This window comes from Oncorhynchus tshawytscha, linkage group LG02 (assembly GCF_018296145.1).
Source record: "Oncorhynchus tshawytscha isolate Ot180627B linkage group LG02, Otsh_v2.0, whole genome shotgun sequence".
NCBI lineage: Eukaryota > Metazoa > Chordata > Actinopteri > Salmoniformes > Salmonidae > Oncorhynchus > Oncorhynchus tshawytscha.
This window is the reverse complement of record NC_056430.1, coordinates 32859968-32984155: the sequence shown is the minus strand read 5'-3', so window position 1 is coordinate 32984155 and position 124188 is coordinate 32859968. Positions and strand designations below refer to the sequence as shown.

Here is a 124188-nt window from a genome sequence, read left to right as displayed (position 1 = left end):
CCTAACAGTGGCCTACATTTCACTATAGCCTACACATTATACAGCATTACACCACAGGCCTGCTATTAGCCTATTCAGCCCTATCTTAAGCATCTGTTCTTATAAATCACCATGCTTGAATAATTAGCTCCACTAAGTAAATAAAATGATCTGATCTTCCTCTCCCTTAAAAGCACACAATGAAAATGGACTACTCCAGCAGTCCAGACATGGAGATGAACACTTCTGACACACCAAATTTCCATCCCCAATAACCAGTAGAACTAGGCAGCTATGCAAAGCAGAACAACCACTCCACCTCTGAGTAGGCATTATGCAAAACACACACACTGCTCTCAGGGGTTTCCTTTGCGTCATGGTGAAAAGCATTGGATGTGTCTAAGTAAGCAAAATAATTAGTTCCTGATCCAGGTGACATGCATGAACCTTGAGGGCACTGAAACCATTTACAGTCTTGAGTAAAAGGTACATTCCTCACCCTTATGGAAACAGAGTTGCTTTGGTTAGGCCTACAAGCATTTGGTTCTATGTAAAGAGAGTAGGTTGAACCAACTTGGAGTCAGGGGTCGACGTAACATTGTAAATGTATATCTGTGACTCGAATTAGTATGATGTGTTTCGTATGGTATGTATAATTTGTGGTTGTCCATCATCCATAGTTGTCTGTCATCCACTATGACAGACAAAATGAGAGAAAAAAATCCAGAAAATCACATTGTAGGATTTTTAATGAATTTATTTGCAAATTATGGTGGAAAATAAGTATTTGGTCACCTACAAACAAGCAAGATTTCTGGCTCTCACAGACCTCTAACTTCTTCTTTAAGAGGTTCCTCTGTCCTCCACTCGTTAGCTGTATTAATGGCACCTGTTTGAACTTGTTATCAGTATAAAAGACACCTGTCCACAACCTCAAACAGTCACACTCCAAACTCCACTATGGCCAAGACCAAAGAGCTGTCAAAGGACACCAGAAACAAAATTGTAGACCTGCACCAGGCGGGGAAGACTGAATCTGCAATAGGTAAGCAGCTTGGTTTGAAGAAATCAACTGTGGGAGCAATTATTAGGAAATGGAAGACATACAAGACCACTGATAATCTCCCTTGATCTGGGGCTCCACGCAAGCTCTCACCCCGTGGGGTCAAAATGATCACAAGAACGGTGAGCAAAAATCCCAGAACCACACGGGGGGACCTAGTGAATGACCTGCAAAGAGCTGGGATCAAAGTAACAAAGTCTACCATCAGTAACACACTACGCCGCCAGGGACTCAAATTCTGCAGTGCCAGACGTGTCCCCCTACTTAAGCCAGTACATGTCCAGGCCTGTCTGAAGTTTGCTAGAGAGCATTTGGATGATCCAGAAGAAGATTGGGAGAATGTCATATGGTCAGATGAAACCAAAATAGAACTTTTTGGTAAAAACTCAACTCGTCATGTTTGGAGGACAAAGAATGCTGGGGCGGCAGGGTAGCCTAGTGGTTAGAGCATTAGACTAGTAACCAGAAGGTTGCAAGTTCAAATCTATCATTCTGCCCCTGAACAGGCAGTTAACCCACTGTTCCTAGTCATTGAAAATAAGAATTTGTTCTTAACTGACTTGCCTAGTTAAATAAAGGTAAAAAATTTAAAAATGCTGAGTTGCATCCAAAGAACACCATACCTACTGTGAAGCATGGGGGTGGAAACATCATGCTTTGGGGCTGTTTTTCTGCAAAGGGACCAGGACGACTGAACCGTGTAAAGGAAAGAATGAATGGGGCCATGTATCGTGAGATTTTGAGTGAAAACCTCCTTCCATCAGCAAGGGCATTGAAGATGAAACATAGCTGGGTCTTTCAGCATGACAATGATCCCAAACACACCGCCCGGGCAACGAAGGAGTGGCTTCGTAAGAAGCATTTCAAGGTCCTGGAGTGGCTTAGCCAGTCTACAGATCTCAACCCCATAGAAAATCTTTGGAGGGAGTTGAAAGTCCATGTTGCCCAGCAACAGCCCCAAAACATCACTGCTCTAGAGGAGATCTGCATGGAGGAATGGACCAAAATACCAGCAACAGTGTGTGAAAACCTTGTGAAGACTTACAGAAAACGTTTGACCTCTGTCATTGCCAACAAAGGGTATATAACAAAGTATTGAGATACACTTTTGTTATTGACCAAATACTTATTTTCCACCATAATTTGCAAATAAATTCATTAAAAATCCTACAATGTGATTTTTCTGGATTTTTTTTTCTTATTTTGTCTGTCATAGTTGATGTGTACCTATGACTAAAATTAAAGGCTGACTAAATACTTTTTTGCCCCACTGTATATGAATTTGCAAAACGTATGACATGTTACAAATTTCAATTTGGTGTGGCAAATATTAGCTAGGTGGTTAACACTAACATTAGCAAGGTGGCTAACATTAGCTAGGCTGGGGGTTAAAGTTAGGGTTAGGTTAAAGGGTTAGCAAACATGGTAAGTACACTGAACAAAAATATAAATGCAACAATTTCAAAGATTTGACTGAATTACAGTTCATATAAGGAAATCAGTCAATTGAAATAAATTCATTAGGCCCTAATCTATGCATTTCACATGACTGGATATATATATATGACTGGATATATATATATATATATAGCCTCCAGTATTTATGCTGCAGTAGTTTGTGTCGGGGGGCTGGGGTCAGTTTGTTATATCTGGAGTACTTCTCCTGTCCTATTCGGTGTCCTGTGTGAATCTAAGTGTGCGTTCTCTAATTCTCTCCTTCTCTCTTTCTTTCTCTCTCTCGGAGGACCTGAGCCCTAGGACCTGAGCTCCAGGACTACCTGACATGATGACTCCTTGCTGTCCCCAGTCCACCTGGCCATGCTGCTGTTCCAGTTTCAATTGACCTGAGCCCTAGGACCATGCCCCAGGACTACCTGACATGATGACTCCTTGCTGTCCCCAGTCCACCTGGCCATGCTGGTGCTCCAGTTTCAACTTCCACCTGACTGTGCTGCTGCTCCAGTTTCAACTGTTCTGCCTTATTATTATTCGACCATGCTGGTCATTTATGAACATTTGAACATCTTGGCCATGTTCTGTTATAATCTCCACCCGGCACAGCCAGAAGAGGACTGGCCACCCCACATAGCCTGGTTCTTCTCTAGGTTTCTTCCTAGGTTTTGGCCTTTCTAGGGAGTTTTTCCTAGCCACCGTGCTTCTACACCTGCATTGCTTGCTGTTTGGGGTTTTAGGCTGGGTTTCTGTACAGCACTTTGAGATATCAGCTGATGTACGAAGGGCTATATAAATAGATTTGATTTGATATACTGTGCTGTGAAAAAATATTTGCCCCCTTCCTGATTTCTTATTTTTTTGCACATTTGTCACACTTAAATATTTCAGATCAAACAAATTTAAATATTACATAAAGATAAACTGCATTTTATGTTTACTTGGGTTAATTAAGTGATGATTTTATTTATTAAGAGAAAAAAAGCGATCTGAACCGTCATAGCCCTATGTGAAAAAGTAATTGCCCCCTAAACCTAATAACCGGTTGTGCCACCCTCAGCAGCAACAACTGCAATCAAGCGTTTGCAATAACTGGCAATGAGTCTTTCACGCCACTGGAGGAATTTTGGCCCACTCTTCTTTGCAGAATTGTTTTAATTCAGCCACAATGGAGGGTTTTCGAGCATGAACCGCCTTAAGGTCACACCACAGCATCTCAATCAGATTCAAGTCCGGACTTTGACTAGGCCACTCCAAAACCATATTTTTTTTCATGATTTGAAATGAAAAAAAAATGTGTGGCGTGGATCAGAAAACCACTCAGTATCTGGTGTGACCACTACTTGTCTCATGCAGCACAACACATCTTCTCAAAGAGTTGATCAGGCTGTTGATTGTGGCCTGTGGAATGTTGTCCCACTCCTCTTCAATGGCTGTGCAAATGTGCTGGATATTGGCGGGAACTGAAACACGCTGTCGTCACATTGATCCATAGCATCCCAAACATGCTCAATGGGTCACATGTCTGGTGAGTATGCAGGCCATGGAAGAACTGGGACATTTTCAACTTCCAGGAACTGTGTACAGATCCTTGTGACATGGGGCTGTGCATTATCATACTAAAACATTAGGTGATGGCGGCTGATGAATGGCAAGACAATGGGCCTCAGGATCTCGTCACGGTATCTCTGAGCATTCAAATTGCCATTGATAAAATGCAATTGTGTTTGTTGTCCGTAGCATATGCCTGCCCATACCATATCCCACCGCCGCCATTGGGCACTCTGTTCACAACGTTGACATCAGTAAACCCCTCGCACACACGACGCCATTTGTCCGGTACAGTTGAAACCGGGTTTCATCCGTGAAGAGCACACTTCTGCAGCATGCCAGTGGCCATTGAAGTCGGTACCCACTGAAGTTGCTTACTACCCTAGTGAGGTCGACGAGCATGCAGATGAGCTTCCCTGAGATGGTTTCTGAAAGTTTGTACAGAAGTTCTTCGGTTGTGCAAACCCACAGTTTAATCAGCTGTCCGGGTGGCTGGTCTCAGACGATCCAGCAGATGAAGAAGCCGGGTGTGGAGGTCCTGGGCTGGAGTGATTACACATGGTCTGCTGTTGTGAGGCCGGTTGGACGTACTGTAAAATTCTCTAAAAGTATGTTAGAGGCGGCTTATGGTAGAGAAATTAACCATTAATTCTTTGGCAACAGCTGTAGTAGACATTTCTGCAGTCAGCATGCTAATTGCACACATCCTCAAAACTTGAGACATCTGTGGCATTGTGTTGTGTGTCAAAACTGCACATTTTAGAGTGGCACAAGGTGCATCTGTTTAATGTGGTTTAATCAGCTTCTTGATATGACACACCTGTCAGGGAGATGGATTATCTTGGCAAAGGAGAATACTCACTAGCAGGGATGTAAAGAAATTTGTGCACAATATTTGAGAGAAAAAAGCTTTTTGTGCATATGGAACATTTCTGGGATCTTTTATTTCAGCTCATGAAAACACTTTACATGTTGTGTTTTATATACATATATGTTTTTTTACATACTTGGAACTGGTAGGTTCCCTAGCAAAGTATCTAAAAAGTAGTAAGTAGTTGCTAATTAGCTAAAATGCTGAAGTTGTCTGTGATAAGATTCGCAACCTTTGAGTTGGTAGACATTTGCATTACATGCCAACCAACCACTCTACTTTCGTTTTTATCTTAAGTAACCTTCTGTCTTATGTAACCATGCCAAAACGTGACATATCATATTAATTTGAGTGTACCCGGATTTACATTTAATATGTTTTGTCTAGTGTATAAGACCAGGTTGGTTGAACTTCTGCAGGTTGCCAGGGCAGGGCATCATGTGATTTATGAGGGCTGAGTAGTTGCTTAGTGCTGACCCTCTTCTGGGGGCGGCAGGTAGCCTAGTGGTTCATGGCCCCATTACAGCTTTAAAATGTATGCCTTTCATTCACCTTTCCAACATACTTCTCAGTATTTGGTATTCAGACTTACCTTATTCAGTCGCATAATTCTACCTTGGGCACTCTGAATATATTTCATTCCACCGCTGAGAACCCTCCCACTTGCTGGCCAACAGATTTTTTAGTGGAGTTTTCATTCAATAGTGTTTTCGTAATTTTGTCGACACTAGAATAAAGCGAGAGAACGGGTTCAGATAAATTAAAGAAAGCCATCTAAAGATATGCATATTTGTCTCTGTTTCAGCACCAATTGGTAGAATTAAAAATACTCTGATCTTGTATATTATTTAGGTGTAGGAAAGCATTTATAAAATTTAAAAAACAGGTTTGGAGAGCCTTTACGCTCAAAAGAAAAAAAGGGTGGTTTGACTCATTCAGAAAATTGCCACATTCAGTTCCAAATACAGCGCCATGCGTCTGGTTCAATCTGTTACGGCTAGGTCTGCACTCCGCTCCACAACAATGTTTATCATCAACTGCTACTAATGATCCTCAGCAACAACCACGCTGCCATGACGGCGTTTACAGATGTAGTAAATTAAAGTAAATGAAACAATGTAATTAAATGGAATAACAATGTAGGCTATACCAACTGAATGAACCAACAGTAAATTAGCAGTTGAATATGTGTGGTTATTAGCCTATTGACGGTCGATACTGATAGTGGCTAATCAGTGTAGGCTGCTGAGGGGAGGACGGCTCATATTATTACCACAAGTCCGTCCTCCCTAATTAAGGTGCAACCAACCTCCTGTGTGGCTAATATTTAACATGATAGAAATAGGAGACAAAAAAAAAAGTCGGGCGAGCCTATAATTAAGACATTCAAGAGTGCCCATCCCTGCAAGTTAAAAGGCTGTACAATTTCAATTCTGCATAATGGCACAGCATTTCATTAACTTTATACTGTGGGGAAGTGTATATGTTATTTTTCAATTTGCTGCCGGATGACTGGTTTCACATTTGTCTCCGGCAATTATAAGGTCAAATATATCTAAAACAAGTGTCATTCATATTTACAATTCACTTATCCAAATGGATTACTCATTTACCTAGCTCTTATCAAGTTCTAATTTACAGTGCATGGAGAATGGTGTTTTTTCTATTGGGAAAAAATTAAGTAGATGCTTTTTCCAACTTGCAACTGGTAGGTTCCCTAGACCTTATTAATGGTATTGGTGGAAAAGGACCCAGTTGTCAAACTTGAGTAAAAGTAAAGATACCGTAATAGAAAATGGCACAAGTAAAAGTGAAAGTCACCCAGTAAAATATTACTTGAGTAAAAGTCTAAAAGTATTTGGTTTTAAATATACTTAAGTATCAAAAGTAATGTAATTGAAAAAAATTAATTAAGTATTAAAAGTAAAAGCATATTCCTTATATTAAGAAAACCAGACAGCACCATTTGTTTAAAAAATATATATATATATATATTTTTTTTACAGATAGTCAGGGGCACACTCCAACAATTTACAAACTAATAATTTGTGTTTAGTGAGTTCACCAGATCAGAGGTAGTAGAGATGACTGGGGATTTTCACTTGATAAGTGTGTGAATTGGACCATTTTCCTGTCCAGCATTCAAAATGTAACGAGTACTTTTGGGTGTCAGGGAAAATGTATGGAGTAAAAGGTACATAATTTTCTTTAGGAATGTAGTGAAGTAAAAGTAAATATAAATAGTAAAGTGAATTACAGATACCCCAAAAAAACTACTTAAGTAGTACTTTAAAATATTTTTACTTCAGTACACCCCTTGATGTACACCACTGATTAATGGTTTCTTTGCGCGTCAAGATGGTGGCATTGTTTAAGGAATTAAATCAAGGTCAGAATATGCTTATCTGTAGACATCTCCGCCACATCTTAATTTATTCTATCTCCACCCCAAACGCATAGCGGGTGAATAGAATGCTATTCTCATGCTTAAGTTCAAGGTCAGAGTACTGTTGGAATCGGCTAAACTTTTAAAAAATGTATTATTTAAAAAAAAAATGTTTTAACCAGGCAAGTCAGTTAGGAAAAAATTCTTATTTTCAATGACAGCCTAGGAACAGTGGGTTAACTGCCTGCTCAGGGGCAGAACAACAGATTTGTACCTTGTCAGCTCGGGGGTTTGAACTTGCAACCTTCCAATTACTAGTCCAACACTCTAACCACTAGGCTACCCTGCCACCCCAACATTGAGATATTAAATAAATGATAGAGACAAAGCCTTGAATAGAATAAAATGAATAAAATGTAAGGATTGGAGAGAAAGGGGAGTGTATTAAGTAGGATGCATATAAACTGTGATGTCTGAGATCTTTTACTGTCTGTTTACAGCTGTACAGAACCTTTGGGGAATGATTAAACTTGGTTAAAGCTTCTCTAGTGTCCGTGAGTTATTTACTCTGAAAAATAAGAACCTAACAGTACGCATAGAGAAAAAAAAAGAGAATTACGTTCCATTTATGCATGCTTAACTCGGGTCGGAATCGGCCCCTAAGAGCATTGGGCCAGTAACCGAAAGGTCACTGGTTTGAATCCCAGAGCCGACTAAGTGAAAAATCTGTCTGTACCCTTGAGCAAGGCACTTAACCCTAAATGCTCCTTTAAGTCACTCTGGATGAGAGCGCCTGCTAAATGACTTAAATGTAATGGCCTTTTCCCTATATTGATCTCTTCCGATTGACCACACTAAAGGCCGGTTGGGCGTCCCCGCCCAGCCCCACTGGCAATACCATTCCCACAGGACCAGTAAGAACCTTGCAGCTGAGGGAACTCCTATGTTGTTGGCTGTTCATGTCATGATCTCAGTTCAAGTCATGATATCATCATGCACTCTTAGAAAAGAAAAAGGTGCTATCTAGAACCTAAAAGGGTTCTTTGACTGTCCCCATAGGATAACCCTTTGAAGAAACCTTTTTGGTTCCAGGCAAAGGCGGAGGTGTTGCTAACATTTACCATAGAAAATGTCAATTTACAAAAAAAATGACGTTTCACTTTTGAGTTTCTAGTCATGAAATTATGCAGCCTACTCAATCACTTTTTATAGCTACTGTTTACAGGCCTCCTGGGCCATATACAGCGTTCCTCATTGAGTTCCCTGAATTCCTAATCGGTCCATGTAGTCATAGCAGATTATATTCACATTTTTGGTGACTTTAAAATTCACATGGAAAAGTCCACAGACCCACTCCAAAAGGCTTTCAGAGCCATCATCGACTCAGTGGGTTTTGTCCAACATGTCTCTGGACCTACTCACTGTCACACTCTGGACCTAGTTTTGTCCCATGGAATAAATGTTGTGGATCTTAATGTTTTTCCTCATAATCCTGGACCATCGGACCACCATTTTATTACGTTTGCAATTGCAACAAATAATCTGCTCAGACCCCAACCAAGGAGCATCAAAAGTTATCATCGGATGGGGCCACAGTGTCTCCTGACCCCTCCTGTCTCAGCCTCCAGTATTTATGCTGCATTAGTTTGTGGCGGGGGGCTAGGGTCAGTTTGTTATATCTAATCAAATCAAATCAAATGTATTTATAAAGCCCTTCGTACATCAGCTGATATCTCAAAGTGCTGTACAGAAACCCAGCCTAAAACCCCAAACAGCAAGCAATGCAGGTGTAGAAGCACGGTGGCTAGGAAAAACTCCATAGAAAGGCCAAAACCTAGGAAGAAACCTAGAGAGGAACCAGGCTATGTGGGGTGGCCAGTCCTCTTCTGGCTGTGCCGGGTGGAGATTATAACAGAACATGGCCAAGATGTTCAAATGTTCATAAATGACCAGCATGGTCGAATAATAATAAGGCAGAACAGTTGAAACTGGAGCAGCAGCCCGGCCAGGTGGACTGGGGACAGCAAGGAGTCCTCATGTCAGGTAGTCCTGGGGCATGATCCTACGGCTCAGGTCCTCCTCCGAGAGAGAGAGAAAGAGAGAATTAGAGAACGCACACTTAGATTCACACAGGACACCGAATAGGACAGGAGAGGTACTCCAGATATAACAAACTGACCCTAGCCCCCCGACACATTAACTACTGGAGGCTGAGACAGGAGGGGTCAGGAGACACTGTGGCCCCATCCGAGGACACCCCCAGACAGGGCCAAACAGGAAGGATCTAACCCCACCCACTTTGCCAAAGCACAGCCCCCACACCACTAGAGGGATATCTTCAACCACTAACTTACCATCCTGAGACAAGGCTGAGTATAGCCCACAAAGATCTCCGCCATGGCACAACCCAAGGGGGGGGCGCCAACCCAGACAGGATGCCCACATCAGTGAATCAACCCACTCAGGTGACGCACCCCTTCCAGGGACGGCATGAGAGAGCCCCAGTACGCCAGTGACTCAGCCCCTGTAATAGGGTTAGAGGCAGAGAATCCCAGTGGGAAGAGGGGAACCGGCCAGGCAGAGACAGCAAGGGCGGTTCGTTGCTCCAGAGCCTTTCCCTTCACCTTCCCACTCCTGGGCCAGACTACACTCAATCATATGACCCACTGAAGAGATAAGTCTTCAGTAAGGACTTAAAGGTTGAGACCGAGTTTGCGTCTCTGACATGGGTAGGCAGACCGTTCCATAAAAATGGAGCTCTATAGGAGAAAGCCCTGCCTCCAGCTGTTTGCTTAGAAATTCTAGGGACAATTAGGAGGCCTGCGTCTTGTGACCGTAGCGTACGTGTAGGTATGTACGGCAGGACCAAATCAGAGAGATAGGTAGGAGCAAGCCCATGTAATGCTTTGTAGGTTAGCAGTAAAACCTTGAAATCAGCCCTTGCTTTGACAGGAAGCCAGTGTAGAGAGGCTAGCACTGGAGTAATATGATCAAATTGTTTGGTTCTAGTCAGGATTCTAGCAGCCGTATTTAGCACCAACTGAAGTTTATTTAGTGCTTTATCCGGGTAGCCGGAAAGTAGAGCATTGCAGTAGTCTAACCTAGAAGTGACAAAAGCATGGATTAATTTTTCTGCATCATTTTTGGACAGAAAGTTTGATTTTTGCAATGTTACGTAGATGGAAAAAAGCTGTCCTTGAAATGGTTTTGATATGTTCTTCAAAAGAGAGATCAGGGTCCAGAGTAACGCCGAGGTCCTTCACAGTTTTATTTGAGACGACTGTACAACCATTAAGATTAATTGTCAGATTCAACAGAAGATCTCTTTGTTTCTTGGGACCTAGAACAAGCATCTCTGTTTTGTCCGAGTTTAAAAGTAGAACGTTTGCAGCCATCCACTTCCTTATGTCTGAAACACATGCTTCTAGCAAGGGCAATTTTGGGGCTTCACCATGTTTCATTGAAATGTACAGCTGTGTGTCATCCGCATAACAGTGAAAGTTAACATTATGTTTTCGAATAACATCCCCAAGAGGTAAAATATATAGTGAAAACAATAGTGGTCCCAAAACGGAACCTTGAGGAACACCAAAATTTACAGTTGATTTGTCAGAGGACAAACCATTCACAGAGACAAACTGATATCTTTCCGACAGATAAGATCTAAACCAGGCCAGAACTTGTCCGTGTAGACCAATTTGGGTTTCCAATCTCTCCAAAAGAATGTGGTGATCGATGGTATCAAAAGCAGTATCTGCAATATCTGGAGTACTTCTTCTGTCTTATCTGTTGTCCTGTGTGAATTTAACCTCTCTGCGCACGGAACCCGGTAGCGGGCTGAAATTCCACAACATACGGTGATCGCTACATAAATAGTCATATTAAACATTCATGAAAATACAAGTGTCTCCACATGTATTGAAACCTAGAATCTTGCTAATCCAACTGCGTTGTCAGATTTAAAAAAGGATTTACTGCGAAATAATACGATGTGATTACCTGAGGATAGAGACCCATAAAAAAACTATTTCAACCAGCACAGATTAACAAAATCACAAACTGCATTAAAATAAATCGTTTACCTTTGACGATCTTCGTCTGTTTGCAATCCCAATGCTCATTGTTACACAATGAATGATCTTTTGTTTGATAAAATCCGTTTTTATAGCCTAAAACGAAACATTTTGTGAACCGCTTGTGTCATGAATTCCGTCTCATTCCATTTTCGACGACACATTCGAGGGTAAATACCCACACAAAACGTGACTTTTCCAGTCATGTTTGGTTTCATTGCAATCAACTGGTTTGTTTGTAACACAACCAAACCTGATGGGCCATTTCGCAGGATGTATTGACTGAAAGAAACCGATTTGAAGACAACAATTAATGACATCACTGTGCACCAATGATATGACCACTGTTTCGTTGATTGACTGTATTTTAACCCAATGACCACGGATCGTCTTGAAATCTAGCTGGGTAGATAGCCAATGAGCTGAGGTAAATGGCAATATGCAAATGGTTATGTGTTGGAAGACCAAACCATGTAGTAAACTCCAGCATAAAGAGAGTCATTCGCTATTGAAATTTTATACCGGAAGGAGCTACACATATTACGCACTGCATTGTTTGGTAAATGCGTAGATTCAGCTGTTTATATATCAATCAGTATGGAGACTTAAGTCAGGGAAAGCTAAATCGAAGTCTAGATATACAGGTGTACACACAATTTTAGGAAAAGTGAGACAGAGATTGTTGTAGGATGATTCATTTAGCAATTCCCAAGTGGAGGAATATTTTTGGAACGGAGAGGACATGTTTTGGACTGGTAAGTTCTTCTCATGTTAATGCCCTTGTTTGAAATTAATAATCTAAAATATTATTTGTGATTTTTATTTTATTTTAGAAGCAATATGTAAAAATGTAATGTAAATTAAATGTCAGATGCGTGTGTCTGCCGCCCCACCCCAACCTACATGAAATAGCCTATTGAGGCTGTTGAGGGGAGGGCAGGCCCACAACAATGGCCAAAGTGAAATGGAGACAGTAAATACAGCTGGTCTGTTGTAATATAATAAAGACAGTAGATCTAGCTGGTCTGTCATAATATAAAAGAGACCGTAGTAGATCTAGCAGGTCTATAATAATATATTCAACCTTATGTTCCCTGTACTCTATAAATATATATATGTGTGTGTGTTTATTATACCTGTTGATACTCACTTTACAGCAGAAAGAGACTGCTATGGCACCTGGCATCAGCAGCACAATATTGTGCAGAGCTTTGGCAAAGTGGGTGGGGTTATATCCTTCCTGTTTGGCCCTGTCCGGGGGTCTCATCGGATGGGGCCACAGTGTCTCCTGACCCCTCCTGTCTCAGCCTCCAGTATTTATGCTGCAGTAGTTTGTGGCAGGGGGCTAGCGTCAGTTTTTTATATCTGGAGTACTTCTTCTGTCTTATCCGGTGTCCTGTGTGAATTTAAGTATGCTCTCTAATTTTCTCTTTCTCTCTCTCGGAGGACCTGAGCCATAGGACCATGCATCAGGACTACCTGGCATGATGACTCCTTGCTGTCCCCAGTCCACCTGCCCTTGCTGCTGTTCCAGTTTCAACTGTTCTGCCTGCGGTTATGGAACCCTAAACTGTTCACATTTACTCTAGAGGTGCTGTCCTGTTGCATCCTCTACAGCTACTGTGATTATTATTATTTGACCATGCTGGTCATCTATGAATGTTTGAAAATCTCGGCCATGTTCTGTTATAATCTCCACCCGGCACAGCCAGAAGAGGACTGGCCACCCCTCATAGCCTGGTTCCTCTCTAGGTTTCTTCCTAGGTTTTGGCCTTTCTAGGGAGTTTTTCCTAGCCACTGTGCTTCTACACCTGCATTGCTTGCTGTTTGGGGTTTTAGGCTGGGTTACTGTACAGCACTTTGAGATATCAGCTGATGTATGAAGGGCTATATAAATACATTTGTTTTGATAGAGGACTGAGGGTCTTCCAAATATTGAAAGTGTGTAAATAGTTACCCATGTTATTTTGTAATTGTATATATTTTTTTCTTCATATTTCTTTTCCATTTTTTGGGGAGAGGGGGGGGTGTTAGAATACCATTTTGGCATTTTGTATATAGTTATTTGTTTCAAAATGTATACCTTCACCAATTTGGCCACTTGGGTACATTTGGGCTACTTGTGTGGGACACCTGGGTGACTTCATGATAAATGTCATGTAGCACACTCATTTTGGAAGGTATCATTCTGAAACTTTGCACAAGTACTGCTGCCCTCTTATATTTTTCGCTGAAATTGTCCCCATCATCCTATCTGAATGTTTGTTTTATCTTGTTCATTTTAAAGATACAACAATACAAATAAAAAACATATGTATTATCTAAACCAGATCTATTGTGTTATATTCTCCTACATTTACACAAACTTCAGAGTGTTTTCTTTCAAATGGTACCAAGAATATGCATATCCTTGCTTCTGGGCCAGAGCTACAGGCAGTTAGATTTGGGTATGTCTTCAGGCGGAAATTGAAAAAAGTAGGAGGGTAGCTCTAAGAACCTCACATCTCAGTAATGACCAACACATCTGGATTGGAGCTGTGAATCCACACTTTCAATTGATACATTTTATGTAATAAGCTTCTAGTGTTAACGTGCAGAAAACCAAGGCTTTTACGAGAGCAGAAATCAGTGTACAAGTCAGAATTGGGGCTAGCAACAGTAGATGGGCTAGGGTGTACATAAACATTTCAAGATATCATCAACAGCAATACAATCAGGGCACGGCAGAGGGGAACTCTGCAGTGTTGATTTTGTATGACATTTGAATGTGCATTAGATGGTAACAAGGTCATGTTGTACAACAATTTAATCAAGTAGCATGAATAAAAAAGCTGGCAAGAGGTGGCTAGAATAGGATGGGTGGCCAAGAGCCCGTGTAACCAATAGAGAGTCAGTCTCGCAAGTGTGGGAACAAACATTGTCTGCTAGCCATTGTAAGTTCAAAGAGTCACTTGCCCCAACAAGATAACTTGAGAGAGTAGCTCTCTCTGAGTCAAGTAGGCTGTAAAAGTCTGAGATAAAATAAATGAATAGTAGGCCTATATCCTAGGTAATTAAAGTGTTTGAGTAAGCTCACATAAGTTAGTTAGCTTACATAAAATTCAGATTTGCCCAAAGTCTGCCGTGTTTGTGTTTGTGTATGTGCATGTGTGCAGGAAGCGAGCGAAAGCTCGGGAGAGCTGACGTGGGGGGAGTGTGGCGGGGGTACCTGTAACATACATGGGGAGAAAGGGCAGATGAGGAACAGATCTCCGGGTGGGATCCAAGCAGCAGTGCAGCAGGCAATGGGAGTAGGTGTCAAACCTGGTTGGGAGAAGCTTTTTTCGGAAGGCTGAGAATGAGAGAAGGTGTTTAACTTTACCAGAGGGGTGCGTGGTAGAGCAGATAAAACTTTTTAATGAATCTTATTCACCAACATATCAGTCTCAAATTACCTTCATCAGGGTCTTTTTACAAGGAGGTAAAACTCATAGTCTTTTAATGCAACCGCTGTGTCAGATTTCAAAAACACTTTACGGAAAAAGCAAACCATGCAATAATCTGAGACGGCGCTCAGAACAATAGTCAAATTAACTGCCAAGTTGGAGTCAACAGAAACCAGAAATTACATGATAAATGTTCCCTTACCTTTGATGATCTTCATCAGAATGCAGTCCCAGGAATCCCAGGTCCACAATAAATGTTTGTTTTGTTTGATAATGTCTGTTATTTATGTCCAAATACCTCCTTTTGTTAGCGCGTTTGGTATACATATCCAAATGCTCGTTCTGGTCGAGCGTTACTTCGGACAAAAACTTCAAAAAGTTATATTACAGGTCGAAGAAACATTTCCAACTAAGTACAGAATCAATCATTAGGATGTTTTTATCATATATCTACAACAAAGTTCCAACCTGAGAATTCCTTTGTGACCTGAGGAGCAATGGAACGCAAGTGGATATCATGTGGAATGCGCGTGACCAGAAAATGGCTGACTGCCAGACACCTGTTCATTCTGTTCTTATTCAGTCCCACAACACAGTAGAAGCCTCATTCAAATGTGACATCTAGTGGAAGCCCTAGGAAGTGCAACTTCATTCATATCTCAAGGGGATTTTAATGGGAACATGGAAACTGTGTTGAAAACCTACCAACCTCAGATTTCTCACTTTCTGTTTGGATTTCTCCTCAGGTTTTTCCCCCAGAGTGTTTTCTATCCAATACTAATAATAATATGCATATATTAGTAACTGGGACTGAGGAGCAGGCCGTTTACTCTGGGCGCCTTTCATCCAAGCTACTCAATACTGCCCCTGCAGCCATAAGAAGTTAAACTAACAGACGAAAATATAAACACAGTAACATTACACTGTTTTCAAACGAATTTGCTTCTGATTATGAGGTCTTTCTAGTTGAACCCTTAGGATCTGCTGTGATTGATACTGCATGTACACGCACAGTGTGTGGTGCAGAATGGCTTGATAGCTATGTCAGTGAACTAAATCTGAAAGTACAAAGCATGATTGACACACCAAGCAATTCTACCAAGATAGTCAAGATACCAGCAAAAATTTGTCAGACTAAGTGTCACAATGAAAAAGAGTTGGTCCCTGCAGATATCCCCTTACTATAAAGCAAAGCTTCCCTCAAGAAGGCAGAGGCTGCACTAGACATATAAAATGACAAGGCAGTGATATTTAAACAACCAGTGACTCTTGAACTTACTACCTCAGGCCACTATTGTGTAAACATTTTAGACATCACACAGAGTCCATGTAAAAATGAGATTTTGACAGACACAGAGCACATGGAGATTCTGACAGTCACAGAGATCATGAACACAGAAGAAAAACACAAAGTACTGTTAACTTAAAAAACAGTTTGGACATGCTACAGTTGAGACTTCAGAAATTAATCAGCATTTCTGGGAATAATAATGATGAGAGTATTTCCATTCTACGGCAGATTGTTAAGAGTTGGGAGACATATCTGAAATACAGCAAATCCAAGCCCAGACCAGCTGTTGGTTTGCCACTGGCTTCCAAGTACAATGGCTGTAGATCCACATAAGCTAGGACCAAGTGTGTGGTACCTTTACATAATTGACCACTTCACACGTTTCAGTGCTGGAAGCATTGTGAATACAAAGAAACCCAGTGAAATCGTCAAGCACTTCATTAATTCCTGGATAAGTGTGCATGGCCCACCCCAGAAATTGTAGAGTGACAATGTAGGAGAATTCAAAAATAACGAAATAAGAGAAATGGCTGAGAAATTCAACATGGAAGTAACCACCTGTTGAATTCCGCGCATGTGACAAATAACATTTGATTTGATTTGCCAACTGCTGTATGCAGTCCATGGAGCAATGGACTTCTGGAGAGACATAATCAAACAGTCAAAGATTATGCTGAAAGTGAAGCAAGACAATAGATGTGACTGGATAACAGCCCTAGATTGGAATTTGATGGCAAAAAACTCAATGCACAATGTTCATGGCTACAGCCCATGCCAACTAGTGTTGGGGCAGAACCCTAATCTTCCCTCTGTACTGGTTGACAAGCTTCCAGCACTAGAAGGGACCAGTGTGAGTGCATGGGTGGGACAGCAACTTTCAGCACTACATGCAGCAAGAAAAGGGTTCACTGAAGCAGTGTGTTCAGAGAGAATTCTGAGAGGGATCTGTGTAAACAGCTTCGTCCCACCGATGAGAAGTACGAGACTGGAAACAAAGTGTACTACAAAAGAGTTGACTGTAGAGTGGAAAGGACCGGGAGTAGTCATTAGCCAAGATTGTGTGGGGATATTTGTGAGGTATTGTCAGGGTGCATCACTCAATATTGCGCAAAGTAAATTATCAATACGATGGAGTGGTTCTTGCTGAGAATCAGCCTCCTAATGAAAATGACAAAAAAGGACACATTAACAGACAGGAACTTACCAGATGTCACATCCAATGATATGGACACTGAAACTGACACAGGAAATGGAGCAGAGACCTTCAACCATGAAACAGGTAATACTGTTGAGCGTTCAAATGAGTAAAACGTTCAACAGCCACACGTGTTAAACTTCTTGCGTCGAGCCATCCCGGATCCGGGATCGTGAATACAGCCTCAAGCTCATTACCATAACGCAATGTTAACTATTCATGAAAATCGCAAATGAAATGAAATTAATATGCTAGCTCTCAAGCTTAGCCTTTTGGCGTCCTGCTACTCATGCCAGGAATATACACAAATATTCACAAAACACTTCGAAATACTTTTGTAATACAACTTTAGGTATTAGTAAACGTTAATAATCTATCAAATTGATCACGAGGCGATGTGTATTCAATAGCTCCACGATTTCAAATCATGTTCCAAAATCTCTCTTCCAAAACTTCCTGTCGGAGACCGGATGGAAAGTGGTCTCTCTAACTCGTTTGACCAAGAAACAACGAGAAGGCAATTGACAAGACTGGCGACATCATGTGGAAGCTGTAGGACTTGCAATCTCGGCCCCATTTAATTTCGTGCCCCTTAAACAATACATGCAAGTGGCGCATGGATATTTTTTTCAGTTTTCAGTGATCAGTTTTTCTTGCGCTTTTCGATGAAACAGACGCTCTGTTATGGTCACAGCGGTGATTTAACCAGTTTTAGAAACGTGAGAGTGTTTTCTATCCACACATACTAATCATATGCATATACTATATTCCTGGCATGAGTAGCAGGATGCCGAAATGTTGCGTGATTTTTAACAGAATGTTCGAAAAAGTAGGGGGTCGACTTAAGAACCACACTGTCATCTCAGATTTTCAAAATATGCTTCTCAACCATAGCAAGACAAGCATTTGTGTAACAGCTAGCGCAGCTAGCGTAGCATTTAGCGTAGCATTTAGCGTTAGCATCAGCAGGCAACATTTTCACAAAAAACAGAAAATCATTCAAATAAAATAATTTACCTTTGAAGAACTTCAGATGTTTTCAATGAGGAGACTCTCAGTTAGATAGCAAATGCTCCGTTTTTCCTGAAAGATTATTTGTTTAGTAGAAATCGCTCCGTTTGGTGCGTCACGTTTAGCTACAAAAAAAACCTGTATCCAGGAGTGCAATTATCCCCGCAGCTCATTAGCATAACACAACGTTAACTATTCATGAAAATCACAAATGAAATGAAATTAATATGCTAGCTGTCAAGCTTAGCCTTTTGTTAACAACACTGTCATCTTAGATTTTCAAAATATGCTTCTCAACCATAGCAAAACAAGCATTTGTGTAACAGCTAGCGCAGCTAGCGTAGCATTTAGCGTTAGCATCAGCAGGCAACATTTTCACAAAAACCAGAAAATCATTCAAATAAAATCATTACCTTTGAAGAACTTCAGCTGTTTTCAATGAGGAGACTCTCAGTTAGATAGCAAATGCTCAGTTTTTCCTGAAAGATGATTTGTTTAGGAGAAATTGCTCCGTTTGGTGCGTCACGTTTGGCTACCAAAAAACCCCAAAAATTCAGTCTTCAAAACTTTTTTCCAAATTAACTCCATAATATCGACTGAAACATGGTAAACGTTGTTTAGAATCAATCCTCAAGGTGTTTTTCACATATCTCTTCATGATATATCGTTCGTTGAAAGCCTCCTCTCTCCTCTCAATCACTGGATGACTGCGTGCAGCTTGTAGATTACGCACCAATTTAGACAAAGGACACCGGGCGGACCCCTGGTAAATGTAGTCTCTTATGGCCAATCTTCCAATGATATGCCTACAAATACGTCACAAAGCTGCAGACACCTTGGAGAAACGATAGAAAGGGCAGGCTCATTCCCGGCGCATTCACAGCCATATAAGGAGACAATGGGAAACAGAGCTTCAAAAATTCTGCCCATTTCCTGGTTGAAGTTTCATCTTGGTTTCGCCTGTAGCATGAGTTCTGTGGCACTCACAGATAATATCTTTGCAGTTTTGGAAACCTTAGAGTGTTTTCTTTCCAAGGCTGCCAATTATATGCATAGTCGAGCATCTTTTCGTGACAAAATATTGCGCTTAAAACGGGCACGTTTTTTTATCCATAAATTAAAAGAGCGCCCCCTATATCCAAGAAGTTAAGACAACATGGTTGTTCCAATCTGAAAACTGAACACACTGTTAAATACATAGACAGAGAAAGTGGTATTCCACTGTTAAGGGAATTTTTATCAATGATGACTAATTATGTATACTTTTCAATCAGGACTGACTAATCAGAATACTATTATGTTACTGTATATGTACTAATCAGAATACTATTATGTTACTGTATATGTATGAATTTTCTTTCTTAATCCTAGTACTGAACATAATGTGTAAATAGAATCAAGAATTAGAACAATGACTGTCTGTTCCTTGGTAGAAATGAATGAACTATATCTTCAGACTGGCTAGAATGCTTATCTACACAGGAAGACCTTGGCTCAGTCATAAATTATATTAAATTGGTAGGGAGACGATGTGGGAAGGCTTGAGATACTGCCTTTGTACCAGGGTGGGAGAAGAGACGGGACAGTTCGAAAACTAATGACGTCATTTTCAGTTTCTAACCTGTGGTAAACTGTATCGTGTTCAGTCCTCTCGTGAATAAAAGCTGCTATTTGACTTTAAGACTGGGCTCTGTCCATTTTTATAAAATAAGGGTCATACAAATCCTTATGAATTGACAGAGTGTTTAATTTTAATTGGGTGTTAAAACATAGAGGAATTAAATTCCTGCAACATCCACATACACCAACCGTCATTGGACGAGCAGGAAAAGCCAAAGAAAAACATCAGAACTGGTACAACTTGCAGTACTCTGAACGAGCTACACTTTCTGGTACAACAGGGTCAGCTGACCTATCATTTGTAGATCATCTCAGAATTGAACCAATAGAAAGTCGAGAAAAACAGAATGACATTCAAAATGATGATGTACTTGAAACAAAGGCTGTGTCATTTGACTCTAAACTAGATGAGCTCAGTAATTGGAGGAAAAATTGAGTGTTTGAGGAAGTCAAAAGACATTGGCCAAAAATGTGTCTCAACAAGGTGGGTGTGTACCCTTAGAATCCTTACCTGGAATAGTTCCAAAAGCGCATCAAGTGGCTAAAGGTTGAGGAGCTGACTGCTTGAAATAAACTCCCAAAAGACTCACCAACATGCGCCTCAGAGTCACTCTGATTTCTGGTGACAGTGTTCTGCCAGAAAAAATAGACACCTTAGACATTAAATCTGAATTTATGCAGGCAACATAGCTGTTAAGGCACATTCACATCCGACTTCTGCCTGAAGCTAAGAGCGAAGGAACACTGGAAACTAAAAAAGTGTATGTATGGCCTGGCAGATGCATTCATCTACAGGTACAACAAAGTCAAGGCAACAATGTTGAGTACAGGTGGAAAAATGTCACAATTTTATCCTGCAGTCTTCTATTGGCTTGATCAAGACTGCAATGTGACTGGAGTACTTGCCTGTCATGTTGATAACTTTATCTGGGGTGGCTCATAGACCTTTGCTACAACTGTTATTCCACACCTCAAAGCTGTTTTCCAGGTCAGCCGTGAGGAGTATGATAGTTTTTGTTACGTTGGCATAGAGTTTATTATAGTTGACGGAACAATACTGATGCAACAGGAAAGCTATATCAAGAATTTTCAACCCATGCACATGGATTCTTCAAGAGCCATACAAAGGAATTCCCCTCTCTGTGGAATTGAAGCTGATCAATTTAGGTCAAAGATAGGTAAAAGTCTATGGGTTGTTTGACAGAGTAGACCTGATGTAATGTTTGATGGCTGCAACTTGGCATCCAACACAAAACACAACACTGTACAAAACATTCATGAGGCAAACAAAGTTGTTCCTGAACTGAAATCACAACAAGTGACTCAAGTTTCAGCATGTTGGAAAAGATGCCTCTCTGAAACTAATTGTCTTCAGTGATGCTTCCCTAGGGAACCTTACAGATGGAGGCACACAAGGTGGACATCTAATCGTGTTAATAGGTGAGAATCTTCCTTCGCCCATCTGTTGGCAGTCAAAAAGGATCAGAAGGGCTGTCCGAAGCACTCTTGCTGGGAAACCCTTGCTCTTGCGGATGGAATTGACAATGCCATCTTTCTGGCAACTCAGAGCTTACCATCTGTGAGACAAAACGGCACATTTCTACCCGTAGTTTGTGTCACTGACAACTACTCCTTAGTTGATGCTGTCAAGTCAACCAAGTCTGTCACAGAGAAAATACTTTGTCTTGAGATTAGCAGCATCAAGGAATTTATTCAAGTACAGAGAAGCCAGTGGATTCTGTGGTCAGCCACAAAGGAACAGCTTGCTGACTGACTAAAAAGGTATTGTGCTCCTAATGGAAAGTGGCACACAACCCATTTGTAATGGTAACTTAAATAATAGTTGGGCTATTTTAATTATTTTGTTGATGTTTTATTTGTCTTTAAAGAAAAGTGGGAGATTAAGTTAATGTTTTAAGTATCCTTATATCTCTGTTATTATGGTGCAATCACTCTGTTAATTAGTACGCCTGTGCGGTAGTCTCACTGTTGATGTGTCTGGCCTGAGTGCAATGGCAACCATTTATTGTTGAAATATGGTTTAGTAAACGCTATTAAACTGGAACCTAGTCGTTGTCATTTTAAGTTAACAATCAGGGCTTGCCTCCCGGGTGGCGCAGTGGTTAAGGGCGCTGTACTGCAGCGCCAGCTGTGCCATCAGAGTCCCTGGGTTCGCGCCCAGGCTCTGTCCATACCGGCTGCGACCGGGAGGTCCGTGGGGCGACGCACAATTGGCCTAGCATCGCCCGGGTTAGGGAGGGCTTGGTCGGTAGGGGTGTCCTTGTCTCATCGCGCACCAGCGACTCCTGTGGCGGGCTGGGCGCAGTGTGCGCTAACCAAGGTGGCCAGGTGCACGGTGTTTCCTCCGGCGCATTGGTGCGGCTGGCTTCCGGGTTGGATGCGCGCTGTGTTAAGAAGCAGTGCGGCTTGGTTGGGTTGTGTATCGGAGGACGCATGACTTTCAACCTTCGTCTCTCCCGAGCCCGTACGGGAGTTGTAGCGATGAGACAAGATAGTAGCTACTACAACAATTGGATACCACAAAATTGGGGAGAAAAAGGGGTAAAATAAAAAAAACACAAAAAAAAAACAATCAGGGCTATCACCGTTGTGTCGTCAGCAAACTTAATTTTGTTGGAGTCATGCAGTCGTGGCTGAACAGGGAGCATAGGAGGGGACTAAGCACGGACGCATGAGGGGCCTCCGTGTTCGGGTCAGTTTGGCAGATTTGCTGTTGCCTACCCTCACCACCTGGGGGCCACCTCCCAGGATCTAGCTGCATGGGGAGATGTTCAGTCCCAGGGTCCTTAGCTTAGTGATGAGCTTTGAGGGCACTATGGCGTTGAACGGTGAGCTGTAGTCAATGAACAGTATTCTCACATAGGGTGTTCCTTTTGTCTAAGTGGGGAAGGGCAGTGTGGAGTGTAAAATATATTGCGTCATCTGTGGATCTGATGGGCCGGTATGCGAATTGGAGTGGGTCTGGGATGAGGGTGTTGATGTCAGCCATGACCAGCCTTTCAAAGCATTTCACGGCTACAGATGTGAGTGATACAGGGCAATATTCATTTAGACAGATACCTTTACCTTGGAACATGTAGGTATTACAATCTGGGTCAGGGAGAGGTTGAAAATGTAAGTGAAGACACTTGCCAGCTGGTCAGTGAATGTTCTAGTAATCCGTCTGGGAATGTTAACCTTTTTAAAGGTCTTACATCAGCTCCGGAGAGTGTGATCACACAGTCATCCAGAATAGCTGGTGATCTCACACATGGTAGGCTCGCGTCTGAGTTTCGCTTTGTAATCTGTGACAGTTTGCAAGCCCTGCCACATCCGGTGAGCGTAGCGGGATTACTTATAAGTGTCCGGGTTAGTGTCCTGCTCCTTGAAAGCGGCAGATCTAGCCTTTATCTTGATGTGGATGTTGCCTGTAATCCATGGCTTCTGGTCAGGATATGTACATACGGTCATTGTAGGGACGATGTCCTTGATGCAGTTATTAATGAAGGCTAGTGTGGTAAACTCCTCAATGCCATTGGATGAGTCCCGGAACATATTCCAGCCTGTGCTAGTGAAACAGTCCCGTTTCGCTAGCACAGAGTTCAGTTACCTTTCCTTTCTTGTGTACAGGAACAATGGTGGATATCTTGAAGCAAGTGGGGACAGCAGACTGGGATAGGGAGAGATTGAATATGTCAAACACTCCAGCCAGCTGGTCTGTGCATGCTCTGAGGACGCGGCTAGGGATGTCGTCCGGGCCGGAATCCTTGCGATGGTTAACACACGTAAATGTCTTACTCACGTCAGCCACGGAGATCAAGAGCCCACAGTCCTTGGGAGCGGGCCGCGTCGATGGTGGCGAATAAAGTGGGCGAATAAGGTGTTTAGCTTGTTCTGGAGCGAGACGTCATTGTCCGCGACGTGGCTGGTTTTCCCTTTGTAATCCGTGATTGTCTGTAGACCCTTCCACATACTTTTTTATTTCTATTTAACCTTTATTTAACTAGACAAGTCAGTTGACCTCTCTAGGGGGTTAACCATCCAGTGAAATTGCAGAGCGCCAAATTCAAAAACAGAAATACTCATTATAAAAATTCATAAAACATACAAGTGTTATACATCAGTTTAAAGATGAATTTCTTGTTAATCCAACCACGGTGTCAGATTTCAAAAAGGCTTTACGGTGAAAGCATACCATGCGATTATCTGAGAACAGCGCCCAGCAGACAAATAATTACAAACAGTTACCAGTCAAGTAGGAACCATATATAGTTGAAATATGGTCAGAAATAGCGAAAAAATTAATCACTTACCTTTGATGATCTTCATATGGTTGCACACACAAGACTCCCACTTACTCAATAAATGTTAGTTTTGTTTGATAAAGTCCCTCTTTTATATCCAAAAACCTCAGTTTTGTTCACGCGTTTTGTTCAGTAATCCACAGGCTCAAAGGCAGTCACAACAGGCAGACGAAAAATCTGAAAAGTATCAGTAAAGTTTGTAGAAACATGTCAAACAATGTTTATAATCAATCCTCAGGTTGCTTTTAGTCATAATCAATAATATTTAAACCGGACAAAAGCTTCGTCACTATAAAAGGAAAACAAGAAAGGCGCGCTCAAAAACCTCTGGGACACTGCAGTGTCTACTCATTCAGAGTGGTCTTACTCCCTCATTTTTCAGAATACAAGCCTGAAACAATTTCTAAAGACTGTTGACTAGTGGAAGCCATAGGAAGTGCAATTTGAGTCCTAAGTCAATGGAATATGTACAGGCAGTCAATGGAAAACATAAAAAAATCCCACTTCATGGATGGAATTTCTCAGGTTTTCGCCTGCCATGTCAGTTATGTTATACTCACAGACATTATTTTAACAGTTTTTGGAGTGTTTTCTATCCAAATCTACTAATTACATGCATATCCTAGCTTCTGGGCCTGAGTAGCAGGTAGTTTACTTTGGGCACGCTTTTCATCCGGAGGTGAAAATAGTGCCCCCTTCCCTAGTGAGGTTAAGAACAAATTCTTGTTTACAATGATGGCCTACCCCGTCCAAACCCTAACCTGGACGACGCTGGGCCAATTGTGCGTCGTTCTATGGGACTCCCAATCACGGCCGGTTGTGATACAGCCTGGAATTGAACCAGGATCTGTAGTGGCACCTCTAGCCCTGAGATGCAGGGCTTGATTAAAAGTCTGCACACCCAGTAGCTCTGGTAGCTCATGTGTTAACCACATGTTTTATACAGTTGCCTAACAGGTTAAGTGCCTTGCTCAATGACAGGGGATGGTACATGGGGTCAGAGAGCAGCCTCGCAGTGTCAATACCACATTACGCTAACTTTTGTAAACGTACATAGAAGCTGCCTATTGTTGGTTATGGAAATTTGGTGAAAAGTCATGAAATTTCATCTGTCAATGTGTATGAACCCTGAACTAGGGTACGGGTAGGGCTCGGGTATCACAAAATGTATCACTAACATTTTGAATCTGAGCCATTTGCTTGTGCTCTGTTGCGCAGTACAGTCATATCTAACTAAGATCGTAACACGGTGTCAGAAGTGCTTCAACCGAGTCAAATATTAAATGGAAGAGATTATTTCACAGAAAATAATGTTCCCTGAGTTTTGTTGGAGTTTAGAGTGACAAAGTAGCTAATAGCTAACTGCTCCCTCATTGAGCAGAGCAGTCCGAGCAGAGTAGACCAAGCAGAGCTGTTGCTATGGTTACTCACAGATTCAGAGCCGCCAAGAGCAGAGCGCATGCAGAGCTAGCTGTGCGCAGGGAGCTAGTGAAAGACCAAGAGGAGCAGCTAATGGATTTACTAATGGAGGAAGTTATTTCTGATTTTGGGCCAGGCCTTAAATTTAGCAGAAGCAATCGGACCTGGGTAGGGCCTAAACGTCACTGGCATGGGTAGAACTCAGGCTTACAATTCATGCCTGTGCAGGGCTCTACCCTATACAGCTTGTTGAGCTACCCGCTAATATGTAACTAACTGGCCCTATCGTTTAGAAGAAAACGCAGTTTCAAGTTGACAGCTGTCAGATAGGCTTCTTGCTTAGCTAGTTAATTAACATTAGCTAACTAGCTTACTATTTTCCATGTAATGTTACAGGAAAATACAAGAGTAACTGATGTAATACAGTCTGTTTTATCTAACATTATGTCATGTTTCCCACATTGCAGTCTAAGACAGAGGAAATCATGCTTCTGTCCAGCAAATACAAGCAGATATATGAATGTCGCCTTCCAGCCCAGGCAGTGAGGTTTCACCAGGAGTGAGCCTCTGAGCCTCACTCCCAAGGCTACACCGGACCAAGCATCCCAGACTTGCTCAAGCCTATGCACACTGCCCCTTGCCTAGTGAAGGTCAGACACAAACCACAGAAGACTAAGGGGAGGAATACAACATCACTGCGTAGAGACGGCAGTGCTTCATATTGCATCAACATCTAAACTGTTTTCAGGCCTCTCTACACCAGAACTATTGCAGACAGTTATAAGTAATAAAGTGATGCTTTAAAGGAAATGAAAGGGCATATGTTTGCCCAGGCGGATGCTTTTGCAATGAGTTGTGCAACTTGTATTGATAGTTAAATCTCAATTGTGCTTATCTGATTGGTCAGTTTGCATTCCCTAACCAAATTGTGACATGCTACCTCACTTTACTGTATATTGATGAAGAGGTCAATCTGAAGGTTGGACTTGTAATCTACCAGAGTTTGAGTTGGACAGACTATATACATATTAGAATTAAATGTCTGGTTGATGATCATGTGATTGTAAGAGGAAGGGAACAGAATGCAACTTCTCCATATAAAGCAGTCTATATTCTATTTCATCTAGCATTGGAAGGCCACTCAACATGGATATGAAATGTAATATGAAGTAAAACGTCATTCTTTATGACTGCAGACGAAAGACTGGTGGACATATGAGTTCTGCTATGGACAACACATTAGACAGTACCATCTTGAGGGTAAGACTTACTTTCAACAACTATTTAGGCCAAGAAAAAAGTTAACACAACAAGTAGCAACAGCTGGATCCTTCTTGTTTGTACTCACTGTTTACACTTTCACCTTTTTACTTTCGTTACTTACTCATCTGGTGTTGACCTGTCTGTCAAGGGCTGCTGCATCACATGGTGTCACCTATCTGACGCTACTTTATCTATTTAGATTTCGGTCATGCCTCTAATTATCAGGTCTGTTTTTATCTCTCCACAGACACAGGTGTCAAAGGGGATGTTTTCTTCCCGGGTTACTATGATTCAGAGTTTGACTGGATCAATGAAACAGCCAAGGTAAAATGTTTGTTTGTCTGTTGCATGCAGCCTCCCTCCTCTCTCCCCTCCATAGCATTTTGAGATACCTTGTTGTGCTACTGTAGTGTACTCTTCTCATACATAGGACTAAAGAGTTTTTCGATGTATACTTGCTGGCAAATATGAAATGAGCATGTTGCATGAACCAATAAAATGTATTTTTACAGAAAAATCTCAAGCTGTTTCGGTGTGTTTCTTGTTTTATTTTTCACCAATTGTACTGTAGTTCAAGTAGAGTTGGAGTGAGTGCTTGGAAGGTACGGGCTGCTTGTTAGTTTTGGAACACGGCATGTACCTTGTTCAGGTTGATGACATGATGAGGGAAAGTACATCGTGAGCCTGTTGACTTGACTCCTTCAGCTTAAGTGACTCTCCCCTGAGACTCACACTGTGATGTTCTATGCAATTTGGTGATTTAGTAGGAAGTCCATGGTCTATAAATTGATATCCTCCAGAGGCCCAGCAATTCATTTTGTCCTTTCTAGTGGACATCAGTTCTCATCAAGAAATGTCCTCTGTAGTGGACACCCAGATGCCGCAACTATGTTTTTTAACTACTATACCCATTGACTGTAATGTACATTTGTCTTTGTTTTGGGGGGCTCAGGAGAATATACACTGTATATACAAAAGTATGTGGACACCCCTTCAAATTAGTGGATTCTGCTATTTCAGCCACAACTGTTTCTGAAAGGTGTATAAAATGGGGCAAACAGCCATTCAATATCCATAATATCCACTCAGTAACTTTCAATGTGACACCGTCATAGGATGCCACCTTTCCAAAAAGTCAGTTTGTGAAATTTCTGCCCTGCTAGAGCTGCCCCGGTCAACTCTGTGCTGTTATTGTGAAGTGGAAATGTCTAGGAGCAACAACGGCTCAGCATGAAGTGCTAGGCCACACAAGCACACAGAACGGGACCGCTGAAGTGCGTAGCGAATAAAAATCATCTGTCCTCGGGTTGCCACACTCACTCCCGAGTTCCAAACTGCCTCTGGAAGCAACGTCAGCACAAGAACTGTTCGTTGTGAAGCTCGCTGCCATTGAACTCTGGAGCAGTAGAAATCCGTGATGAATCGTATTTCATCATCTGGCAGTCCGACGGACGAACCTGGATTTGGCAGATGCCAGGAGAACACTACCTGCCCCAATGCATAGTGACAATTGTAAAGTTTGGTGGAGGAGGAATAATGGTCTGGGGCTGTTTTTTGTGGTTTGGGCAAGGCCCCTTAGTTCCAGTGAAGGGAAATCTTAACTCTCCAGCATACAATGACATTCTCTAGATGATTATGTGCTTCCAACTTTGTGGTAACCATTTGGGGAAGCCCCATTCCTGTTTCAGCATGACAATGCCCCCATGCACAAAGCGAGGTCCATACAGAAATGGTTTGTCGAGATTGGTGTGGAAGAACTTTAGTGGCCTGCACAAATCCCTGTCCTCAACCCCATCGAACACCTTTGGGATGAATTGGAACTAGAGGTCGGCCGATTAATCGGAATGGCCGATTAATTGGGGCCGATTTCAAGTTTTCATAACAATCGGAAATCAGCATTTTTGGGAGCCGATTTTTATTATTTTTAAATTGTATTTTTTATATACCTTTATTTAACTAGGCAAGTCAGTTAAGAACACATTCTTATTTTCAATGATGGCCTAGAAACGGTGGGTTAACTGCCTCGTTTAGGGACAGAACGACAGATTTTCACCTTGTCAGCTCGGGGGATCCAATCTTGCAACCTTACAGTTAACTAGTCCAACGCAATAACGACCTGCCTCTCTCTCGTAGCACTCCACAAGGAGACTGCCTGTTACGCGAATGCAGTAAGCCAAGGTAAGTTGCTAGCTAGCATTAAACTTATCTTATAAAAAACAATCAATCATAATTACTAGTTAACTACACATGGTTGATGATATTACTAGATATTATCTAGCGTGTCCTGCGTTGCATATAATCTGACGGAGCATACAAGCATACAAGTATCTAAGTATCTGACTGAGCAGTGGTAGGCAGAAGCAGGCACGTAAACATTCATTCAAACAGCACTTTCGTGCGTTTTGCCAGCAGCTCTTCGTTGTGCGTCAAGCATTGCGCTGTTTATGACTTCAAGCCTATCAACTCCCGAGATGAGGCTGGTGTAACCGAAGTGAAATGGCTAGCTAGTTAGCGTGCGCTAATAGCATTTCAAACATCACTTGCTCTGAGCCTTCTAGTAGTTGTTCCCCTTGCTCTGCATGGGTAACGCTGCTTCCATGGTGGCTGTTGTTGTTGTGTTGCTGGTTCGAGCCCAGGGAGGAGTGAGGAGAGGGACGGAAGCTTATACTGTTACACTGGCAATACTAAAGTGCCTATAAGAATTTCCATAGTCAAAGGTTAGTGAAATACAAATGGTATAGAGGGAAATAGTCCTATAATTCCAATAATAACTACAACCTAAAACTGCTTTCCTGGGAATATTGAAGACTCATGTTAAAAGGAACCACCAGCTTTCATATGTTCTCATGTTCTGAGCAAGGAACTGAAACGTTAGCTTTCTTACATAGCACATATTGCACTTTTACTTTCTTCTCCCAACACTTTGTTTTTGCATTATTTTAAACCAAATTGAACATGTTTCATTATTTACTTGAGGCTAAATTGATTTTATTGATGTATTATATTAAGTTAAAATAAGTGTTCATTCAGTATTGTTGTAATTGTCATTATTTCAAATAAATAAATAAAAATCGTCCGATTAATCGGTATCGGCTTTTTTGGTCCTCCAATAATCAGTATCGGCGTTGAAAAATCATAATCGGTCGACCTCTAATTGGAACACCGACTGCGAGCCAAGCCTAATCGCCCAATATCAGTGCCCGACCTCACTAATGCTCTTGTGGATGAATGGAAGCAAGTCCCCCGCAGCAATGTTCCAACATCTAGTGGCAAGCTTTCCCAGAAGAGTGGAGGCTGTTATAGCTGTAAAGGGGGGACCAACTCCATATTACTGTTCACTTACACATACGGACTAATACATACACACTTAATCTTGCTCTCTTCTCTCACTCTCTTTCTCTCTTTTCTCCTCTCTTTTTTCTCTGGATTACAATTATCATCATGAATATTAAGGCTATACGCACTACATGTTACACACATAGACACTCAACCATGCAAATTGGCAGAGTTATTATTTATTTGGACATCACACATTATAGTCTTACTCTTATACAGACATCATACACACTCACTAAATCACATCCAATATCATACACATCAATTTACTCAGATTTACACACACATAATATCTTGTCTCAATTTTCGAACATTTGTAGCATTGGCTCACAGGCAAACAGGCAAGGGAATAAACATATATTGCTAGAACCATTTTTTTTTTTTTAAATCTAAATATCAGACATTTGAAAGCTCTAGTTTGGACTGTCATAATATCTCTGATGTCAGTAACTTTTAATTATTTCTGTCATGGACAAAGGAACTCATAAAGTGTGATATTAACAATTTCGATCTGAATGTGCAAATAGTTAGGAATGATTCGCAAGGAAGGTAGATCTTTTTTTAAATGAAAGTGAATGAAAAAAGAGATTCGTCTCATTAATCTGTGGTCCAAATCGGGATGATCCATACTTCTTTGAAAATATTTATACCAATTTATTGAATTTACGGGCAACAAATGATCAACTCATTATGGTAGGAGACTATAACACAGTGTTAAGAACCTCATTGGAACATAAAGGAAATCACTCTACAAACTATCATCACTGTGCCCTTAAGGAAATCACAAATATTATGGACACATTAGAAATAGTGGATATTTGGAGACTAAAATCCCCAACCAGGTGAGATATACATGGAGGAGACTTAAGAAAGTATTCATGTTGACTAGCTTGATTTATCTATTTCTCTCTTGCCTCAAAGGTTAATAAAGTTTTAATAGGAGACAGAATGCGAATGGATCATCATCTAATTGGCCTTCACATAACTCTTACAAAATTTCCACGTGGATGGGGATATAGGAAATTTAATCAAAGTTTACTGGAGGACAACTTAGTTAAATATAAGACAAAATCATTTATAACTGAATTTTTCCAGTAGAATATAGGAACAGCAAACCCACTTATTGTTTGGGATACCTTTAAATGTAACTTCAGAGGTCATTCAATTCAGTATCCATCAATAATAAAAAAGCAGTTTCTGGCTAAAGAGACTAGACTAACGAGGGAAATCAATGAACTAATAGTACAGGTAGATAGCAATAAAAACAATACTACAGAGATACAAAATAAGTTAGAGGAAAAATAAAAATAACTTGAACTTATTCAAGAACGATCTAATGTAATCTATTACAAAAATAAAGCAAACTGGATGGAATATGGAGAAAAATGCACAAAATGATTCCTCAATCTCCATCACAGGAACACGAACAAAAATAATTTGCAGAAACTCGTTACTGAAGACGGAGTCATCTATGATTCTCCGAATGATATTTTGAAAGAGGAAGCTATATATTTTAAGCAGATGTTCTCTTTTTGGTCTCCTCCTCTAAATTGAACATTTAACAAATGTACAGAAAAATCAGTGTGAAAGCCAATTTAGAGGAATAACATTTTGAGGCTATTAAATCCTTTCAGTCTGGAAAAAAAAACAGTCCTCGATGGCATACCGGTAGAGGTATATCAAGCCTTTTTTGAAATATTAAAAGCTCCATTGTTAGATTGTTTTAACTACTCCTACAGAAATGGTAGTCTGTCAGGTACTCTGCAGGAAGGTCTGATTTCACTATTATTAAAACAAGATCCAGATAGCAAATATAATGATCTAGTCTATCTAAAAAACTGGAGGCACTTACACTTCAATGTTGATGCAAAATACTAGCGAAATGCATAGCACTCAAAATTAAAAAGGGTTTTACAAGGTGTTGTTCACCCTGATCAGACAGTTTTTTTTACATGGACGATACATTGGAAATAATATACAACTACTAGAAATACTAGAACATCATGGAACATATAAGCTAGGAATGGTATTTATAGCGGATTTTGAAAAGGCATTTGATAAAGACTGGATGTTATTTATAAATGCCTGGATTTTTCCCAATTTCTTTGATTCTCTTATGAAATGGTTAAAAGTAATGTATATCAACCCCAGGTGTAAAACTTTTGTTATTGACCAAATACTTATTTTCCACCATCATTTGCAAATAAATTCATTAAAAATCCTACAATGTGATTTTCTGGAGAAAAAAAACTGCTCATTTTGTCTGTCATAGTTGAAGTGTACCTATGATGAAAATTACAGGCCTCTCGCATCTTTCTTTTTAAGTGGGAGAACTTGCAGAAGTGGTGGCTGACTAAATACTTTTTTGCCCCACTGTACATGAAAGGCATTGCAATTTGTGTGGGTAAATGCAACCAACCAACATTGATATGTAAGCAACTCTATCAATAACAAGATTATCATCATTAGCTAAATGCTTGAATCGAACTTACAAACAAATATTTTCCAAGGCTGAAGGGTGACAAGAAATAACTACACTGAAAGACCTGCACCGTAGCGTTGTTTTTAGCTGCTTCTATGCATGCAGAACAAATTCTCTACTTCCTGTTTGCGTCATCTTTCTAAGTACCAGAAAGCTCCACTAGGGGGCGAATAACACCATGGAACACAATGAAAATACATTTTACCATTGTAATAAAATAATCAGTTACCTTCTAACAGGATGGCAGCACAGTATGTAAACTTCTGACCCACTGGGAATGTGATGAAAGAAATAAAAGCTGAAATAAATCATTTTCTCTACTATTATTCTGACAATTTCACAATCTTAAAATGAAGTGGTGATCCTAACTGACCTAAAACAGGGACATTTTACTAGGATTAAATGTCAGGAATTGTGAAAAACTGAGTCTATATGTATTTGGCTATGTAAACTTCCGAATTTAACTGTATGCCCATGACTTAAGATTTATGTTAAGTCCACAAGCTAGATCCCTGCAATGTCTCAGTTGAAGATCTAGATAATTTTTCTGGACTCTCATGTCTAAAACCTAATTATGATAAGTGTACAATATTATGTATTGGATCTTTAAAAAAATACCACTTTTATATTACCCTGCAGTTTACCTATAAAAGGGGCTGGCGGTGAAGTAGACATACTTGGTATTCATATCACAAAAGATATGAACTCCTTAGTCATAACTCAGTTTATTCACGTACTTATGGCGCTGCTTACCGCTGATGATTTGTTTTTCAAATCATATGAGAAAAAAATATTTTGCTTAATCTGGGACACTAAACCAGACAAAATAAAGCGTGCCTATCTATATAATGAATAGGGTGGGTTGAGATTCTTAAATATAAAAGCACTAAAGCTCTCTCTAAAAGCTTTACTTATTCAAAACTTTTACTTGAACCATAAATGGTTTGTTACGCACGCCTCTATGAAGAGGGAACGCAACACCCTGCTACAACTAAACTCTCTGAAGCAAAAAAGGTATGGACTGTAGGTGCGAGTAAAAATGACAACAAGCAGAATGTGGTACCGTTTACAAGGACTTTATTCCTTTACACGGTAATATGGGGAAAAGGGGCTGGACGGAACCAAAGCAAAGAAAGTAAATCTCAAAGCCCCCCCCTCTCCTATCTTACCTGCCTACCCACTACTTACCTAATTTAGCACCACCTGGTGCCCTAGCCAAAATACAAGGGGTGGTCCGCCCAGGTCTTACCTAGTGTGCCTAGACAGCGAATATGCTACGGGTATATGTATGCCCGCGGGACTCTTGCCTAAGCACTCCCTAGGTGCCTTACCCTTCCCCCTGGGAACAAATGAAACAGAATATTAAACAATTTCACAAACAAAGAGACAAAGGACATCAAATAAGTTCTATCTGAGCAACAAACTCACAAAACATACCAACTCTCAGCAATGAACTCCCAGCAAAATCAACCTCTAGCAAAAACTCTCTCTAGCAAAATCTCTACAATAACCTCCCAGCAAATCTCTCTAGCAAATCTCTCTAGCAAATCTACCTCCAGCAAAACCCTCTACAAAAAAAAGATCTCCTGAACAGAACACTGGCTTTTTTATAGCTTCTGAAGGAATGGGTAATTGGAGACAGCTGTGTCTTGACGAGGGGGCGGGGTCAGCTCTCCAATTAGCCCTGGAGTCGACCAATCAGCTGCTTGAGGGATTTCAGGAAGCCATTTCCTGAAATAAACACATGCAAATACACAAACTACAACACATAATCTGGGGAACGTAACATGGTTCTCAAGTAGATTACTAAGAAAAGCTCATCCATTTTTTTTAAATGTGCTTTTTCGCCTTTGTGCATATTGCCATTACTCATTTTCGATTAATTGAGAATGATTATTTTTTCAAAGTATTTCTCTTTTTCAAACAAGCATTGCAGAGCTGGCAACAATTTTCAAATTCATCCCGCTGAAAAGAGAGAATAAATATTATGGCTTAACTCAAATGTGTTTGGAAAAAAATGTTTGAGAAGGGTATTTTGTTCTTAAATTAAGTAGGAATGGTAGAGTTATGTCTTTCATGGAGGTATCAGAATTGTATGGGAAGGTCTGCTCAATCCACGAGTACAACCAATTGATTACATCATTACCCCCAAAAATGGAGGAGGCAGGTGGCAGCGGGGGGATTTGGGGAACTGGTCTGTCTGCAATATAAAGGATCAAAACTGGCGGAGGAATAAAAATAGCATAAATAGGAAAGTGTGCCAGTTTAATTTGAGGACCAGTATGTTGACAACTGTGCCATAAAGACTGCAAAATAGTTGGGAAGAAATTTTTGATGTACCTATTCCATGGTACAGGGTGTATGAGTTGATATATAAAATGATGCAAGTTTCAAGACTTTGTGCTTTTCAGCTAAAATTATTATATGGAATTCTTGCCACCAACAAAGTGTTGAAAATTTGGGGCATAAAATCATCGAAGCCCCTGCAGATTTTGTTGTGAGGATACAGAATCAATAGACCATTTATTTTGGTATTGCCCTCAGGTAGCCTGTTTCTGGTCTCTGGTTCAGGAATGGCTGACAATGCATAACATTGATCTAAAATTGATACTAGAAATAGTACTGTTATGAGGTCTGGAGAGACCGGGTGAGTCAATTACTAATACTCTTAGTAAAAGTATTTATCTTCAACTCGCAATCTGTGGATTCTATGCGATTAGATAGATTGAAATTGTACATTAAAAATCACAGCGTAGTTGAAAGATACGTTGCGTAGAAATCCGAAGAGGGTGGCCAGCAGAGATAGATGGGATGGGCTGAGGGAAGCTGAGGGTTGGGATGTGGAATTGGAGACAAGTTAGAGTAGAGTTGCTGGGCGGGAGATAGAATGATGGTCAAAGATAAAGTGAAAATAAAACTGAGGGGCAGTGTTTTTACAGCTAATGCCGGTTTGCCTGAGGCTGATGCCATGCAGGTGTTTGTACACATGCATATACACACTCTCATTCAAATAAAACATACACGGACACACACATGTAAATACTGGAGTGGGGGGGGGGGTCTTGTCGCTGACTCCTCGTCTGTCCGCTCATCCACTGTCCCCTCATCACCGGTCAAAATCTCATCAAGAGTCTTCAGCTCCTCTTAGATCTGCTCCACTTTATGTTTTGTGTCCTCTGAACATGAGAGTGGAGGGTCCCTGTTTTTTGGGGGGACCTTGTGGGAGATCTGTCGATGTGCCCTTGAGCAGGGCGTTGACCCTGGATGCTTCTGTGTGTCGCTCTGAATGGGAGTCTGTTGGATGACTGTTGTGGTGTAATTGTTGAACAACTTCACTACAAGTATATTGTATGTTTTGAATATTCAATAAAAAAATATATTTAAAAAATCCATATTAATGCCCATGATTTTGGAATGAGATGTTTGACGAGCAGGTGTCCACATACTTTTGGTCATGTAGTGTAAGAGCTGGCAAATACCATCTTCAGTAAAAAATGATCTCTTTCTCTTTTGAAATTACAGCCTGCCGTACTGCATCAATATCAACGAGTGTGTGTATACCAGTGTAATACACACACACTAATAAAGCTCCTTTTCTCTATCCTTCCCTCTCCCTCCCAGGCCTCCAAGCAGCACAGGTTGAAGCGCTACCACAGTCAGAGCTATGTCAACGGCTCCAAATGTGACCTAAACGGGAGCCCCAGGGAGACTGAAGTCAGGGTGAGAGACGGTTTCTTAAGATTGCAATAACAACCTGAACAACCTGAACAACCTATGTTTTGTATTAAATAAATATTGAATAAATATGTAAAACTGCAAACACATCAGATATGACTGGTGTGACTCCTTGACAATCTGTGACCCCTGATCTTTTGTGGTCTGTGTTTTTCAGTTTTTGTGTGAGGAGGGGTCGGGTGACTACGTGGCCCGTTTGGACGAGCCCCAGTCCTGTCGCTACATGCTGACGGTCCACACCACCCGCACCTGCCAGCACTCCTTCCTGTGTCCGCCCTCCACCGCCAAGCCCCAGGGCATTGTGTGCCAGCCAGCCCTCAGCACCAAGCAGTACATGGACTATGTCAAGGCCCAAGTCTGTGAGTAATCAGGCAGGATCGAGGTCTTTGGGAGGCTGCTTACTCTTCATGTATTGTGATATGAAGCCTGGCTAAATATTTTATTTCACAAGCCCTGAGGAATAATGTAACCTTGCTTCTCTCTATCGCTCTCATGTTCAGCGGACACAAAACGTAAAGTGGAGCAGATCTCAGAGGAGCTGAAGACTCTTGATAAGATTTTGACCGGTGATGAGGGGACAGATGGCACAGCGGATGAGCGGACAGACGAGGAGTCAGCTACACCAACCGAAGTCCCAGATGTCCTGGGGTCAGACACAGAAGGTTCAATGCCCATTTCTTTCATCAAAGTACTTAATTTTTCTGGTGTGTGTTGGTCTGATAGTAGACACCACAGCTTGCTTGCAGAATTTTACAATGAAAGCATCATATTAGGAAATAATCATTCCTCTCTATTAATTTCTGTTGGACCAGATGCAGGTTTCACCTCTGAACATCAAGAGGATTCTAATTTCTGGGAGGGAGTGACAAATCCAGGGGGTACCACAGCAACTGACACACTTCAGAGCATCAGGTACACACAGTCAGTGATCATAATATCTTTCAACTTTAGTCTTCCACAGGATGGCGCCAACCGCTTTCTGTTTTGACAGGCTGGAGAGGATGCCTTTGATAATCAGCTCACAGATAATGAGGTCACAGAGGATGGTAATGTATTATATTGGCATTTAAAAACACTACTCACTACAATATCACATCTGATGCTTTGAAGTGTCATCCTTTTGGTTATTTTCTATCAGGTGTTTTTGATTCCTCGCAGCTTTTGGAGATGAAACATTCAACTTCAAGGTCATCACAGACCCTGCAGACCTGATGAAATTTGTGCAGCATCTAAAAGAGAGCAACAGAAAGGTGGTGCCGCCTTCAGGCCAGGCTATGGAACAGTTACCTTTTTTCCATAGCCGTGGATTCATAATGCAGTGCCATTTCTGTGTATTTAAATTTCAATATGGTTATTTGACTTCCCTTTCAGAAAGCACAAAATGAAGCCGAAAGAGAGGCACTGAGGAAGGAAAAGGAGAGACGTGGAGCTGAGGATGAGGATGAAGAAGAGCGTCTCCTGCTGCAGGAGTTTGATGAAGAGATAGCTGGCCTCCCGGTGCCCTCTGCCAACATCGAGGAGATGAAAGAGGAAATGCAAAAGGAGTTTGACAACATCATAGAAGAGGTGCGGACAGACGCTAGAGATGCCAGATAAGTGTACAGGCTGTAAATGGTTCTATGTTCTATGATTTCCTTAACTAAAGGCACAGCTCAATAGGTGGTCCAGGTAGGCCTTTCCTCTTTTGTTCTCCATTGCTGCTCAAGCAAGGGGGAGGCCGGTTGACATCACGACTTCCTGTCAAAAAAACTCCTTGAGTGTACTTTACTGTATTTATTCTTGGGATATCACTTTTCAGGAGGAAAAGTTAAAAAATGACTAGGGGACATCTTTAATATTTTATATTATTTCAGTTATATTTACTTGACAGGCTCAATGGTGCTGTCTTCCTTTGACTTGATGGGCTTCTCTCTGTGTTCTAGGCTCAGCAGGAGCTGGACACAGAGGGTCTGAAGGGGGAGTTTGACCGCACTCAGGCCACCCAGACACTTGAGACAACTCTGGACAAGCTGCTGAACCGCTTAGAGGACAAAGAGGCCTGGGGACACAGAGGCAGAGCACCTGACAGAGGGAGGCCAGAAGGCCAACGACCCAGCCAGGGGCAGCCCCAGCCTGGCCCCCCAACAGCCAGGTAACTGGGCTCTCCACCAAAGGCTCCACTCACTGGGCCTGGGTCTATGTGTTCATAGTTCAAACATCTACATTCTGTGTATATTCATTTCTTGTTCCATCCCATATTCAGTACCTTTGGAGATTTGAGGTTCAATGCTCAAAGGAGATTAAAACCGCTGTAGGCTATATCAGCATACTGACAGTCCTATATGAAGAGAAATTATAGAATAGTTTCAATATGCTGGATTCATGTAGTTAGATTTTATTTGCCACTGTCACTGCTGGCATACAGTACTAGTCCAAAATTTGAACACACCTACTCATTCAAGGGTTTTTCTTTATTTTTATTATTTTCTACATTGTAGAATAATAGTGAAGACATCAAAACTATGAAATAACACATATGGAATCATGTAGTAACCAAAAAAGTGTTACATTTAGATTTGTTTATTTTAGATTCTTCAAAATAGCCACCCTTTACCTTGATGACAGCATTGCTGTGTTGGGTCATAGTCCTGTTGAAAAACAAATGATTGTCCCACTAAGTGCAAACCAGATGGGATGGTGCATCGCTGCAGAATGCTGTGGTAGCCATGGTGGTTAAGTTTGCCTTGAATTCTAAATAAATCACAGACAGTGATTTAGCAAAACACCATCACACCTCCATGCTTCACGGTGGGAACTACACATGTGGAAATCATACGTTAACCTATTCTGCATCTTACAAAGACACGGCAGTTGGAACAATAAATCTCAAATTTGGACTCATCAGACCAAAGGACAGATTTCCACCGGTCTAATGTCCATTGCTCGTGTTTTTTGTCCCAGGCAAGTTTCTTCTTATTGGTTTCCATTAATAGTGGTTTCTTTGTAGCAATTCAACCATGACGACCTTATTCACACAGTTTCCTATGTCTGTTACTTGAACTCTGTGAAGCATTTATTTGGGCTGCAATTTCTGAGGCTGGTAACTATAATGAACTTATCTTCGGCAGCAGAGGTAACTTTGGGTCTTCCTTTCCTGTGGCGGTCCTCATGAGAGCCAGTTTCATCATAGCGCTTGATGTTTTTTTGCGACTGCACTTGAAGAAACTTGAAAAGTTCTTGAAATGTTCCAGATTGACTGACCTTCATGTCTTAAAGTAATGGACTGTTGTTTCTCTTTGCTTATTTGAGTTGTTCTTTCCATAATATGGACTTTGTATTTTACCAAATAGGGCTATCTTCTGTATACCACCCCTACCTTGTCACAACACAACTGTTTGTCTCAAACACATTTAGAACTAAATAAATTCCACAAATTAGGCACACCTGTTAATTGAAATGAACTCCAGGTGACTACCTCATGAAGCTGGTTGAGAGAATGTGAAGAGTGTGCAAAGCTGTTAAGGCGAAGTGTGGCTACTTTGAAGAATTTCAAATATATTTTGATTTGTTAAACACCTTTTTGGTTACTACATGATTCCATATGTGTTATTTCATAGTTTTGATGTCTTCACTATTATTCTACAATGTAGAAAATAGTAAGAAAAATAAAAGGAAAAACCCTTGAATGAGTAGGTGTGTCCAAACTTTTGACTGGCACTGTACATTTTAAGTTACGACATTGTAGAAAAAAGCCCTTTTCAATTACATGTCAGTAAGACACTTCTATAAGAGATCCCCCCCCTACATCCTGCTGCCCTACGTATACTTGTTGGGAGGGGACCTCTGTTTGTCTCTCTTGTCTCGTCACCCCAAACCAAGCGACTGACGACCATGTTCAAATCAGAGTTACTAAGTATAAGACGAGCGGCAGCCCCGATGGGGAGGTCGAAGTTCAGGAGGTGGGCGAAGGTGACCTCCAGTGGCAGCATATTAAGGACATGGTTAAAGAACAGCTAGAGAAGGCGGTTCTGAAGGCCGAAGGTAGGAGGGGGGGTGCCAAAAAAACACATGGCCTATCTCTCTCTTTTCCGCCTGCTTTCTTTAGCATATGATCATGCAAATCTCCTCTCATCTAATTTTGGTCGGGTTCTAAAAATAGAATGACACAACAAAGCTACGCATCACATGATCACCTCTTATCTATTGAAATTCACTTTTAAAATTCCCTTCCACAGATCACTATTGGGGTGTTGGAAAGATACTGTGTGAACAAAGCTTCTGGGTGTGCTTGCGATAATTACATTTCACAATAGGATTTGGCCTCACAGCATGAAAGATTTATGTAAAAGTGGTGTACAGTCATGGCCAAAAGTTTTGAGAATAACACACATTAATTTTCACAATGTCTGCTGCCTCAGTTTGTATGACGGCAATTTGCATATACTACAGAATGTTATGAAGAGTGATCAGATTAATTGCAAAGTCCCTCTTTGCCATGCAAATGAACTGAATCCCCCCAAAAACATTTTCCACTGCATTTTAGCCCTGCCACAAAAGGACTAGCTGACATCATGTCAATGATTCTCTCGTTAACACAGGTGTGAGTGTTGATGAGGACAAGGCTGGAGATCACTCTGTCGAGCTGATTGAGTTCGAATAACAGACTGGAAGCTTCAAAAGGAGGGTGGTGCTTGGAATCATTGTTCTTCCTCTGTCAACCATGGTTACCTGCAAGGAAACACGTGCCGTCATCGTTGCTTTGCACAAAAAGGGCTTCACAGGCAAGGATATTGCTGCCAGTAAGATTTCACCTAAATCAACCATTTCTTGGATCATCAAGAATTTCAAGGAGAGCGGTTCAATTGTTGTGACGAAGGCTTCAGGGCGCCCAAGAAAGTCCAGTAGGCGCCAGGACCGTCTCCTAAAGTTGATTCAGCTGCGGAATTGGGGCACCACCAGTTGACATTGATTCAGCTTGCTCAGGAATGGCAGGCAGGTGTGAGTGCATCTGCACGCACAGAGAGGCGAAGACTTTTGGAGGATGGCCTGGTGTCAAGAAGGGTAGCAAAGAAGCCACTTCTCTCCAGGAAAAACATCAGGGACAGACTGATATTCTGCAAAAGGTACAGGGATTGGACTGCTGAGGACTGGGGTAAAGTTATTTTCTCTGATGAATCCCCTTTCCGATTGTTTGGGGCATCCGGAAAAAAAGCTTGTCTGGAGAAGACAAGGTGAGCGCTACCATCAGTCCTGTGTCATGCCAACAGTAAAGCATCCTGAGACCATTCATGTGTGGGGTTGCTTCTAAGCCAAGGGAGTGGGCTCCCTCACAACACATCCTCCGAGAGCAACTTCTCCCAACCATCCAGTAACAGTTTGGTGACGAACAATGCCTTTTCCAGCATGATGGAGCACCTTGCCATAAGGCTCAAGTGATAACTAAGTGGCTCGTGGAACAAAACATTGATATTTTGGGTCCATGGTCAGTGTTACGGATACCAGTATCCTGTATGTGTATCCTGTGTGTGTGTGTGTGTATCCTGTGTTCTTTTCTCTCCTTCTCCCCTCACAGGTGAAAATCATCACTCCCCAATCAGTCACCAATCCAATCATCAATCAGAAGACACACCTCCTCCTGTTTCCTACCCTATCACAGTTCCTTTCCCTTGGTTTAAAAACCCTGTCAGTTGTTTGCTCTAGAGCTCAATCTCTCTGTAAATGCCATGTCTGTAGGTCTCTGTGTTTCACTCTCTCTTTGTGTATTAACCTCTCTTTTGTTTGAGCACCTCCATAGCACTCTGTCCTCACCTGTGAGTATTGTTTTTGGTTATGGTGTTTGTTTGTTTGCTGGTGGGAAAAGGGGAAACCAAGACAAGTCGCCCATGGGCATACACTACCCGTAGGTAGACTTTGTTAAATACACTAGTTAGAACGGGGCGGACCACCCACTGTATTTTTGGTTAGTTAGCTGTTGTTAAAGTAGGCTAGTCTAGCTTAGGGGTGTTTTTGAATACTTATTGTTTCTTTCCTTGGGTCCAGCTCAGCCCCTTTTCCTGCCCCCCCATCATTACCGTGTGTTTTCAAATAAACCTTGAGTTTGATGGTAGATTTCAGTTGTCCTGGTTATTTCGTTCACACTTTTACTTTGTCACTATTATAATTTGCCTGAGTTATGTTACGGGTCTCATTACCATCCCCCCCTAGACTGTCGGGCCAAAAGGGATTTGTAACAGTCGGGAAAGTCCCCAGACCTTAATCCCATTGAGAACTTGTTGTCAATCCTCAAGAGGCGGGTGGACAAACAAAAACCCACCAATTCTGACAAACTCCAAGCATTGATTATGCAAGAATGCGCTGCCATCAGTCAGGATGTGGCCCAGAAGTTAATTGACAGCATGCCAGGGCGGCTTGTAGAGGTCTTGAAAAAGCAGGGTCAACACTGCAAATATTGACTCTTTGCATCAACTTCATGTAACTGTCAACAAAAGCCTTTGACATGTATGAAATGCTTGTAATTATACTTCAGTATTCCATAGTAACATCTGACAAATATCTGAAGACACTGAAGCAGCAAACTTTGGAACTTAATGTGTCATTCTCAAAAAACAATTGGCCACGACTGTAGATGTGACACTGTCTCATCCATTTTCATAATCCGCCATTAATGTGCTTTCCATGTGCAGTTTCTGTTCTTACTACTTAAGTGTTTGCTTACTGTATGTGGTATTGTGATAGAATCTTTCCAGTGGGGTTTCTGGCTGATATTCAAGACCATATTTGTGCACAGTTGCACATTTCAAGCTGCCCATGTGTAATGTATGTTTGTTGTATATTTATACTCTGTGTATGAGAGGTTAGGCGATGTGGTATCTTTTGTCTGTTTGTACGTATTTGCTTTGTTTGATGTAAGTGAAACCGCTATAAGTATTGTAACTTTATTGTATTTCTTTTAAGGTAAAATTGAGGTGAAGATTTGAACACTAAGGACAGCTGAGGATCAGTGGCTGACTAAAGAAGATATTAAGTCATTCAGAGAGCTGCTCATCAACCTCTTGGTAATGACAAGTATCATAATCCTTTTAAATACACCACAGATGGGTTGTCTTATTTTTAGTCTATAAAAAGTTTTTTTATACATATACAAAAGTATTTGGACACCCCTTTAAATTAGTGGATTCGGCTAGTTCAGCCACACCTGTTGCTGACAGGTGTACAAAATCTCCATAGACAAACATTGGCAGTAGAATGGCCCTACTAAAGAGCTCAGTGCCTTTCAATGTGGCACCGTTATAGGATGCCACCTTTCCAAAAAGTCTGTTCGTCACATTTCTGTCCTGCTAGAGCTGCCCCGGTCAACTATATGTGCTGTTATTGTGAAGTGGAAATGTCTAGGAGCAACAATGGCTCAGCCGCAAAGTGGTAGACCACACAAGCTCACAGAATGGGACCACTGAAGCGTGTAGCGTGTAAAAATTGCCATCCTCGGCTGCAACACTCACTACCGAATTCTAAACTGACTCTGGAAGCAACGTCAGCACAAGAACTGTTCGTCTGGAGCATCATAAAATGGATTTCCATGGCCGAGCAGCCGTAAACAAGCATAAGATCACCATGCGCAATGCCAAGTGTCAGCTGGAGTGATGTAAAGCTCACCACCATTGGACTCTGGAGCAGTGGAAACACGTTCTCTGGAGTGATTAATCACGATTCACCATCTGTCTGTGCGACAGACCAATCTGGGTTTGGCGGATCCCAGTAGAGCACTACCTGCACCAATGCATAGTGTTAACTGTGAAGTTTGGTGGAGGAGGAATAATGGTCTGGGGTTGTTTCATGGTTTGGGCTAGGACCCTTAGTTCTAGTGAAGGGCAATCTTAACCCTCCAGCATACAATGACATTTTAGACTATTCTGTGCTTCCAACTTTGTGGCAACTGTTTGGGGAAGGCCCTTTCCTGTATCAGCATGACAATGCCACCATGCACAAAGCGAGGTCCATACAGAAATGGTGTGTTTAGATCGGTGTGGAAGAACTTGACTGGCCTACACAGTCCTGACCTCAACCCCATCGAACACATTTGGGATGAATTGGAACCCCAACTCTGAGCCAGGCCTAATCGCCAAACATTAGTGCCTGACAAGTCAAATCAAATGTATTTATATAGCCCTTCGTACATCAGCTGATATCTCAAAGTGCTGTACAGAAACCCAGCCTAAAACCCCAAACAGCAAGCAATGCAGGTGTAGAAGCACGGTGGCTAGGAAAAACTCCCTAGAAAGGCCAAAACCTAGGAAGAAACCTAGAGAAGAACCAGGCTATGTGGGGTGGCCAGTCCTCTTCTGGCTGTGCCGGGTGGAGATTATAACAGAACATGGACAAGATGTTCAAATGTTCATAAATGACCAGCATGGTCGAATAATAATAATAATAATAATAATAATAAGGCAGAACAGTTGAAACTGGAGCAGCAGCACGGCCAGGTGGACTGGGGACACCAAGGAGTCATCATGTCAGGTAGTCCTGGGGCATGGTCCTAGGGCTCAGGTCCTCCGAGAGAAAGAAAGAGCGAATTAGAGAGAGCATACTTAAATTCACACAGGACACCAGATAAGACAGGAGAAGTACTCCAGATATAACAAACTGACCCTAGCCCCCTGACACAAACTACTGCAGCATAAATACTGGAGGCTGAGACAGGAGGGGTCAGGAGACACTGTGGCCCCATCCGGGGACACCCCCCGGACAGGGCCAAACAGGAAGGATATAACCACACCCACTTTGCCAAAGCACAGCCCCCACACCACTAGAGGGATATCTTCAACCACCAACTTACCATCCTGAGACAAGGCCGAGTATAGCCCACAAAGATCTCCGCCATGGCACAACCCAAGGGGGGGCGCCAACCCAGACAGGATGACCACATCAGTGAATCAACCCACTCAGGTGACGCACCACTCACTAATGCTCTTGTGGCTGAATGGAAGCAAGTCCCCGCACCAATGTTCCAGCAACTAGTGGAACAGCCTTCCCAGAAGAGTGGGGGCTGTTATAGCAACAAAGGGGGGACCAACTTCATATTAATGCCCATGATTTTGAAATTAGATGTTCGATGAGCAGGGGTCCACATACTTTTGGTCATGTAGTGAATAAGTTGAAAGATATCTGTAAGGACATTTTTCTTCATTAATTGGGTTCAAAGAGTGCTTTCAAAACCAAGATAAGCAATTGGAAGAGTTAAGCAGTTCAACATTTTCAAAGAGTAAATGTGTGAGCTATTATTTTGTTCTTTCCTTGATGTCTCTCAGACAGGGGGAACAGATGAAGTTTACAAGGAGCAAAAGAGACATCAGGAGTTGGAAAACAACTACAGATTTGTATGGGGAGAGAGACCAGAAGAGGCCCAGTACACCAGTACTTCACCGGTCTCAGACGATGTGGAGTTATGAGCTCTGGGGAGATGTTTACTCGCATCGTGGGAACCAAGCACCTGTTGAGGCTAGGTGCGGGGAGTGTCCCTCGCCCCTGTCAGAACTCTGAACTCACTGCTAAGTCTCAGCTGCCCCTTGGGCCCCACTGGAAGCACCAGTGTCCACAAGTACACCTGTTCCCACACTTAGAAATGTGTTGTCCCTATCAGGCACCCTTATGTGCCTTGCACAAACCAATCCAAATGTCTCAGCTGTGGTGGTGTAATGGTGTCAGGTTTTGTTTTCTCTCCTCAATGTGATGGCTGAAAAGGGGCATTATTTCAATGTCTGTTGCTATGTTGGGTTGAGAGGAGGGTGGGAAAAACACCATGGACTTGGCAATCTGCACCTGTGAAAATGTATCTAAGGCTTGGACTGAATGGGGTTTAACTTGACATTTCTACAGAAGTATGATGCCCTCTCCTTGTGTAGCCACACAGTAGTGCTTATAACTACGCCACTGTGTTTTTATCTGCTGCTCTACAGTGTGAGGAAATGATCTCCGGGAGTGATGCAATGGAGGAATTGACCTGGTATTTATACTTGGCGTCACAAAATGATACAGTATGTTTGCAAAAGGAGGGTTCTGTTCACCAGTTATATTTTATTGTTTAGTCATTCTACATTTATTGAAAAAGAATGCCGATTCGTTGTGTGAGATGTGTGAGAACCACATGCTGTTGTGGTTTAGAGGTTGAACCACAGTTTGAATATTTAAATGAGAACCAGTGTAATTTAGTGAAGCTTATACAACTCCTTAATTGTTCATTGTAGAATTGACATGCTTGATGAAACATCATATTCCATATACATTTTGTAGCACTTTAAAAGTTGAGAAATTGTTCTGGAAAGTTGTACATTTTGTCAACTGTCATGAATGTTTAAAACTTATTTTATTTTTTCAGATTTTTTGGGTTTGATGCCATGTACAGCAAAACCCAAAATACTTATCCTATTTTCATTTGAGAAGTTATTTCTCAGAAATAGTGATTGGAGCTCAGCTGTTCCTGTCAACAAAATGTTTTTGTTTTTTTGCCTCAAAGGTTTCCTCAGTGATAAATGCATGCCATTTAGCCGACAATTTTATCCAAAGTGACAGTCAGGCGTGCATACATTTTACATATACAGTGGGGAGAACAAGTATTTGAAACACTGCCGATTTTGCAGGTTTTCCTACTTACAAAGCATTTAGAGGTCTGTAATTTTTATCATAGGTACACTTCAACTGTGAGAGACAGAATCTAAAACAAAAATCCAGAAAATCACATTGTATGATTTTTGAGTAATTCATTTGCATTTTATTGCATGACAAGTATTTGATACATCAGAAAAGCAGAACTTAATATTTGGTACAGAAACCTGTGTTTACAATTACAGAGATCATACGTTTCCTGTAGTTCTTGACCAGGTTTGCACACACTGCAGCAGGGATTTTGGCCCACTCCTCCATACAGACCTTCTCCAGATCCTTCAGGTTTCGGGGCTGTCGCTGGGCAATACGGACTTTCAGCTCCCTCCAAAGATGTTCTATTGTGTTCAGGTCTGGAGACTGTCTAGGCCACTCCAGGACCTTGAAATGCTTCTTACGGAGCCACTCCTTAGTTGCCCTGGCTGTGTGTTTGGGGTCGTTGTCATGCTGGAAGACCCAGCCACGACCCATCTTCAATGCTCAAGATCTCGCAATACATGGCCCCATCCATCCTCCCCTCAATACGGTGCAGTCGTCCTGTCCCCTTTGCAGAAAAGCATCCCCAAAGAATGATGTTTCCACCTCCATGCTTCACGGTTGGGTTGGTGTTCTTGGGGTTGTACTCATCCTTCTTCCTGCTCCAAACACGGCGAGTGGAGTTTAGACCAAAAAGCTCTATTTTTGTCTCATCAGACCACATGCCCTTCTCCCATTCCTCCTCTGGATCATCCAGATGGTCATTGGCAAACTTCAGACGGGCCTAGACATGCGCTGGCTTGAGCAGGGGGGACCTTGCGTGCGCTACAGGATTTTAATCCATGACGGCGTAGTGTGTTACTAATGGTTTTCTTTGAGACTGTGGTCCCAGCTCTCTTCAGGTCATTGACCAGGTCCTGCCGTGTAGTTCTGGGCTGATCCCTCACCTTCCTCATGATCATTGATGCCCCACGAGGTGAGATCTTGCATGGAGCCCCAGACCGAGGGAGATTGACCGTCATCTTGAACTTCTTCCATTTTCTAATAATTGCGCCAACAGTTGTTACCTTCTCACCAAGCTGCTTGCCTATTGTCCTGTAGCCCATCCCAGCCTTGTGCAGGTCTACAATTTTATCCCTAAAAGTGGCAGTAATAAAGCCTCTTGAAAAAGCCTAACCTTGACCCAGAAAATATAAAAAAACTAATCGGCCTATATCGAATCTTCCATTCCTCTCAAAATTTGTAGACAAGGCTGTTGCGCAGCAACTCACTGCCTTCCTGAAGACAAACAATGTATACGAAATGCTTCAGTCTGGTTTTAGACCCCATCATACCACTGAGACTGCACTTGTGAAGGTGGTAAATTACCTTTTAATGGCATCAGACCGAGGTTCTGCATCTGTCCTTGTGCTCCTAGACCTTAGTGCTGCTTTTGATACCATCGATCACCACATTCTTTTGGAGATATTGGAAACCCAAATTGGTCTACACGGACAAGTTCTGGTTTAGCTCTTATCTGTCGCAAAGATATCAGTTTGTCTCTGTGAATGGTTTGTCCTCTGACAAATCAACTGTAAATTTCAGTGTTCCTTGAGGTTCTGTTTTAGGACCACTATATTGTTTTCACTACATATTTTACCTCTTGGGGATGTCATTCGAAAACCTAATGTTAACTTTCACTGCTATGCAGATGACACACAGCTGTACATTTCAATGAAACATGGTGAAGCCACAAAATTGCCCTCGCTAGAAGCATGTGTTTCAGACATAAGGAAGTGGATGGCTACATACTTTCTACTTTTAAACTCTGACAAAACAGAGATGCTTGTTCTAGGTCCCAAGAAACAAAGATCTTCTGTTGAATCTGACAATTAATCTTAATGGTTGTACAGTCGTCTCAAATAAAACTGTGAAGGACCTCGGCGTTACTCTGGACCCTGATCTCTCTTTTGAAGAACATATCAAGACCATTTCAAGGACAGCTTTTTTCCATCTACGTAACATTGCAAAAATCAGAGACTTTCTGTCCAAAAATGATGCAGAAAAACTAATCCATGCTTTTTGTCACTTCTAGGTTAGACTACTGAAATGCTCTACTTTCCAGCTACCCGGATAAAGCACTAAATAAACTTCAGTTAGTGCTAAATATGGCTGCTAGAATCCTGACTAGAACCAAAAAATGTGATCATATTACTCCAGTGCTAGCCTCCCTACACTGGCTTCCTGTCAAGGCAAGGACTGATTTCAAGGTTTTACTGCTAACCTACAAAGCATTACATGGGCTTGCTCCTACCTATCTCTCTGATTTGGTCCTGCCGTACGTACCTACACGTACGCTACGGTCACAAGACGCAGGCCTCCTAATTGTCCCTAGAATTTCTAAGCAAACAGCTGGAGGCAGGGCTTTCTCCTATAGAGCTCCATTTTTATGGAATGGTCTGCCTACCCATGTGAGAGACGGAATCTTCAAATCAAATCAAATTTTATTTGTCACATACACATGGTTAGCAGATGTTAATGCGAGTGTAGCGAAATGCTTGTGCTTCTAGTTCCGACAATGCAGTAATAACGAACAAGTAATCTAACTAACAATTCCAAAAAAAAACTACTGTCTTATACACAGTGTAAGGGGATAAAGAATATGTACATAAGGATATATGAATGAGTGATGGTACAGAGCAGCATAGGCAAGATACAGTAGATGATATCGAGTACAGTATATACATATGAGATGAGTATGTAAACCAAGTGGCATAGTTAAAGTGGCTAGTGATACATGTATTACATAAGGATGCAGTCGATGATATAGAGTACAGTATCTACGTATGCATATGAGATGAATAATGTAGGGTAAGTAACATTATATAAGGTAGCATTGTTTAAAGTGGCTAGTGATATATTTACATTTCCCATCAATTCCCATGATTAAAGTGGCTGGAGTAGAGTCAGTGTCATTGACAGTGTGTTGGCAGTAGCCACTCAATGTTAGTGGTGGCTGTTTAACAGTCTGATGGCCTTGAGATAGAAGCTGTTTTTCAGTCTCTCGGTCCCGGCTTTGATGCACCTGTACTGACCTCGCCTTCTGGATGACAGCGGGGTGAACAGGCAGTGGCTCGGGTGGTTGATGTCCTTGATGATCTTTATGGCCTTCCTGTAGCATCGGGTGGTGTAGGTGTCCTGGAGGGCAGGTAGTTTGCCCCCGGTGATGCGTTGTGCAGACCTCACTACCCTCTGGAGAGCCTTACGGTTGAGGGCGGTGCAGTTGCCATACCAGGCGGTGATACAGCCCACCAGGATGCTCTCGATTGTGCATCTGTAGAAGTTTGTGAGTGCTTTTGGTGACAAGCCGAATTTCTTCAGCCTCCTGAGGTTGAAGAGGCGCTGCTGCGCCTTCCTCACGATGCTGTCTGTGTGAGTGGACCAATTCAGTTTGTCTGTGATGTGTATGCCGAGGAACTTAAAACTTGCTACCCTCTCCACTACTGTTCCATCGATGTGGATGGGGGGTGTTCCCTCTGCTGTTTCCTGAAGTCCACAATCATCTCCTTAGTTTTGTTGACGTTGAGTGTGAGGTTATTTTCCTGACACCACACTCCGAGGGCCCTCACCTCCTCCCTGTAGGCCGTCTCGTCGTTGTTGGTAATCAAGCCTACCACTGTTGTGTCGTCCGCAAACTTGATGATTGAGTTGGAGGCGTGCGTGGCCACGCAGTCGTGGGTGAACAGGGAGTACAGGAGAGGGCTCAGAACGCACCCTTGTGGGGCCCCAGTGTTGAGGATCAGCGGGGAGGAGATGTTGTTGCCTACCCTCACCACCTGGGGGCGGCCCGTCAGGAAGTCCAGTACCCAGTTGCACAGGGCGGGGTCGAGACCCAGGGTCTCGAGCTTGATGACGAGCTTGGAGGGTACTATGGTGTTGAATGCCGAGCTGTAGTCGATGAACAGCATTCTCACATAGGTATTCCTCTTGTCCAGATGGGTTAGGGCAGTGTGCAGTGTGGTTGAGATTGCATCGTCTGTGGACCTATTTGGGCGGTAAGCAAATTGGAGTGGGTCAAGGGTGTCAGGTAGGGTGGAGGTGATATGGTCCTTGACTAGTCTCTCAAAGCACTTCATGATGACGGATGTGAGTGCTACGGGGCGGTAGTCGTTTAGCTCAGTTACCTTAGCTTTCTTGGGAACAGGAACAATGGTGGCCCTCTTGAAGCATGTGGGAACAGCAGACTGGTATAGGGATTGGTTGAATATGTCCGTAAACACACCGGCCAGCTGGTCTGCGCATGCTCTGAGGGCGCGGCTGGGGATGCCGTCTGGGCCTGCAGCCTTGCGAGGGTTAACACATTTAAATGTCTTACTCACTTCGGCTGCAGTGAAGGAGAGACCACATGTTTTCATTGCAGGCCGTGTCAGTGGCACTGTATTGTCCTCAAAGCGGGCAAAAAAGTTATTTAGTCTGCCTGGGAGCAAGACATCCTGGTCCGTGACTGGGCTGGGTTTCTTCCTGTAGTCCGTGATTGACTGTAGACCCTGCCACATGCCTCTTGTGTCTGAGCCGTTGAATTGAGATTCTACTTTGTCTCTGTACTGGCGCTTAGCTTGTTTGATAGCCTTGCAGAGGGAATAGCTGCACTGTTTGTATTCAGTCATGTTACCAGACACCTTGCCCTGATTAAAAGCAGGTGTCTTTTATACAGGTAACGAGTTCAAACAGATACAGGTAATGGGTGGAGAACAGGACGGCTTCTTAAAGCAAAACTAACAGGTCTGTGAGAGTCGGAATTCTTACTGGTTGGTAGGTGATCAAATACTTATGTCATGCAATAAAATGCAAATGAATTACTTAAAAATCATACAATGTGATTTTTTATTTATTTTTGTTTTAGATTCCGTCTCTCACAGTTGAAGTGTACCTATGATAAAAATACAGACCTCTACATGCTTTGTAAGTAGGAAAACCTGCAAAATCGGCAGTTTATCAAATACTTGTTCTCCCCACTGTAGGTAGTCCCGGTGATCAAACGCACAACCCTGGTGTTACACGCGCCATGCTCAAACTGAGCTAGAAAATCTGTAAATAATTTAGCTTGAACATGTGAGGGGATAATTTGTATATTTCGTTAAGATCATTATGCACACACTTCCTTGTTGGGGGGTGTTATTGAGTGAAGATATCAAATAGATTCAATTTTGTTAAATTTTAAATTCCCCAGATGAACACCCTCCGTAAAAGTCTGAACTGCATTGTAAAATCTTTGTATATTCATACCTTGCCAATTTAAAATAAAGACCATTAGAAAATACTTGGGCAAGATATGCCATAGTGTTTATTGATGTTTTGAGGAATTCTCTCAGTAATTTCAAGTGATAGGCCTATATGAAGTTTGAGGAAACTACTTATTTTTCTGTCAACAACCCTAACACCCTCACATTTTTTCTACTATTTGTTGAAGTCAGTAGTTTGTGGAAGCTATCATAAAGAAAATCGACTGCCGTAGTGCAGGCACTGTAGTGATTAGAAAAATGCCATTCGTTTAAGTGAACAAAAATGTTTTGTAGACCATCATGGTACCAATAACTGCTTCTAATACATCAGATGTATATTCTTGAACCGATTATTTCAAAATAGCACACAAAAGTCTTTAGCACCCAGAAGGATAATTTAGCTAGCTCACGAGTGGCGCGGCAGTCTAAGGCACTGCATCTCAGTGCTAGAGGCATCACTACAGACTCTGGTTCGATTCCAGGCTGTATCACATCTGGCTGTGATTGGGAGTCCCATAGGGCGGTGCACAATTGGCCCAGCGTCGTTAGGGTCTGGTCGGGGTAGGCCATCATAGTTAAGAACAAATTCTTATTTACAAACTTACTGAAAGATTAGTGGAATCTGTGTGGGTAGCTGGACAGGTAGGATGAACAGGTGGTCACGTGTCAGGTGACAGAGGAATGGATTAGATTGAGGCAGGAATTCCTTTAACCATAAAGTGGTATATTTACTGAGTAGTCTGTGCTGCATCACAAAGGAAACAAATAACATGTATCCAATCAAATATCATATCATTATTAACATAATTTAGGGAGTTCAACAGTCCAGTTCATTAAGAAGTCAATAGTAATCATCCGTGAGTCATTTAGGCTCGTAAATATTTATCATAAATCATGAAAAAATACAAACAGTGAATGGTTATTCAATCTATAATCCCCATTATCAAAGTCAATCACTTCGCAAACAATGACGTTTCTCATTTCACTCGTTTTCATGTGTACATATAATTAATTTCAATACATATGAACCATATCGATTGCATAATTGGCTGATGAGGATCCGTAGGACCGTGATCATTGACAATTCACATTACACAATATGTTTGAAGCGTGCGCTCCAAGCCGTGCTCCGCGGTAATAACTATAAACAATAACTGATGGCCCATCTCCGGATCGCAACAGATAGTTCAGATGAAAGGTAACATGAAAGGTAACAGAGTCGGTGGATTCATGGACGCACAGAACTTCTGGATCAGATGGAGTTAAGGAAGAGAAAGCAGCGAGATCAGGCGATGGCAATTTCCTCCTTTTATGGAGTTGAGATCTGTCGGACATTTCCACCTGACCTAATTAAAGCGCCCCTGGCCCAGCTGAGTAAATGGCAATGAATTAAAGGATTATTCCACCAACTCCATGGGCCTTTTCTACACTTACCTAGTAAAATAAATACAAAAAGTTGCTAATGGCAGCCTGCAGTTCCCCATTCGGCCTTCAACTTTAGTTATTCAATGAGAGGAGGCAGCACCGAGTTAGCCTGCAATGTTCCCCTTGCTCAGACTTTGCATGCATCAACCTATGGTTGCGTGCCACGTCAGTGACTGACAGATTGCTATAACATATGTGATTAGCTGATACTTAAAATACTTATCCAGGCGTTGTAAGATCTGGTATGCGTCAGCAATGTCTGGGCAGAGTATCGTGCCCTGAGTCTTTCGCATAGGAATGAATGGTGTCACCTCGTCGATGGCTTGGTCTAGTCATTGGGCTAGTTCGTTTTGAGTGGAGTTTATACAGTTTAGAGACCTTTACAGTTTAGAGAACAATTCCATTGGTACGTAAGTGTAATCTCCATTCACCCGGGGCATCGGGCCATGCAAAACGAACTTGCCTACTGTTTTTTTGCCTACTGTTTTTTGCTACAGCACTAGCACCCGAATAGTGCTCTGATGCCACCCAATGATTGGTTGTGCCTGCTCCGTGTACATGCAATGATCCAATAGAAACTTAACAGTATTTAAAGGGCGGGGACTAAGGTAAAACAAAAGGCAAAGGATTAAGCAATCGATGACTTCAGATACGTGTTGTGGGCCTGCGCATCAGAAGCTAATGTTGGCGTTTCCTGTAAGTGCAATACAGCCACCATAAATAAGCGTTTTACATCTCAATAAAGTCATACTGCTTTTACATCGAAGTTGAGCCTGTGGCCAAGGTAGTTTATTTTGACATAATATGAAAGACACCGGATACTCTTAGAGAATCAGTATTGGTTTCGGATGACAGTTGGAATTGATGTCTCGTTTCGCTATTTCTAATCCATAGTTGGCTGGATGATACGGATGATGTGAGATGCGGCTAGCTACCAAACCCACAGAGCTAGCTAGGTAAAGAATATTCCAAGAGAAGACCGTTTTCATCCCTTCAACGCCAAGTGGTAACGTTATTTGTTTTTGACGAGATTGTGTTTTACTCGTAAGCAGATGGCTCTCTAACATGACACGCGCCACAGTTTCCCCACTTTTCAACTGGACCCAAGAGAGGGACTTTTCCGCAATGGTGTTCAAGTAACGTTAGTGGTAAGGGCCTCTAACCACCAATTTCTCTTTTGACATTTCCGCTAGACGTATTGTTACTAGCCAACAGCCTGACCCTCCCACACTTTGTTTGTTAGTTAACAAAGTGTGACAAGGTCAGCTATGTAGCTAGCGTAGTTGTATGATAATGTAAACAGCAAGCCAATACATTTTAGATCTGTGATCTCAAATAAAATACATCTAGCTACAATGAAAGTAGTCAGCTAAATTAACTAATGATGAGTTCTCTCTACTCCAATAATGTACACACCATATACTAATCACCCACCCATTTCTTTGCATAGTGCCCAGCATAGATGGCATTCATTTGTACATGCCTGTCAAACAGTGGGGGGTTCCCAAACGTGCACCTAACATTACACAGCTGATTCAAATAATCAAAGTTTGATGAATTCATTATTTGAATCAGATGTGTAGTGCTAGGGCAAAAATCAAAATGTACACTCAAAATGTACACCCAGAGGGGGAAAGGACTGAGTTTGGGAAACCCAGCTCTAAGTTAACACCGCCCTTCCTGGCCCTGCCTCTCTTGTTTGTCTTGACTCTTGAAATAGGGATTCAGCTTGAGGCACATTGTTTGAGTTCGTCATGAAGGCGCTGGGCTCGCGCTTTGCCTTCCTCATAGGCTTCCTGGTGGGGACCTGTACGCTCTATGTGTTCCTACGTCAGGTGTGGTTCGAGAGGACCTTCTCAACACGTTCTCAGCCCGATGGCCTGGAGAAGACAGCGGCTCAGCTACGTGAGCTGGAGGAGGACAGCAAGAACTGGAAGAAGGAGAGGTCGGCTCTCTTCAACCTCAACCACCCCCACCACAAAGGTACAGTGCCAGAAGGAGAGAGTAGTTTTAACAGCCAGGGGTCAACACTAAGCTTGTCATGATTGTATGTATCTTCTAATCTTGACAGATTTCAAATAGAGCCACTGAGCTGGTAACGCAACATACATTTATGGTTGAGATCTCAAATATAAATGCATTTATAAAGAGTCATGACTCATGTACTTCCTTATGTGCTTAGCACATCCTTATCTGTTAAGCATGTTAAGACTTCAGTCTTTAATGGTTGTTGAGGCTGTGAAGTGGATGGTAGTTCCTGGTTATCTGGTAAATCGGTTAACGGAAGCCACCTTTGTTCCAAAGAGGGTTAGGGTTGGGTTGAAGAAGTAAATATGACCATCATGGGTTGCTTTACACATTTTACTACTGTATATATGTTCTGTTTGTGCACTCTTCTAGAAACCACAGTGTGAATATGGTAATGTTAAAAACGTGACTCAACACCATTTTACATATGTACATATTTACAATAGCCCAGGGCAATGTTAATTGTTATGCATTTGTCTTCTTAGAATAAACATTAGCAGTTTCATGTGCAGACATCATTATACTGTATTTATCTTCATACCGAGTGCAACAGTAACCTAATTGGTCATTAGATCATGCTGTGCCTTTAGGCGGTATTTCCATATATCCCTTAAATACGCTTTAAATGGGGAAAAAGGCATTTATCATCCATGTTATTTAGAACAATGGGGTCTTTGTTTCTGTGCAGTTGGATCTGAAGACATGCAGACTGATGGATAATGAATTTCAATAATCAAGTGCAAAAAAGTAAATGCCCCCCTTCCAGGTGAGGACAGCCACATGGCAGACGAGCTGTACAAGAAGGTGCGCATCCTTTGCTGGGTGATGACAGGACCTAACAACCTGCAGAAGAAGGCCCGCCACGTAAAGAACACCTGGAGCCGCCACTGTAACGTGGTGGTGTTCATGAGCTCTGTGGACGACCCTGACTTCCCCACTGTGGGGCTGGGCACCAAGGAAGGCCGCGACCAGCTCTACTGGAAGACCATCCGGGCCTTCCACTACGCCCTAGAGAACCATGGAGACGAGGCCGACTGGTTCCTTAAGGCTGACGACGACACCTATGTTGTCGTGGACAACCTGCGCTGGGTGCTGGCCAACCACACGCCAGAGGAGCCCATCTACTTTGGACGCAGGTTTAAGCCCTACACCAAGCAGGGCTACATGAGCGGCGGGGCAGGCTACGTGCTGAGCAAAGAGGCCCTTAAGAGGTTCGTGGATGGCTTTAAGACCAAGGTGTGCACCCACACCACCCACGTGGAGGACCTGGCCATGGGCCAGTGCATGGAGAAGGTGGGGGTGGTGGCCGGGGACGCAAGAGACACCGTCCTCAGGGAGACCTTCCACCCCTTTGTCCCTGAGCAGCACCTCACCTCCAAGTTCCCCAAGAGCTTCTGGTACTGGAGCTACTGCTACTACCCCATCTCAGAGGTAAGTACCTGGAGGCTGTTGTTGGGCTGAATAATAAGTAAGTTAGAGGCTTAGATGTGATTTAGTTCAATATTAGGCAATATGCATTTATTTGCAGTAACATTTGGACTTGCCATTTGTCCAGCAACTCCATGGGTCTAAACCATTGGATATTGTAGCTCTATAACACTCAAGAAGTCATTAAAAAACAGTTAGTTTAAAAAATCCCATAAAGACCTAAAACAACAATATTTACAATTGTACAGGAGCTCTCTGCCTAGGATTCCTCGTGGCGCCATGGCAACCATGGAACCCTAAAGTATAATAGAATGAAATGGCTATGAGGAAATAGAATGAATAGAATGGGCTTAGATCCTCTAACCCTGGAAATGTGACAGTAATGTGATGCAATCATTTCCATGGTAATGTAGAATGTTAAACTGATGTGGCTCATGCAATTGAATGTATTTTTTTTTGTAATGTCAGTTGAATCAATAAATCACAGCACATAATTTACTTCCTGCTTTGCTCCTATGGGTATTACTCGTAATGTCCGCCAGTCCACCCATTATGCCATCATTGACTTGAATGGCGATGCCCGTTCTATTAATTTGATTTTAATGTAATTGTATTGCTTTTTATCCTGCACATTTTCTTGTGCATGTAAAGTTACTTTGGGTATGGTGAAAAGCACTTAAAATACAAATTTGTTATTTCTAAGGCAACACATGCGGTCAGGAGTGAAGAAAATGTGTGTGTGTGTGTGTATATGTTGTGCTATTCGACCAGTTATTATGGTACCGTGGTCATTTGGCTGGCCAATTAGTCGTCCAAAATTCCATGATGTCACAACCCTAGTGGTAGACATCATGGACTATTTACTGAATAGACCCAACCTAGCACCAGATATGTCCTAGTGAAACCAGTTTTTCCAGTGCTGTTGCTATCCCTGCTAATGTGGCCAGTTAATAAGGTGGCTAAAGCCTTTTTAAGGCTAACTGTCATTCACCTTAGCTTTATCATGATACGAACATGTAAAGCAACTCCTGCTGAGTTGGGATTTGATATGGTTTAAAAAGCATCCAGTTGGGCCTCCCAAGGTGCTCAATTGCACTGCTAGAGGCATCTCTACAGACCTGGGTTTGATCCCAGGCTGTATCACAACCAGCTGTCATCGGGAGTCCCATAGGGAGGTGCACAATTGTCCCAGCATTCTCCGGCTAAGGGGAGGGTTTGGCCGGGGGGGCTTTACTTAGCTCATTGCGCTCCAGGGACGCCTTGCGGCGGGCCGGGTGCTTGCAGGCGGGCCTCGGTTGTCAGTTGAACGGTGCTTCCTCCGACACATTGGTGCGGCTGGTGTGCTAGTGTTAAGAAGTGCATTTTGGCGGGTCATGTTTCGGAGGACACATAACTCGACCTTCACATCCGGAGCCTGTTGGGGAGTTGTTGCGATGAGACAAGATTCTAATTGGGGAGAAAAAGGGGTTAAAAAAATAAGTACAAAATAACTACCAGTTATTCCTTGCTTTGCCATGTGTAGGCTATTCATTGTCAGTAGGATCTGACTATGTGACTGGTTGCTTTAGTACTGTACCTGGTCTTCTATACAGCATTTCATGAGATATCCTTATTGACCCAAAACAAAACTGGAATGGGAAGAGGGAAGGACAGGGGAATGTGTTCCCAGTTAAGTGTGTAATTTGAGGGTGTACAATCACTGCCCAGAGTGGGTGTGATGCTTTAGTGATGCAATTTCACTTTGTCATGTTATAAAATCCATTTTACTAAGACAAATTATGTTTCTTCATGTTCTGGATTGTTCAGTGGGGTCTTTCTCTAACATTTATATAAAAAAATCGGATTTCCTAACCTAATACATTCGATAATAAACACAGCGCTCTGTTGACAGAGCAGTGCTGCTTCCTGCAGAGACTTTGGCGATTTAAAAAATATATATATATTTAAAATTTTTAAATTTAATTGTTTTTATTTTTTGTGGTCATCTTTAAAGTTGTTTCCGCGGGTTGCAAAATTTAACCTGACAAGCAGAATTACACTTAACAAAAATATGAACGCAACATTTTTATTTTTATTTCACCTTTATTTAACCAGGTAGGCTAGTTGAGAACAAGTTCTCATTTACAACTGCGACCTGGCCAAGATAAAGCATAGCAGTGTGAGCAGACAACACAGAGTTACACATGGAATAAACAATTAACAAGTCAATAACACAGTAGAAAACAAAGGGGGAGTCTATATACAATGTGTGCAAAAGGCATGAGGAGGTAGACGAATAGTTACAATTTTGCAGATTAACACTGGAGTGATAAATGATCAGATGGTCATGTACAGGTAGAGATATTGGTGTGCAAAAGAGCAGAAAAGTAAATAAATAAAAACAGTATGGGGATGAGGTAGGTGAAAATGGGTGGGCTATTTACCAATAGACTATGTACAGCTGCAGCGATCGGTTAGCTGCTCAGATAGCTGATGTTTGAAGTTGGTGAGGGAGATAAAAGTCTCCAACTTCAGTGATTTTTGCAATTCGTTCCAGTCACAGGCAGCAGAGTACTGGAACGAAAGGCGGCCAAATGAGGTGTTGGCTTTAGGGATGATCAGTGAGATACACCTGCTGGAGCGCGTGCTACGGATGGGTGTTGCCATCGTGACCAGTGAACTGAGATAAGGCGGGCTTTACCTAGCATGGACTTGTAGATGACCTGGAGCCAGTGGGTCTGGCGACGAATATGTAGCGAGGGCCAGCCGACTAGAGCATACAAGTTGCAGTGGTGGGTGGTATAAGGTGCTTTAGTGACAAAACGGATGGCACTGTGATATACTGCATCCAGTTTGCTGAGTAGAGTGTTGGAAGCCATTTTGTAGATGACATCGCCGAAGTCGAGGATTGGTAGGATAGTCAGTTTTACTAGGGTAAGCTTGGTGGCGTGAGTGAAGGAGGCTTTGTTGCGGAATAGAAAGCCGACTCTTGATTTGATTTTTGATTGGAGATGTTTGATATGAGTCTGGAAGGAGAGTTTGCAGTCTAGCCAGACACCTAGGTACTTATAGATGTCCACATATTCAAGGTCGGAACCATCCAGGGTGGTGATGCTAGTCGGGCATGCGGGTGCAGGCAGCGATCGGTTGAAAAGCATGCATTTGGTTTTACTAGCGTTTAAGAGCAGTTGGAGGCCACGGAAGGAGTGTTGTATGGCATTGAAGCTTGTTTGGAGGTTAGATAGCACAGTGTCCAATGACGGGCCGAAAGTATATAGAATGGTGTCGTCTGCGTAGAGGTGGATCAGGGAATCGCCCGCAGCAAGAGCAACATCATTGATATACACAGAGAAAAGAGTCGGCCCGAGAATTGAACCCTGTGGCACCCCATAGAGACTGCCAGAGGACCGGACAGCATGCCCTCCGATTTGACACACTGAACTCTGTCTGCAAAGTAATTGGTGAACCAGGCAAGGCAGTCGTCCGAAAAACCGAGGCTACTGAGTCTGCCGATGAGAATATGGTGATTGACAGAGTCGAAAGCCTTGGCAAGGTCGATGAAGACGGCTGCACAGTACTGTCTTTTATCGATGGCGGTTATGATATCGTTTAGTACCTTGAGTGTGGCTGAGGTGCAAACATGTAAGGTGTTTGTCCCATATTTCATAAGATTCAATAAAAGAGCTGAACATTTTTTCCATATGCCAAAAAAGCTCATTTCTCAAAATAGATAAGAGATAAAAGTTACAAGTAGTTTAAAAGAGCAGCAGTAAAACAACAATAGTGACACTATATACAGGGGGGTACTGGTACAGAGTCCATGTATGTGGGCACTGGTTAGTTGAGGTAGTATGTACAGTTGAGTCGGATGTTTCCATGCACCTTAGCCAAATACATTTAAACTCAGTTTTTCACAATTCCTGATATTTAATCCTAGTAAAAATTCCCTGTCTTAGGTCAGTTAGGATCACCACTTTATTTTAAGAATGTGAAATGTCAGAATAATAAGTGATTTTCTTCAGCTTTTATTTATTTTATCATATTCCCAGTGGGTCAGAAGTTTACATATACACTCAATTAGTATTTGGTAGCATTGCCTTTAAATTGTTTAACTTGGATCAAACGTTTCGGGTAGCCTTCCACAAGCTTCCCACAATAAGTTGGGTCAATTTTGGCCCATTCCTCCTGACAGAGCTGGTGTAAATGAGTCAGGTTTGTAGGCCTCCTTGCTTGCACACGCTTTTTCATTTCTGCCCACAAATGTTCTATCGGATTGAGGTCAGGGCTTTGAGATGGCCACTCCAATACCTTGACTTTGTTGTCCTTAAGCCAATTTGCCACAAAAAATGTATTGTCTCAATCGCACAGCATCCAGCCTAGCTGACGCAATACTATTTTCCTGATTAAAAAAAATAAATACATTTACCTCTCGCCTACATGGATTTAGTCTCCTTAAACTTGGCCATTCCACAAGGGTAAAAACTCAAATGTTGAACGAATTATGATAAAGACATGAGGCTTGGACCCTCTTAGTAGTATCTTAACAATGATTTTTATCCATTGGTCAAAAGATCCATTTTTGATTGAACACCCCATAATTTAGCTCTTTGCACGGTCACACTGTTTTTGACTTACTGACATGATACGACTACTACATTTTAGTTTTACTACTAAATTGTTAGATGAATCATTGTCCCCTGTCCAGTTTGTTGTTGAAATGCTAAATTGAGCCTTGGGCCTCCCTCACTGTCTGTACCCCCTCCCTTTTCCTTTCCCCATCCTGGCTCTAACCCTGGTCTTCTGTACTGTCCCGTAGGGGCCAAATTGCTGCTCGGACCTGTCTGTGTCTTTCCACTATGTGGACGCGTCTCTCATGTACCTGTTGGAGTACTACGCCTACCACCTGCGTGCCTTTGGCTACAGGTACCGCTACCAGCCCCCGGCCCCCCTGGGCTACAAGAATGAGGCGTGGGACAGGTCAGAGGGTGGACACTCGTACTCCAAAGAGCAGCCGGCCATCCAGAGGGGGCCACTGGCGAGGGTGGAGAGTCCGTCCAGGACAGACAGGAAACAGGAAGTGATGCCTCCTGCTGCAGCAGGGAAGGACCCGCCTGCTGCTGCACAGGATGACAAGCAGTAGCAGCCTTATGTATCTGAGAGCGAGGTGTGTTAATGGTTGCTTTTGAGCATGCATATGCATCTGTATGGATGCACTTGCACACATTTTTACAGAAGTGAAAAGATTCAACTGTGGTGCCTCCCAAAGAAGTGTGCTGTTGTGAAGGATTGTGTCAGTGTTGAAGAATGTGTGACTGGCTGTTGGTTGGGTTGTTACTGGCACCAACCATCCCCTTTTTTTTCTTTCTTTTTGTCCTTGTGTTTACCACACAGCCTCCATGTTGAAATGTCAACAGCCCTTCAATTTTTTTAAAGATATTTAACATGATTGTTGTTTCAAATACCTGTTTTAATTCCTTCAGTTCTTGGACCACTCTTAAGGCATCATCAAATAATTTAAGGATGACTTGGTGAGTGGTCCTGGGTCAATATTCCTATCGGAGATTCCTACTGGACTGGTTCATCTTGCTACTCCCCACTGTAACCAGTTTGACCAGTCCTCACAGCCCTCGCTTTAACATTGAGCTGACTAGATTAACTAGATTTATCAGAAAGGATTTAGGATCAGCTTCCCCTACCCTAATCAACCTACGCTACTAGGAGTTGAAAACCAAACTTGGTCTTAGATTTGTGTTTTTATTTATACCTGTATAAAATATTGTCTGTATAAGAAGACCAGGTCTTTCAGACATACTGTTGAAGAGTGGTAACGAGAGAGAGGGTCACTTTAAACCTGGGAGACTCTCTCTCAATCAGCCCCAGTAGCTTGTGCCTTGTGAAGCATGATTGTGTGCAACGTTAGTTGCACATTTTGAAACTGCACTGTGACTAAAAACAAGACAGACATGTCGCTTGAACCTACCTGTGCATGTTCAGTTAGCCAATCTCTAGAGAACAGTTTTTGCACCCTGTTTGATTGGATAATATTGTGTTTATTTGTTTGATTCAAGTTCTATTTAAATCTGTTATGGATAGGATGATTCAAGAGTTTTTAGGGGAGAGTTTTCTGGGAAATGACTGGGTGGGGATGTTTGGTGTGTGATGTCATTAGCTGATGTCGCTGACTGAATTTGTTTTAATTTTTATGACTTCATTGTATTATGATAACATTCTTATTCTGTATGCTTTTACAGTATATTATACTTTTTGAGCAAAGTGACTCATTGATCACCTCAAACCAAACTCACAGGGTGTCTTGTCTTTTCATCTTCAGTTCAAATGGGACTTATGTCTATAGCCCTGTATTTCACTGGTTGATGTCTGTTTTATAGATATGTGTTAACTTAACATCCTGTACGTGGTGCTGTACATTGGTCAGACACCATTTTCACAAACAGAGGGCCTGTATAGGTGTATTGACATTTGTCACATGGCAGCCTCCATTGTAACTTAAACAGTAAACCAAGTCAGCATGTATGCTGTAAGATTTTATTCTGTATTTTAAACCCGTTTCAAACAAAAATGACTTAGAAGTATCCTCCCCACTTTCTTGTCCTATCTACTTCCTGTTCACCTTACGAGCTGTCATTTCACAACGCTGATCAAATAACTAAGTCCTGTTCTTTACTTCAGTGGAGATCTTAGTCACCCAACTGGCTTATGTCCTAGACTTTGAATAGCTCTGGAGCTGTCGAGTCTGAATGTACTCAATGGGGGGGAAACGGTGCATGACGTCAGTCACATGCGTCAGTGTGAAAGGTGTGGGGCAGGTCTACTCCACTCCTTCAACCACAAAGGCATCAATCTTGTATCATGTCACCATTCATTGGGGCGGAGGGAAGCTTAGTGGTTTGAGCGTTGAGCCAGTAACCGAAAGGTCAAATCTGTCATTCTGCCCCTGAAAAAGGCAGTTAACCTACTGTTCCCCGGTAGGCTGTCATTATAAATAAGAATTTGTTCTTAACTGAAGATCACATGGATCAGAGTTAAGTCTGCCTCAAACACCTGCCATTTACCAAGCTGCTGGCTTTCTCTTTCTGGGGGGTGTGTGTGTTGGTACAAGCAGCCCAATCCTACAATCTGCTATATAGTTCACATTCCTGTAAAAGGGAACTGTGTGTATAGAACTGTATCTGTTTATGTTGGCAGTGACCATACTTTGCAGTATGTTCTCAAAGGCATAATTTTACCCAGCTGTGTATATCTAATCTCATCAGAGAGGCTGATTTTATTGACTGTGTGAAATTATATCTCAGACAGAGGTACTCTAGGGGTTACCAAAGGCTGGTACGGTATATGACCCTTAATCTGGTATAACTTAGACATGGTTGTAATACATTAGGTAACATATTGTAAAATACAGAATTAACATTATGCATTATGTCACATGTATGTTTACAGAATCATCCTCTCATGGTGGTGAGAAATAAGCATAGTGGCATCACGGCAAGACTACGGTTTCTTAGTAAATTGTCTTTGGAGATGGAGAGAGAAAGTACATGTTCCCTTTCTTTGTGAGTCTGGGAACCTGTATGATGCGTTGTCTTTGCGAGTGTGTGTGTGTGTGTGCACTCTCTTCCTCAGTTCTACATGTATTGTGTTTCCTGAGGACAGGAGGCTGCTGTTCTTTCTCACATTGTCACCAGGTTGTCAGACATAACAGGGAGCAAAAAAACTTCCACACACCAACAACATTGATGACTGGTCTCACCGCTTTTCTACCACAATTGACAACTGCCACCCATAACCGCCCTGCTGCCTTCCCTCACTAACGTAATTATACTCTGTTCAGAATATGGATTATGCCTGGGATTAAATCCATTTACCCTTAGGGCAGAGTGATGGGGTGTAATTATATGAACATGAACAAGTAAGCTTCTCTCCATCGCAGGAATATATATCCGAAGGATGCCATCCTGAAGTTGTTCACAAACACACACGCATGGACGAATGTGCACACACACATGATGAGAGAGCATGCTAACCACACATGGTTTCCACAGCTGCCATCCCACGGTCAAACCCTAATCAAGGTAACCATGTTACTGAACTGATAAATCAGTCTAACGCAGAATTACTGAACCACCTGCATTTCCTAAGAGAGCTCCCCAATCACTTTATTTTCAATTCTTTCTTTCTTTAACCAATTATGTATTTTTCTTCTACAAATTAACAATGTTTAATAAATGCAAGACACTCCTCATCAAATAATGTACGTCACCTTCAATCACATCCTAAGCCTTAGTTTATTGGTTTATGTGTTTTTATGAATTCGGTGCTGTGTGAGACAGTTACCTCTGAGAGCTGCCTAACCTTGGTTTATTAGTTTGCGTGTGTGTGTTTCCCCTGAGAGACCCCTATCCCATTCTGCATTATTAGTTCTCTTTCATAATAAGTTTAAATCACAATGTTGTGTAACACACTACATGACCAAAAGTATGTGGACACGTGCTCGTTGAACATCTCATTCTAAAATCATGGGCATTAATATGGAGTTGGTGCCACCTTTGCTGCTATAACAGCCTCCACTCTTCTCAGAAGGCTTTCCACTAGATGTTGGAACATTGGTGTGGGGACTTGCTTCCATTCAGCCACGAGCATTAGTGAGGTCGGGCACTGATGCTGGGCAATTTGGCCTGATTCGCAGTTGGTGTTCCAATTCATCCCAACGGTGTTCGATGGGGTTGAGAACAGGGCTCTGTGCAGACCAGTCAAGTTGTTCCACACCGATCTTGACAAACCATTTCTGTATGGACCTCGCTTTGTGCACGGGGGCATTGTCATGCTGAAACAGGAAAGGGCCTTCCCCAAACTGTTGCCACAAATTTGGAAGCACAGAATCGTCTAGAATGCCATTGTATGCTGTAGCGTAAAGATTTCCCTAAGGGGCCTAGCCCGAACCATGAAATCCAGCCCCAGACCATTATTCCTCCTCCACCAAACTTTACAGTTGGCACTATGCATTCGGGCAGGTCGGATTGCCAGATGGTGAAGCGTGATTCATCATTGCGGCTGAGCTGTTATTGCTCTCAGATGTTTCCACTTCACAATAACAGCACTTACAGTTGACTGGACCAGCTCTAGCAAGTCAGAAATTTGACGAAGTGACGTGTTGGAAAGGTGGCATCCTATGCCACGTTGAAAATCACTGAGCTCTTCAGTAAGCCAATTCTACTGTCAATGTTTGTCTATGGAGATTGCATGGCGGTGTGCGATTTAATACACCGGTCAGCAATGGGTGTGGCCAAATCCACTAATCTGAAGGGGTGACCACATACTTTTGTATATATGCAGTGGTGGAAAAAGTATTTTCATACTTTGTCATACTTGAGTAAAAGTAAAGATACCGCAATAAAAAATTACTCAATTAAATGTGAAAGACACCTAGTTTTAAATGTACTTAAGTATCAAAAGTAAAAATATAAATAATTTCAAATTCCTTACATTAAGCAAAGCAGACTGCTCAGTTTTTTAAAATGCTATTTACAGGTAGCCAGGGACACACTCCAACAGTCAGACATCATTTACAAACAAAGCATTTGTGATTAGTGACTATGCCAGATCAGAGGCAGTAGGGATGACCAGGGATGTTCTCTTGATAAGTGTGTGAATTGGACAATTTTCCTGTCCAAATGTAACAAGTACTTTTGGTACTTGTGTCATCATTAGAACATCTCAAGGTGAACACTACAGTAATACCAACATAATTTTAAAATTGTGATTATTATGTGGCTATCAAAATATAATGGGATTACAGTTAGTTTAGTTGAAAGGAGATAAAAACATAAAAGCCAGTTAAAATAAGATTGTAACAACCAGCTGCATTTGTCCCATAAGGAATGAGTGTGTTATCTAAGCCCTGTGTTGAATTTTGTCCAAATGGAAGCTGACCTGTCTACATAGAGGAAATAATTCACTTTAACACTGCGTGTGCGTGTGTGTGAGCCAGTGTTTGCATAGGAAAGGGCCGTAATGCATCTTGTTGTTAATGAAGACCGAGGTATCCCTGTTCTGTTGCAGGTATTTTATGTGTGACGTAATGTGTGTGCGTTTGTTCACAGTATTCTGTCTTATCTGTGTCCGTGGGTATCACATTTGACACGTTATGTATTGTGTGTGTTGCCATCAATGTGTCAAACTGTGAGAATAAATAGATAAGACTTTAGGTCATGTCTCCATTAACACCTTTGAGAAAAAATAGCTTTCTGGCAGATCATCTTCCCTTGTTCTTACTCTTTGTCTCTCTCTCTCAGTTTTCATTATGATTATTTCATTTTTAACTTCTGCATCTGTTTTCAAACCAGTGTTCAAGATTACAATGCTCTGAGAATGCTTGGAAAAACAAAAATCCCCAATGTGTTCCATCCACACTCTCCACACAATATGATTACTGCTCTTTTGTTTCCTGATTTTTCAAGTGGTTTTCAATCGTTATCTCAGCTGTATGAAATGCTAGGGCTAATTACTGAAATTGCACATACCAGGGATGGCATATTCCATCGTAATCAACTACGGTATTTCACAGCCTTTGCCTATGAAATGTCACCCTATTCCCTTTCTGCTGCACTACTTTTAACCACTACTCTGGTCAAAGTTAGTACATTATATTGGAAATAGGGTGCCATTATACAGGAAATTTGGCACTCAGAGCCTACTCTCGGAACACTACCCTGAGAATAAAAGTAATTAAGTCTGAGCAGCTGAGCTTTGCACATCACTTGTTTGCTTTTCCAGTGGTACTTTGATTAGCCCTTGGGGGATTCCTGTGAAACTGCAATAAGGAAAATTAAGTTACATTTTTGTATCTCTTTCATTAGTCACAAGACAAGACCATTCACTGCCTTAAAAGAAATCATATAATTTTTCCTGTCATTTTCTACAATCTCAAATGGTTAAGTTTTTGTTTTTGCTTTATAGCAATACATAATGCTCCAGGGCTAATTTTGTTCGCATTTTGGTTTGTATTTTATATTTTTTTGAACAGAAAACAACATTTATGAAGCAAACATTATTCGTTATGTCTAGCACAGAAAATACTTCAATAGTTTAACCATATTTTGCAGAACAGTGATTCAAATATGTGTTTCTAAATATACAGTAACAGTCAAAAGATTGGACACCTACTCATTCAAGGGTTTTTCTTTATTTTTTACTATTTTCTACATTGTAGAATAATAGTGAAGGCATCAACACTATGAAATAACACATATGGAATCATGTAGTAACCAAAAAAAGTGTTAACCTCTAGCGTCGAGCAATCCCGTATCCGGGAGCGTAATCATAGCCTCAAGCTCATTACCATAACGCAACGTTTCCTATTCATGAAAATTGCAAATTAAATGAAATAAATATATTCAAACACAAGCTTAGCCTTTTGTTAACAACACTGTCATCTCAGATTTTCAAAATATGCTTTTCAACCAAAGCTACACAAGCATTTGTGGAAGAGTATTGATAGCCTAGCATAGCATTAAACCTAGCATTCAGCAGGCAACATTTTCACAAAAACAAGAAAAGCATTCAAATAAAATAATTTACCTTTGAAGAACTTCGGATGTTTTCAATGACGAGACACTTAGTTAGATAGCAAATGTTCATTTTTTCCAAAAAGATTATTTGTGTAGATGAAATGGCTCTGTTTTGTTCATCACGTTTGGCTAAGAAAAATACCGGAAAATGCAGTCACTTACAGCGCCAAACTTTTTTCCAAATTAGCTCCATAATATCGACAGAAACATGGCAAACGTTGTTTAGAATCAATCCTCAGGGTGTTTTTCACATATCTATTCGATAATCTATCAGTGGAGGCAGTTGGCTTCTCATCAGAAGCAAACGGAAAAATACTGCAGCTGGAGATTACGCAATAATTGCGACGGAGGACACCAAGCGACCACCTGGTAGATGTAGTCTCTTATGGTCAATCTTCCAATGATATGCCTACAAATACGTCACAATGCTGCAGACACCTTGGGGGAAACGTAAGCTGACTCCTAGCTCCTTCACAGCCATATAAGGAGTCATTGGCATGAGGTGATTTTAAAAAATGCGGCACTTCCTGATTGGATTTTTATCTGGGTTTTTTCTGTAACATCAGTTCTGTGGCACTCACAGATAATATCTTTGCAGTTTTGGAAACGTCAGTGTTTTCTTTCCAAAGCTGTCAATTATATGCATAGTCGAGCATCTTTTCGTGACAAAATATCTTGTTTAAAACGGGAACGTTTTTCATCCAAAAATTAAAATAGCGCCCCCTATATCCAAGAAGTTAAACAAATCAAAATATATTTTAGATTTTGGATTCTTCAAAGTAACCACTCTTTGCCTTGATGATAGCTTTGCCAACTTCACCTGGAATGCTTCCACATTGTGGCTACTGTGGTCCAACTCCTCCGAAACCATCTCCACCGGGATGAAGTCGGGTGATTGTGGAGGCCAGGTCATCTGATGCAGCACTCCATCACTCTCCTTCTTGGTCAAATTGCCCTTACACAGCCAGGAGGTGTTGGGTCATTGTCATTGTCCTGTTATTGGGTCATTGTCCTGTCAAAAAACAAATGATAGTCCCATTAACTTCACTAGGGTAGGGGGCAGCATTTGGAATTTTGGATGAAAAGCATGCCCAAAGTAAACTGCCTGCTACTCAGGCCCAGAAGCTAGGATATGCATATAATTGGTAGATGTGGAGAGAAAACACTCTAACGTTTCCAAAACTGTTAACATAATGACTGTGAGTATAACAGAACTAATATGGCAGGCAAATATCTGAGGAAAATCCATCCCGGAAGTGCTTTTATTTTGAAAGACTGTTTTTCCATTGAAAGCCTATCCACCATACAAAGACTTAGGACCCAGTTCACGATCTCTATGGCAGTTCACGATCTCTACATGTGGCCAGTCTTTAGGCATTGTTTCAGGCTTTTACTCTGAAAAATGAGGGAGATACAGCACTTTCAATAAGTGGGCAGTGGAAATTTCCAGACATGAGTCCAGCGCATGACCGGGAGCGCGCCTTTCTTGTTTCTCCTTTTCTATTGACGAAGCTTTTGTCCGGTTGAAATATTATTGATTATTTATGACAAAAACAACCTGAGGATTGATTTTAAACATCGTTTGACATGTTTCTATGAACTTTTATGGTACTTTTTTTATTTTTCGTCTGTCTGTTGTGACCGTGCTTTGTTCCAATGGATTGCTGAACAAAACGCACCAAAAAAACTGAGGTTTTTGGACCAAAAAAGGGACATTATTGAACAAAACTAACATTTATTGTACAACATGGAGTCTTCGGAGTGCAACCACATGAAGATCATCAAAGGTAAGTGATATATTTTATCACTATTTCTGACTTTTGTTACTCCTCTGTTCTCAGATAATCAGATGGTTTGCTTTCGCCGTAAAGCCTTTTTGAAATCTGACACAGCAGTTGGATTAACAAGAAGTTTATCTTTAAGCTGGTGTATAACATTTGTATCTTTTATGTATATTTATTATTATTGAGAATTTCTGTTTTGTTGAGTTTCACGCTCTGCAATTTCACCGGATGTTGTTTGAGACAGTTGATTATTGAACAAAACGCGCAAACAAAATGGAGGTTTTTGGATATAAACATGGACTTTATCAAACAAAACAAACATTTATTGAGTAAATGGGAGTCTTGTGAGTGCAAACATATGAAGATCATAAAAGGTAAGTGGTTCATTTTATCACTATTTCTGACTTGTGTAACTCCTCTACTTGGCTGGGTACTGTTTGTAATGATTTGTCTGCTGGGTGCTGTTCCTAGATAATCCCATGGTATGCTTTCTCCGTGAAGCCTTTTTGAAACCTGACACCGTGGTTGGATTAACAAGAAGTTTACCTTTAAACCCATGTATAACACTTGTATGCTTCATTAACTTTTATGATGAGTATTTCTGTTTTTGAATTTGGCGCTCTTCAATTACACTGGATGTTGGCCAGGTGGGACGCTAGCATCCACACCCCCTAGAGAGGCTAAACGCAAACCAGACTGGATGCCATATCGCTGCAGAATGCTGTGGTAGCCATGCTGGTTAAGTGTGCCTTGAAATCTAAATAGAACACAGACAGTGTCACTAGCAAAGCAACCCCACACCATCACACCTCCTCCTCCTCCATGCTTCACAGTGGGAACCACACATGCGGAGATCGTTTGTTCACCTACTCTGCATCTCACAAAGACAGAGTTTGGAACCAGAAATCTCAAATTTTGACTCATCAGACCAAAGGACAGATTTCCACTGTTCTAATGTCCATTGCTGTAAGGATCGATGCTGGTAGAGACGAAAAGCTTGTACAGAGAGTGAACATTGAATTATCAACGGACATGGAACGGAACAGGATAGGACAGTGTCTGGAAATTAACACATAACGACATTAATGCAGACACCGGGAACAAACGGGGAAGCAGACAGTTATAGACGGGGCAATCAACTAAGGGAAGGAGTCCAGGTGAGTCCAATGAGCGCTGCTGTGCGTAATGATGGTGACAGTTGTGCGTAATGAAGGGCAGTGGGAGCAGGCATGACAATTGCTAGGGTTTCTTGGCCCAAGCAAGTCCCTTTTTCTTATTGGTGTCCCTTAGTAGTGGTTTCTTTGCAGCAATTCGACCATGAAGGCATGCTTCACGCAGTCTCTTTTGAACAGTTGATGTTGAGATGTGTCTGTTACTCGAACTCTGTGAAGAATTTATTTGGGCTGCAACTTATGCGGCTGGTAACTCTAATGAACTTTTTCTCTGCAGCAGAGGTAACTCTGGGTCTTCCTTTCGTGTGGCGGTCCTCACGAGAGCCAGTTTCATCATAGCACTTGATGGTTTTTGCGACTGCACTTGAAGAAACTTTCAAAGTGCTTGACATTTTCTGGATTGACTGACCTTCATGTCTTAAAGTAATGATTGACTCTTATTTCTCTTTGCTTATTTGAACTGTTCTTGCCATAATATGGACTTGGTCTTTTACCAAAATAGGCTGCCTTCTGTATACCACGCCTACCTTGTCACAACACAACTGATTGGTTCAAATGCATTAAGAAGGAAAGAAATTCCACAAATGAACTTTTAACAAGGCACACCTATTAATTGAAATGCATTCCAGGTGACTACCTCATGAAGCTGGTTGAGAGAATGCCAAGAGTGTGCAAAGCTGTCTTCAAGTCAAGTGTGGCTACTTTGAAGAATCTCAAATATAACATATTTTGATTTGTTTAACACTTATTTGGTTACTACACGATTCCATATGTGTTATGTGTTATATCAATCTACACACAATACCCCATTAGGACAAAGCAAAAACAGGTTTTTAGAAATGTTTGCAAATGTATTAAAAATAAAAAAAAACAGATACTTGTTTGCATAAGTATTCAGACCCTTTGCTGTGAGACTCAAAATTGAGGTCAGGTGCATCCTGTTTCCATTTATCATCCTTGAGCTGTTTCTACAACTTGATTGGAGTCCACCTGTAGTAAATTAAATTGATTGGACATGATTTGGAAAGGCACACACCAGTCTATATAAGGTCCCACAGTTGACAGTGCAAGTCAGATTAAAAACCAAGCCATGGGGTCGAAGGAATTGTCCGTTTAGCTCCGAGACAGATCTGGGAAAGGGTACCTAAATAAAAGTCTGCAGCCTTGAAGTTCCCCAAGAACACAGTGGCCTCCATCATTCTAAAACGGAACAATTTTGGAACCACCAAGTCTCTTCTTAGAGCTGGCCGCCAGGCCAAACTGAGCAATCAGGGGAGAAGGGCCTTGGTCAGGGAGGTGACCATGAACCCGATGGTCACTCTGACAGTGACCATCGGACAAAGCTCCAGAGTTCCTCTGTGGCGATGGGAAAACCTTCCAGAAAGACAACCATCTCTGCAGCACTCCACCAATGAGGCCTTAGTGGTAGAGTGGCCTCTCCATAGTAAAAGGCACATGCCAACATGCTTGGAGTTTGCCAAAAGGCACCTAAAGGACTCTCAGACCATGAGAAACAAGATTATCTGATCTGATGAAACCAAGATTGAACTGCAAAGAGTTCCTCCTCACGTATGGATCAAACCTGGCACCATCCCTACGGTGAAGCATGGTGGTGGCAGCATCATTCTGTGTGGATGGTTTTCAAAGTCAGGGACTGGGAGACAAATTAGAATCGCGGGAAATAAGAACGGAGCAAAGTACTGTGAGATCCTTGATGAAAACCTGCTCCAGAGCACTCAGGACCTCAGACTGGGGTGAAGGTTCACCTTCTAATAGGACAACTACCCACACCGCCAAGACAATGCAGGAGTGGCTTCGGGACAAGTCTCAATGTCCTTGAGTGGCCCAGCCAGAGCCCAGACTTGAACCTGATCAAAAATATCTGGAGAGACCTGAAAATAGCTGTGCAGCGACGCTCCCCATCCAACCTGACAGAGCTTGAGAGTATCTGCAGAGAAGAATGGGAGAAACTCCCCAAATACAGGTGTGCCAAGCTTGTAGCGTCATACCCAATAAGACTCAAGCTGTAATCGCTGCCAAAGGTGCTTCAACAAAGTACTAAGTAAAGGGTCTGAATACTTATGTAGATATGATATTTCTTTATTATAATATTTCTTTTTTAGCAAACATTTCAAAAACTTGTCATTATGGGGTATTGTGTTTAGATTGATGATGAAACAAACAAAAATTGAATCAATTTTAGAAATAGGATATAACGTAACAAAATGGGGGAAAAGTCAGTGTCTGAATACTTTCCGAAGGCACTATATTTAAAAACGATCTTAAAGGGCAAGCCACTGACGGAGTTGACAACAGATACCCAAAACAGAAATATTTTTGTCTCTAAAAAAGAAAGTTCAATACAAAAAAAATGTAATATTGAAAAATATTCATTTGAATATTCCCAATAAAAACAACCATTCTATCTGCAAGACAATCTCACACTCAATTTGTGCGAATATGTGCAAAACATATTTCAGCAGATTTTGTTACGTTTTTGTGTGACTTAATTCGTAGGAAAATACAAAGAAAACGGGTGCGACATCATTCATAGGAAAATACATTTTTGGGGGGCAAACTTCGGAACAATATTTTATTATTTATTGGAGCAATGCATTTTGGGCAATGGTGTTCTACACTGCCTTTTAGAAAATAACAACCCAATATTGTTAATCAACCAGTTTGTCACCAAAATACTTATAATGTAATAGTAGCCTTACATTTATTATTAGTAGTATTATTAATGCCAATGCTGTTTTCTATGCTTGTTTTTGCTTAATACTTTGGGATACTGGTGCTATGTCAGATTTTTAGGGTTAACCAACAGATTGGAGTAAAAAGCTGTATTTGTATTTTTTTGTGTGTGGTATCGATGAACATATTTGATTGGGGAATAGGGTTGCATTTTCATGATGGGAAATAAATTCATCAATAAATGTAGGGAAACCAAACACCTGCAACATAAAATCTTTGGTTTAAATTCCCCTGGTGCAACCTCATGGTATTTGCAACTATAACAAGTCTGGACTGTGATCAAAGAGCCATATCAATGCAGTTAAACAAGTTAACGTAAAATGAGGAATTATGTTGGCTTACACTTATGGCACTTCCAAGGCCATTTCATGATGATTATTACAGTTGTGTCAATCATGTTATATACTTAGGCTATTGTAACAAAGCATATGCCAGCATTGTAGGCCTACTGCCTCTGCCCAGAGGCCTACTAGACTTTCAAGGCAACAGGTGTTAGAGTTCACTTTTCCACATATAAGTTCTGGTTAGACTCCCTGTTGCAGCTTTCACTTTCTTTCATTACATTGGTGGCAGTGTTGGGATCACGTCAAGCTCACATCTAGTTGTGTGATCTTGTGATGGGAAGCATTCTGTTTTTCAACATTGTGTTGGATGTAATTACATTTCTATACAGTACCAGTCAAAAGTTTGGAGACACGTACTCATTCCAGGGTTGTTCTTTATTTTTTACAATGTTCTACATTATAGAAAACTATGAAATAACACATATGGAATCATGTAGTAAGCAAAAAATGGTTAAATCAAAATATATTTGAGATTCTTCAAAGTAGTGTGGTGGATGAATTAGTTGGTTAGCATAGTTAAGATGTTTTATTTGCATAATATGCTTATGTGAGATACTTGTCATTAGAATGTTTCCCTTTGGACTATAGTGTTGGCAGTTGTACTTTTCCCTTCTCAGCTAGGGCTCAGTCACTTGGGGCCCAGAGAGGGGAGAGGTCAGGCTTGTCTTTCACATGTCTCTGGTGCTATGCAGAATATCAGAAAGAGAAGAGGACAGAATGGAACATCATCTTCTTATGTGAATGTGTCTCTACCTATTCTTAAGCTTGTCCAGGAGTAGGGGTTTTACTTGAGATGGGAGTATCTAGAGTTGACAATTGATATATACCATTGGATGAGTTGGTGTTTTTGTACTATGAAGTACCAAGAACGAGATTAGAACCTCGTCTTGGAGACCAAACTGAATGATAATTTATAGCGAATGCTATCTGGCTATGGGATACTCCTCTCTCAAGTAAAAGTCTTTATTTTTGAACAGTTCCTATTATCTGTGGTTTGTCATGTCGACTAGGGGGTGGATGTTTGCTATAAAAGATCTGTTGCCATTATGTTGACACTCTCAACTATTCATTAGAGATAGTGAATTGTTGAAAGTCAAATTCTATTGCAAAGCTTAATTATTATTAAAGGTGTAGTTTAAGTATAACTCTGACTGGTGTGTGAAGTGTCTCTCTCTCTCTCTCTCTCGGTAATACAGAAATTAATCTACCACAGTAGCCACACATGCCTTGATGACAGGTTTTCACAATCTTGGCATTCTCTCAACCAGCTTCATGAGGTAGTCACCTGGAATGTATTTCAATTAGCAGGTGTGCTTTGATAAGTTAATTTGTGGAATTTATTTCCTTCTTAATGCGTTTGAGCCAATCAGTTGTGTTGTGACAAAGTAGGGTTGGTATACAGAAAATAGCCCTATTTGGTAAAAGACCAAGTCCATATTATGGCAAGAACAGCTCAAATAAGCAAAAAGAAACAACAATCCATCATTACTTTAAGACGAAGGTCAATATGGAAAATCTGAAACTTCGAAAGTTTCTTCAAGTGCAGTCGCAAAAATCATCATGCGCTAACATACAGCTGGTTGGTTAGACGCTGTACTGGCAGGATAGAACAGCGGCGTCTGGTAAGACAAGGGGTGACGGACTACTTATTTTTGTAAATAACAGCTGGTGCACGATACAGTGCCTTGCAAAAGTATTCACGCCCTTGGCATTTTTTCTATTTTGTTGCATTACAACCTGTAATTGAAATGGATTTTTATTTGGATTTCATGTAATGGACATACACAAAATAGTCGAAATTGGTGAAGTGAAATTTAAAAAAATTATTGTTTCAAAAAACACAAAAAAGTTTAAAATGGAAAGGTGGAGCCCTTAAATAAGACCTTGTGCAACCAATTACCTTCAGAAGTCACATAATTAGTTAAATTAAGTCCACCTGTGTCCAATCTACGTGTCACATGATCTGTCACATGATCTCAGTATACATACCGGTACACCTGTTCTGAAAGGACCCAGTGTCTGCAACACCACTAAGCAAGCGGCACCATGAAGACCAAAGAGTTCTCCAAACAGGTCAGGGACAAAGTTGTGGAGAGGTACAGATCAGGTTTGGGTTATAAAAAAATATCCAAAACTTTGAACATCCCACGGAGCACCATTAAATCCATTATTAAAAAATGGAAAGAATATGGCACCACAACAAACCTGCCAAGAGAGGGCTGCCCACCAAAACTCACGGACCAGGCAAGGAGGGTATTAATCAGAGCGGCAACAAAGAGACCAAAGATAACCCTGAAGGAGCTGCAAAGCTCCACAGCGGAGATTGGACTATCTGTCCATAGGACCACTTTAAGCTGTACACTCCCCAGAGCTGGGCTTTACAGAAGAATGGCCAGAAAAAAACATTGCTTAAAGAAAGAAATAAGCAAACACATTTGGTGTTCACCAAAAGGCATTTTGGGAGACTCCCCAAACATATGGAAGAAGGTACTCTGGTCTAATGAGACTAAAATTGAGCTTTTTGGCCATCAAAGAAAACGTTATGTCTAGCGCAAACCCAACATCTTTCATCACTAGGAACCCCCCCTGTAAGCCGGACTGGGCACCGTCGCTTCAGGCTCCGGACTGGGGACCGTCGCTGGAGGCTCCGGACTGCAGACCGTCGCTGGAGGCTCCAGGCCCCGGACTGGGCACCGTTGCTGCAGGCTCCGGACTGGGGACCGTCGCTGGAGGCTCCGGACTGCAGACCGTCGCTGGAGGCTCCAGGCCATGGATTGTCACTGGAGGCTCCGGGGCCATGGATTGTCACTGGAGGCTTCGTGCCATGGATCATCACTGGAGGCTTCGTGCCATGGATCATCACTGCAGGCTTCGTGCCATGGATCATCACTGGAGGCTTCGTGCCATGGACCATCACTGCAGGCTTCGTGCCATGGATAATCACTGGAGGCTTCGGGCCATGGATCATCACAAGTATGCTCTTTCTAATTCTCTCTTTCTCCCAGGGGACCTGAGGACCATGCCTCAGGACTACCTGGCATGATGACTCCTTGCTGTCCCCAGTCCACCTGGCCGTGCTGCTGCTCCAGTTACAACTGTTCTGCCTGCAGCTATGGAATCCTGACCTGTTCACCGAATGTGCTACCTGTCCCTGACCTGCTGTTTTCAACTCTCTAAAGACAGCAGGAGTGGTAGAGATTAGAGGTCGACCGATTAATCAGAATGACCGATTAATTGGGGCCGATTTCAGTTTTCATAACAATCGGAAATCGGTGTTTTTTATTTTTATACCTTTTATTTAATCTTTATTTAACTAGGCAAGTCAGTTAAGAACACATTCTTATTTTCAATGATGGCCTAGAAACAGTGGGTTAACTGCCTCGTTCAGGGGCAGAACGACATATTTTCACCTTGTCAGCTCGGGGGTAACCGTACAGTTAACTAGTCCAACGCAATAACGACCTGCCGCTTTCTCGCACTCCACAAGGAGACTGCCTGTTACGCGAATGTAATAAGTCAAGGTAAGTTGCTAGCTAGCATGAAACTTGTCTTATAAAAAACAATCAATCATAATCACTAGTTAACTACACATGGTTGATGATATTACTAGATATTATCTAGCATGTCCTGCGTTGCATATAAGCTGACTGAGCATACAAGCATACAAGTATCTAAGTATCTGACTGAGCGGTGGTAGGCAGAAGCAGGCGCGTAAACATTCATTCAAACAGCACTTTCGTGCGTTTTGCCAGCAGCTCTTTGTTGTGCGTCAAGCATTGGGCTGTTTATGACTTCAAGCCTATCAACTCCCGAGATGAGGCTGGTGTAACCGAAGTGAAATGGCTGGCTAGTTAGCACGCGCTAATAGCGTTTGGGGTGGTTGTTTCCCTTGCTCTGCATGGGTAACGCTGCTTCGATCTAGTGGCTGTTGTCGTTGTGTTGCTGGTTCGAGCCCAGGGAGGAGCGAGGAAAGGGATGGAAGCTATACTGTTACACTGGCAATACTAAAGTGACTATAAGAACATCCAATAGTCAAAGGTTAATGAAATACAAATGGTATAGAGGGAAATAGTCCTATAATTCTTATAATAACTACAACCTAAAACTTCTTACCTGGGAATATTGAAGACAAGGAACTGAAACGTTAGCTTTCTTACATAGCACATATTGCACTTTTACTTTCTTCTCCAACTTTGTTTTTGCATTATTTAAACCACATTGAACATGTTTCATTATTCACTTGAGGCTAAATTGATTTTATTGATGTATTATATTAAGTTAAAATAAGTGTTCATTCAGTATTGTTGTAATTGTCATTATTACAAATAAATGTAAAAAAACAAAAACGGGCAATTAATCGGTATCGGCTTTTTTGGTCTTCCAATAATCGGTAGCGGTATTGGCGTTGAAAAATCATAAACGGTCGACCTCTAATAGAGATACTCTTAATGATCGGCTATGAAAAGCCAACTGACATTTACTCCTGAGGTGCTGACTTGCTGCACCCTCGACAACTACTGTGATTATTATTATTATTTAACCATGCTGGTCATTTATGAACATTTGAACATCTTGTTATAACAGTTCTGTTATAATGTCCACCCGGCACAGCCAGAAGAGGACTGGCCACCCCTCCTAGCCTGGTTCCTCTCTTGGTTTCTTCCTAGGTTTTGGCCTTTCTAGGGAGTTTTTCCTAGCCACCGTGCTTCTACACCTGCATAGACTTACACAGTAATTATGACAACTTTCGGAGGATGTCCTCCAACCTATCAGAGCTCTTGCAGCATGAACTGACATGTTGTCCACCCAATCAAAGGATCATGTAACGGTTTTCTTCCGTTGAAGGAGAGGAGGACCAAAATGCAGCGTGGTTAGTGTTCAACATGTTTAATATAGACGATAAACAAGAACACTACAAAATACAAAACAACAAATGTGAAAACCGAAACAGTCCTATCTGGTGCAATGACACAAAGACAGAAGACAACCATCCACAAAGTACCCACAGAATATGGCTGTCTAAATATGGTTCCCAATCAGAGACAACGATAGACAGCTGCCTCTAATTGAGAACCAATCTAGGCAACCATAGACATACAAACTACCTAGAAAGGAAACAGCCCCATGAACATACAAAACACCTAGACCAGACAAAACACATAAATCCCCCATGTCACACCCTGACCTAACCAAAATAATAAAGAAAACAAAGATAACTAAGACCGGGGCGTGACAGATCAAATCAAATCAAATTTATTTATATAGCCCTTCGTACATCAGCTGATATCTCAAAGTGCTGTACAGAAACCCAGCCTAAAACCCCAAACAGCAAACAATGCAGGTGTAGAAGCACGGTGGCTAGGAAAAGCTCCCTAGAAAGGCCAAAACCTAGGAAGAAACCTAGAGAGGAACCAGGCTATGTGGGGTGGCCAGTCCTCTTCTGGCTGTGCCGGGTGGAGATTATAACAGAACATGGCCAAGATGTTCAAACGTTCATAAATGACCAGCATGGTCGAATAATAATAAGGCAGAACAGTTGAAACTGGAGCAGCAGCATGGTCAGGTGGACTGGGGACAGCAAGGAGTCATCATGTCAGGTAGTCCTGGGGCATGGTCCTAGGGCTCAGGTCCTCCGAGAGAGAGAAAGAAAGAGAGAATTAGAGAGAGCATATGTGGGGTGGCCAGTCCTCTTCTAGCTGTGCCGGGTGGAGATTATAACAGAACATGGCCAAGAAGTTCAAATGTTCATAAATGACCAGCATGGTCGAATAATAATAAGGCAGAACAGTTGAAACTGGAGCAGCAGCATGGCCAGGTGGACTGGGGACAGCAAGGAGTCATGTTAGGTAGTCCTGAGGCATGGTCCTAGGGCTCAGGTCCTCCGAGGGAAAGAGAGAATTAGAGAGAGCACACTCAAATTTACACAGGACACCGAATAGGACAGGAGAAGTACTCCAGATATAACAAACTGACCCTAGCCCCCCGACATAAACTACTGCAGCATAAATACTGGAGGTTGAGACAGGAGGGGTCAGGAGACACTGTGGCCCCATCCGAGGACACCCCCGGACAGGGCCAAACAGGAAGGATATAACCCCACCCACTTTGCCAAAGCACAGCCCCCACACCACTAGAGGGATATCTTCAACCACCAACTTACCATCCTGAGACAAGGCTGAGTATAGCCCACAAAGATCTCCGCCATGGCACAACCCAAGGGGGGGCGCCAACCCAGACAGGATGACCACATCAGTGAATCAACCCACTCAGGTGACGCACCCCGCACAGATCAGATAATGAATCTAGTACTGAAAGCATAAACTACAGCTAGCTAGCACTGCAGTGTATAAGATGTGGTGAGTAGTTGAAGGAAACACAAGAGAGAAATAGCGAGAGAGAGTGTGTCACTTTTTTTCACTCTCAATTACTTAGTTAGAAAATGCAGCTAGCTACAGGGATGCTGTGTTAGCTCGGTGGCTATGATTTTCCAACACGTCACTGGAACTCTTCCAAGTCAAGGTAAGCTTTTGGTATTACTTATTTATTGACTCCGGGGCCTGCCGGTGTAACTGCTTACTGAATGTACACTAAGTTACTGCATGATTGCAGCGAGTTTACTACCGCATTAGTTTTATTGGCTATGCTGACTATGACGTTACTTTAGCTAACGATGTATATACAGTAGGCTGTGTGTAGCGGTTGGCTTGGAAAGGTTTTTTCGCCTGGTCACATACAACTGATGTGTTATGCATTGAAGTCCACAAGCAAAGGGAAGTTAATGAATATAACGTGGCTATTTTGAGAGTGAACTGCATTTACGCGTGATCAGGGGTGTATTCATTCCGCCTAATTTGTTGAAAAACGTTTCTTAAACAGAACAAAACGGGGATAAACATACCTGAATTTGTGCAAACTCTCGTTTGCAGCTGTTGGACTAACGAGTACACCCTATATCCGCTAGATGCAGTCAAGAGTCTGCAAGGCGGTTTTGAATGTCACCTCAAATTTGTCTCTCGACCTGTGTGCACCTACGTTGTAAACTTTCATTCATAGGATAGGTTGCAGCAATCTCATGATGGGTATAAGGAACATTCAAGTATCATGTAGTAACCTTGTCTGTCTAAAAACAATTATCATGTGATTTCACCCATGGAATTAGCTGTGGGTGAATGGAATATGAATGAGTCATCCGATATGCTGTAATAGAAATAAGGCCATGGTGTTCTTTTGTTACTGAAGTGTATATATCAAATAACCTGATAATGATCCACATCATATGGGTATACAAATGTGTGTTATGCAACAAAACACAACTATCTTTTTTTAGGATGCAAACCAGTAATATGAATCGCTGTTGATCCATCCTGTTCTGATCTAATGAAATGGATGTAGGATTTCCTTTGGCCTAGAATCAGAAGGCCTTTTGCAGTCATGAAGGACAAAGCTAGATCCCTCTTGGTTCTCGTCAGCAAAGACTGAACCTCAAGTTATGGGTTATATGTCAGACTCTCCTATACCACTTTGCCCAACATGTTATACTGCGTAGGTTGTAAATAAACCCTTTTTAAGATTATATAACTTGTATCATTATTATAGGGCTGTGAAACTGATGGCCAAATGGCTTCAGACTGAGCATTTCTCACCATTTATGAGCAATTTACAGAGTGCAATTTCCATTTTATAACAGTTAGTGTCCATTTATTTACAGTAGTGTGTTGATTATTGCTTTCTTCAGTGGAAATACAGAATATTTCAAAATGGCAAACATACCAAAAGCTAAATCAAGCAGAGATTTACAACTATTTAACCATGTTAATCATTACTGAAACATGCAAACTACAAACATTTAACCCATTAAAAGAAAATAAATACATGACAACTAGATACAAATAATTCATACAAAAGTTAAGAGTTGGCTATAATATGAGTACAAACAAAGTGAGTGTGTGTGTTTGTGTGCATATTATGGTGTATATTATAATTTCCCAACATAAAATGTATCCCCATTCCCCTATCAAATACATTGATCGATACAGAAATCTGGCAACTCTCAGAATTCAACTTAGCCTTGTATTAAATGCATTCTGAAGAAAATGTAATGTAGGCTCCACGGAATTTGAAATGCATTATGAAGAAAATCGTGTAGGCCTACTGTTGCCTACATGAAAAAATGGCCTTTCTTGACTACAAGTACACCAGTATTCCAAAGTATTATGTGAAAACAAGCATAGAAAAGAGTATTGGCAAAAAAATAAAAAAATAAACAACGTTTCAGTGACAACCTGGTTGATTAACAATATTAGGTTGTTAACGCGGTTTTAAAAAGATATAAATACATGTGGGACACAAAAAAAGGCAGTGTAGAACACCATTGCCCATCATGCATTGCTCTAATAACGTTCAAAGGATTGTTTCGAAGTTTGACCCCGAAAAATGTATTTTGCCATGAAGTCGCACAAAAGTGTGTTTATTTTTGCATGAATTAAGCCTCACAAAATCTGATGAAATATATATATTGTTTGAGTGTGATAGTGTGTTGTTCTATCAGATCTTTCAGCAGTCTGATGTTCACGTTAGACAAAAATCTGACAGAGTTGATGTTTCACGGATATGACCAAATGTTCTTCTTAATTCAAGTGGAATACAAAGTAGCAATTTTGTATTTCCTCAGTTGCTTCATGACCTTAAAACCTAATTAAAATAAATATATTTGAATTTAAATGTATATTCTATCAGGGACATGGGGTTGACAGTTTAATTTCAATATTATTTGTTTAAATCTGTCAAAAGTAAATGTAATGTAATGAAGAAGGGGTCCTTATGGTATAGCTGACCCTGCTTATTCCGGATTAATTTAGGATTTTAGACAAATCTTACAGAGTTGACCAAATCTCCGGACACATTTAAGAATCACAGTTTTGAGAAAAATATTATTTAAAGTCACAGAGGGCTATTGCAAGAAACTACATAATATCCTTTGTCAGTTCATATTTATGATTGGAAGTTTAGAATATTAAACACTTTTTGGAGTATTTGAATTGGGGTCCTTTGCTCTGGACAGGGCATTTCCGGGCATAGAGCCGACATATAAAATAATAATATAGAAAATATTTAGAAAATTCTCAAAACTAATATTTTCCCTTGTAAAATGTCCCTAAATGTGATTTTTTTAAATTATTTTTTTTACTTAAAGAGATTCTCTGGTACTTTTGTGTACTTGCTAGCTGTCACTCAAATGATGAGGGGCTGAAGTTCATTGACTAGAACTTGAATTACTAGGGGCTGGTGCATGTGGGGAATAATGAATGGAAAATAGCGCATGCACAGCTTCCAGAAAAACAGTCACTTTCAAATTTGGGATTTAGTGGCTAAATGAGGTAAAACAGTAATTCTGCTCATAGATTATGCATGCATGAACTACACAGACACATCCAGACCAAAGCTGGAGGTTTAAAAAAAAAACTTAGTAGTTGCCAAATTTCCGGAGCAGGTCTTTAAATAATGCAACTAAATCTTCTTTATTTTTTCCAACTATAAAAATAACATTTCCTAGACTGACAAGGATTGTCCTGACTTTCAAGAATCCCTGAATGATACATTTTTGACATATTATCTTGCTGCATCTTGGTCACCTGGGTGCAGAAATGGGACATGCTAGTTTAATGTACAGATAAAAGAATACATAACGGTAATTGCATACAACATCAGATTATCACATGGGACATGATATGTGCCATAGTAGCTTATATCCACATTAGGTCCGTGCAACTGATCTTAACAATAATGACCAAAATATTTTGTACCTTTTCTTCCAGGAAGATTCTTTAAAATATTAAAATCACAGAGTGGAGGGGTGTGTATAGTCTCTTCTGCAGTGTAGGAGGATGTACCAGACAACCCACTGTGCTCCAGGGCCAGATCCCTCTTTCTAGCAAACCCCCTCATGGTGAAAGAGTTCCCTCTAGTGCTTATAAACTGTTGATAACATGTTCGGTTGGAGCAGTGAAGTGATGCAATTTCACAGATTTATCTGCTCATCTGGCCAATAATAAATAGTTTTAGAAGCTTGGATACACCCAAACTTCCCCACCTCCTCTGTCCCTTTTGTTGGCCAGGGCTAGCCTTTGGCCCCACATTTGAATAGGGAACAAGAGCCCCACTCACTTAGAGGGAAAGTGTGGGTACTCAGCTCTGAGAAAGGAAGAAAATAACACTTTGGCATGAGAGAGAGAGCGAGAGAGAGACTAAACAAGCTGTTATATACACTTGAGATGATGATGAGGTTGTACCTATCATCGCATTAAAAAGATCATATTAATAGCAAAAATGTACTTCCAATAACTAAATCTTTTGCGATTAATTTTGACAAAATACTTTCTCAATCTGTTGATCACTGAACCATCAGGATGCTCAATCTGGAACACATTGTTCAGTTGTTTTATGAAAACACTTGGCGAGTTGAAGAAGTGGGAATGGGATGTAGCATGACTTTCACAACAGGGCTCTTAGAGAAGTGTGAGAGAGGGAGGTCCAGGTTCCAATAGCTCACATATAATGATGGAATGCATCCTCAGGGCAAAGCTTTACTCTGCTGAAAGCTCCCAGTGCCACAGACATGGGCTTTTATCCACTTTCTATATAGAGTAAGGCTCAGTGAATAGAGCCTCTGGAGAAAAAGGAGGTACATTTTCCCTTAGATTTCAGCACGTAGGGTTCTCGTTAGTAATGAAGGGGGGTGTTAGTGTGTTTCATATTTTATTGTAACGTGCACAAGTACAGTGAAATTATTTTCTTGCAAGTTCTTTCCCAACAATGCAGTAATCAATATCAGTAGTAAAGTAATTTTTGACAGTAAAACAAAAATGAGGAGGGGAGTGATGTCTGGTTCAATGAGTCGGCTTTGTTTCATTTTGTGGACTAATGATCAGTGAATGGATGAAGTTGTCCCCGCCCCTTGACCAAAAAAAATATAATCTGCTCAGGGCACGAGGGAAGATTTTTGCCAAGTATCTAGGTCAAAAACAAAGCCCTACTCTACTACAGGGACAGACAGAGACAGAGAGAAAACAAACAAAACAGCATTAGAAAACATGGACCCTCTCCATGTGAATCAACATTCCAGCCCTGTCCTGCCTGTTGAGCAATGAGGCCAACTCAGAAAAAGAGAAAGGGGGAGGGGAGAGAAGTGGGTAAGTGAGAAGGAGGAGTGAAGGGTGTCATTGGTGAGGGGTGAAAACCCCATTGGAGAAGAAGAGAACAGCTAGGGTTTCATTTGGGCAAAAGCTGTGTTACATAATGAAGTACCCTGGCTCAGACTATCACATACTACGGATGTTTGAGGTAAGTGTTCAACTGTTTATTAAGATGCATATTAAAACATGATTTTTTTATGTAAGCTGTGGGTGAGTATACTATTGAAATTACAATGTGGGGAGATAACAGGGAACTCTGGTAAATATTTCATTTTCTACTTCATAGCTGTCTTTGATAAGTTGGAAAATGTATGCAGTCAATAACACAACTTAGAACTATGAAATACGAACTCACGTCCATCTGATTAAGACAGACAACCAATTGTATCCTAAAATATGATGCATTTATTTAAAAAAATAAAACAGACTACTTAAAAAAAAAGTAAAGAGGCCCAGCTAGCACATAATGTTCTGAGAACCATATGTTTCTTAAAGCTTGGTGAGAGTGTGGGTGTGATATGGTTATTTTGCATACAACCTTCCCACAATGTTCCGGGAAAGGTGATGGATGTTTCTTAGGTGGGAATTTCAGTACTTCAGCAGAACGTATCCTATTGGTTTCCTCATATACTGAACAAAAATATACATGTAAAGCATTGGTCCCATGTCTCATGAGCTGAAATTAAAGATCCCAGAAAATTGTCCATACACACAAAAAGCTTATTTCTCTGAAATTGTGCACAAATTTGTTTATATCCCTGTTAGTGAGCACTTCTTCTTTGCCAAGATAATCCATCCACCTGGCAGGTGTGGCATATCAAGAAGCTGATTAAACATCATGATCATTACACAGGTGAACTTTGTGCTGGGGACAATCAAAGACCACTCTAAAATATGCAGTTGTCACAACAATGCAACAGATGTCTCAAGTTTTGAGGGAGCGTGCAATTGGCATGCTGACTGTAGGAATGACCACCAGAGCTGTTGCCAGGGAATTTAATGTCCATTTCTCTACCATATGCCACCTCCAATGTAATTTTAGCGAACCAGCCTCACAATCGCAGACCACGTGTAACCACGCTAGCCCAGGACCTACACATCCAGCTTCTTCACCTGCGGGATCGTCTGAGACCAGTCAACCAGACAGCTGATGAAACTGTGGGTTTGCACAACCGAATAATTTTTGCACAAACTGTCAGAAATCTACTCAGGGAAGCTCATCTGCATGCTCATTGTCCTCACCAGGGCCTTGACCTGACTGCAGTTCGGCGTCGTAACCATACACACTGGAGAAGTGTGCTCTTCACAGATGAATCCCGGTTTCAACTGTACCAGGCAGATGGCAGACAGCGTGTATGGCGCTGTGTGGGCGAGCAGTTTGCTGATGCCAACGTTGTGAACAGAGTGCCCCGTGGTGCTAGGGTTATGGTATGGGCAGGCAGAAGCTACGGACAACGAACACAATTGCATTTTATCGATGGCAATTAGAATGCACAGAGATGCTGTGATGAGATCCTTGTCGTTCCATTCATCTGTTCAGAGAACGTTCTTCTTTGGGAATTTCAGTACTTCAGCATAACCTTCTCTACAGGTTCTCAGAGCATTAAGAAAACTTTCCATAAAACCTGCAAGAAAAGATGTCATATTTAAAGAATGTTGTAAGAATGTTATTTAAAAACATATACATTGCATTCTCAGCATAAACAGAACGCACTCTCCTCTCTTGTTAAGTGTATTCATGTGTTTTGTCCACACCAACTAATTGGCCACACCTGATATTAATGAGTGCTTGTTTTCTTTGAAATGGGGTCTGTTTGAATACACTAAAATTAACAGCTTTGTAGGAGTTTAAAAAATACATGGCATGCTAGCTCCATCTTTGTGTCGCAGTGGACTAATTCCATGTATAGAAAACAGATCATAGGTTTGAATATCACTAATGCCATGCCACAATAAAACATTTTTTTTGCATGATTAATGCTTAAGCAAATTAATTTCCATGTGTCCTATCTGAGTTCAAAATTAAGATAGCAGTCTTATTGGAACATTCAGTTAAAGTTTTAAGGAAGTCGTTAAAAAAACTCCAAATAACCTATCATTTCCATTCTCAGAACATTAATATAACCTCCCAGGAAAACGTTTTACTATGGTTCCCTGAGTTTTCAGAAACTCCCTGCAACCTAAAAATTAACATTCCCAAAACAGGTAAATGTTCACTTCCAATCTCAACGTTTAAAAAAAAAAAAATTCAGTTTTACTGGTCAGGAAACTTATGGCTTCGTTCCCAGAACCAATGAGAAACCAAAAACGTACGTTCCCACAACTTCCAAGAAATCCAATGTGCTAGCTGGGGGCATACTATTTACTTTACATAGACAACATGATGTTCAGGAAAGCACATTGTTATATTTGTTTTGAGGGAAATAGTGCAGCTGCAATGAGGGCTTAGCTAGAGAGCTAGAGTTGGAAAAAAGCCAGTTGGAGAGTTTGCGATTTCGCATATTTTGGTGAATTCCTTTGCTGGCAGACAATTCCAAAGCAAATCATTTTACAACCACATTCGACAAATAACGAATGTTGAGCAAGATTTTATCCAAACAGGTGCAATTATGGTAAAACATTTATTTTATTCCTGTCTTCTCCAGCTTCCTGTGTACAGCAGTATTGGAGTAGAACTCACAGGTAAAATGATGCACCCCAAGATGAGGGGTCTGTTTCTTATCCAACTGCTGCTGATTGAACAGGCTCTGTGTAGAACACCAACTCCCCCTGTTCTGAAGACCACTCCGCTCTCCAAGACCTCCGTTTTAGGGGAGGGGGAGACTATCAAAAAGGAGCGGCAGTCACTCCTGGGGTCCCAGACCCAACTTGGTCTCCCATCAGATGCAGCGGAGAGTGCGGCCCCTGAAGAGTGGGTGGTGATGGATGAGGCCAGGGCCCAGTCTGCCCGGCGTATTGTCACCACGCTGAAGGCCAAGCTGCAGGGCCGGATCATCGTCCAGGCCAACACCAGCTGTGAGGAGCTGCTGTCTGCCTCTACAATGCAGGACCCTGCCTCAGCCCTGTTCCCCCGGGAGCTCCTGGGCCTATCCCTGGTGCCAGTGCTGGTGGCGGCAGGCTGTTCTCGGGAGGCCCAGACCCTGGTACTCAGAATGTACAACCTGTTGGGGGTGGAGGACACAGAGGAGCTCCTCATAGAGGTGGAGAGCCTTATGGCAAAGGGGGCGTCCCGCCACAGAGCCACTACCCCCCCTGCCTAACACATGGAGAAGGTTCAGGCAGAGCGCCACCTACAGGCAGTGATGTTCAACATACAGCAGCTGGCCAGGGCTGGGGTGGGTCAGAGGGGGCACAGGGCCTCTGGAAGAGGGAAGCAGGAGAAGAGGTGTCAGGGCTGGACCAGGGTGAATGGGACCCTGCTTTTGGGGGAGACAGTGCAGGGAGCCACCACAGGATGGCTGGAGGCGGCTGTAAGTGTCTGTGAGAGCCTGGGGTCCCAGTGTGCTGGTGTGTCCCATAACGGAGGGCAGTACCAGGCGATTCTGATGTCAGGCAGCCGGGTGGTGCCCTCTGAGTACTTGGACTCAGAATGCTGGATTCAACAGTGCCAGGTGCAGGATGAGGAGTCACTTGGGGCCTCAGGGCGGCGGGCGCGGCGCAGCCCTCAGCGGAACTGCATCAACAAAAAGGAGGAGCACGTGTACAACGTGGTGGAGTGGATCCCTGTCGTCAGCACCCTTTACAACCTGGGCACGGCCGTCTACTACACCTCTGTCAACTGCTCCGAGACGGCAAAGGAGAGAGCCATCCTCAGCGCCGTCGACCTGGGCACTGACGCCCTCATGGCTGTCACTGGGGGAACGGTGGGCGTGGCAGGCTACGTGGCCGGGGCTGGAGTGAAGACGGGGGTGAAGGCTGGGATCAAGTACCTGCTGTCCTCCATGAAGCAGGAGGAGGACCTGATAGTTAATGAGTACAGTTGGGAGGAGGGAATCATCGCCATACAGTAAACAGCCAGTAGCCTGGTTGGTTGGTAGCCAGATATTATTTTGCTTAGCCAATGGCAGCATAAAAAGATCTGGGGACCAGGAAGTGGTCTCAGGGAACCACTGAGTAAACTCTAAGACCCCCTTGACCTCTACTCCCCCAATCCTCTCAACCCAAACCCTTCCTGTCCTCCTTCGGTACTATTGGTCAGGTCAGAATCAATTTACACATCTGATACTTCCAGTGCAGGGACTATTGTAACAGTACTACCTTTCAGATGTTGTTTTGTTTGTTCTGTGTCCTCTAGAAACATATGGACCGAAATTCAAGCTGGCTATTTTTAAAATTATCAACTAATTGATTTATAAGCTATTTTTCCTTGATACATGAAAGTTTGCAACTGCCCTTGATTGATTAAATTATCATTTTAGCTAGTAGTTTTTTACTACTGGTCTTCATTGACCAAACCAAAAACGTCATTATATCAGTGGAGTTGAGTGAATCAAGTAAGAATTATTGTACTAATGACTGATTGAATATAAACTTAACTTAGTCATTGCAAAATAACTCACAACACTATTCCAGCAGTGGAGGATGCTGAGGGGAGAACGGCTCATAATAATGGCCGGAATGGAGCAAATGGAATGGCATCAAACACCTGGAAATCATGTGTTTGATGTATTTGATACCATTCCACTGATTCAGCTCCAGTCATTACCACGCAACCGTTTTCCCCAATTAAGGTGCCACCAACCTCCTGTGTGTTCCAGGGCCCGGATTTTAGGCTTACAAGTGTTTTAATGATGCAGCGTTCCTACAACGGCCGAAGATGTAACATGCGCTTCCCAAAACACCAGAGAAGGGTGCAATTGCAGTCTGAAATTCGGGGCACCTGCAGGAACCCTTCTTTATACTTATATTGGTCCATTTTTAAGCTAGGAGAGGCAGCGGAGCTCCAGTACAGTAGGTGGCGTAAATGTGTCCTTCGTCCCTGCCTGTCGGCCACCGGTTTCCTGCAGTTCTGTTTAACGATGGTGAGGGCAGGTGTTCAGCAGGCGGGAGCAAAGGACACTGTTTACCGGTGCCACAAGCTAGCAAGGAGGACTCCGGTAGGCAGGGGCAGAATTGTTTGTTTTTTAAATCCGATAATACTTTAATTTCCCTTTTTCTGCTGTTGCACACTATTGAACACCACGCTGACAGAACGTTCACTAAGTGCGTCGTTGGAGCATGTGTCGGTACTGATAGGATCGAAAGAAAGTGACCGCTGTTCTCAGATCAGCTTTCTCCATTCTAATCTCACCTGATCTTTATTTCACAATACTGATGACGGATCAGCTCCTAGAGAGATATTTCCACCTACGGCTGCAAATATTGAGGAGGCTTATTGTAATGCTTGTATCAATTGCAAAGACATTGGCAACTTTGTATTTGTAGTCAACTTTGTTCTGAAGTTATCGGCGGTCACAAAGAGATGTGATTCCATGTTTAGCGGAGATCTTCTGTATAAAGGAGGGCAAAAAAACATTTAATGACGCACTTAGCTGTTCTACGAGTCTGAGACAGGCGCAGTTCTCATCTATATTATTCAGAGTCGTCTATTTACCACCACAAACCGATGCTAGCACTAAGACCGCACTCAATGAGCTGTATAAGGCCATAAGCAAACAAGAAAATGCTTATCCAGAAGAGGTGCTCCTAGTGGCCGGGGACTTTAATGTAGACAAACTTAAATCCGTTTGACCTCAGTTCCACCAGCACATGTGCAACCAGAGAAAAAATATATATAGACCACCTTTCCTCCACACACAGAGACGCATACAAAGCTCTCCCTCGCCCTCCATTTGGCAAATCTGACCATAATAATAACCTCCCAATTCCTACTTACAAGCAAAAACTAATGCAGGAAGTACCAGTGACTCACTCAATACGGAAGTGGTCAGATGACACGGATGCTACACTACAGGACTGTTTTGCTAGCACAGAATAGAAAATGTTCGGGTATTCATCCAATGACAATGAGGAGTCATCGGCTTCATCAATAAGTGATACGACGACGTCATCCCCACAGTGACCGTATGTACATATCCTAACCAGAAGCCATGGATTACAGGCAACATCTGCATTGCGCTAAAGGCTAGAGCTGCTGCTTTCAAGGAGCGGGACACTAATCCAAACGCTTATAAGAACTCCTGCTACGCTCTCAGACGAACCACCAAACAGGCAAAGCATCAATACAGGATCAAGATTGAATCCTACTACACCAGCTCTGACGCTCTTCCAATGTGGCAGGGCTTAAAAACTATTAGACTACAAAGGGAAACCCAGCTGCGAGCTGCCCAGTGACGCGAGCTTACCAGACAAGCTAAATGCCTTTTATGCTTGCTTCGAGGCAAGCAACAATAAAGCATGCATGAAAGCACCAGCTGTTCCAGACAAATGTGAGATAACGTTCTCATTAGCCGATGTGAGCAAGACCTTTAAACAGGTCAACAATTCACAAAGCAACGGGGCTAGATGGATTATCAGGACATGTCCGCGCATGCTTTGAGTACCAACTGGCAAGTGTCTTCACTGACATTTTTAACCTCTCCCTGACCGAGTCTGTAATACCTACATGTTTCAAGCAGACCACCATAGTCCCTGTGCCCAAGGAAGCGAAGGTAACCTGCCTAAATTATTACCGACCCCATAGCACTCACATCGATAGCCATGAGCTACTTTGAAAGGCTGGTCATGGCTCACATCAACAGCATCATCCCTGATACGCTAGACCCACTCGAAGTCGCATACCGCCCCAACAGATACACAGATGACACAATCTCAATCGCATTCCACACTGCACTTTCCCACCTGGACAAAAGGAACACCTATGGGAGAATGCTGATCATTGACTACAGCTCAGCGTTCAACACCATACTGTCCACAAAGTTCATCACTAAGCTAAGGACCTTGGGACTAAACACTTTCCTCTGCAAATGGATCCTGGACTTCCTGACGGGCCTCCCCCAGGTGGTAAGGGTAGGCAACAACACGTCTGCCACGCTGATCCTGAACACAGGGGTCCCTCAGGGGTACGTGCTTATTCCCCTCAGCACGTACCCCTGGCATGGGTCCCCAGATCCTCAAAAGGTTCTACAGCTGCACCATCGAGAGCATCCTGACTAGTAGGCGCTACAGAGGGTAGTGCGCACATCACTGGGGCCAAGCTTCCTGCCATCCAGGACCTACAGTGGGGAGAACAAGTATTTGAAGTACACTTCAACTATGACAGACATTGCCAACAAAGGGTATATAACAAAGTATTGAGAAACTTTTGTTATTGACCAAATACTTATTTTCCACCATAATTTGCAAATAAATTCATTACAAATCCTACAATGTGATTTTTCTGGATTTGTTTCCCTCATTTTGTCTGTCATAGTTGAAGTGTACCTATGATGAAAATTACAGGCCTCTCATCTTTTTAAGTGGGAGAACTTGCACAATTGGTGGCTGACTAAATACTTTTTTGCCCCACTGTAGGTACACTTCAACTGTGAGAGACGGAATCTAAAACAAAAATCCAGAAAATCACATTGTATGATTTTTAAGTAATTAATGTGCATTTTATTGCATGACATAAGTATTTGATACATCAGAAAAGCATACCTTAATATTTGGTACAGAAACCTTTGTTTGCAATTACAGAGATCATACGTTTCCTGTAGTTCTTGACCAGGTTTGCACGCACTGCAGCAGGGATTTTGGCCCACTCCTCCATACAGACCTTCTCCAGATCCTTCAGATTTCGGGGCTGTCGCTGGGCAATACGGACTTTCAGCTCCCTCCAAAGATTTTCTATTGGATTCAGGTCTGGAGACTGGCTAGGCCACTCCAGGACCTTGAGATGCTTCTTACGGAGCCACTCCCTAGTTGCCCTGGCTGTGTGTTTCGGGTCGTTGTCATGCTGGAAGACCCAGCCACGACCCATCTTCAATGCTCTTACTGAGGGAAGGAGGTTGTTGGCAGAGATCTCGCGATACATGGCCCCATCCCTTCAATACGGTGCAGACGCCCTGTCCCCTATGCAGAAAAGCATCCCCAAAGAATGATGTTTCCACCTCCATGCTTCACGGTTGGGATGGTGTTCTTCGGGTTGTACTCATCCTTCTTCTTCCTCCAAACACGGCGAGTGGAGTTTAGACCAAAAAGCTCTATTTTTGTCTCATCCGACCACATGACCTTCTCCCATTCCTACTCTGGATCATCCAGATGGTCATTGGCAAACTTCAGATTGGCCTGGACATGCGCTGGCTTGAGCAGGGGGACCGTGCGTGCGCTGCAGGATTTTAATCCATGACGGCGTAGTGTGTTACTAATGGTTTTCTTTGAGACTGTGGTCCCAGCTCTCTTCAGGTCATTGACCAGGTCCTGCCGTGTAGTTCTGGGCTGATCCCTCACCTTCCTCATGATCATTGATGCCCCACGAGGTGAGATCTTGCATGGAGCCCCAGACCGAGGGGGATTGACCGTCATCTTGACCTTCTTCCATTTTTTAATAATTGCGCCAACAGTTGTTGCCTTCTCACCCAAGCTGCTTGCCTATTGTCCTGTAGCCTAGTGGGGCGGCAGGGTAGCTCGGGGGTTTGAACTTAATTTTACATATCAGCTAACGACATCGTATGTTATAGAAATCGGGTGTGCAACGGCAGTCGATGTGGCACGCAACCATTTTATGGTGCATACAACATCTCAGCAGGGGAACGCGACCAATCTGTTTATTCACTGCAAAATGTATTATAGAAAACACAGCAGTGGAGGCTGCTGAGGGGATGACGGCTCAAAATGTATGAAACGGAGAAAATGGGATGGCATCAAACATGTGGAAACCATATGTTTGATATATTTGATACCATTCTACTGATTTCGCTCCAGCCATTACCATGAGCCCGTCCTCCTCAATTAAGGTCTTACCAACCTCCTTTGAAACGGGTGGGTATAATTTGAGGAACATTCCAACAGGAATCCGTTCCAAAAACTTCGTAAATATCAAGGTTGCCAACAAACAACGCATACAGAGTCGTATAACAGTAGAATGAGATACCGGGTAGGGAGTGAGCTATGTAATTACGTTTTTCACTCACCACGTTTATTTGGAAAAATGTCTCTCTTCATTCTGGTAGCCTTAACCAACGAACAAGAAATGGTGAAGTTATTAATTCACCTGCATTTGCGGGTGAACTCTGTTGCGCCTCAATTGGGGAATAGCTGTGGTTGAAATGTAAATAATGACCGCTAGCCCCAGTATTTTATTAGCTAGGTGGCTTGTACACAATTGTTACTGATGATACTGTATATACCTACTCGTACTACAGAAACATGCATTGTGTTTTGCCAAGTTCTCTCTGTGTTAATCCTGTTTCCCAAATATAGTAGGTAACTTGTGTCTGTCGATGTTGTTGAGTTCATATTGCCTAGTTAAATAAAGATGAAATAAATTAGAACATTTAAAATATATACTTTGACCTATTTCAGGTAATCCCAAGATGCTTGATTCACTACAGCTGCTCTTGAATAACTTTCCAGTCGTTTTTGCTTTACATTCCGACTTTTGAACGTCTGTTTATTGGACATATATACACTGCTCAAAAAAATAAAGGGAACACTTAAACAACACAATGTAACTCCAAGTCAATCACACTTCTGTGAAATCAAACTGTCCACTTAGAAAGCAACACTGATTGACAACAAATTTCAGGTGGAAAATATAGGCAATTAGCAAGACACCCCCAATAAAGGAGTGGTTCTGCAGGTGATAACCACAGACCACTTCTCAGTTACTATGCTTCCTGGCTGATGTTTTGGTCACGTGAATGCTGGCGGTGCTTTCATTCTAGTGGTAGCATGAGACGGAGTCTACAACCCACACAAGTGGCTCAGGTAGTGCAGCTCATCCAGGATGGAACATCAATGCGAGCTGTGGCAAGAAGGTTTGCTGTGTCTGTCTGCGTAGTGTCCAGGGCATGGAGGCGCTACCAGGAGACAGGCCAGTACATCAGGAGACGTGGAGGAGGCCGTAGGAGGGCAACAACCCAGCAGCAGGACCGATACCTCCGCCTTTGTGCAGAAGGAGCAGGAGGAGCACTGCCAGAGCCCTGCATAATGACCTCCAGCAGGCCACAAATGTGCATGTGTCTGCTCAAACGGTCAGAAACAGACTCCATGAGGGTGGTATGAGGACCCGACATCCACAGGTGGGGGTTGTGCTTACAGCCCAACACCGTGCAGGACGTTTGGCATTTGCCAGAGAACACCAAGATTGGCAAATTCACCACTGGCGCCCTGTGCTCTTCACAGATAAAAGCAGGTTCACACTGAGCACATGTGACAGACGTGACAGTCTGGAGACGCCGTGGAGAATGTTCTGCTGCCTGCAACATCCTCCAGCATGACCGGTTTGGCAGTGGGTCTGTCATGGTGTGGGGTGGCATTTCTTTGGGGGGGCTGCACAGCCCTCCATGTGCTCGCCAGAGGTAGCCTGACTGTTTTAAGGTTTTAGTGTGTGTGTATGTGTGTGTAGTGTAGGTCCTCTTGATGTCTAGGTGTCAGCACAGCTTCAATAATGTCCCACCAGGTTCACAACATGTTTTCATGTGTAACAAATCAAATTGTATTTGTCACATGCGCCGAATACCACATGTGTAGACCTTACAGTGAAATGCTGAAATTAAGCCCTTAACCAACAATTTAGTTGTAAGAAAAATGTGTTAAGTAAAAAATAAGAAATAAAAGTAACAAATAATTAAAGATCAGCAGTAAAATAAAAACAGCGAGGCTATATACATGGGGTACCGGTACAGAGTCAATGTGTGGGGGCACCTGTTAGTAGAGGTAATTGAGGTGTTCCTTTCAAGTCCAGTGGTGTAAATTACTTAACAAAAATGTATTTAAACTACTCCACTACATTCTGTTTATATCTGGGGGGTTTTGTATCTGTACTAGTACTCTTTCTGTTTCTTTACAACATTACATTTTACTTCACCACATTTCTAAAGAAAATAATATTTTTTACTCCATACAGTTTCCCTGGCACCCAAAAGTACTTTTTGCATTTTGAATGCTAAGCCGGACAGGAAAATGGTCCAATTCACACACTTATCAAGAGAACATCCCTGGTCATCCCTACTGCCTCTGATCTAGCAGACTCACTATACACATGCTTCATTTGTAAATTATGTCAGTGTTCCCATGGTTATTTCTTAAATAAAAATACAAGAGAATTGTGCTGTCTGGTTTTCTTAATATATGGAAGGTCAAATAAGTATCAGTGGTATAAGTATAAATTAAGTATATTTTAGCTATGACGTTTACTTAGTATTTTACTGGGTGACTTTTACTTGAGACATTTTCTATTAAAATATCTTTAGTTTTACTCAAGTATGACAATTGGGTACTTTTTCAACCACTGTTCAAGACATTTAGCACCCAATACCCAACAGTCACTTGGTGGCTTGAGTAGGAGTGCTGAACTAGGATCTATTTAGCATTTGTGAGTAGAATGAATAACATTACTTTGACCGGGGGTGGGGGGGTACTGATTCCAGTTCAGCATTCTTAGCCTGAGACATTTCATAAATGCGTACAGAGGAGTACTTTTCTAAGATCAGCTTTGCCTAGATCATTCTGAATCAGGAGGATTATATTGTTACTCCACGACATAGTATTTTATCACAACTCTATTAAAAGGACATTCTATACAAGGTGCCACTTCAGTCCTTCTATTTGATGGGAACTAGTCCCTACCCCCCCTACACACCTCAAGTTAGCTCTTTCATGCCAACAAAAGGCAACATTAAAAATGGCTTTCTAAAATTTGCTCTTCTCAGATTTGAACTCTCAAACTCTGGTTTGGGGAGCAACCACCATAACCACTACTCTACCAGACAGACAGAGACTAAATATTAAGGGGTACTTGAAAATGCACACATCAAAGACAACATTTCAGAGGTTGGAAAATGGTGTGGGGGCTTGTACTTCTTGGATCCACCAAGAATTGTTAGGTCATTCTCACTCAGATATGGTTAGCATTGTATAAATCTTGGCAAAATGTGTAGAATTGCAGCAAATTCACTGTAATACTGCACCTTTTCTCTGCTCCATGGCAAAATGAGTCTAATTGCATGAAATGTATTCAAAATTGCTAAACCTTTCCCTGCACAATGGCAAAATGGCCACAATTGAAATGTAAATAATTAAACAATTTCAATTTCTCTCCACCGTCAAGAGGGGGGAGGGCACTACAACGTTTTTCCAGCGAGGTGGGCAGCCCCTAAACCAAATGTTGGTTAGGGCCCCCAAAAGCCATGTTAAGATCCAAATGAACAACATAACATGGACAGAGGGGGACCTGGGACTTCATCCACAAATCATCCCAGAGTAATTGCTGATCTAGGATGTGTCTATAATCTTATTCTTGTTGTAAACTGCAAAACTGATCCGAGAGGACACTCCTACTCTGAGACACTTGATACGTAGTAAGGCCCCAGGTTAGATTGAATGTTAACACTTGGCTCCTGGGGTTGAGTGGGGTCATATGGGTATCAAAATTCATGCTAATGAATTTACCTGGAGTAGGAGTGATGAGTTATTGCTGATGTGGACGAGGCAGAGACTCAAGTGTTTCCATGGTACAAGATATCTGTGGAATGGTTACAGACAATATACAGGTGAGGTCAAAAGTATATATATATAATGCAAATAACAGGATTGGGTTGTGCAGCTGACAGTAGTGGCTCGCTCAATCTTTACATATATCCCTCCTTTTGTCCTCCCTAGAAGTAATCACTGATTAGAAATGACTAGACAGGTTAAAGCCATGGAGTGGAGCCCTTGGTTTCACCTGCCTATTCCTGTCTAAGCAATGATTACTTCAAGGAGGGAGGAGTTGCTCAGTAATTTGTATCAAACATCTCAGTTCTTCCAAAGTGTCCCCTTTCAATTCTCTGCATGAACAGGAAATGTGGTGGAAAGTCCTTTTGGGCCATGCATACTCCAATCTAATGCTTTTACATTTATGGAAAATAGTGAATCATATTATGTACGCCCTTCAGGAGAAGTGAGTGTTTGATGTCATTACACTAAATTGAAATATTGATCATCATAAGTGATTTCTTACAGACATCCCACCAAATGATGTTAAATATATTTCGAAAAAGGACAAATTAAGAAAGACTACAAATGAAATGCATCACCCACATATGAAACATATTCAATGTCTACATGTGCAGAATAAATTAGCAATTTCAACTGTCATTGATTGACATTTCCCTTCATCCCAAATCACGTCATGTCTACATCAAGTAGCACCTTTCCATCCAACTGCACCATAGGTCAGCCCACATGGGACAAGTGAGAGGGAATTGTTTTTCACACGCTAGATCAAACAATGAAAGTTCAGCAGGATGACATCCAGAATGTGGAAATGTAAGGCCCTTTGCAAGGGGTCAAAGGTCACAATAGGGCAGAATGGAAAGTATCACCAATAACCTGAGACTGGATGTATTATTAGTGTATTTGTATACTGTTCTGCATATACACAGAAAGAACCTGGTTAATTTTTCACCCGTTAGTTGGAATTTCTCTACCCCACACTGTCAGATCGATAGTTGTCGTAGTTCATGAATGTCTTTGACAGGAAAGTTGTGGTTAGCTAATGGCCAACTTTCACCAAAATTGAGAAATGTGTTGTTCTTGTGTATATGTAAGACGTCAAGCATAATAAATGCAAAAAGTAACTAAATGTTTTCTGGTAGGGTCCACTACATCATAGGCCCTGTCCTGGGGAATCATAGGCCCTGTCCTGGGGAATCATAGGCCCTGTCCTGGGGAATCATAGGCCCTGTCCTGGGGAATCATAGGCCCTGTCCTGGGGAATCATAGGCCCTGTCCTGGGGAATCATAGGCCCTGTCCTGGGGAATCATAGGCCCTGTCCTGGGGAATCATAGGCCCTGTCCTGGGGAATCATAGGCCCTGTCCTGGGGAATCATAGGCCCTGTCCTAGGGAATCATAGGCCCTGTCCTGGGGAATCATAGGCCCTGTCCGGGGGAATCATAGTTCATGGCCACAGTGTCTCCCTACCCCTCGTATCTCAGCCTCCTGCTGCAAATGTTTGTGTCAGAGGGCTAGGGTCAATCTGTTATATCTGGAGTATTTCTCCTGTCTCATGCACCATCTAATTCTCTCTCTCCCTCTCCCTCCCTCCCCTCTTTCAGAGGACCTGAACCCTGGAACCATGCCTCAGGACATCCTGGCTCGATGACAACAACCTCTCCCTCAATGTGAGCAAGACAAAGGGGCTGATCGTGGACTTTAGGAAAAGGAGTGCCGAACATGCCCCCATTAACATCAACAGGGCTGAAGTGGAGCGAGTCGAGAGTTCCAAGTTCCTTGGTGTCCACATCACCAACAAACTATCATGGTCGAAACACACCAACACAATTGTGAAGAGGGCACGACAAAACCTTTCCCCCTCAGAGGACTGACAATATTTAGCATGGATCCCCAGATCCTCAAAAGGTTCTACAGCTGCACCATCGAGGGCATCCTGAGAGGTTGTATAACCTCCTGGTACGGCAACTGCTGGGCATCTGGCCATAAGGCGCTACAGAGGGTAGTGCGTACGGCCCAGTGCATTACTGGGGCAAAGCTTCCTGACATCAAGGACCTATATACTAAGCGTTGTCACAGGAAGGGCCAAAAAAATAGTCAAAGAGCCCCCACCCCCCCAGTGTTTTTACACTGCTGCTACTCACTGTTAATTACAAATGCAAAGTCCCTTTACAAATGACCTCAACTAACATGTACCCCCGCACATTGACTCGGTACCGGTACCCCATGTATATAGCCTCGTTATTGTTATGTAATTGTCACGTGTTACTTATGGATTTAATTTACATTTTTTACTTTAGTTTACTTAGGAAGAATTTTCTAAACTCTTTCTTGACCTGCATTGTTGGTTAAGGGCTCGTAAGTAAGACCTTCACGGTAAGGTCCACAGCTGTTGTATTCGGCGCATGTGACAAATAAAATTTGATTTGGCTTGATTTTTGCTCTGGCATGCACTGTTAACTGTGGGACCTTATATAGACAGGTGTGTGCCTTTCCAAATCATGTCTAATCAATTGAATTTACCACAGGTGGACTCCAAGTTGTAGAAACAGCTCTAGGATGATCAATGGAAACAGGATGCACCTGAGCTCAATTTGAGACTCATTGCAAAGGGGATGAATCATTATGTAAATAAGGTATTTTTGTTTTTTATTTGTAATTAATTTGCTAAAATGTATAAACCCGATATTCACTTTGTCATCATAGGGTATTTATTGAGTGTAGATTGAGGGAAAATATTGACGTAATCGATTTTAGAATAAGGTTGTTAGGTAATAGCATGTGAAAAAGAAAAAAGGAGTCTGTCTGTCTGGTAGAGTATTAGTTATGGTGGTTACTCCCCAAACCAGAGTTTGCGAGTGCAAATCTGAGAAGAGCAATTTTTAGAGAGCCATTTTTGATGTCGCCTTTTGTTGGCATGAAAGAGCTAACTTGAGGTGTGTTTAGGGGGATAGGGGCTAGTTCCCATCAAATAGAAGGACTGAAGTGACAGCTTGTATAGAATGTCATTTTAATTGAGTTGTGATATCATACTATGTCGTGGAGTAACAATATAATCCTTGTCTGCATCAAGCCAACTTTGACCTGGGGGCATGCTTTGTAGACCATTCAAAGCGTTCCGATACCTTGTCCCAAAGAAAAAAAACACGTTATGATATTTTATAGACAGTAGTAGGCAAATGAAGGGACAAAGTTACAATATTAAGATGATGGAATAACATTTCTAGGGTCTAATTACTGGTAATTGAAAACACGTCCCTTTTGAATTTCGTCCCCCGTTCCTAAACACATCCATCCCATAGTGTAGGTTTTGAAGATTCATAATCTATGCTTGTAGTCATCAGAAGAAGATTGAGGAACAGTTGGTGGATGGATCCAAGGTATTGACAACAGACTGCATAATTAGCTAAATGAGTCCAGGCAACTGAGAACTTTGTTCAGCCAATGGGTTTTAGTGTTTTAGCCATTGAGAAAAACTCTAATAGAAAATGTCTCAAGTAAAAGTGAAAGTCACCCAGTAAAATACTAAGTAAACGTCATTGCTAAAAGATACTTAAGTATCAGTGGTAAAAGTATAAATTATTTGACCTTCCATATATTAAGAAAACCAGACAGCACAATTCTCTTGTATTTTTATTTAAGAAATAACCATGGGAACACTCAGACCTAATTTACAAACGAAGCATGTGTTTAGTGAGTCTGCTAGATCAGAGGCAGTAGGGATGACCAGGGATGTTCTCTTGATAAGTGTTTGAATTGGACCATTTTCCTGTCCGGCTTAGCATTCAAAATGCAAAAAGTACGTTTGGGTGCCAGGGAAACTGTATGGAGTAAAAAATATATTATCTTTAGAAATGTGGTGAAGTAAAATGTAATGTTGTAAAGAAACAGAAAGAGTACTAGTACAGATACAAAAAAACAGATAAACAGAATGTAGTGGAGTAGTTTAAATACATTTTTGTTAAGTAATTTACACCACTGGACTTGAAAGGAACACCTCAATTACCTCAACTAACAGGTGCCCCCACACATTGACTCTGTACAGGTACCCCATGTATATAGCCTCGCTGTTTTTATTTTACTGCTGAACTTTAATTATTTGTTACTTTTATTTCTTATTTTTTACTTAACACATTTTTCTTACAACTAAATTGTTGGTAAAGGGCTTCATTTCAGCATTTCACTGTAAGGTCTACACATGTGGTATTCGGCGCATGTGACAAATATAATTTGATTTGTTACACATGAAAACATGTTGTGAACCTGGTGGGACATTATTGAAGCTGTGCTGACACCTAGTGGGCATCAAGAGGACCTACACTACACACACATGTACACACTATAACCTTAAAACAGATAGGATGCTTTAAATAAGTTGCTCTTTTTTATTAGACACTGATATATATGTCCAATAAACAGACGTTCAAAAGTCGGAATGTAAAGCAAAAACGACTGGAAAGTTATTCAAGAGCAAATGTAGTGAATCAAGCATCTTGGGATTACCTGAAATAGGTCAAAGTATATATTTTAAATGTTCTAATTCATTTAATCTTTATTTAACTAGGCAATATGAACTCAACAACATCGACATAGACACAAGTTACCTACTATATTTGGGAAACAAGATTAACACAGAGAGAACTTGGCAAAACACAATGCATGTTTCTGTAGTACGAGTAGGTATATACAGTATCATCGGTAACAATTGTGTACAAGCCACCTAGGTAATAAAATACTGGGGCTAGCGGTCATTAGTTACATTTCAACCACAGCGATTCCCCAATTGAGGCGCAACAGAGTTCACCGGCAAATGCAGGAACACCGGAAATAATAACTAAGCCAACGAACGAGAAATGGTGGAGGCTACCAGAATGAAGAGACATTTTTCCGAATAAACGTGGTGAAAACGTAATTACATAGCTCACTCCCTACCCGATATCTCATTCTACTGTTATACGACTCTGTATGCGTTGTTTGTTGGCAACCTTGATATTTACGAAGTTTTTGGAACGGATTCCTGTTGGAACGTTCCTCAAATTATACCCACCCCTTTGAAACCCAGGTACATTTTGCCCGAACTGTGCATTTTAGTCATGATGTCGCCCATTTCAGCACAATGGTCAACGTAGGCTATTATTACAGTTGTATATTGTTATACTACCAAGATATAATCAATTGTATTTCATGTAATATAATGAAAGAATCCTCCATGAGAAAGACAAGCTGTCAGTTATCAACTAGAATAAAAGGATTCATATTCGTGTAAATATGGGATGCCGTTGATTACCATTATAAACCATTATACAGCAGCAACCAAGTAATCTCTCAAAACTGTAGGATGATGAATTCCTATTCAGAGTAATAATGAAAAATGCAAATTGTTTGTTACACTTACTTTGCCAAGCTTCATGTAATACAAAATAAATCCAGAATCAGAGGTTTTATGAGCTATACAATTAGCAAAAAATATGTTATGTTAGAAACATGCGAGCTGTCAATCCTACAACATTGCGAATAGCGTGTTTTCAGAATCAGAAACATTGTGAAAACTGTTGTGTCTTTGTCTATTGTTAATGTTTCTAACTTGTGACTTAATTAATTCATTCCGATTTCCAATTATCAGTTAGCCTGTGAAATATTATCAGTATATTAAAAAAATACAGTATAGTCTGATGGCAATTCATTTAAATCAAGAATACTGGCATTTGAATTCAAGCGCCGGAAGAAAAGAGGGTGGACCTTTCTGTTTTCATACCTCACTTTCGAAACGTAATTTCTTGGAAGTCTTTTGAGATGGTCCTAGGTTTCGATCTCGCTCTTCCGTCTTATTTTACTCCCTCTGCTGAACTGAGTTTGTCCCACCTTGATTCGGTAATCATAGATTGTCATGTTCTTTTGACCAATCATGAATGCCTAACAGTGTTTTCCGGAAGGCCCAATCGTACCCCAATGGGACCAATCAGCTTCTGGAAATGTTTTAAGGCAGAAACTGGACTTCCGTATTTCATCCATTTCGGCTCATTGGATCCAAATAAAACGGCAATAAGAAACAAAATGGTGCATTGCGGGGTTGGTCAAAGAGAAATTGGGAGGGGACATTTAGCGAACAAAGTGCGTGATCTTTTAATGAAATCGGGGGGAGGTGAACAGTTTGTTTCAAATGTCTGCTCCCATGAATAGGAAGCGAAGTTTGTCCCTGTTTATCGTTTTATGAGCTACACAATTACCAACAAATAATTTCTGTTAAAAACGTACCAGCTGTCAATCCTACAACATTGCGAATAGCGCGTCATCGATAATCAGAAACATTTACTGCAGTAACGTAAAAGGTGAGTGACAACTGGCTAACATGATCTGATCTACTAAATGTAGCCTTCTGAATGTCACGTACACCGCTGAGCATGAACGTATTTTTGATATAATTTGCTGAGCATAAATCAGTCAGAATGGTAACTTAACTAGCTAACGTTAGTTGTGTTAAGTTTGTCTATGACGTATTATATTTATGTGATTGTAAAAACGGCTAGCTGGAGTTCGTCTGAGCGGTTGGTTGGATATGTCCTCACCCTCTAGTAATGTTGTGGTCCTGTCAGAACTTAATATTGATTTTAAATAGCTAGTGCACTTAATGCGGATTGGTTTTGGTTCTGCCCACTGGTGCTGTCCGGTTAGAACATGATGTTGACGGCCATCACTGTAACATTACTCTTGCTAGTCACCGACACATCTGTTCCACACGGGCTCTTATATGATATGTTTGTGCAACTGTGTTGTGGTGACCAATAGATAGTAAAACTCTGGATAATATGGACACATCAGCCTTGTTCTTGCCTGTAGCGAGTCAGAACCTAGACGTTTTAACAATGATAGTTTTGTTTACATTTTCCAGAATGTCATGTGGGTGGCTTTTTACTTTGAAACAGACTTTCCAACCGCAGAAACGGATTCTTGAGGCATAGCCTATACTTGGTGTAGGAAAATATTAATTCAAGTATTCAAAGGGTACTTTCTCTCAGGCCATGAGTGTGTTTCAGCCATATACCTGTTACATGTAGTCTTGTGGTCAGACCACTGGCAGCAATGCAAAGAAGATAATGTCCCTAGATGTGCAAGCTTAGTAAACAAACCTCACCTCGTATTGTGTACTCTGTCTGTATGGCTGTTATTAATGATTATATGCATACGTGTGGTGTTGTCTTCAGCCAGGCATGGCACAGTGGGAGAAGCTAAGGCAGCTGGAGTCTGTGTACCTGACACAGGTGGATGAGCTGTATGATGGGGATGCCTTCCCCATGGATGTACGCCACTACCTGGCACACTGGATAGAGGGTCAAGACTGGTGAGGCAGTCCACTCATCCTGCACTATTTCTTGTTTCAGCCACTAAAAAAATGAAAGGGTCTGGGTGACTATGCACTGATTTAGGGATGTCTGAAGGACTACAGGGATGTCCATGTAGAACAAACTCAAAGAATGTCAGGGAAAAGGGGTGAATGAAGCTCTATGTAGTTCCTAAACCAGTTTCCTTGTGTTTCCGTCCTTAGGGATCGTGCAGCGCGGGACCATGATGTTGCCATGTTGCTGTTCCAGGTGTTATTAGAGAACCTGGATATCCAGCACAGCCGCTTCGTCCAGGGGGGAGAGTCCTTCCTGCTGCAGCACAACATACGCCGTTTCAAACAAAGCTTCCAGGTGTGGCTCTCTATGGGGTGTCTATGATAAATATACTGAACATAAATATAAACCAACAATTTCATAGATATTGGTTAGTTCATATAAGGAAATCAGACAATTGAAAAATTCATTAGGCCCCAATCTATTGATTTCACATGACTGGGAATACAGATAGCTGAAAAAAAGGTAGGAGTGTGGATCAGAACCAGTCAGTATTTGTTGTGACACATCTTCGCATAGAGTTGATCAGGATTTTGTTTGTGGCCTGTGGAATGTTCAATGGCTGTTAGAAGTTGCTGGATATTGGTGGGAACTGGAACATGCTGTCATACGTGTCCACCCAGTGCATCCCAAACATGCTCAATGGGTGACATGTCTGGTGAGTATGCAGACAATGGAAAAACTGGGACATTTTCAGCTTCCAGATATAGTATACATATTTTTACCACATAGGTAGTGCATTATCATGCTGAAACATGAGGTGAGGGTGGCAGACGAATGGCATGATAATGGCCCTTAGGATAATGTCGCGGTATCTCTGCATTCAAATTGCCATCGATAAAATGCAATTGTGTTCGTTGTCCGGAGCTTATGCCTGCCCATACCATAACCCCACCGCCACCATGGGGCACTCTGTTCACAATGTTGACATCAGCAAACTGCTTGCCTACATGATACCATACATGTGGTCTGCGCTTGTGAGGCTGGTTGGACGTACTGCCAAATTCTCTAAATGGATGCTGGAGGCAGCTTATGGTAGAGAAATTAACATTCAAGTATCTGGCAACAGCTCAGGTGGACATTCGTGCAGTCAGCATGCCAATTGCATGCTCCCTCAACTTGAGACACCTGTGGCATTGCACTGTTTAACAAAACCCCACATTTGAGTGGCCTTTTATTGTCCCCAGCACAAGATGTACCTGTGTAGTGATCATGCTTCTTAATATGCCCCACCTGTCAGGTGGATGGATTATCTTGGCAACAGGGATTAAAACAAATTTGTGAGAAGTTGTATGTGTTTGTATGGAACATTTCTATGATATTTTATTTTGGCTCATGAAACATGGGCCCAGCACTTCACATGTTGTGTTTTATATTTTTGTTCAGTGTAGATAGAACCTTCTAGAACAGTAGTCAACTGGGTCTTAGAGCTACTGAGTTTGCAGCCCTTCAAGGTCTTGATGAAGTAAAACTACTCTAGTAAAACTACTCTTCACTCCCTTTCTTCCTCCAGAGGTACCAAGAGGAGCCTTATAATCTGGCCAACATCATCCAGTGGTTTCTGGTGAAAGAGAAGGAGATCCTGCAGAACGCTGAGCTGGCTGAGCAGGTTAGACAAACACAGAGCCTTTAAGAACCGAAAGTATTCAGACCCCTTGACTTTTCCACATTTTGTTAGGTTACAGCCTTATTCTAAAATCGATTAAATAGTTTTTTTCCCCCTCAATCTACACACCATACCCCATAATAACTAAGCAAAAACAGGTTTAGATTTTTTTTGTTAATTTATGAAAAATATATATCCCATTTATGTAAGTATTCAGACATTTTACTCAGTACTTTGTTGAAGCACCTTTTGGCAGCGATTGCAGCATTGAGTCTTCTTGGGTATGATGCTACAAACTTGGCACACTTGTATTTGGGAAGTGTCTCCCATTCTTCTCTGCAGATACTCTCAAGCTCTATCAGGTTGAATGGGGAGTGTTTCTGCACACCTATTTTCAGGTCTGTCCAGATGTTCCATCAGCCACTCTACCATGAAGGCCTGATTGGTGGAGTGCTGCAGAGATGATTGTCATTCTGGAAGGTTTTCTCATCTCCACAGAGGAACTCTAGACCTCTGTCAGATTGACCATCACTTTCTTGGTCACCTCCTTGACCAAGGCACTTCTCCCCTGATTGCTCAGTTTGGCCGGGCAGCCAGCTGAAAGAAGAGTCTTTGTGGTTCCAAACTTCTTCCATTTTAAGAATGATGGAGGCCACTGTGTTCTTGGGAACCTTCAATGCTGCAGAAATGTTTTGGTAACCTTCCCCAGATCTGTGCCTTGACATATTCCTGTTTCTGAACTCTATGGACAATTCCTTCAACCTCATGGCTTGGTTTTTGCTCTGACATGCACTGTCAACTGTGGGACCATAGACAAGTGTGTGCCTTTCCAAATCATGTCCAATGAATTTAATTTATCACAGGTGGACTCCAATCAACTTGTAGAAACATCTCAAGGATGATCAATGGAAACCAAGATGCACCTGAGCTCAGTTTCGAGTCTCATTGCAAAGAGTCTGAGTACTAAAATAAGATATTTCTGTTTTTAATTTTGTATAAATTTGCAAACATTTTTAAAAACCTGTTTTCGCTTTGTCTTTGTGGGGTATTGCTTGTAGATTGAGGATTTTTTAAAATTTAATCCAGCATTATTCTAAAATGAAACGTAACAAAATGTAGAAAAAGTAAATGGTTCTGAATACTTTCCAAAGGCAGTGTGTATTATAAAAGGACATTTAAGAATAGGGTGCGGGATTGGGTAATCCTGTATACCTACTTTCTCAGAACCTTAGGAGGGGGTACATCACATTTGAAAGACTTTAGGGTCATCAATACTGTGTTTCTTCATCCTCTTCCTCTCAGGTCCAGCTGCTGCAGGTCCAGCAGAACCCCATGGAGACAGACAGCCAGCGGAACATTGAGCGTAAGATGACAGACCTTAAGAATAAAGTTCAGGTGAGCGTCTCCGTGAGTCTAAAGGTTGCGATGCCTACCATGATATGAGCATCCTATGGGGGGCGGGCTCTCCTTTAATGTTGCTGCCAAACCTTTCATTATGATAACATAATGTCATGGTAGTATTGTTTACAAAGTGTTTTACTCATTTATATACTGTATTTTATTCAATGCCACACTGATATTGCTCAATCTAATATTTATATATTTCTAAATTCCATTCTTTTACTTTTAGATTTGTGTGTATTGTTAGATACTACTGCACTGTTGTAGCTAGGAACACAAGCATTTCGCTACACCTGCAATAACATCTGCTAAATATCTGTATGGGACCAATAAGATTTGGTTTTACAGACCACCATTGACAGTTTTGACAGTTTGTCTGTTTTTTTGTTCATGTCGTAAATGCAGTGCATGGAACACACAGTGAAATGTCTGGAGGAACAACAAGATGAGTTTGATTTTAAATACCAGACTCATAACATGGAAGGTGAGCTCATCCTTTGTATTTGTGATAATCGATTCAGCAGAGGATACAGACTGAGATATGATACTGTATATTTTTCCCTAAAGCCCACATGGCTATGAAGAGTCAATTTTCTTTTGTCTTGGATGTGAGTTATGAAGTGACGTGTTCTATCGGGTGACATCTGTAACCTCATTCTATTGTAGTTGATTTGTTGACTTGACGATAACTCAGGCTCTTGTGCATAGGCACCACCAACGAGGCAGAGAAGACGGAACAGATGAAGGTGCTGCAGGCTCTACTCAACAGACTGGATGCCTCCAGGAAGGTACCACCCACAATCCTCTAGTCTACATCACCTTAAACAATTTACGCCTTAGACATTCACCTAATAATAAATGAGGACATTATGAAGTGTATTATTCATATAACATGTATTTCCTCTGGTTCTCCCCCCTCTCTCTTCCCTTCCTCCTCCCCGTCTCTGCTGTAGAGCATGTTGTCCGGTATGGGTGTGCTGCTGGACGGTGTAGAGGAGCTGCTGTGTGTGCTTGTGAGGGAAGAGCTAGTGCAGTGGCAAAGGAGGCAGCAGAAGGCCTGCATTGGAGCCCCAGACAGCACCTGCCTGGACCAGCTGGAGAAGTGGTACAGTACAGCCATTCACCTCTGTAGATCTACCTGACCTAAACCATCTCTAACTGCTTTCTGCTGTAACGCTGTTGAGCGTTCAGTACATCTGCCCTGGCTTGCTGAAGGAGCGACTACGAAGCCTTTCTTAGAAAGAGCCTGCAGCGGTAGACCATGTTCATTCTGTTGTGTTTGACCTCTGACCCCTCTGTGTGATCTCCTGTATGACCTCTATTCGGCCCGTCTGACCTCCCTCTAGGTTTACAACGGAGGCGGAGTGTCTGTTCCAGGTGCGTAAGTTCCTTAAGAAGCTGGAGGAGCTGATGGGGAAGGTGACCTATGACCAAGACCCTGTGAAGAAGCAGAAACCAGCGCTGCAGAAGAGGGTGGACAGCCTCCTCACCAGCCTGCTCAAAAGGTTTTACACCATTTACAATACACAATCACACTGGCTCATAAACAATTCTGATAAACAAAGTTTACACACCAACATAGTAAATCCTCACAGTGCAAATAATAATACACAAGCACACTGATGATTTGTTCAGCTCTCTTTTTCTTACTATTGTTCACAGAAGGTATTTTGTGTTTTCAGTGCCTTTGTGGTGGAGACTCAGCCCTCTATGCCCCAAGGGAAAGGCCCCTTGGTCCTGCGTACCAATGTCCAGTTCTCAGTCAAGACCAGGTGAGTACTTCAGACCCTTTCCTAGTTATGACAGCTGTTAAATAACCAGCCCGTCACTGAATTGAATGTCATAGTGAATGTGACATCCATTTATACAATTTAATGTGTGTTTCTTCTAGATTCCTTGTCAAATTTCCTGAGCTGAACCATGCCATGAAAGTGAACGTGTCTATGGACAGGTGGGATGGAACTTTGGAAAATCAAATCAGTTGTTCTTTACATATTAGATGCCTGCCTTATGTAGTGCTCTCGTTGCTTTAGTCCGGACATCTAGATAGTCACGAGATTTATTGATCATTATGAGCTAGACGACTTTAGAACATTGGCAGAAAATGATATGAGTGAATTAAGTGACCCCTATTGGCCATTATACTGAAGTGGATGTTCCTTTCTCTCATCTCTAGGGAGGCTCCTTTGGTCAAAGGGTAAGATGTGACATTTGGTACTAGATTTGTGCCAAATTTGAAATGTAAAACCATGACAACGAATGTAAAGAAATCTTAATGTGTCTCAACAAATTCATGTAAACCACTTTTATACATTCACCCTGTCACTCCATGTTCTCTTGGCCTGTAGGTACCGTCGGTTCAATGTCCTGGGGACCAACAGTAAGGCCCTGAACATGGCTGAGAGTATGAGTGGAGGCATGGTGGCAGACTTCAGGCATCTGGTGAGTCAGTAGGACTTGTTGGCGGAGAGAGATGGATTGGTAGTCAGTTACACAACTCTGAGTGGAAATTAACCATGAAACTGTATGCAGTTGACTTGCATAAAGGTAGAGTCAGTGATGCACAAGGTGAACTGTAATATTGGGGCAATTTCCGCAACAACTAAGAGCATTGAAGCGCTAGGCTGTACTTCTCCAGTGTTTACGGTTCCTCAGCTATCACGTTGTAGCTATTGAAGCGCACCTGCACAGATACACTGTCAGTGCATCACTTTCATCTGTAACATCTGCGGTGTTGCTCATGGCAACATCATGTAGCTGAGTCTCAATTTAAGGTTTTGATGAATCAATTATGATATCAATTAGCTGATGGATTATGCAATTTTGTCATCACAATTGCTTATAGCAGAGATGGACTAACCAAAACAGATTTAATTTGTATTTGCAGACACTGAAGGAGCAGAAATCTGGAGGAGGGGGCAAGGGGATCCATGATGTGAGTTTACATCATGCTTCAACATATATCGACTTTAATACTCAAAGCATTAGGAACAACTCTACTTCAGCCATGCTGTAGTAGAGTTGAGCAGCAGGTGTGTTTGATCCTGGATGTGTTGGTGGTGAACCTCTCTGTGCCAACAGCTCTCTCTCAGCGTCACAGAGGAGCTGCACATCATCAACTTTAACACAGAGTTCCTTCTGCACGACATGTCAGTCTCCTTAGAGGTGTGTCTTCCTGTCATTCCCTGTGCCCTCATTAGCTATCAGCCCCATATTTTGGGACACAGTAAGGGTGGTCTGGTGTAACTTGCATTGGTTTCCCTGGATGATTGTCTGCTAAAAACTATCTAAATGTAATAAGGTCCATGCTGCAGTAGTCGGTCATACGAATGCATGTTCCTTTGTCCACTGCATCCCACCCCAGACGTCCTCTCTCCCTGTGGTCATCATCTCCAACTCCAGCCAGCAGCAGAGTGCCTGGGCTTCCATCCTCTGGTTCAATATGCTCTGCCTCGAGCCAAAGGTGAGAGGTCACCAATACAGGTCCCCCAGCTTTTGATCAGATGTCTTGTTCAAACAACTACTTAGCCAACTCTTTAAATATATATTTTTTTAATACATTTATATTTGTGTGTTTTAATAATTGTTAAGAATGTGTTTCTGCAGAACCTTCTGTTCTTTGCCAACTGTCCCGTGGCTATGTGGTCCCAACTAGGGGAGATGTTGAGCTGGCAGTTCCTCTCTTCCACCACGCGGGGTCTGGAATCTAACCAGCTGGACATGATCGCACACAAACTCTTTGGTACGTCTACTACCCATCTCAATCCTAGGTATAGTGTTCATTGTCTGGTATGTTTACAGTGCTACATGACTTTCAGGTCTAGAGATGTCAGTGAAGTAGGTTTGGCAAATTATTGTTTTCTGCCCCATCAGGAAAGCAGCAAAGTTACGACGCCTGCAACATCTCATGGACTAAGTTCAGCAAGGTGACTATCTTGTCACTTGTTAGCTCTCTGCATGATGCTGACAGTGGAAATACTAATGTCAGGCTAAGCTGTGCCAACCTCAATTATCCTTGTGTTGCAGGAAAATGTTCCTAACACCAACTTCACTTTTTGGGTGTGGTTCGATGGTATCCTTTTTATGGTGAAGAGTCACTTAGAGAACCTGTGGAAAGATGGGTATGTCTGAGGAGAAAAAATGACCCATTATAGTTTGAGGCTCTGAGATAGGCTGGCCCGTTATTTCGCAAAATCATTATTTGAGAAATTGTTTATGGATGTCCTTTGATTAATAACAACTTATTAAAGGTCTGGTTTGTTTCCTCTGTGCATTTTTACTCTGCAGTTCTATCATGGGTTTTGTGAGTAAAGGCAAAGAGAAGACCCTCCTGAAGAAGAAACGGAGGGGTACATTCCTCCTGCGCTTCAGTGAGAGCATCAGAGATGGAGGCATCACCTTCTCCTGGGTGGACTACTCCCCCACCGGTGAGACGGCAGGATCATATGGCATGGGACAGAGACTTAACAAGAAGCTGGGAAATTATTTTTGCAAGATTTCTACGTCACATTAAGGATGTCTTGTACTACACACAGTGACTCTTTTTATATTGTAGCATCCGATGAAATGATTGACATTAGTGCTTCCAATGAGGGTGAATTTCTCCTCCTATCTGTCCCCCTATATTGCCCTCCCTGCCCCTTTTCCACACATTCTCTACTACCTTTATCTAATCTATTATCTTTGTTATTGTCCTCCCTCTCCAGGTGAGCCTGATGTGCGATCGGTGCAGCCCTTCACCAAAGTGGACCTTAGCCAGATCCCCTTTCATGAGATCATCAGAAACTTCCAGATCCTGGAGGACGAGAACGTCCCGGAAAACCCGCTTCTCTTCCTCTACCCTGACACGCCCAAAGTGGAGGCCTTCGGGAAGTACTACACAGAGAAGAGTGGAGGTGACTATACCAGAAGGATCTTGTGGTGCAATGAAAGTTTGGTTTCTGGATGCATTTTATAGTTTGTTTATGAAGAATTTGACATCCTTTTTGCAAGTTGAGTTGATTTCTATTAATCTAAATAATTTACCTTTGTCTTTTCAGCGGATAGTCAATACATTAAGTACATCAAAACTAAGTTGGTTTTCGTATCTAAAGAGTGAGTATTTTTGAGTTAGTCTTTTTAACATTTCATTTATCCAGCCTTAACATGTGACTTACAATCCACCTGAAAATCCCTACATGAGCCTCCCTTACCCCCCATTCCACCTGTGCTTTCTGAAATAGAGGCCATTTTGTAAATGAAAGCTCATGTGAAAATACTCTGGCTCCATCAAAATGGTAGTGTAATCCCAGTCTCTCATTGGTCACCTCAGGAACTGGTTGTGTGTAATGGCTATTTATCATTGGTTACTGTAGGAACACACTGGAGGCTAAGTCACCTATGTATTCTGACACTGTGGAAGGCTCAGGGCTAATGAACCCAAGATCTGGTCTGGGTGGAGAGGCCTTCGGTGAGTCGCCAAGCCTCCCAGTAAACCACCAATCAACCAAATCCCTTTAAGTGTCGTCTGACCCTTTTTCTCATCAGAAGTCAGCAATCTGCTCCTAAACACAATCGCATGCTTTTGAGCTTTATCTGCCCTCCTTAAGTTTCTCTGTCTTTAGCCGATCAATTCAAAGTAGGGGTCCTTAAGTCTCCCTACTGACTGCTAAAACCATAGGAGGGAGGGCACCTCAATCAGCTTGGTTTCTTTTGGTTTACTGTTTTCCTTAACCCCCCCCCCAATTGTCTCATTGTTCTGCATATGCCTGCATGTGCGATTCTCTGTAGAGAATGTTAGCTATAGTGAGCAGGGTAGGTGTTTTACAGACTCCGTTTACACCCTTTCTCTTCCTCTGTTCACCATACCAGTCCCTCCAGGATTCTGCAATTGCAATTTCTTTTGAAAAATCTACAATTCCCTGCCTATTATGAGTGCTTACAAATTTGACCAATCACTGCACTATTTCAGCATAAAACCAGTCAAATCATCACAATATTGTTGCATAAAACTGACCATCACCGCAACACAGAGAGGGCTTGCAATTTCAACCAATCCGTGCACATTTACCTCATATAATTCAATCAAGCCACACTCATCAAGTCAACATGTTTTTTTTTTTTAACGCGTTTTCGCAAACGCTATTGGATATTACTATGCAAACGCTATTGGATATTGCTATTGGATATTGCTATGCAAACGCTATTGGATATTGCTATGCAAACGCTATTGGATATTGCTATGCAAAGGCTATTGGATATTGCTATGCAAAGGCTATTGGATATTGCTATGCAAAGGCTATTGGATATTGCTATGCAAAGGCTATTGGATATTGCTATGCAAAGGCTATTCAATTCAAATCAAATCAAATTTTATTTGTCACATACACATGGTTAGCAGATGTTATTGCTATGCAAATGCTTGTGCTTCTAGTTGACAATGCAGTAAAACGCTAATTAACTAATTGCCAAAAAAAAAACTGTCTTATACACAGTGTAGGGGATAAAGAATATGTACATATTGCTATGAAACGTGATGGTACATAGCAGCATAGGCAAGAACAGTAGATGATATCGATACAGTAACGCATATGAGATAATTGTAAACCAAGTGGCATAGTTAAAGTGGCTAGTGATACATGTATTATATAAGGATGCAGTCGATGATATAGAGTAGTATCAACGTATGCATAAGATGAACAATTAGGGTATATTAACATTATGCAAACGACTATTGGATATTGCTATGCAAACGCTATTGGATATTGCTATGCAAAGGCTATTGGATATTGCTATGCAAAGGCTATTGGATATTGCTATGCAAAGGCTATTGGATATTGCTATGCAAAGGCTATTGGATATTGCTATGCAAAATGTCAGAATTGCCACAGCAAACTCAAGCATTTTTCCCTGCAAATACCACAAAAAAACTGAAATCCTGGAGGGACTACCATATGTTCAAGATGCATCTTAATGTCTGTGGACTGTATGTTTTAACTAACCACAACTGGCTGTTTTGTATCACTAATAATGATATTCCATTCTGTGTTTTTCACCTAATACATATCTGCTTCCTCAGTGAGGTGCAGAATGCTGTTTTCCAAATGAAACCGTTGAGTCTCGATTGTAACTAGAATAAATAACTGATTTTAAATTACTTCTTACAACAGAGCCCTCCACCTTCCCTCTCTCGGGCATAATTGGGGACCCTCTTCCCCCAGAGATGCCCCTGAGTCTTGACCCCATGTTCTCTGTTGCCATGGTGGTTCCCGATGAGGACCTGAATCCCACCCTCCAGGAGTTCCTCAATGACCCCAACATGTATGATTGCGTTGACTTCCTGTCTGACGACACAACCTTCCATGAGGGGGCTCTACCCGGACTACCCTTCACTGCCCCTCTGCAGCCCTGTGAATGACCACACTCACAACAATACAATGTCTAACCAAACTATATGACTTGCTACTGTGGAAGCACTTACCCACAACTCAAAGACAACAGCCATCCATATTTAACCAAACTCTGAGGATGCACATTAGACCATAACTTGGTTACATAGTACATTCTATAGTCTACAAATATAGGCTACTTTCACCCTGCATCTGTAACATTAAAAATGCTGCGTGGACCATCTGTGCCCATCAGGTATAGCATAATACAATTTTTCTATGTGGAAATATGTGTGTATATATATATATTACATTGAGAGTTATAGTAAGATTTTTTTTGCACTGTTGTGAAATGACTGATTTCTGACAAGGAAAAAATGTGAATCCCATTTTTATAATATTTGCAATGCCTTCACACAACTGTAGCTTTAAAAAAAAAAGAAGCTCATTTAGTGTTTTGAAAAGGTAATGAAACTTTTGCACTTCTTCCTCTCTTCTCTGTTTGTCTTTTAATAATAATAATAATCAATGTTTTTGTCCAAATAACGTATTTGACACTGGATAAAAGGTCTGGTTGAGCAAAAACAACTAAAAACTGAGACATTGCATGTCTGCTTACTAGGTAGAAAAGCCCAAAAGCATTGTATTATACATTGATGTGAGAACGTGACGTTATATTACGTGGTACATTACTTGTGTCTGACAGAGTTAAGAATTCTATTAGGTGTGACTGAGACATTATCAACCAGCATCCAACCCCAGGATGGTATGGAGGGACACATTTTAAGGCGCTACTCCAAAGAGCTGGAGAAGATGAGTGACTGAGTGAGATCCAAGTCTTGGGTCCAATCGGTTTCATTTTAGGCCATTTCAGACTGTACCACATTAATCATCATTTTTATGGTTTCTGATTGCTTTTAGAGTGTAGCATTTCTGGTGAACACTTACCTTATTTATGATAGAGGGATAAGTCAATCTATACGCTGTGGGTGTACAGTGTTGTCGGGCACAGCATGGACTGCAGAATGTGATCATTAATGAGTGACTTGGTATGTACCACTATTTACAGGTGAGGGAATTATCTTGAAGTGAAATAACCACAGAAAGCCTGTTATTTTATACAAGCCGCAGCAGGGATATTGCAAACTTTACTCTGTTCGTGCAGGATTTACAACTCCGGAATACAGCGAGGAAAGATGAACATGTATTGGGAATGGCATCTATCATTTGTATTTCTTGTTTTACAGAATAGTCTGCAGATAATTACATATCTGTGATGATAAATGGGTTCAAATAAACTGACTATACAACCTGGCTATACATTTTTTCCCCCAAGAAATCTCCTTGAGTTTGGTATCAGTCTGTTCAGTCGTCACAGTGACAAATACCTATTGCGATAGTAACCATAATAGTAGGCTAGGATGAGACAAGCTGCCGAAGGAGAAACCAATCGAACTGTTTTTTTTTATACAGTACGTTGCTCTGTGTTAGAGAATCTTACAAAAATTGTAATTCAGTAATACTCAGAATATGACATCCTGCCACATCTATACCAATATGACTGCATGGTGTGCTATGATTAAAAAATATATATATATATATTCTGAACCACCAGGACATTATGACTTCCAACATCCCTTAAGGACATGCATTTTGTAACTTGAAAAAAAAGGAACATTCCAGAAGTTCTGATTTATGGTGGGCAGAATTTTCCCATGTGTAAAAGGGGAATGTCCTATGTGTCCAGTGAAAGAAAGGTACTTGAAGTAATGAAAGTACAGATTTGTTTTATTATAAACAGACCAAGAGACAATGACACAAATAAAGAAGATGTAGAGGAGGATGTAGTTCTTCGCATAATTAACACCCCCCAGGTCTTGATACAGTGGTATCTCCCCGTTGGTGGCTTCTGGCTTCCTGCTGAAAGACATATATGACCTTATGTGTTTTGATCATATTGTATGACTACAGTACACGATAGAGGTGAACTTTGAAAGCCATTTAATCTATTAGAACTAAGGCCTTACAGTAAGTGTACGTTGGTGTTTGTAACTGAAAAAAAAGAAGCCTTGTGAGCAAAATCTTAGCCTAAAATCGTTGAACCCTCTCCAGAAGAAATCACAGAATGGCTGATTTTGCCCTTGCAAGCTGATAGTAAATGTGACATTCAGGAAGGAGGAGAGGAATTTATAGAGGAGGAAGTAGCTCTATCAAGACCAATGGGGGAGAAGAGTGTTTTCCCTATTTGAAGTGCTGTGATAATTACGTTATGGTTGTCTTACTCAGCTTAGTCGAATGCACTATAATGCCGCTTTCAAAATAACTCGGAACTCAGAAATCTCAGACTTCTGACTTCAGTGCGTTCAAGACGACTGGGAAAAATATTTTTGAACAGTCATCCAACTCGGAATTCCATGTCGGGAGCTCGGGCCTCTTTCTAGAGCTCTGACTTCCGGACCTGAAGATTACTGTCGTCATGATTTGACATTGAGTTCCCCAGTTTTCTTGAATGCAACATTAATCCCTCTGAATAAGAGCCCCTCCTAAACTACCAAAATGTAATAAAGGTCAATGATTCCAGAGGTGTGTGAGGGGTGTGGTGGCCCTGGCCAGTAGGGCCTGGTAGGTCTGTCCAAACTGGCGGTTCAAGACAGTGTAGAGCACAGGGTTATTACAGCTGCTGAGTCAGGCGAGGTTGGCACAGAACATGTGGAGCACCTTGGAGGGTGCGGTTCTGCTTATCAGCAATGTTTAGCAGACAAAACAGCATACGAAACACTGGAAGATAACTCACCATTGTCCCCTGAAGAGGTGGTGGAGGAGGAGGGGGCAGTGATAGGGGCAGGAGCAGCAAAGTGGAGCGCAGGGCTAAGGGCAGGGGGGGGGGCTCCTGTCCCCCTGCTAGGTGAGCTGAATGTGAAGTTAAAGCAGACCCCCAGGTGGAGTGGGAGGACGGGGCTTTCCCAGGGTTCCCCTTCACCTCTCCACCCTTGTATTGGGGTAGTTCCCCCTGGCTGTTCAACTCACAGCTCTGGGAGGTGGCCACCCCGCTCCCGACGCCACTGCCCCTCTACATCCCTGGTTCTGATGAGGTCGGCTTCCTTCGTGATAAGTGTCAGCTGAGTCAGTAGCTGACCGGTGCCCTTGCTGCCACCCTGACCCGCCTGTAGATGAGCAGGAATAAAAGCACCACGCAGCCCAGGCCGATGAAGAAGTAGAAGAAGAGCAGCACGGTGGTGTAAGGGCGCCCCCTGGTGCGGTGGAAACTGCAGGTGCACACCTGCAGGGAAGAAACACGTAAATGGGCCAAAGCCGGCCAAGGCTGGCCCGGCCCAGGTGGAGGGCAGGAGGAGGGCAAGGCCCCACCTAGCGAACACCCACTCAAAGACTTACCGCCTCGCCACCAGCAGGTAGCGGCTTGCCTTGATCAGGTACAGTGTGATGATGGAGACGGAGTTGGAGAGGAAGAGGAGGAGGCTGAAGACGCCGCCCCTCCAGCGGAGGTGTAGGTAGGAGTCAACACAGGCAGGCTGCAGCAGGGTGCAGTACAGTAGGTCCGCCAGGCCCAGGTTCACGATCAGCGAGTTGAAACGAGTCCGCAGCCGGACAGAATGGTCATCACGTTCCCCACCGTCCCAACTATGGTCACAGCCGAACTCCACAGCACGCCAAAGCAGCAGAAGGCCTCAAACGAGAAGTGGTGGCAGGAGAAGGAGCCATTCCCCATGTCACCTGTGATGTTCTTCAGCATCCTGGGAGTAGAGTGATAAGATCAACTTTATTGTTCCCCAGGGGGAAATTGTATTGGAAAAACAATTATATAAATTATGTAAAAATGCATCACGTCATTTATACATACACAGAGAAAGAATGTAAATTCCAAAATCAGCTGTCAGTCAAATAACAGCAGGTTGTTAGATGAGTCGGGATGTCAGAGAGGGATGCTACAGGTGCAGGTTTCTGGGCTAAACTTCTAGACCATTTCCCCTTTGGCAAAAAAAACTGTCAGCTTGTTGAAATCAGTTGGCGACCCATTATTGTTCTCTGTCATATGTTCTATGATGTCATGTTTTAGAACCAACCTAGACTTTGGCGGCTGTTTTTGTTTTTTCTGCACCTCTGTGTTTCCAGTAAATTAATTTATGTCATTTGACTTTCTGTTCATATCAGATAACAGTCAAAAATACAATTCTTTATTCTTCCTCTTGCCCAATAAGGCACGAAGTAGATATGCTGCAGCACGTCTTTCAAACCAATTCAACATGTATTAAGTGCTCGAAGACTACAAGTGTACTGTATGCTACCTCATTGTAGTAAATGTGACCAAAAATATCTTTCTACTGTTGCGAACAGAAGCAATACCTTTGAATGAATGATGTGTAAAAAAAAACATATCTTATATATTTGTATTCTACAAATAGATCAAATTGAGGGGTCAAATGCCCCCTCAGTTTCAATGGACCCTGGTTGCTGCATTATTTGTACTTTGTGGTTTTCATATAAGCCCTTTTGGGCTTCCAACCTGTTTTTACCAGGGTTTTTTTCATCTAACACTAGGATTGTACAGCAGACTTAATATTCTATTGTGCTGCCTTTGACCAATAACCATACATTTTCATTCCTTGAAATGAACAGTTTAAACCATACTAGAAATGTACATGTCAGACAGTTCTGTTAGATGTCAACTGTATACTAGAGTACAGGAAAGTACATTTCAATTTATAGTAGATATTTCTGTGGTGGATCATTAACTCACATGACAGAAGTTGCTCTGAAACTGAGAGCATTAACTCCCACAGGTAGTGTTCTTAACACAGGACTATTACAATCAGAGTATCACCAGAAATAACAGAATAAAACTTGGGTGGTTTCTGATCCTGAAGTTTATTTCTCACCTCAGTTCTGAAGTTTGTCATGGAGTCTTTGTCTCTCTGTGCATGATCATGTTCTTTGGTTCTTCTATGTGTCGTGGTTGTTCTGTGTTTTCTGTTCCGTGACGCATCTGTTACTCAATTATGGTCCGTTCCGAGTTTTCACAGCACAGAATCTCTGTGTCAGTTTGCTACTATATATCTATTTTTGTTCAAATTCATTTGGAGTCAAAGCTCACTCTGCCCTGGTCAGACATAATAACTTAACAATCAGTATACAATAGCATTTCTATGAACATACTGTACAGCATCACCACCCCAGTCATTTTGTAATAATTTATTCATCTACACAACGTTTTTTTTTTACAATAAGGAAGCTCTTTTGCTCACATCGATAAAACAGTCTACATTTACAGTAACGATTCAATACAGTTCTCCTAAATAACATTTAATATATTTATACACATATCATTTATTTATTGCAATAAACAAGTCGTTAGCAGGAGTGCTGTAAGTATTGCTACAATTTCCCAGTCCTTTACCCTTCTTATACTGTATGAGAAACAGTTTGGTGACTTTACAGTGACACCAGGCTCCAACCCAAGCCTGCTCATTTGTATGGGTTAGGGTGAGGTTAGGTACGGAATACGGACACATGAGGCAGAGCAGGACAACAGTCTCCTCTTAAAGTGAAAATATATCATTAATTGCAATACTCTGGAGCTAATATTGCATATTATACTACTATACATCACATCGCTGCTTGTGATAAGCATATGAGAGAAAAACAGACACGGGTTCATGGTCCTTATTAATTTCCCCACTGTTAACTGTAACCCCTTTGACATCATTTTTAACTTCAAAACATCTTCCATTAGTGTCTCTCTCTCTCTCACTCACACCACACTCAGCTGACAGAATATTGGAGGTCAGGAAGCATCCCGGGAAGGGACATCCCACTTCCATTGTGTTCTCAGTGGAAGAGCCTGCCGCCATCAGATATCTCTAAGGCTTCCCCTGTTGTTCACAGTGTAGAAACAATGAATTTAAGACACACATACCACACTGTGTTGGGACTGTGCAGTCATCCTAAAGTTTCCGGTAAAGGTTCAGAAATTAGCAGTCTTGTTAAGTCGCTTCCAGTTTGAATGAAAGTGGTCACCATTGAGGCATAATGCCCTTGATCGGTCTCTATCTATATCCAGAATATACACACGCACAATCACAGAAAGACACACACAGACACAATAATTAGACAACAGCCATACAAATGAATAAGATAAGGGCAGAAACTGGAGGAATGCTCAAACGAACCAATTGACTCCTTGTAACAGTTCCAAATGGGCCAGTCTCTTAAGAGGGACTCACATACATTCGCATACACTACATACACACAGCACAAACACACATACACACGCACACTCACAAAGTTTTACACTCATAATTTGCTGCTGATACTCTGTTCTTTATTTTACTCTTACTATTATCTATCCTCATGCCTAGTCACTATAGCCTGCCTACATGTACATACAGTGCATTCGGAAAGTATTCAGACCCCTAGGCTTTTTCCACAGTTTGTTAGGTTACAGGCTTATTCTCAAAACAGATTAAATCGGGTTTTTTTCTGCACACAATACCCAATAATGTCAAATCAAAAACAGGCTTTTAACCCCCCTAGGAAATATCACATTTACATAAGTATTCAGACCTTTTATTCAACACCTTTGGCAGCGATTACAGCCTCGAGTCTTGGGTGTGTCGCTACAAGCTTGGCACACCTGTATTTGGGGGGTTTCTCCCATTCTTCTCTGCAGATCCTCTCAAGCTCTGTCAGGTTGAATGGGGAGCATTGCTGCACAGCTATTTTCAGGTCTCTCCACAGATGTTTGATCGGGTTCAATTCCAGGCTCTGGCTGGGCCATTCAAGGACATTCAGAGACTTGTCCCGAAGCCACTCCTGCACTGTCTTGGCTGTGTGCTTAGGGTCATTGTCCTGTTCAAAGGTGAACCTTTGCACTAGTTTGAGGTCCTGGGTGCTCTGGAGCAGGTTTTCATCAAGGATCTCTCTGTACTTTTCTCCATTTGTCTTTCCCTCAATCCTGACTATTCTCCCAGTCCCTGCTGCTGAAAAACAGCCTCACAGCATGATGCTGCCACCACCATGCTTCACCCTAGGTTTTTTCCAGACGTGACGCTTGGTATTCAGGCCAAAAAGTTGGATTCATCAGACCAGAGAATCTTGTTTCTCATGGTCTGAGAGTCCTTTAGGTTCCTTTTGGCAAACTCCAAGCAGGCTGTCATGTGCCTTTTACTGAAGAGTGGCTTCCATTTGATGACTCTACCATGAAGGCCTGATTGGTGGAGTGCTGCAGGGATGGTTGTCCTTCAGGAAGGTTCTCCCATCTCCATAGAGGAACTCTGGATCTCTGTCAGAGTGACCATCGGGATCTTGGTTACCTCCTTGACCAAGGACCTTTTCCGCCAGATTGCTCAGTTTGGCCTGGTGGCCAGTTCTTTTTAAAATCTTGTTAAAATATATATATTTTTTTACTTTTACCCCTTTTTTTCTCCCCAATTTCATGGTATCCAATTGGTAGTTACAGTCTTGTCTCATCTCTGCAACTCCCGTACGGATACGGGAGAGGCGAAGGTCGAGAGCCATGCGTCCTCCGAAACACGACCCAACCAAGCCGCACTGCCTCTTGACACAATGCCCGCTTAACCTGGAAGCCAGCCACACCAATGTGTCGGAGGAAACACCTTACACATGGCGACCGTGCCAGCGTGCATGCGCCTGGGGCGGCCAGCTCTAGGAAGAGTCTTGGTGGTTCCAAACGTTTTCCATTTAAGAATGATGGAAGCCACTGTGTTGTTGGAGACCTTCAATGCTGC

At 42.0% G+C, this 124188-nt stretch overlaps 2 protein-coding genes, 1 long non-coding RNA gene and 3 pseudogenes across 10 annotated transcripts; 4 read left to right on the top strand and 2 right to left on the bottom strand.

The window, feature by feature from the left end:
- The first annotated feature begins 22609 nt into the window (after positions 1 to 22609).
- Positions 22610 to 47053, top strand: LOC112262906 (annotated as a pseudogene).
- Positions 47054 to 54005: 6952 nt separating this feature from the next.
- On the top strand, positions 54006 to 63771 carry c1galt1b (core 1 synthase, glycoprotein-N-acetylgalactosamine 3-beta-galactosyltransferase, 1b). 5 transcript variants are annotated; one of them, XM_042296989.1, is made up of 6 exons: positions 54007 to 54449; positions 54648 to 54709; positions 54806 to 54901; positions 55474 to 55736; positions 56548 to 57212; positions 62005 to 63771. In XM_042296989.1, the coding sequence occupies exons 4-6, from the start codon at positions 55508 to 55510 to the stop codon at positions 62326 to 62328; spliced, it is 1218 nt and encodes a 405-aa protein (XP_042152923.1). In that variant the 5' UTR covers positions 54007 to 54449; positions 54648 to 54709; positions 54806 to 54901; positions 55474 to 55507; the 3' UTR covers positions 62329 to 63771. The 5 variants fall into 5 exon arrangements, with proteins under 5 accessions (XP_042152927.1, XP_042152923.1, XP_042152925.1 ...); XM_042296992.1 differs by having other exon boundaries at positions 54436 to 54537; XM_042296993.1 differs by lacking the exon at positions 54806 to 54901 and having other exon boundaries at positions 54006 to 54449; positions 54648 to 54759.
- A 21952-nt stretch (positions 63772 to 85723) lies between these two features.
- Positions 85724 to 91594, top strand: LOC112217597 (annotated as a pseudogene).
- LOC112217606 lies at positions 87429 to 104589 on the bottom strand. Its single transcript, XR_002948482.2, has 3 exons — positions 104413 to 104589; positions 98614 to 98686; positions 87429 to 87644 (listed from the first exon to the last, which is right to left on the bottom strand). It is a non-coding gene; the product is annotated as an uncharacterized LOC112217606 (long non-coding RNA).
- Positions 104590 to 104728: 139 nt separating this feature from the next.
- On the top strand, positions 104729 to 117735 carry stat2 (signal transducer and activator of transcription 2). 4 transcript variants are annotated; one of them, XM_024377988.2, is made up of 24 exons: positions 104729 to 104986; positions 105864 to 105996; positions 106201 to 106348; positions 107565 to 107660; positions 108960 to 109052; positions 109464 to 109542; positions 109767 to 109846; positions 110012 to 110163; positions 110405 to 110563; positions 110741 to 110830; positions 110950 to 111009; positions 111235 to 111255; positions 111407 to 111500; positions 111946 to 111993; positions 112140 to 112223; positions 112423 to 112521; positions 112665 to 112800; positions 112932 to 112984; positions 113085 to 113179; positions 113346 to 113485; positions 113765 to 113953; positions 114098 to 114152; positions 114413 to 114507; positions 116207 to 117735. In XM_024377988.2, the coding sequence occupies exons 2-24, from the start codon at positions 105866 to 105868 to the stop codon at positions 116452 to 116454; spliced, it is 2445 nt and encodes an 814-aa protein (XP_024233756.1). In that variant the 5' UTR covers positions 104729 to 104986; positions 105864 to 105865; the 3' UTR covers positions 116455 to 117735. The 4 variants fall into 4 exon arrangements, with proteins under 4 accessions (XP_024233756.1, XP_024233764.1, XP_024233772.1 ...); XM_024377979.2 differs by having other exon boundaries at positions 104730 to 104986; positions 105860 to 105996; XM_024377996.2 differs by lacking the exon at positions 114413 to 114507 and having other exon boundaries at positions 105860 to 105996.
- Positions 117736 to 119242: 1507 nt separating this feature from the next.
- Positions 119243 to 120555, bottom strand: LOC112262233 (annotated as a pseudogene).
- Between the last annotated feature and the right edge of the window lie 3633 nt (positions 120556 to 124188).

Coding starts and splice junctions, on each gene's coding strand:
- stat2 (XM_024377988.2), top strand. CDS start 105,866: ATGGCACAGTGGGAGAAGCTAAGGCAGCTGGAGTCTGTGTACCTGACA. Junction 106,349..107,564: donor GTTTCAAACAAAGCTTCCAG/GTGTGGCTCTCT, acceptor TTCTTCCTCCAG/AGGTACCAAGAGGAGCCTTA. Junction 109,847..110,011: donor GACTGGATGCCTCCAGGAAG/GTACCACCCACA, acceptor TCTCTGCTGTAG/AGCATGTTGTCCGGTATGGG.
- c1galt1b (XM_042296993.1), top strand. CDS start 55,508: ATGAAGGCGCTGGGCTCGCGCTTTGCCTTCCTCATAGGCTTCCTGGTG. Junction 55,737..56,547: donor CAACCACCCCCACCACAAAG/GTACAGTGCCAG, acceptor CCCCCCTTCCAG/GTGAGGACAGCCACATGGCA. Junction 57,213..62,004: donor GCTACTACCCCATCTCAGAG/GTAAGTACCTGG, acceptor ACTGTCCCGTAG/GGGCCAAATTGCTGCTCGGA.